General features: G+C 46.0%; 4 non-coding genes and 1 pseudogene across 4 annotated transcripts; all 5 read left to right on the forward strand.

The window, feature by feature from the left end:
• The first annotated feature begins 10,127 nt into the window (after positions 1-10,127).
• Positions 10,128-10,267, forward strand: LOC138247572 (U4 spliceosomal RNA). Its single transcript, XR_011194583.1, has one exon. It is a non-coding gene; the product is annotated as a U4 spliceosomal RNA (small nuclear RNA).
• Positions 10,268-51,164: 40,897 nt separating this feature from the next.
• On the forward strand, positions 51,165-51,304 carry LOC138247571 (U4 spliceosomal RNA). The gene has a single exon (XR_011194582.1). It is a non-coding gene; the product is annotated as a U4 spliceosomal RNA (small nuclear RNA).
• Positions 51,305-68,514: 17,210 nt separating this feature from the next.
• On the forward strand, positions 68,515-68,654 carry LOC138247475 (U4 spliceosomal RNA). Its single transcript, XR_011194519.1, has one exon. It is a non-coding gene; the product is annotated as a U4 spliceosomal RNA (small nuclear RNA).
• A 22,756-nt stretch (positions 68,655-91,410) lies between these two features.
• Positions 91,411-91,550, forward strand: LOC138247570 (U4 spliceosomal RNA). The gene has a single exon (XR_011194581.1). It is a non-coding gene; the product is annotated as a U4 spliceosomal RNA (small nuclear RNA).
• A 22,000-nt stretch (positions 91,551-113,550) lies between these two features.
• Positions 113,551-113,740, forward strand: LOC138247477 (U4 spliceosomal RNA; annotated as a pseudogene).
• The last annotated feature ends 30,439 nt before the right edge of the window (positions 113,741-144,179 follow it).

Consider the following 144,179-nt stretch of genomic DNA (forward strand, 5'->3'; position numbering starts at 1 on the left):
GCCTGTAAAAGATAACCACCCTGGCATGGTTGCTGGCCAGTCCCAACCAGCCTGCCCCCACCAAGCACAAATCTGAACCCCTAGGGTGAGATCCTACTATCTGGGATTCAGAACAAAGCCCTCCCCACCCCCACGTAGGAATGTGCACTGATCTTCTGGTGAGCTTCAAAGTACTTACCACCCTTGAAACTTGACCCTCAGGCCTCATGCTAGCAGCAGAGGGTCACTCTCATTGCAAACCCCACTTTTGGCAGGAGCAACAGCGGGAAACCAAACTAAGGACAGGAGGACTGGTCAGTTCTGGCTTGCACCACCCTTAAGGTGTTGCATGCAAGGTGACCTCTGCATTGTACTTTCTTCCATCTTGGACGGAAGGAAAATAGGCAATCAGGTGTAGGGAAGTGATCACTGCCCACAGGAAGTTGTCACTTAGTAGATGTAGCCACCCTAAGGTAGATGACCCATTGGTCACTATTAGGTACCCCTAAAATACCTCTTTAATACAGTATTTAGAGGGCATTCTTAGACCAAGAAGTCATATTCTGAGGACTCATTAAGACTAGCAACAAAAAAGTCCCGAGGCACAAGAACAGAAGACCTGCTACACAAAGAAAAGGCACCAAACCCTGTCTGCTGCAACCAAGACTCGACAATCACCGCTGAGGTGTTGCTTGGACACCAGAAGGACTCTAGAACCCCCCAGAGGTACCCCCTCAAATGCCTCCTCAATACAATATTTAGAGGGCATCCTTAGACCAAGAAATCAGATTCTAAGGACTCAAGATGACTAGCAACAAAGAAGACCCGAGGCACAAGAAAAGAAGACCTGCTGCACAAAGAAAAGGCGCCACACCCTGCCTGCTGCAACCAGGACTCGACAATCACCACTGAGGAAGGACTCTAGAAACCCCCAGAAGACCTCCAGTCTTCACAAATCACCAAAGAACTCCCTCCAGAGTGAAGGTATCACTTCACACCTGAAGAAACCAACAAGCCAGTGAAGTCCACTTCACTGACAGCTGCTAAGTGCCAAACTAGATGCTGCTGCCAGGTCAAACTCCACCCAACGGACTACAACAATAAACCCTGCTGCAGCCAGGCCAAACTCCACCCAACAGACTACAACAATAAACCCTGCAAGTGTGGCAGGTTCGGTGGCACTGTGTGGACCGGCTGAAGCATGCCGTTACCCTGAGGAGTGGTCACCTCACATCAGACACCAAGAAAAACAGCCTGCACCAGACTGTAAAAGGACCAGGTGGAAGCCCTAGTCGAGGGACTTCAGAAAACACCAGGACCTCCCACCAGAGTCCCCCTGCTGACCAGCAAGTGACTTTCAAACCAACGTACCTCCTGCTTCCAAGGGCATTGTTACGCACAGCACTTGGCTCACCACTTCGCTCTGCACCCAGCTGCCCTGTGGCTTGCATTGAAGATCCAGTAATGCACTAAGGGTCCCCACCCCTTGCAACCTCAACACTCCCAGGGGACCTGCTGGTCTTATCTTTAAGTTCGTCTCTGCAGTGCTTTTCCAAGTGGCTCCCCTGCAGTGGCCCGGCAACAGCTCCAAAGACCACTTTCCGCTTCTCCCGCCGGAACTGGGAGCCACCCAAACTTCTGCAGCTGACCAATAGTGGACATTGATGACCTTGACTTTCCTGCCAAAGGAGAACTTGTTAATTGCACTGCCTGATTTTATATGCATTTTTAAAGGTGATCCACTATTGATTCTCATGGTGCGTAATTACACACAAAAATACTCTTTTTATTAAACTTCAAAAATTCATATCTCGAAAAGTACTTAACCAATTTTGACTAATCTGAAATATTTTTCTAAATTGGTCTCAAGTTATGGTTTTGAGAGTGTGCTGTGATTTATTGATACTGTGAGTACAACAAATGCTTTGCCCTTCTCCAAGATTAGCCTAACTGCTCGACCAATCAACCATAAAAATTAGTGCATGAGGTGGTCTAGTTTTTACCTCTGTAAACCAACATGTGGTTGCCAGGACCCCTTACACAGTGTGCCTAGCTTTGCACACTACATAGAGGGCCAGCCTCCTACACTGGCAAACTAGGACTATTATGACAAGTATGGGAAAGAATACCTGATGGATTGGGAGTGCTAGGGAAACCAAATCAGTGGGACCAGCACCACAAAACCCGATACATGAGGATTAAACAAAGAAGTACCAGTACTAAGACCAGAACTAAAAGAATCAGGAGACACAAAAGCAGGTCTAAGAACAGGACCTCTAGGGGACTAAATATACCAGTGCATCCGTACCAGGAGGAATGATGGATGAGAATTAGGTTGAAGGTGGTAAAAAGGTCCAGGACTAGGAGCCTGTGAAACAGAAGATCCAGGATACAAAGAGCTAGGTGCAGGAGTACATGGGCATGATGACCACATAGACCAAGAAGTACAGGGTCAGTAAGTTCTAGGACCAGCATACAGAATTATGAGGGCAGTGAACGGGGAGAAAACAGCTAGGAGGACCAGAACCAGATTGAAGAGGACCACAAAGATCAGGACCTAGAGGGCAATGGGCAGTGGCCTTGATAAGCATACCAGTGCCAAGAAAGACTAAGGGCTTCCAGAAGGTCAGAGCAAGGAGGCCGAGGAAAACTAAAAGGATGATGGCCATGCCAGGGTTAAAAGGGCCATGAAGTTTATTACCTGGGGGACCAGTACTCAGAATACTAAGAGGGGCAGAGAAAGGGGACTGAACAATGGTCATCAAAAGGACCAAAGCTGAAATAGCCTTGTTCCGGAGGGCCCAGCCAAGGAGAACCTGTATCAAGGAGGCCACAATCAATAGCTGCAGTACCAGTAGAACTAAAAGGACAAGGAAAAGATCCAGAAGGGTCAAGACGACCCAGCCCACAAGGACAAAGACTAAGAGGACAGGCCAGGACACAAGAGGCCAGATGGACAAGGAACACAGTACTAGGGCTAGGAGGTTCAGAGTGGAGAAGAACCAGGACGAGATAACCAAGGTCAAGAGGACCAGAAGGGAACAGAGCCAGATGGGCCAAGACGGGGTAACCAAGAAGGGACAGGGTAGCTAAAAGGCAAGATTTATGATAACAAGCACAAAAGGACAATAAGGACCAGGATGAAGGGAACCAAGGAGACAAGGGCAAGGATGGTTGGTGTTCCAGGAGAGCAAAGCCCAGTGCAAAATCTCAATAAGTACAAAGACTATGAAAAACAAGAATAGCACAACTATGCCTAGGTGTGGCAGGGAGGTGAGATCAGGGACACAGGCAACCAAAGCCAGAAGGAAAAGTTCTAAGAGGATCAGGAAACAAAGGACTAGGAGGTACCAGGAATATCACGGCAAAACAATCAGGACCTTGAGTACTAGGACGAGGAGGATAAGGGTAATGAGGACAAGATGGTTCAGGATCAGTGAGATCAGGACTGGGATGGCCACATCCTGGAGGGCCACACTACAGGGCTAAGAATGAGATGGCCACAGAGGATTAACAGGATGGCCAGTACCAACACAACCTAAGCAAGGGGGGCCATGATGAATTAGCACAGAAACATGAGGGAAAAGAGCAGAAGGATCAAGAATAGATCCTGGAAGTCTAGAAAAATTAGGATCATAAGGATTATGGCCAATAGGACCCGGAGACCAGAATAAGCAAGGAAGATGAGGAGTCAGTCCCCAGGATTCCAGTAGGGCCAGGGCAAGATGGATTAGAAGTAGGGCCATAGCAAGGTGGGTTAGAAGCATGAGCACTAAGAGGACCAGGAACAGCGCTAGGAGTGCTAGGAGAACCCTGACTATTGAATCAGGGCCAAGAGTACCATGTGGAGCAGAAAGACCAGGACCTGGGGGAGGTAGGGCCAGGGCGAGGAAGATTAGGTGGACCATGACAGCCAGAGCCAGGATGCCTAAAGGGACTAGACGTAGATGTCCAGGAAAAGCTGGACCAAAATGATGAGGCTCAGAATGACTCATTGGGTGTAGTGACAGAAGGTCCACGAGGACAAGGGGCATAGTCAGTATGACAAGAATGATCCAAACCAGGAAGATAAGAGCCATGAGGGAAAGGCCAAAGAGGGCAGGACAGAAGAGACCAGGTAGGGTAGACTGAGGTGACCAGCACTGCGAGGAACTGATGTACTAGGATTCAGATGAGCCGGTGAAAAGGATCAGAAATACCTGGTCAAATTGATGAACTCCGAGAGAATCAGGAAAGAAAAAGAAAAGCTAGGAGAAAGGGGTGAAAGGACCAGGAGGACCACAACCAAGAGGATTAGACATACAAAGACACAAAAAAGAAAGACAAGAAACAAAAGGATCAAGTCTGGTGGGCACAAAACCATGGAGAGAACACAGACTGCGAAGACCTGAACTAGGAAAACTATTGCTAGGCAAACCAGACTGAGTTAGGAAGATGAAGATAACTGGACCAAAATAATCATGAGGTGTTGTCCAGGCAACCAGAGCCAGCATGACTAGAGCTAAGGGAAAAAGGGCAAGGAGGACCACTGAGACCTCAAACAAGGAGAAAAGAAAGCTCAAATCTCAGTGCTCGGGTGTATCAGGACTGGTATCCCAGGACAAGCAGGGTTAGAACGAAGAGGAGAAGGAGGACCAGGACAAGAAAGAACAGGTTTACAGGAGCTATGACAACCAAGCCTGGTTGCTAAGAACAGGATAATCTGAACAAGGAGGGCCAGGACTTTTCGGACAAGTTTGTCCAGGATGACAATGAGCAGGAGGACCAGGGACAAGAGCATCATGACATGTTGGAGAAGGTACAGTCAAATGGATAGGCAAAACACTCCTTGTTCATATGCTTGAGGTAATGTTGAGTAAAACCACTTTAGAAATTGAACGTGTACCAAACTGACCAGGCCTAGACCAAGAAGACATAATAGGAAGGACCAGGACCAGTGAATGCAGTATCAGATGGCCCACAAGGACCAGGGCATGGAGAGTCAGGATGACACAAATCAGGAAGACTAGGAGTGCCATCCCTAGAAGACCTAGGGCTAAGTCGATAGGTACCTAACAGAACAGCAGGTTTTGAGTATGGATCAGAAGAATCAGGATCATGAGGCCCAGGAAGGGCTAAGACAAAGATGAGCTAAGAACACACCCAGGAAGACCAGGGTCAAGAAGGCCTACAACCAGGAGCATCAGATTCAGTAAACCAGTACCAGGGTGACCAGAACTAGTTAGACCAGGGCCAGGATGAGGAACTGGAGGGCCAAGCCAGCCAAGAAAATGAGGACTTGAAAAAAGACTAGGAGGAGGACCAACACCGAAAGTCACAGAAGGACCTGAAAGAGGAGGAAAAAAACTGGGAGCAGGAGGATACCTAAGAGAGTCTAGGCCATCCCTTTTGTAAATGGTTCTTATTCATGCGTCTTATGCTACCAGTATCTGGAAACCCCCACTCTTCAGCCCACGTATAGAACTAGCAAGTAATTTATGAAAAATCAGGTAATTTGAAGGAATAAAAAGATGGGACTGTTACACTCTGTGTGATTCTGTCTGATGCTGGTCTGAGGGTGGATCTGAGGACATAGGGCCTAAAGCATAATAGACAAGATTGTGGGATGGTTCCTATTCTAGGGATAGGACTGCATAGTAGTTTAGGGCAACAGCACCACCAAATGTAGGTGACTGAGTTGGTCCCACACCCTCTGGATGCTGTCAACCTGCCTTTTGGCTAGCTCACAGTGCCTCACACAAACCTGGATGGTAAAGTTGATTTCTGGCAACCTGAACACAACAATCTGGGCCTGATTAGGAGTTCGGCAGATGGTTTTTATGGTCCGCCGAACTTCCGATGGGGAGGTTGCAATCACACTAGCTACCTCCCCGCTGGACCCATTCATTGTTTCCTGCTAGGCTGGTGGGCGAAAACTTAACAGGAAACCTAGCAGGAAATAGGCTACAGCATTGTCTCTGGCTCCATAAACGAGCCAGTGGCAATGCTGTAGCCTGCAAGGCAAACACTGGACATTGCGAAGGTGCTGTGGCCACCTGGAACTAGTTTTTGCCAGGCTTCTCATAGCGGTGTTACCGCCATAAAAAGGCTGGAGGAGAGCGAGGTTGTAATCCGCAGAGCAGTGATGCATGCACGGCTGCTCTGGTGGATTATGATCTCTGCCACCGCCAGACTGCTGGGACCCAAAATCCTGGCGGTGCTGGCGGTTCCCTCGTGGTTGAACCACCAGGGTTGTTATGTGGCGGTTGGATCGTCATAAGACCGCCACACTCATATTGAGGCCCCCTGACTCTTGAGGGAAGTGGTGGCTAACAGATCATATCCCTGTCTCTCAGTTACACAGAGATTCACACATGGCAAGGTAAACAAGGAGATGCAAAATAGGTTTCAATATATCGATTGAATCAAGTGCATCCAATTTTAAAAAGCATGAGCTGTGATGATTAGGCAGATGAAACATAAAATACAGTGATCATTGTTACCTTTAGAGTAAAGAAGATGAAACCCCCACATCTTGGTATGATCCTAGAGCCTATAGATTCCTGATGTCTAAAACCTGAGAAAATAGAGGTGGTAACTCTTCTGCCTGTCACGATCTATAGTAAGGACCCCGACCACATACCTGAAAAGCGGGCAAGGGTCTGCCCGTTGTCTGCTGGTAGTACTTCTGTTGGACCGAAGAGTCAGTGCCAGGATCAGCAAAGCTGTCACTGGAATGGTGTATGTCTCAAAAGGCCATGACTCAAATGCTCTCTAAGCTCCTTTGTCCTTCGTGGTGCTTATATAACAAGTCTTTGAATGTTCTAAGACCAGGCCTTACGTGATAGTGTGTCTGGAGCTGAGGGTCAACTCCATAATTCCTGGAATGGCAATACTAGGTAGAATATTGTGTACTAAACATGACAGCCTTGAGCAGGGCACAGAGTGAAATGCATGCGAAGAACTGATAAAGTGTACAGGTATGCTTTCTCTGAAAAGGCAACTGATTACAATATAAAGGAGCTTAAAGCTGGCTGCGCTAAAACATATAAAAAAAATAAAATGAATAAAACACCTATGTATGTGAAAGGGCACAAACTACAGGTCTAAGCTAAAATGAGGGTGCCCAAGCGAGGTACCAAATGGAACCCACAAGATTAAAGGTCGGTGGTTGAAAATGAGTGTGGTCTGTGAAGGATGGCAGAAAGGGTTTGAGAAAATAAGATGGCTGAAGTCAGGAAAAATGGTAAAGGCTACCAAGGGGGTCAAAGGGCTATTGAAATCAGCAAAGGGGAACTCAGGATCATAAAAAGGCTCTGATGAACAGAAGAGTGGGTAATGGAGACTTCGGATAGATCATCAGAGATGGCCCAAAGAGGATTTCTGTGTGACCCCAAGATCGTTGGCTGACTTTCCATATTCACAATTGTGTGGTGAGTATGTAGCTAGTGTATAATAGTAAAACTCCATGTGTGATGAAAGTCTAAGTGCATGGACCGGTGGGATGCATTTTGCTTGAGGTGATGGAGAGTAGAAATAGATTCACTATGCAGTGGGCATAAATTGCCTGCATCACTCTGGGTGGAGACATAGAGCTGAAGTGAGGGAGAATGGCGAAAAAGATACCCAATGAAATTCTGTGAGGTTGTTTTTAGCAAAAGGCTGCTAATTAGTTATTGCTGAAGGACAACATAGTGAGGATGGTAGGAGTTAAGGGTAAGTCATAGGTTTCTCTTGTTAGAGTAGGGCTACCCTTTTGTCAGGAAGGCTAATGATAGCCAGATCCTGAGATCTCATTCTTCGTTGTGTCCTTATTTTGGATACTCCTTCTTACAGCCAGCACTAGTGGTACTGCTGTGAGAGCCATCACCTAGCACAAAGGTTGTGTCTGAGCTACAGCTAGAAAATTATATTTGAAAGAGAAAATCCTCAAATCAGTTCTGAAACCTCAATAGTGGATGCACATCAAATCAGTGATATGACATTGCTCAAAACAATGTTGTGATACATGAATATAGTCAAAGATATTGATGTCAAAAATATCATCCACCTATACTTATAATGGTAAGTTCAAAAATATTGGAACAAAAATATCGTTCACAGTAATACTGTTAAAAATAATACAAAAATATTGATCTTCATTATATGTATTGAATAATATAGTAAGGGGCATATTTATACTCCGTTTGCGCCAAATTTGCGTCGTTTTTTTCGACGCAAATTCGGCGCAAAACTAACGCCATATTTATACTTTGGCGTTAGACGCGTCTAGCGCCAAAGTATGAGGAATGAGCGTCATTTTTTTGCGTGAACGCCTTCCTTGCGTTAATGAGATGCAAGGTAGGCGTTCCCGTCTAAAAAAATGACTGCGACGCAAATGCGTCGTATTTATACTCCCGGGCAAAAATCACGCCCGGGAGTGGGCGGGGCAAAAAACCCCGCATTTGCGCCTCTTTTTAACGCCTGGGTCAGGGCAGGCGTTAAGGGACCTGTGGGCTTGAGCCCACAGCTGCCCTCCCATGCCCCCAGGGACCCCCCCTGCCACCCTTGCCCACCCCAGGAGGACACCCAAGGATGGAGGGACCCATCCCAGGGACATTCAGGTAAGTTCAGGTAAGTATACTTTTTTTTTATTTTTTATTTTTTTTGGGATAGGGGGCCTGATTTGTGCCCCCCTACATGCCACAATGCCCAATGACCATGCCCAGGGGACATAAGTCCCCTGGGCATGGCCATTGGGCAAGGGGGCATGACTCCTGTCTTTACTAAGACAGGAGTCATGTAAATGGCGTCTGGGCGTCGTTAAAAATGGCGCAAATCGGGTGGAGGCGATTTTTTTGCCTCAACCTGACTTGCCCCATTTTAAGACGCCCTAACGCCATTTTCCCCAACGCCGGCGCTGCCTGGTGTACGTGGTTTTTTTCCACGCACACCAGGCAGCGCCGGTCTGCTAGCGCCGGTTAACGCCTTTCAATAAATACGGCGCCCGCATGGCGCTTCAGAATGGCGTTAGCCGGCGCTATTCTTTTTGGCGCAAAACTGCGATAGCGCAGTTTTGCGTCAAAAAGTATAAATATGGCCCTAAATGTTAAATAAACACATAACATCAATATAATGTAAATTAAATCATTTTGAAACATTTAAGATCCATATATAAATGTATACACAAATAAAACACACATATGTATGTTTATATATAATTTAACACTATAAATAATATATATATTTTCTAATTTATATTATTTTTAGACTACTTTTTATGTGCCAGCGCAAAGTGCTCAGTCCATTCTGTAATCTCTCTTTGGGCTTCAAACCATGCCCATGTCACTTAGTCACTCACATTGGTTGGTGGGCTTGCCTTTTAAAATCCCCTTGCTTCCATTTGTGAAAGGCATGCATACATCACGCCTTTGCTGATGTTTAGCCCACCTACACAGCACTGGTAAACTACTGAAAACATAGGAGGCTTGATGTTTTGAGCCTAGGGTCCGGACTACTTTATCTGTTTATTTTCCACCAGCGCAATTGCGCTGCATTTTTTTTCTTTACAACCCTGACAGCTCTAACTCGAGCAAATGCGAGACCCGTTGCATTGAGAATGCTTGTTTTGCAATTCTAGTACTGTGAGTCCCTCGTTTTACACGATCTCCAGCACACAGAAAGATGATCTGAAAATCAGGACGTGAAATGTGTTCTTCTTAAAGCTGTAAATGAAGTGCAGAAAACGCAGCTGTGTAGCTCCGTGAACCGGCACACCTAAGACAAGCGAAATATCGAAAAATGTTGGCATTACTTATATTTCGTTAAATTATTGCCAGGCCTTCTCTATGAAACATTTGATTTCTCTCTTCTTCCATTTCCGCAACACACCGGCGAGCGCCCCGGACCCGCCTACACGTGACGGTCTGTCTGACCTATCACCAAACCCGTAACATGGGAGCTGCATTACGCAGACAGATAATTACCATACCATTTCCCAGAGTCCTCTGCGCGTCGTGAGGGAATGTTTAGGGTCAGAGAACAGACCGTAAGAGGTAAAACACCAGTAATGTAAGTACTATGGTGACAGTCGGGATCCAAAAGTGGTGGAGTGATTTTAAAACTTTATATAGCTCTTGGTAACATGAGGTGTTCCGACGAAGGGACAAATATTTCACAGTAATTTATTTAGCTTTGCGCAGTGGCAGTATCGTAGCCAATGAGGTCGAACCGAGGCGCGATTATTGCTTATTGAAAACTTTACCCAATACCCCGTCATGGAGACTTGAAATATAGTCGATATGGCAATTTTTGACAGTCTCCAAGGAGACTGAGTTTCAGTGTTTGAAATAAGATATCAGTTGTACTTTATAATGAGAGGGCGTGAGGAGTGAATGAAAAGTCTTGTCGTTGCGACGCTCTCTCTTAATTTAATTTTTTTAAATGTTATTTATGCAATTGACGGGTTTGGTTCTCTTCCTCGTTTCCCGTGTTTTTTTCTGCTCGGAGTCGGGCCCAAGTTACGAGGTGGATTTGGGTGCAATGCTGAGCTCTTCCGACAGGCGGAGGTCGAATCTACCCGTGAAATATGTACTCACTAATCAAGCAGTTTATTTCCACGATGGAAGCGTTTTATTAAAAAAGGGAAATGTTGAGAGGGTTATTTCAATTTTTATCCAGCATTTTAAAGAGAACATGAACTAACAAAGGTGTTCGGTTTCACCTTTATCATTATATAACGTTTCTTTATAAATCGTTTAAAGTGCTGAATAATAGCTCCTAAGAGTTGTTACTTAATTCAGTGCCGCTTATTGCATCGATCTAGGGCAGAGGTCTTCAAACTGGGGGGCCTCAAGTGATCCCAGTGGGGGCGCCAGACACTGGCAAAAAAAAGCTTTATCCAGATAACAAGCCTTTGTTTTAAGCAGAAGCTTGTTATTGCATTTTTAAAAAGGTAACAGTACTTAACTGCAATGTTTAAATAGGTTTAGACATATTTAAACATTGCCATTTTTATAAAACAATTGTGAAAAATTCTGAGGGGGGCCCAATGATTATTATTTTTCAACTGGGGGGCGCGGCATTAAAACGTTTGGAGACCACTGATCTAGGGCCATGATTTAAGAAAAGTGGCACTGCACCCAGTGCAGGGACACTTTCTTGCGCCCCCACCCTGCACCTCACTAACGCCACCATGTTAATGTGGTGCAAGCAGGCGCTAGGGGCTCTTAAATCTGCCCCTAAAAGGGCTAAAAGGCTGAGTGGAGCCGCTGGGATTTGCACCTTGGACAATGAGATCACACACAGAGTCTTGGACGGGTGGATCAGTCAAACTGAGCCAACAGGTCCGGCACATTTGTTCCCTGCATGGACACCCTATACGATGAACAAAGAGTATAACCTGAGACATCTTTTATGAGTCTGGAAGACATACAACTAGTTCTGTAGAGCCTTCCCCCAAATGTACATGGTTCAGTGCACACTGGCCAACAGTGCTGATTAAAATTGTGCACCACAAGAGGCAGTGTGATGATTATTAGTGGAGTACAAGACTGTGTATGAGAGGGAAGGCGGTGATGTACAGTACGCATGGGGATATTCAGCTGGTGATCAGAGGATGCTGTGCATAGGGGGCACAGAGTGATGTACAGCTGGTGATCAAAGGATGATGTGCATCGGGGCACATTGTGATGTACAGCACAGATCATAGGATACTGTGCATCGGGGCACAGGGTGATGTACAGCACAGATCATAGGATAATGTGCATCAGGGGCACAGGGTGATGTGCAGTGCAGATCATAGGATACTGTGCATCAGGGGGCACAGGGTGATGGACAGCAGGTGATCACAGGATGATATGCTTCAAGGGGCACAGGGTGATGATCAGTGAGCACAGAATGTACATTAAGATGTTCATCAGGGGGCATAGGTGACATACATCAAGGAATAAAGGATACAGCATGGGGCACAGGGAATCTACAGAGGGAGCAGGGAGTTACCTCTGTGAGATGTTTGCCATATTCTTAACAACTGCCTACAAGCCAGTGTAGGAGGCTGGACTGGCTTGTAGTGGGTACCAAGAGGTACTTACACCTTGCACCAGGCCCAGGTATCCCTTATTAGCGTAGAGGGGTGTCTAGCAGCTTAGGCTGATAGAAAAGATAGCTTAGCAGAGCAGCTTAGGCTGAACTAGGAGACGAGTGAAGCTCCTACAGTACCACTAGTGTCACATGCACAATATCATAAGAAAACACAATACACAGATATACTAAAAATAAAGGTACTTTATTTTTATGACAATATGCCAAAGTATCTCAGTGAGTACCCTCAGTATGAGGATAGCAAATATACACAAGATATATGTACACAATACCAAAATATGCAGTAATAGCAATAGAAAACAGTGCAAACAATGTATAGTCACAATAGAATGCAATGGGGGCACATAGGGATAGGGGCAACACAAACCATATACTCTAGAAGTGGAATGCGAACCACAAATGGACCCCAAACCTATGTGACCTTGTAGAAGGTCGCTGGGACTGTAAGGAAACAGTGAGGGTTAGAAAAATAGCCCACCCGAAGACCCTGAAAAGTGGGTGCAAAGTGCACCTAAGTTCCCCAAAGAGCACAGAAGTCGTGATAGGGGAATTCTGCAGGAAAGACCAACACCAGCAATGCAACAACAATGGATTTCCAGACGAGAGTACCTGTGGAACAAGGGGACCAAGTCCAAAAGTCACGATCAAGTCGGGAGTGGGCAGATGCCCAGGAAATGCCAGCTGTGGGTGCAAAGAAGCTGCCACTGGATGGTAGAAGCTATGGATTCTGCAAGAACGACAAGGGCTAGAAACTTCCCCTTTGGAGGATGGATGTCCCACGTCGTGAAGAGTCGTGCATAAGTGTTTTCGTGCAGAAAGACCGCAAACAAGCCTTGCTTCCTGCAAGGGTCGCGGTTAGGATTTTTGGATGCTGCTGTGGCCCAGGAGGGACCAGGATGTCGCCAATTGCGTAAGGAGACAGAGGGGGCGTCCAGCAAGACAAAGCGCCCATTCAGAAGCAAGCAGCACCCGGAGAAGTGCAGGAACAGGCACTACGAAGTGGAGTGAACTGGAGCTCACCCGAAGTTGCACAAGAGGGTCCCACGAAGCCGGAGGACAACTCAGGAGGTCGTGCAATGCAGGTTAGAGTGCCGGGGACCCAGGCTTGGCTGTGCACAAAGGAAAGCCTGGAAGAGTGCACAGGAGCCGGAGTAGCTGCAAAACACGCAGTTCCCAGCAATGCAGTCTAGCGTGGGGAGGCAAGGACTTACCTGCACCAAACTTGGACTGAAGAGTCACTGGACTGTGGGAGTCACTTGGACAGAGTTGCTGAGTTCAAGAGACCTCGCTCGTCGTGCAGAGAGGAGACCCAGAGGACCGGTGATACAGTTCTTTGGTGCCTGCGGTTGCAGGGGGAAGATTCCGTCGACCCACGGGAGATTTCTTCGGAGCTTCTAGTGCAGAGAGGAGGCAGACTACCCCCACAGCATGCACCACCAGGAAAACAGTCAAGAAGGCGTCAGGATCGCGTTACAAGGTCGCAGTAGTCGTCTTTGCTACTTTGTTGCAGTTTTGCAGGCTTCCAGCGCGGTCAGCAGTCGATTCCTTAGCAGAAAGTGAAGAGAGAGATGCAGAGGAACTCTGATGAGCTCTTGCATTCGTTATCTAAGGAATTCCCCAAAGCAGAGACCCTAAATAGCCAGAAAAGGAGGTTTGGCTACTTAGGAGAGAGGACAGGCTAGCAACACCTGAAGGAGCCTATCAGAAGGAGTCTCTGACGTCACCTGCTGGCACTGGCCACTCAGAGCAGTCCAGTGTGCCAGCAGCACCTCTGTGTCCAAGATGGCAGAGGTCTGGGGCACACTGGAGGAGCTCTGGGCACCTCCCAGGGGAGGTGCAGGTCAGGGGAGTGGTCACTCCCCTTTCCTTTGTCCAGTTTCGCGCCAGAGCAGGGCTGAGGGATCCCTGAACCGGTGCAGACTGGCTTATGCAGAGATGGGCACCATCTGTGCCCATGAAAGCATTTCCAGAGGCTGGGGGAGGCTACTCCTCCCCAGCCCTGACACCTTTGTCGCGTGGGCTCTCATTATCCTAAATGAGACCACTGGATTTCTAGGCAGCAGGATCGATAACGGTGTGGGGGACTGAGTCTGACCCACGTGTAAGGAACTCTGTCACCCTAAATCCGGTTGTTGCTCCGGCTAACTAGCAGTGCCTCATTTCCCCCACGGGGAAGAAATGATTGGGCAGCCGAGCGCATGACATCTTTGGAACTTCTCAGGGAAGTCGTGGTCACTCAGATCCAAACCAACTCTCTCATTCACAATATGGTCTCATATACAAATGACAAGGACAGTATAAGTTTTATATAATGTTTTAATAAAACAACTGTATTTTAGATATTAAGGCGTGAGCCGCAATAACCAGAACAATACAACATAGTAGGATTGATATAGTAACCAGGAGAGTAAAACATAGAAATAAAGCTATCATAATTCCTAACCGTTTCTACTCTCCCTCTGTTTGTTCTATTTGGAGCACAGCATCTTAAGCTTTCAGCTTGCCTTTCTGTATCACTAGGGAGACGGACACACTCATACCTGAGCAAAGGCCTGTGATCTGGTTCAGCATCTGCAACGAGGCAGTCAGCGTCTAGTTGTGGTTCCCTGGTCGGAATCTCCCTCTTGCATGTATTGGGACAAGGAAGTGATTTTATAACTAACATGTCATTGTGATCACAAAATGTTCCTACGCAAGAATGGCAAGTCTAGACTCCTACCACGTCTATCGGCAATGTACCAGACTGTATCCTTGACTAAAGCACAGAGTGAATATGTTATGAAGAACTCCAGTGCTGAAGTAGGCAAAACAGTGTGATATGAATAAAAAACAACACCGTAGAACTGGCTATTCTGTAAAATAACAGTACGAAGCCTAATAGAAAGCATTTAGAGTAAAGTGCACAGAGGCTCTAAGCTGTTAGCAAATGAATAAAATATATTTAGGGCAAAGTGCACAGAGGCCTAAGGCCTGAAGCTAATGCGCAAAATATACGTAAAACTGACCACACTACACCCTCCCCTTGTCGGTAGCAAGTGGTTCCAACAACATAAAAAAAAAAAAAAAAACATGACCTAAATTTAAACCCAACATTTCGACAAGATGAGAAGACAACAAAGTCATAAATTTAGGAAACATGTGACGATAGAGCGAATTGCAATATAGTGTCAATTTAGTCGGGAGAGAGAGAAAAAAAAATCCAATTGTCAGACAGAAGCAATAGAACGTAGAAGCTCCTCCACTTCGAGATAGGTCAATATCGGAAGATCCACGCCACAAAGTACCATGGAGCAGGTGTGTTCCAAAGCCCCAAAACCATTCAGGGCGGCACCCCGTGTAGTGCCAAGGAAAGAGACAAAACCATCTTCCTCCAGGAAGGGAATCTCATAATCCGCTTCACGAAGCAAACGCAACCGTAGTGCACAAGTCTGGGAATGAGCCCTAATCGGGAACATCAACAGATCAAGATCAACCACTGGAGAGCGCTGCAGTGAGAGACAGAAAGCCAGTGCATGTTCAAACGAGCACCAAAGGCATCGAAACACAGGTTGCACACAATCCAAAACCGGTCGGAACGACAAAGACCAGTCACACTCCAGATGAGCCAGGAGTGTTGCTCTAAAACGCTGCATCATGCGTTCACGACACAGCTGTGCTGACGGGAGCAGCAATACAGGATCTCGTTGCGGCGGGACAGCCATTGCGAAAAAATAGCAACAACAGCAAAACTCCAGCCAATAAAGCCAAAGTAATCGGGAAACCCCCAAAAAATGCTTCCGAAAATAGAGTGTATAGCCGAAGGTATCAAACCGAATATGGAAGAGAAGGTGTGAACGAAACCAACACCAACGGCTTTGAAAAAATGAGCAATACCAGCAGTGATGGATGCATTAAATATACGTCCCACAAGTTCACCGAAGTGACTCGGAAAGTTAGTATTCAAAAGGGACTGTATCTCCGCCGATGACCTTGCCACTTGAAGTGCGTAGGTCTCGCTAGCAGATGTAAGGGCCACATGCTTTTGAAACAATAAAGCTTTCAGCCGACTCAACTTGTCGAAATCAACCTTGGAAGTAGCAATATGAGGCCATATGTCCGCTACCTCCCTAAATTCAGTAGGGGGAAACAACACATTCCCGCAGCACGTAACGGCCTTGTTGACGACAACGACGTAAACTATTCTGGCACGCATGCCACAGCAGCGTTCGCTGTTAAGAACAATGTAACTGCCGTTAGAAAGCACCTGGAAAGTGTTTTTAATTACCGGGACTGGAACTCCCTTCAGATAACAAGCTAAGTTAGCAATCGAAGCATTACACGCTCCGTGCAAGGACAGCTGTTTACAAACCATGGAATGGCTAACAGAAGCTTCGCATTCGCTACCGCTAAGAAAAACTTCCTGCAAACCATTAACACATCTGTACTGAAAAGGAAGCTCCCACACCTCGTGTATGTAACTGTCACCCAATAGTTCATATCTACCCACCGGAATGTGCTTCAAACAAGAAGTAAATTGCAGAGTGGAGATAGGCAAATTAATAACCCCATGAATCAACCACTCAGCTGACGGAATCTCAGCCACCGTAAAAGGCAGTTTCTCCAACTTTTCAATATTTAACATAACATACGTCGCTTCCTTCTTAGCCATCAATTGTTGTTGACGAGTCAAATTAAAGGAGATAAAGATCTCTCTGGCACGAATGTGCTGCCATGGAACGCGACCCGCCTTCAAGGTCTGAAGAGTCCAACCCAGCTGCATGATAGATCGTGTCTGACTCTGCCCATGATATAAAGAAGACATGTCTGATTTTATAATGTCAATAGCAGAAGAGACAATGCTGTCAATCGTGTAAACACGGTCAGAAAGGGTATGCATGCCATTATCAACAACAGACAAAGTCTGCAGCAGATTTTCTTGATCAATCTGTCTTAACCGGGCTGCAGCCTTCTGCTGGGAAAGTTTCCAAAACTCATTATACACTTCGTATAAGAACCTTTTTCTCCGGGGCACCTTGGGACCTGATAAGAAATCTTGTAAATCAGTACCATTAGACAGTAACTTGAGGTGTGACTTAACTGCACCCAGCGTGAAGTACTTCAACCATTGTTGACAAAGTTTCCCCACACTGTATGTAGTTATTATATCAGCATGTTCTGGTGAAATGTAACGAGGGTCTGCCCTACTAGTCCTGAACCCCCCAGAAGAGGTAACAAAACGTTGATGACACTGATTAGTGTCTACAGGCCACAATAACCACCCGCCCGGATGTAACGATGAAGCGTTAAGCGTACCATTCTGGACCCAATGCGTAAATTCACTAAAAGTAGCATTCACATAGTGCTGCCAGTTATTTAATTTAGAAGGGACAGGTATACTAGGCAAAGTCAATTCTCTAATCGACGCCAAGCCCAAACAACTAGTCTGTTGTACTGTGTCATTGAGGAAAATCATTTGCACAGGGATAATGCATGCTCGAAATAATGTATCTCTGCCTTGCATTTGCCAATTTTTCGTACCCCAAACACTTTTCAAGTCAACAGTCTTCAACCAGTATTCATATCCTTCGACCGAAAGTTTAGAAACAAACGAATTAGAATACAGTAATTTAGTATCGGTCAGCAAAATTTGCTTATTAGAATACGGTGTCACTTTAAAATAGTAAGACTTAGCATTTCGCTGATCATGCCCAGAAAAATACGCAAATTTATCATTATACGTTTTCGAACTCCCTTGTGGAGGAGTCGAGCAATGTTCCCATTGTACATAATTAAAGATGGACTTAGGGCTACTCGCTTTGTGAATAAAGTGGTGTCCAAAATAGGTGTAGCAAAACATATCACCATGATTATCTCTAAATTGGTAAGCATCTTCATCGTCATAGACAGTATAATATTGCAAATCTTTTAGCATAGCATCTACTGTCTTCACATCCCAATCATCAGAAACAATGCCTGGAATAACAATATAATTCATTGATAACTTAAGAACATACGGTATTTGAATCAATTCAGTGGGACCATATATATCAAACATTACTTTATCCCACACAATTCCATCCGGAATTGGTATTGCAGAAATGTTCACATTGGATAAGTCTCTTCGAACCATATGAGACGAAAAATGTGGTCTCAACACAGTCTCCACGTGCTCAATGTCTGATCGATCAGGAAGAAAATGACCATGTATTACCAGAAAAAAGGTAACCACAAATCCCAACCATAAAAAAATAGTCAGTACAGTCATAAAAAGCCACAAATAGTTCCAAGGAACAACAAAATATGTACGTTTAAGCCAACTTAGTAGCTTACGTGGACCTCGGATTGAAGACAGCGAAGACGAAGAGCTGGATACAGCCGCATCCGCGTCGTTGAAGCAGCCAGAGGCAGTTCTTGCAAAAGGGGCAACAGTGAACAAGGAAGCTGATGGAGGTTCTCTCCTAGGTACGCTATAAATCACATGTTCAGAAACATCAGTAGAACGTACAGCAATTTGAGAAAAAGAATCGATATCAATCGTTGACTGTGGAACAATCACAAGATCATCTTCCACCCTCCCCAAGCTCGGAGAGGAAACAGGGTCGGTGCAAATCACCTGCAGCGGGACTTCTTCCCCAGTAGTGAGAGGGATGCCGGAACTACTGGGTGTCCCTCTTGGTCTGCTGTGCAGAATCGGCCACATGTTGTAACTTGACATTATCAATGGAAACAAAACGATTTCCTTTGGCCCCTTGCAGCGGCGGCAAAATCACAGTTCTCGTGCCGCTCACCCCCAACACCGGGACAGGTGCTCGATAAGAAGGACCAAATTCTTTCTTTACTGCGACCTTTTCACGCACTAGATCCCCAATCCTGGGTATCCAACCAGTAGGTGTTACTGGCTCATCCTTAATTCCAGAGGAGGCAGCACTTGCAGAAGAGTTATCTTCACGAAATTGTTGTAAATCCTGCAAAACAGTGACACGATCATTTATGTCAAAGGGCGTATCTGCCGCCTCCACACCAGGACCATCTAGATCAGGAACATACATTCGTGTTCCGAACAGGCACTCATATGAAGTACGACCCCCCAGTGACCTTCTAGGCAAGTTATTAAGTGCTCTCTGTACTCCATACAGGTGGGCTAGCCAACCACGACCCGTACCTATAACCCTCGCTGTTAAGGATTGCTTTAAATCACGATTTAAACGCTCCACGACAGAATTTCCCTCGGGATGAAATGGAGACGAGAATTGGAGTTGGACCCCCAACGAAGCCATGGTGTCCCTGAATGCCTTAGAGGCAAAAGCAGGGCCCTGGTCCGAATGAAAAGCCGCAACTGCAAATGTATCGACAAAGATACGCAAATCTTTAATAACAGTCCGAGCGTCAGCCGAGCGCTGTGGCCAGACCCACACAAATCTGGAGCATGAATCTACAGCAACCAATATGTATTTGTATGCACTATCTGGTGTCAGTGGACCACAATGGTCCAAGTACACACACTGTAATGGTCTATTTGATATCAGAAGAGGAGTCTGCTGCGGGCGTCTAGCCGACGATGCTTTAATTTGTTGACAGACGTCACAACAAAGGACATACTGCTTTGTCTCCTTATAGAGACCAGGCCACCAATAACGGGCCTGTAAAAGTGAAATCGTGGCAGCCACACCAGCATGCGCAGATGCCACCCCTTCATGCGCTGCAGAAATTAATCGAGGTCTCTCAATCTTATTCGGTAACTCACGTACACCAACGCCTGGAATATTAACAACAGCATTTAGTGCACCACTCAAGCAGTAACTATATTTAGAAGGGAATCCTTTAGGAAATGGCGTGCCATCAGCCGTAGCTTTTATGGCAGCCGAAATCTCTATGTCTGGTTTTGAACTCGAACGAGTTACCGCGGCTACAGTGGCGATAGCCACTGCCGACTTTGCAGCCTCATCAGCCAAAGTATTCCCAGCAACGTGTATTCCAACGCGCTGGTGTCCAAGTGTATGTACAACATGGACTTTAGGAAGCGTTTCTTTCAGACCCGCAACCTTACCCCACAACAATTTATGTTTAATGGTGTTGCCTTTAGAATCTCTGAACCCATTCATTTTCCAATAATGCAGATATTCATTGAAGGATTGCACACAGTAGTAGGAGTCACAGACCAGCAAGGTCAATATCGCCGGCTCTGCATGCTCCAACGCTAACAAAAGAGCTTTGAGCTTAGCCAGCTGCGCCGTGCAATCTCCCAAGGTTTTAGTATAAGTATGTCGGGGGCAGAAGACTTCCCCCTCCATAGTCCAGCTCACCACCGCACATGCAGCAGAATACTGTTGTTTAGTCCCAACCGCCGGATGCGCAGAGCCATCGGTATACATGACCACTTCATATTGGTCAATAGGCAATGTGCCAGCAGGAACTGGGTACTCTATTTCATATTGAAGAAATTCCTGAGTCTGCAGCTTAGGGTCAAATATGTAATCCACATCAGTGGCCGTCAAAGACGTAGCCCATTGTATCCACCGCGGGTGTAAAGCTTTCGAATTAGGAACACTCGCTTTTGTAACAGCCTCTAAGGCCGGAATTGGGGAAACGACAATAATGCGTTGGCCCTGGGCTAGCGGTCTTTCTTTGATCACAGCCATCTGTACTGCAGTGAGAATTTTCTCAGTCTGTGCAAAACGTTGTTCTGCAGCAGAATACAAGTGGGACTTGTATGCTATCGGGACTGTCTCCCCTTCATTAAAGGTGACATACGTAAATCCAACAGCCCCAGGAATCACCCTGATGACCAAAAGAGTTTTATTGTCCTGTGTGTGTAAATGTTTAACCGCTAAGAGATCATTCTGCAACTCTCGCAGTATGTGTGTATGCTCAATCGTCCAAAATCTACTTGAAAAATTCGGGCGAATCAGTTCATATAACGGTTTTATACGTGTAGCATAATCAGGAATGTAAGTTCTGCCAAAATTCAGAAACCCCAACAAAGACTGGAGCTTCCGAACCGTATTAGGAGGCTGCAGTAAAGCACATTTCTCCAAAAAATGTGGCGCCAGGCTCTTGCCCTCACTCGATAACTCATATCCCAGGAAAATAACACTGAGGAAGGCAATCTTCGATTTCTTAAAATTAAACTTATAACCAATATCAGCAAAACCCACAACAATGCGCGATACGCGACTGAGATGTTGTAGAATCTCATCGTCCGTCAAATAAATGTCATCAACATATGATAACGCCTCAGGGTCCAACTCGTGCAGAAGTTCAGTCACACGAGCCGAAAACAGTCCTGGGCTATTCTTATACCCCTGAGGTAAACGACAAAACTTTTTCTGAGAGCCAAACGCACTGAAACTGGTATAGTCCCGACTTTCGGGTGCTATATTCTGGCAGAAAAATCCATTCGAGATATCCAAGGTTGTTTTGTATTTTTTACGCACTATATTATTCATAAGCGCAGCGCTATGTGAATTCTGTATTGCATATGTGCGTGTATGACTATTCAAATGTCTGTAATCCACCACTATCCTATAGGAATGGTCCGGTTTAGCAACCGGAAATAAGGGATTATTCATCGGCGAGACACAAGGCTCAATCACACCTTGGTACTCCAATTGTGTAAGAATTTTCCGAACCGATGCCCTTGCTTCAAATTTAATAGGATATTGCGGCTGTGGCTGAGGTTCTCCTTTAATGGGAATGACATGATAAGGTGAATGTTTATCCCACCCCACATTATTTCTATATAGGGCGGGGGCTTGTGCTAGAGCCCATGATTTACTGTAGGACTCCGCTAGTCCTCTCGGAACAAGTGGTGAAAAGGAAGGCGCTATAACCTCCTCCCCAACCGGACAGTCGCGAACAAAGTCAGGTGGCCAATCTTGTTCGGCCAACAGGACATCATGGCCCTGATTCTGACCTTGGCGGACGGTGGAGGCCGTCCGCCAAGGTACCGCCGCCAAATGACCGCACCGCGGTCAGAAGACCGCGGCGGCCATTCAGACATTTCCTCTGGGCCGGCGGGCGCTCTCCAAAAGAGCGCCCGCCGGCCCAGAGGAAATGCCCCTGCAACGAGGACGCCGGCTCAGAATTGAGCCGGCGTAGTTGCAGGGGTGCGACGGGTGCAGTTGCACCCGTCGCGTATTTCAGTGTCTGCAAAGCAGACACTGAAATACTTTGCGGGGCCCTCTTACGGGGGCCCCTGCAGTGCCCATGCCATTGGCATGGGCACTGCAGGGGCCCCCAGGGGCCCCGCGGCACCCCCTACCGCCATCCTGTTCATGGCGGGTTTCCCGCCATGAACAGGATGGCGGTAGGGGGTGTCAGAATCCCCATGGCGGCGGAGCGCGCTCCGCCGCCATGGAGGATTCCCCCGAGCAGCGGAAAGTCGGCGGGAGACCGCCGACTTTCCGCTTCTGACCGCGGCTGAACCGCCGCGGTCAGAATGCTCGTGGGAGCACCGCCAGCCTGTTGGCGGTGCTCCCGTGGTCGGTGGCCCTGGCGGCCACCGGCCGCCAGGGTCAGAATGACCCCCCATATGATTTCACCACATGGTCCCAAAAGATGGCGTGTACAACGCGGTCAATGTCCCCTTCTAATCGTAGAGTCACAAGATATACTTGATCAGGATCAGAGACTCGCATATCCGCCGTCTCGACTTGTATGAAGTCATCAGTTGCTTTCGCCTCCAGATGCTCTAGAAGACTCCGGCGAACTATTGTGACCTCTGCCGCGCTGTCTAACAGCGCTAACGCCCATGTCTTGTTCGTCAAGAGAACCCTCTTCTTGAGCGGCATGTCTAACTGAGACTGCGGGCACTTTTTTCTTTTTAAATTGCTGTTTTTGTTGCAGCGGTTTCTCTTCTTGTTTAATAGAAACCTCCGCTGAGCGTTGTGAATCCTGTCTCGGTTTCACGTACTCCGTCCTCCGCTCTGACCGCCCACCTCTCTCACTTCTTTTCTCCGAGGAGTCCTGAAAGGAACGAGATTGGCACGTATCAGTATATTGATATCTATCAGGCGTCTTCAAAGTATCCCTATTCCTGAGATTATACTTATTTTGTGGGGTCTCCGGTTGCAGAGACTGCCCACCATCTTTCTTAGGTATTTGCTGTTTCTTACCCCAGCGCTTTTTCGCACCCTCAGGTTGCTGTTGCTTAGAATTATCCTTATTATTTTTACCCTGCAACTGTGGCTTCTGCGGTCGAGCCCCTAGGCTATCACGACCAATACTAGAATATGTTTCAGCTATTATTCTCGGAAGTTCCCGCTCCTGATTAATCTGCGGAACGTCCCGAAGACGCATTCGCACTGCTAGTGCTACAGCCTCCCCCTTGAGATTACTCAAAATAATAGAAGAAACCGCGTCAAAATTACCCATCAATTGCATGCCTAAATCTAAGGCAGGGGCAGCCCCATATTCATCCTGAATTTGTTTAAGCACCTCCGGCAAATTAGCCAAAGTAGGTGTACCGTGTGCTGTAGTATAGAGTGCGGCAAACACCGTGCCCCAAGTATTACAAAGATCCACCGTAGGAACCATCCCATACGGCAAACACATCGTCAAAATTCTATGCTTATCCTGAGGTCCCGTATGGGGAAATACTGCTTCCAGCGTATTAATTTTTTGCGCCAGCCAAAATGGAGTCTCCTCACGTTTAGCCAGTACTTTGCCCATTACAGAGTGTACAGTGGCCGGATTGATTCCCGGTACCACCGCATGTGGGTGAGCTGGAGCAGCACGCGCTGCATTAGTATTTAATGTCTGCATCACAAACTGAACTAATCGTCTGTACGTTGCAGTTAATTCCACATATAAACGACGCACTACAGCCACTGCCACATTTGCCACTCCAGGATATGGTGTATATGTAGCCAATAAAGGCCCGGTCGGACCATCATTACTCAACGGACCTAACCTTACTGGTGTTACTGAATGTGGGAGGGCGCCATCAAGCCAATTATGGTGTTCTTGATAAGATAAAGGTATTTCTAAGTATGCATAAGCCCTGTATTGTCCAGGGACATTCGCAACATTATATTCGTGAAAAGTATTTGTACCCCCATCAGCTGCTGGAAATACGACCCAAGAATAAAAAAGTTCTGTTCTATAGGCTGCATGGGCGTCCACCACAAAAGTGACTGGACCCCCCTGGACCGTCAGTCCATGTGCTATCAGATGACCCGTGAGCGGCAATCGCATATTAAGCGGTATATTTATTACAACTGGATTCGCCATTAGTATAACAATAATAGCTCTAGGACAGAGAAGGCACACCAATATCGGGGTATTTCCTTTCAAAGTTCAAGCTTGAACAACCAACCACAAAGTATGAGGATGTACCCAACTCGTGGTGGCGGAAACCCTCAGCCCCACGGACGTCTCCGTATACGGAACCGAGGAGTCAAAATATATACGAGACCGAGAGAGTCAGTCGGACCCAAACATTAGAGCCAGACCAAACGTTGGCGGCGCCATGTCCCGTGGGCTCTCATTATCCTAAATGAGACCACTGGATTTCTAGGCAGCAGGATCGATAACGGTGTGGGGGACTGAGTCTGACCCACGTGTAAGGAACTCTGTCACCCTAAATCCGGTTGTTGCTCCGGCTAACTAGCAGTGCCTCATTTCCCCCACGGGGAAGAAATGATTGGGCAGCCGAGCGCATGACATCTTTGGAACTTCTCAGGGAAGTCGTGGTCACTCAGATCCAAACCAACTCTCTCATTCACAATATGGTCTCATATACAAATGACAAAGACAGTATAAGTTTTATATAATGTTTTAATAAAACGACTGTATTTTAGATATTAAGGCGTGAGCCGCAATAACCAGAACAATACAACATAGTAGGATTGATATAGTAACCAGGAGAGTAAAACATAGAAATAAAGCTATCATAATTCCTAACCGTTTCTACTCTCCCTCTGTTTGTTCTATTTGGAGCACAGCATCTTAAGCTTTCAGCTTGCCTTTCTGTATCACTAGGGAGACGGACACACTCATACCTGAGCAAAGGCCTGTGATCTGGTTCAGCATCTGCAACGAGGCAGTCAGCGTCTAGTTGTGGTTCCCTGGTCGGAATCTCCCTCTTGCATGTATTGGGACAAGGAAGTGATTTTATAACTAACATGTCATCGTGATCACAAAATGTTCCTACGCAAGAATGGCAAGTCTAGACTCCTACCACGTCTATCGGCAATGTACCAGACTGTATCCTTGACTAAAGCACAGAGTGAATATGTTATGAAGAACTCCAGTGCTGAAGTAGGCAAAACAGTGTGATATGAATAAAAAACAACACCGTAGAACTGGCTATTCTGTAAAATAACCGTACGAAGCCTAATAGAAAGCATTTAGAGTAAAGTGCACAGAGGCTCTAAGCTGTTAGCAAATGAATAAAATATATTTAGGGCAAAGTGCACAGAGGCCTAAGGCCTGAAGCTAATGCGCAAAATATACGTAAAACTGACCACACTACACCTTTTTCCAAAGGGAGAGGGTGTAACACCCTCTCTCTGAGGAAGTCCTTTGTTCTGCCTTCCTGGGCCAGGCGTGGCTGGACCCCAGGAGGGCAGAAACCTGTCTGAGGGGTTGGCAGCAGCAGCAGCTGCAGTGAAACCCCAGGAAAGGTAGTTTGGCAGTACCCGGGTCTGAGCTAGAGACTCGGGGGATCATGGAATTGTCCCCCCAATGCCAGAATGGCATTGGGGTGACAATTCCATGTTCCTAGACATGTTACATGGCCATGTTCGGAGTTACCATTGTGACGCTATACATATGTCGTGACATATGTATAGTGCACGCGTGTAATGGTGTCCCCGCACTCGCAAAGTCCGGGGAATTTCCCCTGAACAATGTGGGAGCACCTTGGCTAGTGCCAGGTTGCCCACACACTAAGTAACTTAGCACCCAACCTTTACCAGGTAAAGGTTAGACATATAGGTGACTTATAAGTTACTTAAGTGCAGTGGTAAATGGCTGGGAAATAACGTGGACGTTATTTCACTCAGGCTGCACTGGCAGGCCTGTGTAAGAATTGTCAGATCTCCCTATGGGTGGCACAAGAAATGCTGCAGCCCATAGGGATCTCCTGGAACCCCAATACCCTGGGTACCTCAGTACCATTTACTAGGGAATTATAAGGGTGTTCCAGTATGCCAATGTAAATTGGTGAAATTGGTCACTAGCCTGTTAGTGACAATTTGTACAGAGAGAGCATACCCACTGAGGTTCTCAGTGAGACAGTTAGGCATCACACAGGGAACACATACATATAGGTCACAAACTTATGAGCACTGGGGTCCTGGCTAGCAGGGTCCCAGTGACACATAACAACCATACTGAAAACATAGGGTTTTTACTATGAGCACTGGGTCCTGGCTGGCAGGATCCCAGTGAGACAGTGAAAACACCCTGACATACACTCACAAACAGGCCAAAAGTTGGGGTAACAAGGCTAGAAAGAGGCTACTTTCTCACACAACCCCCCCCCCCAAACGAAGGACAATAAGGCTAACCTTGACCAGTTGAGACTTTATTGTCTAAGTGGTGATAAGTAGAGAGTAGCTCTGCAATAGACTGGTTACTCCCTTTATCATCCACTATATGGTTACTTCCTTGTGGGGATGTAAACCACCCTGTTTGAAGTTTTTTAGCTAAGCCACAATGTGAAGATGTATTTTCAAAGTTTCTATCAGTAAGTTTTAGTTTAGAGCAGTGGGAATTATCCACTGAACCTATTTCTAGTGATGAGAATGCCAGACAGGGATGCTGTCTCAGAAAAGCCATAGCTGGGCAAAAACTTTGTCCATATGGCTGGAAGAGAGAACAGGGATGCTGTTTCTCTTGAAGTGGAGCAGGGCAGGGATGCTGTCCTATGAGATCCACACTAGGGCAGGGATGCTGTCCTAAGTGTTGTGAGGCAGTGCAGGGTTTCTGCAGTAAAGTTTCTCTGGGAAGGTTGGAGGGATGCTCCATGTTAACTAAAATGGTGCTCTTTTTCTCACCAATGTTAGTTATCCCACAGAGAGGTACTTCTACCTCAGGGAGTACAGCTTTGCCAGCTGATGATTCCCTTGGAACAGGTGCCACCCCAGGAGAGGTTTCTCCCACCACAGGAATGATATCCTGATTGGCAGGGTGGTTAGGGGATACTGTGATACCCTTTTTACCTGTTGATGGAGAGGGATCCTGAGTTTTCAGGCCTTCTCTCCTTTGCTTTTTCATTTCTGTAGAAATGAGAGGGAACAATTCCTCTGGGATGCCCAGCATGGCTGCATGGGCATAAAACTCTACATCAGCCCAACCTGAGGCCTCTAGTTCATTACCTAAGAGACAGTCTACAGGTAAGCTAGGCGATACTACCACCTGCTTAGGGCCAGTAACTCCACCCCAACTAAACTGAATTATAGCTAAGGGAAGAAACTTAGTGGAGTTATGGACATCAATAATCTTATACTGTTGGTCCAATGATGTGTTGTTCAGAATGCACTAGGTTTTCAGTCACCAAAGTGATACTGGCACCTGTGTCCCTGTAGGCCAAGGCCTCAACACCATTTATTGAAACTGTCTGCCTGTACTTATCCATTGTAAGGGGACAAGCAGCCAGTGTGGCAAGGCCAATGCCACTAGGTGTGACAGAAACTGTCTTGGGACTGACTACCCCAGTTTCTATGATGGACCCATAAGTGAAACCAACTACACCTTTTGCTTGACTGTTGCCAGCAGTCCCACAACTAGTACCACTACTGCTAGGGGCACTAGAGCTTGATGTTTTAGTGGTGGTAGGCTCAGGGAGTTTACCTGGACAGGACTTATCCCCTGGCCTATGGCCTCTGTTTTTAAACACAAAGCACCAAGGCTTTTTAATGTGTGCAGGTTGTGAAGAAGAGGAAGAATTTGTTTTATCCCCACCCCCTGAAGAGTGTTTAAGATTTGAAGAAGGATCTTTGGTTTTACCGTTATCCCCATAAGGAAGTAACCAGCGTTACAAGGTTGCAGTAGTCGTCTTTGCTACTTTGTTGCAGTTTTGCAGGCTTCCAGCGCGGTCAGCAGTCGATTCCTTAGCAGAAGGTGAAGAGAGAGATGCAGAGGAACTCTGATGAGCTCTTGCATTCGTTATCTAAGGAATTCCCCAAAGCAGAGACCCTAAATAGCCAGAAAAGGAGGTTTGGCTACTTATGAGAGAGGATAGGCAAGCAACATCTGAAGGAGCCTATCAGAAGGAGTCTCTGACGTCACCTGCTGGCACTGGCCACTCAGAGCAGTCCAGTGTGCCAGCCGCACCTCTGTTTCCAAGATGGCAGAGGTCTGGAGCACACTGGAGGAGCTCTGGGCACCTCCCAGGGGAGGTGCAGGTCAGGGGAGTGGTCACTCCCCTTTCCTTTGTCCTGTTTCACACCAGAGCAGGGCTGAGGGATCCCTGAACCGGTGCAGACTGGCTTATGCAGAGATGGGCACCATCTGTGCCCATCAAAGCATTTCCAGAGGCTGGGGGAGGCTACTCCTCCCCAGCCCTGACACCTTTTTCTAAAGGGAGAGGGTCTAACACCCTCTCTCTGAGGAGGTCCTTTGTTCTGCCTTCCTGGGCCAGGCCTGGCTGGACCCCAGGAGGGCAGAAACCTGTCTGAGGGGTTGGCAGCAGCAGCAGCTGCAGTGAAACCCCGGGAAAGGTAGTTTGGCAGTACCCGGGTCTGAGCTAGAGACTCGGGGGATCATGGAATTGTCCCCCCAGTGCCAGAATGGCATTGGGGGGACAATTCCATGATCCTAGACATGTTACATGGCCATGTTCGGAGTTACCATTGTGACGCTATACATATGTTGTGACATATGTATAGTGCACGCGTGTAATGGTGTCCCCGCACTCACAAAGTCCGGGGAATTTGCCCTGAACAATGTGGGAGCACCTTGGCTAGTGCCAGGGTGCCCACACACTAAGGGGCATATTTATACTCCGTTTGCGCCAAATTTGCGTCGTTTTTTTCGACGCAAATTCGGCGCAAAACTAACGCCATATTTATACTTTGGCGTTAGACGCGTCTAGCGCCAAAGTATGAGTATAGAGCGTCATTTTTTTGCGTGAACGCCTTCCTTGCGTTAATGAGATGCAAGGTAGGCGTTCCCGTCCAAAAAAATGACTGCGACGCAAATGCGTCGTATTTATACTCCCGGGCAAAAATCACGCCCGGGAGTGGTCGGGGCAAAAAACCCCGCATTTGCGCCTCTTTTTAACGCCTGGGTCAGGGCAGGCGTTAAGGGACCTGTGGGCTCAAAATGAGCCCACAGCTGCCCTCCCATGCCCCCAGGGACCCCCCCTGCCACCCTTGCCCACCCCAGGAGGACACCCAAGGATGGAGGGACCCACCCCAGGGACATTCAGGTAAGTTCAGGTAAGTATACATTTTTTGTTATTTTTTTTTTTTGGCATAGGGGGGCCTGATTTGTGCCCCGCCAAATGCCACAATGCCCAATGACCATGCCCAGGGGACATAAGTCCCCTGGGCATGGCCATTGGGCAAGGGGGCATGACTCCTGTCTTTACTAAGACAGGAGTCATGTAAATGGCGTCTGGGCGTCGTTTAAAATGGCGCAAATCGGGTTAAGACGATTTTTTAGCGTCAACCTGACTTGCGTCATTTTTAAGACGCCCTAACGCCATTTTTCCCTACGCCGGCGCTGACTGGTGTACGTGTTTTTTTTCCACGCACACCAGGCAGCGCCGGTCTGCTTGCGCCGGCTAACGCCATTCAATAAATACGGCGCCCGCATGGCGCTTAAGAATGGCGTTAGCCGGCGCAACTTTTTTTGACGCTAAACTGCGTTAGCGCAGTTTAGCGTCAAAAAGTATAAATACGGGCCTAAGTAACTTAGCACCCAACCTTTACCAGGTAAAGGTTAGACATATAGGTGACTTATAAGTTACTTAAGTGCAGTGGTAAATGGCTGTGAAATAACGTGGACGTTATTTCACTCAGGCTGCACTGGCAGGCCTGTGTAAGAATTGTCAGATCTCCCTATGGGTGGCACAAGAAATGCTGCAGCCTATAGGGATCTCCTAGCACCCCAATACCCTGGGTACCTCAGTACCATATACTAGGGAATTATAAGGGTGTTCCAGTATGCCAATGTAAATTGGTGAAATTGGTCACTAGCCTGTTAGTGACAATTTGTACAGAGAGAGCATACCCACTGAGGTTCTGGTTAGCAGAGCCTCAGTGAGACAGTTAGGAATCACACAGGGAACACATACATATAGGTCACAAACTTATGAGCACTGGGGTCCTGGCTAGCAGGGTCCTAGTGACACATAACAACCATACTGAAAACATAGGATTTTCACTATGAGCACTGGGTCCTGGCTGGCAGGATCCCAGTGAGACAGTTAAAACGCCCTGGCATACACTCACAAACAGGCAAAAAGTGGGGGTAACAAGGCTATAAAGAGGCTACTTTCTCACACAACCCCTCCCCCCTCCAAACGAAGGACAATAAGGCTAACCTTGGCCAGTTGAGACTTTATTGTCTAAGTGGTGATAAGTAGAGAGTAGCTCTGCAATAGACTGGTTACTCCCTTTATCATCCACTATATGGTTACTTCCTTGTGGGGATGTAAACCACCCTGTTTGAAGTTTTTTAGCTAAGCCACAATGTGAAGATGTATTTTCAAAGTTTCTATCAGTAAGTTTTAGTTTAGAGCAGAGGGAATTATCCACTGAACCTATTTCTAGTGATGAGAATGCCAGACAGGGATGCTGTCTCAGAAAAGCCATAGCTGGGCAAAAACTTTGTCCATATGGCTGGAAGAGAGAACAGGGATGCTGTTTCTCTTGAGTTGGAGCAGGGCAGGGATGCTGTCCTATGAGCTCCACACTAGGGCAGGGATGCTGTCCTAAGTGTTGTGAGACAGTGCAGGTTTTCTGCACTAAAGTATCTCTGGGAGGGTTGGAGGGATGCTCCATGTTAACTAAAATGGTGCTCTTTTTCTCACCAATGTTAGTTATTCCACAGAGAGGTACTTCTACCTCAGGGAGTACAGCTTTGCCAGCTGACGATTCCCTTGGAACAGGTGCCACCCCAGGAGAGGTTTCTCCCACCACAGGAATGATATCCTGATTGGCAGGGTGGTTAGGGGATACTGTGATACCCTTTTTACCTGTTGATGGAGAGGGATCCTGAGTTTTCAGGCCTCTCTCCTTTGCTTTTTCATTTCAGTAGAAATGAGAGGGAACAATTCCTCTGGGATGCCCAGCATAGCTGCATGGGCATAAAACTCTACATCATCCCAACCTGAGGCCTCTAGGTCATTAACTAAGAGACAGTCTACAGATAAGCTAGGTGATACTACCACCTGCTTAGGGCCAGTAACTCTACCCCAACTAAACTGAATTATAGCTAAGGGAAGAAACTTAGTGGAGTTATGGACATCAATAATCTTATACTGTTGTCCAATGATGTGTTGTTCAGGATGCACTAGGTTTTCAGTCACCAAAGTGATACTGGCCCCTGTGTCCCTGTAGGCCAAGGCCTCAACACCATTTATTGAAACTGTCTGCCTGTACTTATCCATTGTAAGGGGACAAGCAGCCAGTGTGGCAAGGCCAATGCCACTAGGTGTGACAGAAACTGTCTTGGGACTGACTACCCCAGTTTCTATGATGGACCCATAAGTGAACTCAACTACACCTTTTGCTTGACTGTTGCCAGCAGTCCCACCACTAGTACCACTACTGCTAGGGGCACTAGAGCTTGATGTATTAGTGGTGGTAGGCTCAGGGGGTTTACCTGGACAGGACTTATCCCCTGGCCTATGGCCTCTGTTTTTACACACAAAGCACCAAGGCTTTTTAATGTGTGCAGGTTGTGAAGAAGAGGAAGAATTTGTTTTATCCCCACCCCCTGAAGAGTATTTAAGATTTGAAGAAGGATCTTTGGTTTTACCCTTATCCCCATAAGGAAGTAACCAGCGTTACAAGGTCGCAGTAGTCGTCTTTGCTACTTTGTTGCAGTTTTGCAGGCTTCCAGCGCGGTCAGCAGTCGATTCCTTAGCAGAAGGCGAAGAGAGAGATGCAGAGGAACTCTGATGAGCTCTTGCATTCGTTATCTAAGGAATTCCCCAAAGCAGAGACCCTAAATAGCCAGAAAAGGAGGTTTGGCTACTTAGGAGAGAGGATAGGCTAGCAACACCTGAAGGAGCCTATCAGAAGGAGTCTCTGACGTCACCTGCTGGCACTGGGCACTCAGAGCAGTCCAGTGTGCCAGCAGCACCTCTGTTTCCAAGATGGCAGAGGTCTGGAGCACACTGGAGGAGCTCTGGGCACCTCCCAGGGGAGGTGCAGGTCAGGGGAGTGGTCACTCCCCTTTCCTTTGTCCAGTTTCGCGCCAGAGCAGGGCTGAGGGATCCCTGAACCGGTGCAGACTGGCTTATGCAGAGATGGGCACCATCTGTGCCCATCAAAGCATTTCCAGAGGCTGGGGGAGGCTACTCCTCCCCAGCCCTGACACCTTTTTCCAAAGGGAGAGGGTGTAACACCCTCTCTCTGAGGAAGTCCTTTTTCTGCCTTCCTGGGCCAGGCCTGGCTGGACCCCAGGAGGGCAGAAACCTGTCTGAGGGGTTGGCAGCAGCAGCAGCTGCAGTGAAACCCCGGGAAAGGTAGTTTGGCAGTACCTGGGTCTGAGCTAGAGACCCGGGGGATCATGGAATTGTCCCCCCAATGCCAGAATGGCACTGGGGTGACAATTCCATGATCCTAGACATGTTTCATGGCCATGTTCGGAATTACCATTGTGACGCTATACATATGTCGTGACATATGTATAGTGCACGCGTGTAATGGTGTCCCCGCACTCACAAAGTCCGGGGAATTTGCCCTGAACAATGTGGGAGCACCTTGGCTAGTGCCAGGGTGCCCACACACTAAGGGGGTTATTCTAACTTTGGAGGAGTGTTAATCCGTCCCAAAAGTGACGGTAAAGTGACGGATATACCACCAGCCGTATTACAAGTTCCATAGGATATAATGGACTCGTAATACGGCTGGTGGTAAATCCGTCACTTTTCCGTCACTTTTGGGACGGATTAACACCTCCTCCAAAGTTAGAATAACCCCCTAAGTAACTTAGCACCCAACCTTTACCAGGTAAAGGTTAGACATATAGGTGACTTATAAGTTACTTAAGTGCAGTGGTAAATGGCTGTGAAATAACGTGGACGTTATTTCACTCAGGCTGCACTGGCAGGCCTGTGTAAGAATTGTCAGATCTCCCTATGGGTGGCACAAGAAATGCTGCAGCCCATAGGGATCTCCTGGAACCCCAATACCCTGGGTACCTCAGTACCATAAACTAGGGAATTATAAGGGTGTTCCATTATGCCAGTGTAAATTGGTGAAATTGGTCACTAGCCTGTTAGTGACAATTTGTACAGAGAGAGCATACCCACTGAGGTTCTGGTTAGCAGAGCCTCAGTGAGACAGTTAGGCATCACACAGGGAACACATACATATAGGTCACAAACTTATGAGCACTGGGGTCCTGGCTAGCAGGGTCCCAGTGACACATAACAACCATACTGAAAACATAGGGTTTTCACTATGAGCACTGGGTCCTGGCTGGCAGGATCCCAGTGAGACAGTGAAAACACCCTGACATACACTCACAAACAGGCCAAAAGTGGGGGTAACAAGGCTAGAAAGAGGCTACTTTCTTACAGCCAGCATTTAGGAACACTGAGGTTTATCTAAAAAGTTGGCTTCGTTAAATTTTCCCAGTTAGCTTCTATTGGCATGGATGTAATTAAAGTTTGAGAAGCATGTAAAACTGTTTTGAAATAAAACAGCTGGAAGGTACTCTCATATCAGCTGACTCCTGAAATCCTATATATAACTTTCCACGTGGAGGAATTAGAAATCATGGCTAGATTTGGAAGTAACAATCTCCGGAAATGCATTACCCACCTGGACCCGGTAAAACCTTCTTTAATTTAAATCAACAGGTTTGAAGAATCTGGACCACAGGAAGTTCTGGCCTCATTAATCTTTAAACATTTTAGAGCATGTGTTTCACTTTTTTTAAATGCAGTAGAATTAATCAACAAATAAACATATAATGGACCTCATTAAGGTCCAGGCAATTCCTACTCGGGGCAGTAATCAGGAATGACAAGATCTGCAGGAACACTGGGGACCTGCATGTTTCCCCTGGACATCTCTGCGGTAATTCCTGGAGATTGCAATGAACATCTCCAGTCCAACATTTTGGTGAATGAGATGCAGGCTGGCTTCCTCCCTCTAAGTTTTAAAGAGTCAGTCATGGTATTGGTACGAAAATGCCTCTTTTAACATGATGACCCACAATTTTTTGGACTGATTGTGCTGGGTTTTGGGCTATGTATAACGACAAAAAGGTACACTGTTCCAAGGGAAAAGAATAAGAGCGAACCTAATTCTACAGGAGCGAGAACCCTCATGCATCACACTGGATGGCTTCATCATTGGGAAGGCTCCTCGTCTGTAGAATTAGGTTCGCTCTTATTCTTTTCCCTTGGAACAGTGTACCTTTTTGTCGTTAAACACTTGTACTGGGAGGCTGTACACTGGACCAGTAATCTCCCGGTCCCCCCCTTTCGTATATCCTTGTTTTGGGCTATGTACACAGGGATCCTGCTAACTAGGCTGTAGTGCATTTGGTCTGACCCTTAAAATCTTGTTAACTTTGTCAAAATCCCTGATTGGTACATTTAATTTACTGATAAGTTCCTATATGGTGCCTGTGCGCCCAGGGCCTGTAAATTAAACGACACTACTGGACTGCAGTGCTTATTCTGCTACCATTAAAGTGACCATGTAAAGCATGACTCTACGCCTGCCAAAGCAGAGATGCAAAACTGTCATTTATTTCTGTAAAAATAAAGCATTTGCCAGGCCTAAACCTTCCTTTTTATATAATAGTAAGCCACTACAAAATAATCCTTAACAGCTTTAAAGCAGGTTGCATAGTATTTAAATGTAGGACGTATGTATTTAGAGGCAGATATACTATGGCATTGCATTGCCCTTGAGTTATGCATGTTATAGCAACGGCAACGCAATACCGAAGTTTGACTTACCAAGCAATGCAAGGCCACTTTGTGTGGTTCTGTGTTCCTTAGTAAATCTGGAGTAAAGCAAGGCAGCGCAAGCCTCTGCCTCTGCCTCGCGTTACTCTGCCCTGTGAAAACGTTCCATGGGTGGAGTGTCGGTCTCATGGATTTTGGCACATTCCTAGATTTACCAAAACTAGTAAACCTAGGAAAGTGTCAAAATGCTACGCCTTTCCAGGGGAGGTGCAACAAGGAGAAATATCTTTGCTGGCCCCTAAAAGGAGGTGTGAATGGCTCCCAGGAAACCGAACAAGGATAGCATTGGGGTGGAGGAGGTGTGACCTCTTCCTGACCTGATTGCCTGAGGGATGTGCTCACCAACTTCACAAGCTTCTAAAGGGCATTCTCTGGCAAGGCAGATGTAACTCCACATAGGCCTGCCCCTTCCATTGTCCAGTTAGTCATTTTGGCACTAATCCTAGTCAGGGGAGCTATCTCAGAGCTGTTTTTAAAGGGAGTTTCTCATTTTCCTAGATACACCCAGGGGAAGAACAGTTCTCCCATGCTTGATTTTGGCAGAACAGTGCACTGTGGGATTGTTATGGGCTAAACGCCCAGGAAACGGTGTTGAAGTGGGTAGGGTTGCCCCTGGTAACTTTTTACCTATTGTTCAGGTAGTCTCTCCCACCGGCAGGCTAAAGCAAGACATAAATATGGCATCCTTGGATACCTTCTTCATAACACATCTGGTCCTGTGGCAGACAGACGATAGACTGCACCTGCTGTTGAACCGGTGGACAGAGACTCCAAAGGGTGGGCATGCTCCCACTTGTACCCAGGACAAATAAGTGGACTTAAAGTGTCAGTTGGCTGATCTCCTGTTAAGGTACAGGGTCACAAAACCTACAAGAATAAGATTTTTTCCAAGAGCCCAGCTGACCAGTTACAACTGGACTAGTGGCTTCTGGGAGAGTGAGTCTCAACTTCCAAGTGGTGCGCACAAGGCCCTTATCCATTGGCTGGTGTTAGAGCCTACTTGTCTGATTCTAAAACCTGCAAAACTGGACACTTAAAAACTTTTTCAGAACATTTCCTTAAAAGAATCAGTGAAGACCGGGACCAATGCCAAAACCACAGCCACCAACATCAAGTTGCTGGTCGGATTCACCATACATGTTTTCCCAGCTGAAAGGATTTTGACTTCCACAAAAGTTTCTAAGCCCAAACTTAGAGGGACTTCACAAACAGCTTCTGACTGCCAGCGAGACCTTCCGTAGGAGAGATTCGGGCTTCGCCCGCTCAGAACTTCCCTCAGTCGACAAAGGTCTCTCAAGTTTCCCGCCAGATCTGAGCCTCACACTAAGACAGAGCTGCACCAGGCCGTCATCATTGACAAGTTATCCTTGGGAGCCAGTTTGCAGTCCAACCTGCTGATGACCCGTCGACGAGAATCTTTCTCCATAAAATCTTCCAAGTCAGAAAGTAAACTTTACACCAGGACAAACCTGCTCCTTGTACCCAACCACAGTTGCTCGCAGTCCACCTTAGTTTTTGGCTTGGACCCGGTCTAGCGTGACCAGATAACCATTAGTGGTGTTCTCAGGCACTATTTCAACTTAAAATTTAAAAAATCATCTTTGGTTCCCTACATCCAATTTTTGTCATTTTGGTGTCTTTTAGTTCGGTAATTTTTAGGGGCGAGCGCAAAGCGCTTCTTCCCATGTTGTAATCTCTCTTTGGGCTTCAAACCATGCCCATGGCACGTCAGTCTCTTTCAATTGGCTTGTGGGCTTGCCTTTTAAAATCTGCTTGCTTTCATTAGTGAAAGGCATGCATAAGTCATGCCTTTTCCGGTGTTTAGCCCTCCTCAAGCGCGGCAACAAAGTACTGAAAACATACAAGGCTCCACGTTTTCCGTCCAGTTTCCGGACTACTTTTTCTCTTTTTTCGGAGCACGATCTCGCTGGGAAGAAGTCGAGCGCTTTGCATGACATCGACCCTGTTACATAGTTAGTTGCACTTTTGCTGGTTACGTAGATAATTGCACTTTTGCCGGTTACATGTTAATTTCACTTTGGCCGATAGGTTTCACTACGAGTGAACTTTTATTTCCCTTTGTGTGTCTGCTTTGCACTGATAGTGGTCATTAGCTTGCTTATGTGAAACTTTTACTTTTCAGTTTATATGGCAAGAAAAGTCCAGTTTAGTTATGTGCAACTGTTTTATTTTCATTTTCAATTTCTGTGTCAAGAAAGGTCCAGTTAGGAGTTTACAGTGCTAATTGCTCTAGCTCAAGCAAACGCGAGACCCATTGCATTGCAAATGCTTGTTTGATTTACTGCTATAAAAAGCATAAATATATAGATATTTCTATATTTAACTAAAACATAAAACATATTAAAAGACAAGTACAAAACATAAAAATAAATTGCCTAAATAATTATAAACAACTATAAATTATAGAAATGAATATACCTACTATACACACACACACACACACCCCACCCCACACACATACACATATATACATATACTTCTGAGGAATTACATTTACTATGCAAGCTCTAGTAAATGCAACAGTAAGGATAGTGTTTGACTCCAGAGGGGTAATATGTACTATTCCCACTCAAGTCTGTGCCACAGTAGGGAAAGCGTTGGACTTCGGAGGAGTAAAATTCACTACTCCCACTCCAATATGTGCAACAAAAGGGCTAGCGTTGGACTTAGGAAGGGTTACATATACTATTCTCACACCAGTCTACTCTATAGGAGGGAAAGTGTTGAACTTCGAAGAGGTAAAATGTACTATTCAAACTCCAGTCTGTGCAACAGAAGGGAGAGCATTAGACTTCGAAGAGGTTAAATTTACTATCCCCACTCCAATCTCTACAACAATAGGGCAAGCGCTGGACTTCGGAGAGGTAAAATGTACTATTCAAACTCCAGTCTGTGCAACAGAAGGGAGAGCATTAGACTTCGAAGGGGTTAATTTTACCATCCCCACTCAAATCTCTACAACAATAGGGTAAGCGCTGGACTTCGGAGAGGTAAAATGTACTATTCAAACTCCAGTCTGTGCAACAGAAGGGAGAGCATTAGACTTCGAAGGGGTTAAATTTACTATCCCCACTCCAATCTCTACAACAATAGGGTAAGCGCTGGACTTCGGAGAGGTAAAATTTACTATTCCAACTCCAGTCTGTGCAACAGTAGGGAAAGTGTTGGATTTCAATGGGGTTACATTTACTATTCCCACTCCAGTCTACTCTACAGTAGGGAATGTGTTGGACTTTGGAGATGTAAAATTTACTATTCCAAGTCCAGTCTGTGCAACAGAAGGGAAAGTGCTGGACTTCGGAGGGGTAAACGTTTCTATTCCAATGCTTAACACCAATTTTGCTTTTACAAATACGTTTTTTAGATGTTTTAGTCAGATTTGTTTAATTGAACTGAACCAGGAATAATAATTTCAGAATGCACTGATTTGATGCAGAAAAAATAGATGTTCTCAATAGAAGAAGCATTTTGATAATCCTATATCTGGCCCTTGTACAGTTCCACGGCTTTGTGAGCATAAGCATAGGTTCTGACCATCCTTATCATTAGTCACCTCTGCAGAGAAATCTAAAGGAGTAGGAGCATTTGTGGAGCACAAAACAGCTCCATAACAGAATAAAGGAGTTGCATTTTTTGCCATGTCTGTCAAAATATCTTGGAAGCATTTAAACATTTAAGACCCTTGATTTCTAACTTAGTGCATACATCTAAGTGAGCTTTAGCACGAATGTCCTCATGTTACCAAATCACAGGGTTTGTGAGCACAAAAGTACTTATCATTATGTAGAAAACCATTTTTGTGATTTGGAAGCTTCTTTTAACAGGCCCAGGGAGACCTAATTGATGAGGACAAGTGGTACTAGTGCCAGAGGGAGGCAGGAACAAATAGATGATCAGGAAAAAGACAAGGACAAACAGGACTAGGGGGACCAGGACTAGGGTGAGAAGGATCAAGAGGGCCAGAGGGATATGGAACAGCGGTATCTGGACCCAGTGGACAAGGGGCCTGAAGGAACAGAAGCACTAGGGATAGAAGGAGCAGGAGACCCTGGATTATAATGACGAGGAGGGTCTAAGAGTACTGACCAGGACCAGAGGAACGAAAATGAACAGGGCCAGGGGTAGCAGACCCAGGTAGACAGACCAAGGAGGACCATAACCAGATGACCAATGGAGAGAAGGAACAGTGACAGGAGGGCAAAGACCACACAGATCAGAGAAAGGAGGAGCAGGGGGCCAGAAATGAATGGACCAGTACCAGGAAGACCACAACCAGAAAGGACCTGGCCTAGTAAGACCTGGAGACCCTAGATTAGAATTAGTAGAGGGAATATGAAGGACCAGGAAGGCTCAGGCCCAGTAGGACCAGGATTAGAAAGTCCATGGCTGTCAGACATAGGAGGATCCTAAACCAGCCTAATAAGGACTACATTAACTAGGGTGATATGCAACAAGGAAACTAGGAGGGCCAGTGTCAGTAGGATGAGGAGCACCAGCCCCAGAACGACTATTACTTGGACCATCAAAGAGGGGACCTGGGTCAGATTGACAACAACAAGGTGGAACTGGCTGTGAGAAAAGGCCTCTTTTGACATGGTTAGCCCCAACTTTCTGCCTGGTATGTGATGCTGCCTCAAAGTTGTTAGTGCCGAGGGCCAGATCTCTTTTCCAAAACTGCTGTGATGCACTGGCACAATTGGATATACTTTTAGCTGCCACTATAAGTCCCCAGCAAATTGCATTTAGGTATCCAGGGTATGGGGTTATATGGGTAGACCTCTGAGGACAGCAGCACTACGTGTGCCACCCTCTAGGTCCATGTATCCAGATGTACCCAGCACTGCCATTGCAGGTCGAGTGTCCTGGTGCAATCCTAGAATTCAAACTCGACATGGCACACTGCCTGGATGCCTTGTCCACTACACACTGCATGCAATATATGTAAGTCACCCCTCTGGCAGGCCTTCCAGCCCTACGGTAGTGTGCACTATACTGCATGTGAGGGCATAGCTGCATGAGCAATATGCCCCTACTGTGTCCTTGCCAAACCTGGGACATAGTAAGTGAACAGAGCAGCCATTTTAAAGGCAGATGCTGGACACTGGTCAGTACGAGTTTCACAGCTACACAATAGCCACTCAGAACCCTGGGTTGTTTGGTATCAAACAACTCTGAATGATAAATTCAAACTAGTACTAGTATTGGATTTATTAAAAAATGTACCCAGGGGTTACCTTAGATGTGACGCCTGCAAAAGATAACTACCCTGGCATGGTTGCTGGCCAGTCCCAACCAGCCTGCCACCACCAGGCACAAATCTGAACCCCTAGGGTGAGATCCTACTGTCTGGGATTCAGAACAAAGCCCTCCCCACCCCCACGTAGGAATGTGCACTGATCTTTTGGTGAGCTTCAAAGGACTTACCACCCTTGAACCTTGACCCTCAGGCCTCCTACTAGCAGCAGAGGGTCACTCTCATTGCAAACCCCACTTTTGGCAGGAGCAACAGCGGGAAACCAAACTAAGGACAGGAGGACTGGTCAGTTCTGGCTTGCACCACCCTTAAGGTGTTGCATGCAAGGTGACCTCTGCATTGTACTTTTTTCCATCTCGGACGGAAGGAAAATAGGCAATCAGGTGTAGGGAAGTGATCACTGCCCACAGGAAATTGTCACTTAGTAGATGTAGCCACCCTAAGGTAGATGACCCATTGGTCACTATTTGGTACCCCTAAAATACCTCTTTAATACAGTATTTAGAGGGCATTCTTAGACCAAGAAATCATATTCTGAGGAATCAATAAGACTAGCAACAAAGAAGACCCGAGGCACAAGAACAGAAGACCTGCTACACAAAGAAAAGGCACCAAACACTGTCTGCTGCAACCAAGACTCGACAATCACAGCTGAGGTGTTGCTTGGACACCAGAAGGACTCTAGAACCCCCCAGAGGACCTCCAGTCTTCACAAATCACCAAAGAACTCCCTCCAGAGTGAAGGTATCACTCCACACCTGAAGAACCCAACAAGCCAGTGAAGTCCACTTCACTGACAGGCTGCCAAGTGCCAAACTAGATGCTGCAGCCAGGCCAAACTCCACCCATCGGACTACAATAATAAACCCTGCTGCAGCAAGGCCAAACTCCACCCAACAGACTACAACAATAAACCCTGCAAGTGTGGCAGGTTTGGTGGCACTGTGTGGACTGGCTGAAGCATGCTGTTACCCTGAGTAGTGGTCACCTCACATCAGACACCAAGAAAAACAGCCTGCACCAGACTGTAAAAGGACCAGGTCGAGGGACTTCAGAAAACACCAGGACCTCCCACCAGAGTCCCCCTGCTGACCAGCAAGTGACTTTCAAACCAACTTACCTCCTGCTTCCAAGGGCATTGTTACGCACAGTGCTTGGCTCACCACTTCGCTCTGCACCCAGCTGCCCTGTGGCTTGCATTGAAGATCCAGTAATGCACTAAGGGTCCCCACCCCTTGCAACCTCAACACTCCAAGGGGACCCGCTGGTCTTATCTTTAAGTTCGTCTCTGCAGTGCTTTTCCAAGTGGCTCCCCCGCAGTGGCCCGGCACCAGCTCCAAAGACCACTTTCCGCTTCTCCCGCTGGATCTGGGAGCCACCCAAACTTCTGCAGCTGACCAATAGTGGCCATTGATGACCTTGACTTTCCTGCCAAAGGAGAACTTGTTAATTGCACTGCCTGATTTTATATGTATTTTTAAAGGTGATCCACTATTGATTCTCATGGTGCGTTATTACACACAAAAATACTCTTTTTATTAAAATTCAAAAATTCATATCTCGAAAAGTACTTAACCAATTTTGACTAATCTGAAGTATTTTTCTAAATTGGTCTCAAGTTATGGTTTTGAGAGTGTGCTGTGATTTATTGATACTGTGAGTACAACAAATGCTTTGCGCTTCTCCAAGATTAGCCTAACTGCTCGACCAATCAACCATAAAAATTAGTGCATGAGGTGGTCTAGTTTTTACCTCTGTAAACCAACATGTGGTTGCCAGGACCCCTTACACAGTGTGCCTACCTTTGCACACTACATAGAGGGCCAGCCTCCTACACTGGCAAACTAGAAGGACTATTATGACAAGTATGGGAAAGAATACCTGGTGGATTGGGAGTGCTAGGGAAACCAAATCAGTGGGACCAGCACCAGAAAACCCGATACATGAGGACTAAACAAAGAAGTACCAGTACTAAGACCAGAACTAAAAGAATCAGGAGAAACAGAAGCAGAAGGTCTAAGAACAGGACCTCTAGGGGACTAAATATACCAGTGCATCCGTACCAGGAGGAATGATGGATGAGAATTAGGTTGAAGGTGGTAAGAAGGTCCAGGACTAGGAGCCTGTGAAACAGAAGACCCAGGATACAAAGAGCTAGGTGCAGGAGTACATGGGAATGATGACCACATAGACCAAGAAGTAAAGGGTCAGTAAGTTCTAGGACCAGCATACAGAATTATGAGGGCAGTGAACGGGGAGAAACAGCTAGGAGGAACAGAATCAGATTGAAGAGGACCACAAAAATCAGGACCTAGAAGGCAATGGGCAATGGCCTTGATAAGCATACCAGTGACTAGAAAGACCAAGGGAACTGTACCAAGGGCTTCCAGAAGGTCAGAGCAAGGAGGCCGAAGAAAACTAAAAGGATGATGGCCATGCCAGGGTTAAAAGGGCCATGAAGTTTAGTACCTGGGAGACCAGTACTCAGAATACTAAGAGGGGCAGAGAAAGGGGACTGGACAATGGTCATCAAAAGGACCAAACCTGAAACAGCCTTGTTCAGGAGGGCCCAGCCAAGGAGAACCTGTATCAAGGAGGCCACAATCAATAGCTGCAGTACCAGTAGAACTAAAAGGACAAGGAAAAGATACAGAAGGGTCAAGACTACCCAGACCACGAGGACAAAGACTAAGAGGACAGGCCAGGACACAAGAGGCCAGATGGACAAGGAACACGGTACTAGGGATAGGAGGTTCAGAGTGGAGAAGAACCAGGACGAGATAACCAAGGTCAAGAGGACCAGAAGGGAACAGAGCCAGATGGGCCAAGACGGGGTAACCAAGAAGGGACAGGATAGCCAAAAGGCAAGATTTATGATAACAAGCACAAAAGGACAATAAGGACCAGGATGAAGGGAACCAAGGAGACAAGGGCAAGGATGGTTGGTGTTCCAGGAGAACAAAGCCCAGTACAAAATCTCAATAAGTACATAGACTATGAAAAACAAGAATAGCACAACTATGCCTAGGTGTGGCAGGGAGGTGAGATCAGGGACACAGGCAACCAAAGCCAGAAGTAAAAGTTCTACGAGGATCAGGAAACAAAGGACTAGGTGGTACCAGGAATATCACGGCAAAACAATCAGGACCTTGAGTACTAGGACGAGGAGGATAAGGGTAATGAGGACAAGATGGTTCAGGATCAGTGAGATGAGGACTGGGATGGCCACATCCTGGAGAGCCACACTACAGGCCTAAGAATGAGATGGTCACAGAGGATTAACAGGATGGCCAGTACCAACACAACCTAAGCAAGGGGGGCCATGATGAATTAGCACAGAAACATGAGGGAAAAGAGCAGAAGGATCAAGAATAGATCCTGGAAGTCTAGAAAAATTAGGATCATAAGGATTATGGCCAATAGGACCCGGAGACCAGAATAAGCAAGGAAGATGTGGAGTCAGTCCCCAGGATTCCAGTAGGGCCAGGGCAAGATGGATTAGAAGTAGGGCCATTGCAAGGTGGGTTAGAAGCATGAGCACTAAGAGGACCAGGAACAGCACTAGGAGTGCTAGGAGAACCCTGACTATTGAATCAGGGCCAAGAGTACCATGTGAAGCAGAAAGACCAGGACCTCGGGGAGGTAGGGCCAGGGCGAGGAAGATTAGGTGGACCATGACAGCCAGAGCCAGGATGCCTAAAGGGACTAGACGTAGATGTCCAGGAAAAGCTGGACCAAAATGATGAGGCTCAGAATGACTCATTGGGTGTAGTGTCCACGAGGACAAGGGGCATAGTCAGTATGACAAGAATGATCCAAACCAGGAAGATAAGAGCCATGAGGGAAAGGCCAAAGAGGGCAGGACAGAAGAGACCAGGTAGGGTAGACTGAGGTGACCAGCAGGGTGAGGAACTGATGTACTAGGATTCAGATGAGCCGGTGGGAAGGATCAGAAATACCTGGTCAAATAGATGAACTCCGAGAGAATCAGGAAAGAAAAAGAAAAGCTAGGAGAAAGGGGTGAAAGGACCAGGAGGACCACAACCAGGAGGATTAGGCATACTAAGACACAAAAAAGAAAGACAAGAAACAAAAGGATCAAGTCTGGTGGGCACAAAACCATGGAGAGAACACAGACTGCGAAGACCTGAACTAGGAAAACTATTGCTAGGCAAACCAGACTGAGTTAGGAAGATGACGATAACTGGACCAAAATAATCATGAGGTGTTGTCCAGGCAACCAGAGCCAGCATGACTAGAGCTAAGGGAAAAAGGGCAAGGAGGACCACTGAGACCTCAAACAAGGAGAAAAGAAAGCTCAAATCTCAGTGCCCTGGCGTATCAGGACTGGTATCCCAGGACAAGCAGGGTCAGGACGAAGAGGAGAAGGAGGACCAGGACAAGAAAGACCAGGTTTACAGGAGCTATGACGACCAAGCCTGGTTGCTAAGAACAGGGTAATCTGAACAAGGAGGGCCAGGACTTTTCGGACAAGTTTGTCCAGGATGACAATGAGCAGGAGGGCCATGGACAAGAGCATCATGACATGTTGGAGAAGGTACAGTCAAATGGATAGACAAAACACTCCTTGTTCATATGCTTGAGGTAATGTTGAGTAATACCACTTTAGAAATTGAACGTGTACCAAACTGACCAGGCCTAGACCAAGAAGACATAATAGGAAGGACCAGGACCAGTGAATGCAGTATCAGATGGCCCACAAGGATCAGGGCATGGAGAGTCAGGATGACACAAATCAGGAAGACTAGGAGTGCCATCCCTAAAAGACCTAGGGCTCAGTCGATAGGTACCTAACAGAACAGCAGGTTTCGAGTATGGATCAGAAGAACCAGGATCATGAGGCCCAGGAAGGGCTAAGACAAAGATGAGAAGATGAGCTAAGAACACACCCAGGAAGACCAGGGTCAAGAAGGCCTACAACCAGGAGCATCAGATTCAGTAAACTAGTGCCAGGGTGACCAGAACTAGTTAGACCAGGGCCAGGATGAGGATCTGGAGGGCCAAACTAGCCAAGAAAATGAGGACTTGAAAAAAGACTAGGAGGAGGACCAACACCGAAAGGCACAGAAGGATCCTGAAAGAGAAGGAAGAAGACTGGGAGCAGGAGGACACCTAAGAGAGTCTAGGCCATCCCTTTTGTAAATGGTTCTTATTCATGCGTCTTATGCTGCCAGTCCCTGGAAACCCCGACTCTTCAGCCCACGTATAGAACTTGCAAGTAATTTATGAAAAATCAGGTAATTTGAAGGAATAAAAAGATGGGACTTGTTACACTCTGTGTGATTCTGTCTGATGCTGGTCTGAGGGTGGATCTAAGGACATAGGGCCTGAAGCATAATAGAAAAGACTGTGGGTCAGTTCCTATTCTAGGGATAGAACTGCATAGTAGTTTAGGGCAGCAGTACCACCAAATGTGGGTGACTGAGTTGGTCCCACACTCTCTGGATGCTGTCAACCTGCCTTTTGGCTAGCTCACAGTGCCTCAAACAAACCTGGATGGTAAAGTTGATTTCTGGCAACCTGAACACAACACTCTGGGCCTGATTAGGAGTTCGGCAGACCGTTTTCACGGTCCGCCGAACTTCCGATGGGGAGGTTGCAGCCACACTAGCTACCTCCCTGCTGGACCCATTCATTGTTTCCTGCTAGGCGAAAACTTAACAGGAAACCTAGCAGGAAATAGGCTACAGCATTGTCTCTGTCTCCATAATCGAGCCAGTGGCAATGCTGTAGCCTGCAAGGCAGACACTGGACATTGCGAAGGTGCTGTGGCCACCTGGAACTGTTCCTGCCAGGCTTTTCATGGCAGTGTTACCGCCATGCAAAGGCTGGAGGAGAACGAGGTTGTAATCGGCAGTGCAGTGATGCATGCACGGCTGCTCTGGTGGATTATGAGCTCTGCCACCGCCAGACTGCTGGGATCTAAAATCCTGGCGGTGCTGGCGGTGTTGTCATCATAAGACCGCCACAATCATAATGAGGCCCCCTGACTCTTGAGGGAAGTGGTGGCGAACAGATCATATCCCTGTCTCTCAGTTACACAGAGATTCACACATGGCAAGGTAAACAAGGAGATGCAAAATAGGTTTCAATATATCTATTGAATCAAGTGCATCCAATTTTAAAAAGCATGAGCTGTGATGATTAGGCAGATGAAACATAATACAGTGATCATTGTTACCTTTAGAGTAAAGAAGATGAAACCCCCACATCTTCGTATGATCCTAGAGCCTATAGATTCCTGATGTCCAAAACCTGAGAAAATAGAGGTGGTAACTCTTCTGCCTGTCACGATCTATAGTAAGGACCCCGACCCCATACCTGAAAGGCAGGCAAGGGTCTTCCCGTTGTCTGTTGGTAGTACTTCTGTTTGACCTAACAGTCAATGCCAGGATCAGCAAAGCTGTCAATGGAATGGTGTATGTCTCAAAAGGCCATGACTCAAATGCCCTCTAAGCTCCTTTGGCCTTCGTGGTGCTTATATAACAAGTCTTAGGGTGTTCTAAGACCAGGCCTTACGTGATAGTGTGTCTGGAGCTGAGGGTCGACTCCATAGTTCCTGGAATGTCAATACTAGGTAGAATATTGTGTACTAAACATGACAGCCTTGAGCAGGGCACAGAGTGAAATGCCTGCAAAAAGCTGATAAAGTGTACAGTTATGCTTTCTCTGAAAAGGCGACTGATTACAATATAAAGGAGCTTAGAGCTGGCTGCGCTAAAATATATGAAAAGAAATAAAATTAATAAAACACCTATGTATGTGAAAGGGCACAGACTACAGGTCTAAGCTAAAATAAGGGTGCCCAAGCTAGGTACTAAATGGAACTGACAAGATTAAAGGTCGGTGGTTGAAAATGAGTCTGGTCTGTGAAGGACGGGAGAAAGGGTTTGAGAAAATCAGATGGCTGAAGTCAGGAAAAATGGTAAAGGTTACCAAGGGGGTCAAAGGGCTATTGAAATCAGCAAAGGGGGACTCAGGGTCATAAAAAGGATCTGATGAACAGAAGAGTGGGTAATGGAGACTTCGGATAGATCATCACAGATGGCCCAAAGAGGATTTCTGTGTGACCCCAAGATCGTTGGCTGACTTTCCATATTCACAATTGTGTGGTGAGTATGTAGCTAGTGTATAATAGTAAGACTCCATGTGTGATGAAAGTCTAAGAGCATGGACCGGTGGGATGCATTTTGCTTGAGGTGATGGAGAGTAGAAACAGATTCACTATGCAGTGGGCATAAATTGCCTGCATCACTCTGGGTGGAGACATAGAGCTGAAGTGAGGGAGAATGGAGAAAAAGATACCCAATGAAATTGTGTGAGGTTGTTTTTAGCAAAAGGCTGCTGATTAGTTATTGCTGAAGGAAAACATAGGGAGGATGGTAGGAATAAAGGGTAAGTCATAGGTTTCTCTTGTTAAAGTAGGGCTACCCTTTTGTCAGGAAGGCTAATGATAGCCAGATCCTGAGATCTCATTCTTCATTGTGTCCTTATTTTGGATACTTCTTCTTACAGCCAGCACTAGTTGTACTACTGTGAGAGCCATCACCTAGCACAAAGGCAGTGTCTGAGCTACAGCTGGAAAATGATATTTGAAAGAGAAAATCGTCAAATCAGTTCTGAAACCTCAATAGTGGATGCACATCAAATCAGTGATATGACATCGCTCAAAACAATGTTGTGATACATGGATATAATCAAAGATATTGATGTCAAAAATATCATCCACCTATACTTATAATGGTAAGTTCAAAAATATTGGAACAAAAATGTCGTTCACAATAATATTGTTAAAAATACTACAAAAATATTGAATAATATAGTAAATCTTAAATAAACACATAACATCAATATTTAAATTAAATCATTTTAAAAGATATTTAAAATCTATATATAAATGTATACACAAATAAAACACACATATATATTTATATATAATTTAACACTATAAATAATATATTTATAAATTCTAATTTATATTATTTTAAGACTACTTTTTATGGGCCAGCGCAAAGCGCTCAGTCCATTCCGTAATCTCTCTTTGGGCTTCAAACCATGCCCATGTCACGTCAGTTACTCACATTGGTTGGTGGGCTTGCCTTTTAAAATCCGCTTGCTTCCATTTGTGAAAGGCATGCATACTCATGCCTTTTCTGGTGTTTAGCCCACCTACACAGCACTGGTAAAGTACAGAAAACATACGAACTTGGGGCCATATTTATACTTTTTGACGCACAACTGCGCCAACGCAGTTGTGCGTCAAAAATTTTAACGCCAGCTAACGCCATTCCAAAGCGCCATGCGGGCGCCGTATTTATTGAATGGCGTTAGCCGGCGCTGCGGACTGGTGTGCGTCAAAAAAAATGACTCACACCGGGCAGCGCCGGCGTAGGGGAAAATGGACCTTGGGCGTCAAAAAATGGGGCAAGTCAGGCTGAGGCAAAATTTTCGCCTCAACCCGATTTGCGCCATTTTTTTTTACGCCCAACCCCCATTGAAATGACTCCTGTCTTAGCAAAGACAGGAGTCATGCCCCCTTGCCCAATGGCCATGGCCAGGGGACTTATGTCCCCTGGGCATGGCCATTGGGCATAGTGGCATGTAGGGGGCACAAATCAGGCCCCCCTATGCCACAAAAAAAAACTGTAAAAAAATACCTACCTGCACTTACCTTTCTCTCCCTGGGATGGCTCCCTCCATCCTTGGCTGTCCTCCTGGGGTGGGCAAGGGTGGCAGGGGGTGTTCCTGGGGGCATGGGAGGGCACCTCTGGGCTCCTTCTGAGCCCACAGGTCCCTTAACGCCTGCCCTGACCCAGGCGTTAAAAAACGGCACCCATCAGGCTGGGCGCCGTTTTTTAAGGCCTGCCCCCTCCTGTGCGTCAAAATGACGTCACAGTATAAATATGGGGCACAGGCCTGAAAGTCATTTTTTACAAGGGAACGCCTACCTTGCATATAATTAACGCAAGGCAGGTTCACCCTTCTAAAAAATGGCGCACATGGTGGAACTTTGACGCCCGCTGCGTCGGACGTCAAAGTATAAATATGGGGAAGTGTTTGCGCCGAATGTGCGTCAAAAATTTTGACGCACATTCGGCGCAAACAGAGTATAAATATGCCCCTTGATGTTTTCAGCCTAGCGTCCGGACTACTTTATCTGTTTATTTTCCACACATAGCGCGATCGCGCTGCATTTTTTTTCTTTACAACCCTAATAGCTCTAACTCGAGCAAATGCGAGACCAGTTGCATTGAGAATGTTTGTTTTGCAATTCTAGTACTGTGAGTCCCTCGTTTTACACGATCTCCAGCACACAGAAAGATGATCTGAAAATCAGGACGTGAAATGTGTTCTTCTTAAAGCTGTAAATGAAGTGCAGAAAACGCAGCTGTGTAGTTCCGTGAACCGGAACTAAGACAAGCGAAATATCGGAAAATGTTGGTATTACTTATGTTTCGTTAAATTATTTCCAGGCCTTCTCTATGAAACATTTGGGCCCATATTTATACTTTTTGACGCAAAACTGCGCTAACGCAGTTTTGCGCCAATAAAATTAGTGCCGGGTAACGCCATTCTGAAGCGCCATGCGGGCGCCGTATTTATTGAATGGCGTTAGCCGGCGTTAGCCGACCGGCGCTGCCTGGTGTGCGTGAAAAAAAACCACCTACACCAGGCAGCGCCGGCGTAGGGAAAAATGGCGTTTGGGCGTCCAAAAATGGGGCAAGTCAGGCTGAGGCAAAAAAATCGTCTTAACCCGATTTGCGCCATTTTTTGGGCGCCCAGACGCCATTAACATGACTCCTGTCTTAGCAAAGACAGGAGTCATGCCCCCTTGCCCAATGACCATGCCCAGGGGACTTCTGTCCCCTGGGCATGGTCATTGGGCATAGTGGCATGTAGGGGGGCACAAATCAGGCCCCCCTATGCCAAAAAAAAAAAAAAAAAAAATACTTACCACAACTTACCTTTTCTTCCCTGGGGTGGGTCCTTCCATCCTTGGGTGTCCTCCTGGGGTGGGCAAGGGTGGCAGGGGGTGTCCCTGGGAGCTTGGGAGGGCACCTCTGGGCTCATTCTGAGCCCACAGGTCCCTTAACGCCTGCCCTGACCCAGGCGCTAAAATCCGGCGCAAATGCGGGTTTTTTAGTCCCGCCCACTCCCCGGCGTCATTTTTGCCCGGGAGTATAAATACGACGCATATGCATCGCAGTCATTTTTTAAGACGGGAACGCCTACCTTGCATATCATTAACGCTAGGAAGGTGTTCACGCAAAAAAATGACGCTAACTCCATGAACTTTGGCGCTAGACGCGTCTAACGCCAAAGTATAAATATGGAGTTCGTTTTGCGTCGAATTTGCGTCGAAAAAAAGACGCAAATTCGGCGCAAACGGAGTATAAATATGCCCCTTGATTTCGCGCTTCTTCCATTTCCGCAACACACCGGCGAGCACCCCGGACCCCGCCTACACGTTACGGTCTGTCTGACCTATCACCAAACCCGTAACACGGGGGCTGACTTACGCGAACATCTAATTACCATACCATTTCCCAGAGTCCTCTGCGCGTCGTGAGGGAATGTTTAGGGTCAGAGAACAGACGGTAAGAGGTAAAACACCACTAACGCAAGTACTATGTTGACTGTCAGGATCCAAAAGTGGTGGAGTGATTTTAGAAAGTTACGTAGCTCTTCGTAACATGTGGTGTTCCGACGAAGGGACAAATATTTCACAGTAATTTATTTAGCTTTGCGCAGTGGCAGTATCGTAGCCAATGAGGTCTAACCGAGGCGCGATTATTGCTTATTGAAAACTTTACCCAATACCCCGTTATGGAGACTTGAAATATAGTCGATATGGCAATTTTTGACAGTCTCTAAGGAGACTGAACTTCGTTGTGTGAAATAAGATTTTAGTTAAACATTAAAATGCGTGTCGAGTGAAAGAAAACTTTCTCTTAAATTAATCTTTTTTAATCGAATTTATGCTATTGACGGGTTTGGTTCTCTCCCTGGTTTATCGTGTTTTTTCTGCTCTGCGATGGGCCCAAGTTATAAAGTGGATTTGGGTGCAATGCTGAGCTCTTCCGACAGGCGGAGGTCGCATCTACCCGTTAAATATGTACTCACTAATCAAGCACTTTATTTCCACGATGGAAGCGTTTTATTAAAAAAGGGAAATGTTGAGAGGGTTATTTAAATTTTTATCCAGCATTTTAAAGAGAACATGAACTAACAAAGGTGTTCGGTTTCACCTTTATCATTATTTAACGTGTCTTTATAAATCGTTTAAAGTGCTGAATAATAGCTCCTAAGAGTTGTTACTTAATTCAGTGCCGCTTATTGCACTGATCTAGGGCAGAGGTCTTCAAACTGGGGGGCGGCGCCCCCTGGGGGGCCTCAAGTGATCCCAGTGGGGGGGCCAGACACTGGCAAAAAAAAGCATTATCCAGATAACAAGCCTTTGTTTTAAGCAGAAGCTTGTTATTGCATTTTTAAAAAGGTAACAGTACTTAACTGCAATGTTTAAATAGGTTTAGACACATTTAAACATTGCCATTTTTATAAAACAATTGTGAAAAATTCTGAGGGGGGCCCAATGATTATTATTATAAAAGGCTGAGTGGAGCCGCTGGGATTTGCACCTTGGACAATGAGATCACACACAGAGTCTTGGACGGGTGGATCAGTCAAACTGAGCCAACAGATCCGGCACATTTGTTCCCTGCATGGACACCCTATACGATGAACAAAGAGTATAACCCGAGACACATTTTATGAGTCTGGAAGACATACTAGTTTTGTAGAGCCTTCCCCCAAATGTACATGGTTCACCGCACACTGGCCAACAGTGCTGATTAAAACTGTGCACCACGAGAGGCAGTGTGATGATTATTAGTGGAGTACAAGACTGTGTATAAGAGGGAAGGCGGTGATGTACAGCTGGTTATTGGTGGATGATCTGTTTCAGGGGCCACTGGGCATCAGGGGGACACATGGGGATATTCAGCTGGTGATCAGAGGATGCTGTGCATAGGGGGCACAGAGTGATGTACAGCTGGTGATCAAAGGATGATGTGCATCGGGGGCACATTGTGATGTACAGCATAGATCATAGGATACTGTGCATCGGGGCACAGGGTGATGTACAGCACAGATCATAGGATAATGTGCATCAGGGGCACAGGGTGATGGACAGCAGGTGATCACAGGATGAAATGCTTCAAGGGGCACAGGGTGATGATCAGTGAGCACAGAATGTACATTAAGATGTTCGTCAGGGAGCATAGGTGACGTACATCAAGGAATAAAGGGTACAGCAGGGGGCACAAGGAATCTACAGAGGGAGCAGGGAGTTACCTCTATGAGATGTATGCCATATTCTTAACAACTGCCTACAAGCCAACATTTAGGAACACTGAGGTTTATCGAAAAAGTTGGCTTTGTTAAATTTTCCCAGTTAGCTTCTATTGGCATGGATGTAATTAAAGTTTGAGAAGCATGCACAACTGGTTTTAAATAAAACAGCTGGAAGGTCTCAAATCAGCTGACTCCTGAAATCCTATATATAACTTTCCATGTGGAGGAATTAGAAATCATGGCTAGATTTGGAAGTACCAAGCTCCGGAAATACATTACCCACTTGGACCCCGTAAAACCTTCTTTAATTGAATTCGACAGGTTTGAAGAATCTGGATCACAGGAAGTGCTGGTCTCATCAATCTTTAAACATTTTAGAGCACATGCTTCACTTTTTTAAAATACAGTAGAATTAATCAACAAATAAACATATAATGGACCTCATTAAGGTCCAGGCAATTCCTACTCGGGCAGTAATCGAAAATGACAAGATCTTCAGGGACACTGGGGACCTGCATGTTTCTCCTGGACATTTCTGCGGTAATTCCTGGAGATTGCGATGAACATCTCCAGTCCAACATTTTGGTGAATGAGATGCAGGCTGGCTTCCTCCCTCGAAGTTTTAAAGAGTCAGTCATGGTATCGGTACGAAAATGCCTCTTTTAACATGATCACCCACAATTTTTTGGACTGATTGTGCTGGGTTTTGGGCTATGTACACAGGGATCCTGCTAACTAGGCTTCAGTTCATTTGGTCTGACCCTTAAAATCTTGTTAACTTTGTCAAAATCCCTGATTGGTACATTTAATTTACCGATAACTTCCTATATGGTGCCTGTGTGCCAAAGGCCTGTAAATTAAATGACACTAGTGGACTGCAGCACTTATTGTGCCACCATTAAAGTGCCCATGTAAAGCATGACTCTATGCCTGCCAAAGCTGCCGAGTTGAGTAGATGTAAAACTGTCATTTATTTCTGTAAAAATCAAGCATTTGCCAGGCCTAAACCTTCCTTTTTATATAGTAGTAAGCCACTACAATGTAATCCTTAACGGCTTTAAAGCAGGTTGCATAGTATTTAAATGTAGGACGTATGTATTTAGGGGCAGATTTACTATGGTATTGCATCAGTGGAGACCGGGACCAATGCCAAAACCACAGCCACCAACATCAAGTTGCTGGTCGGATTCACCATACATGTTTTCCCAGCTGAAAGGATTTTGACTTCCACAAAAGTTTCTAAGCCCAAACTTAGAGGGACTTCACAAACAGCTTCTGACTGCCAGCGAGACCTTCCGTAGGAGAGATTCGGGCTTCCCCCGCTCAGAACTTCCCTCAGTCGACAAAGGTCTCTCACGTTTCCCACCAGATCTGAGCCTCACACTAAGGAACAGAGCTTCACCAGGCCATCGTCATTGATGAGTTATCCCTGGGAGCCAGTTTGCAGCCCAACCTGCTGATGACCCGTCGACGAGAACCTTTCTCCATAAAATCTTCCAAGTCAGAAAGTAAACTTTACACCATGACAAACCTGCTCCTTGTACACAACCACAGTTGCTCGCAGTCCACCTTAGTTTTTGGCTTGGACCCGGTCTAGCGTGACCAGATAACCATTAGTGGTGTTCTCAGGCACTATTTCAACTTACAATTTAAAAAATCATCTCTGGTTCCCTACATCCAATTTATGTCATTTTGGTGTCTTTTAGTTCAGTAATTTTTAGGGGCGAGCGCAAAGCGCTTCTTCCCATGTGTAATCTCTCTTTGGGCTTCAAACCATGCTCATGGCACGTCAGTCTCTTTCAATTGGCTCGTGGGCTTGCCTTTTAAAATCTGCTCGCTTTCATTAGTGAAAGGCATGCATAAGTCATGCCTTTTCCGGTGTTTAGCCCTCCTCAAGCGCGGCGACAAAGTACTGAAAACATACAAGGCTCCACGTTTTCCGTCCAGTATCTGGACTACTTTTTCTCTTTTTTCGGAGCACGATCTCGCTGGGAAGAAGTCGAGCGCTTTGCATGACATCGACCCTGTTACATAGTTAGTTGCACTTTTGCTGGTTACGTAGATAATTGCACTTTTGCCGGTTACATGGATAATTTCACTTTTGCCGATAGGTTTCACTACGAGTGAACTTTTATTTCCCTTTGTGTGTCTGCTTTGCACTGATAGTGGTCATTAGCTTGCTTATGTGAAACTTTTACTTTTCAGTTTATATGGCAAGAAAAGTCCAGTTTAGTTATGTGAAACTGTTTTATTTTCATTTTCAATTTCTGTGTCAAGAAAGGTCCAGTTAGGAGTTTACAGTGCTAATTGCTCTAGCTCAAGCAAACGCGAGACCCATTGCATTACAAATGCTTATTTGATTTACTGCTATAAAAAGCATAAATATATAGATATTTCTATATTTAACTAAAACATAAAACATATTAAAACACAAGTACAAAACATTAAAATAAATTGCCTAAATAATTATAAACAACTATAAATTATAGAAATGAATATACCTACTATACACCCCCCCCCCCCACCCCACACACATACACATATATACATATACTTCGGAGGAGTTACATTTACTATGCAAGCTCTACTAAATGCAACAGTAAGGATAGTGTTTGACTCCAGAGGGGTAATATGTACTATTCCCACTCCAGTCTGTGCCACAGTAGGGAAAGCGTCGACTTCGGAGGAGTAAAATTCACTACTCCCACTCCAATATGTGCAACAAAAGGGCTAGCGTTGGACTTAGGAAGGGTTACATATACCATTCTCACACCAGTCTACTCTATAGGAGGGAAAGTGTTGAACTTCGAAGAGGTAAAATGTACTATTCAAACTCCAGTCTGTGCAACAGAAGGGAGAGCATTAGACTTCGAAGGGGTTAAATTTACTATCCCCACTCCAATCTCTACAACAATAGGGTAAGCGCTGGACTTCGGAGAGGTAAAATTTACTACTCCAACTCCAGTCTGTGCAACAGTAGGGAAAGTGTTGGATTTCAATGGGGTTACTTTTACTATTCCTACTCCAGTCTACTCTACAGTAGGGAATGTGTTGGACTTCGGAGAGGTAAAATTTACTATTCCAACTCCAGTCTGTGCAACAGAAGGGAAAGTGTTGGACTTCGGAGGGGTAAACGTTTGTATTCCAATGCTTAACACCAATTTTGCTTTTACAAATACGTTTTTTAGGTGTTTTAGTCAGATTTGTTTAATTGAACTGAAACAGAAATAATAATTACAGAATGCACTGATTTGATGCAGAAAAAAGAGATGTTCTCAATAGAAGAAGCATTTTGATAATCCTATATCTGGCCCTTGTACAGTTCCACAGCTTTGTGAGTATAAGCGGGTACATAGCTTATAGATGATTTAAATAGTAGTGCAAAGGTTCTGACCATCTTTATCATTAGTCACCTCTGCAGAAAAATCTAAAGGAGTAGGAGCATTTGTGGAGCACAAAACAGCTCCATAACAGAATGAAGGAGTTGCATTTTTTGCCATGTCTGTCAAAATATCTTGGAAGCATTTAAACATTTAAGACCCTTGGGCCCATATTTATACTTTTTGACGCTAAACTGCGCTAACGCAGTTTAGCGTCAAAAAATTTAGCGCCGTCTAACGCCATTCTGAAGCGCCATGCGGGCGCCGTATTTATGGAATGGCGTTAGCCGGCGCAAGCAGACCGGCGCTGCCTGGTTTGCGTGGAAAAAAACCACGTAGACCAGGCAGCGCCGGCGTTGGGAAAAAATGACGTTAGGGCGTCTTAAAATGGGGCAAGTCAGGTTGAGGCAAAAAAATCGCCTCAACCCGATTTGCGCCATTTTTTTACGACGCCCAGACGCCATTTCATGACTCCTGTCTTAGTAAAGACAGGAGTCATGCCCCCTTGCCCAATGGCCATGCCCAGGGGACTTGTGTCCCCTGGGCATGGTCATTGGGCATAGTGGCATGTAGGGGGGCACAAATAAGGCCCCCCTATGCCACCCAAAAAAAAGTAAAAAAATATAAAACATAATACTTACCTGAACTTACCTGAATGTCCCTGGGGTGGGTCCCTCCATCCTTGGGTGTCCTCCTGGGGTGGGCAGGGGTGGCAGGGGGGGTCCCTGGGGGCAGGGGAGGGCACCTGTGGGCTCATTTTGAGCCCACAGGCCCCTTAACGCCTACCCTGACCCAGGCGTTAAATAGTGGCGCAAATGCGGGGTTTTTTGACCCGCCAACTCCCGGGCGTGATTTTTGCCCGGGAGTATAAATACGACGCATTTGCGTCGCCGTCATTTTTTTAGACGGGAACGCCTTCCTTGCATCTCATTAACGCAAGGAAGGCGTTCATGCAAAAAAATGACGCTATTTGCCAATACTTTGGCGCTAGACGCGTCTAACGCCAAAGTATAAATATGGCGTTAGTTTTGCGCCGAATTTGCGTCGAAAAAAACAACGCAAATTCGGCGCAAACAGAGTATAAATACGGGCCTTGATTTCTAACTTAGTGCATGCATCTAAGTGAGCTTTAGCACGAATGTCCTCATGTCACCAAATCACAGAGTTTGTGACCACAAAAGTACTTATCATTATGTAGAAAACCATTTTTGTGATTTGGAAGCTTCTTTTAACAGGCCCAGGGAGACCTAATTGATGAGGACTAGTGGTACTAGTGCCAGAGGGGGCCAGGAACAAATAGATGATCAGGAAAAAGACAAGGACAAACAGGACTAGGGGGACAAGGACTAGGGTGAGAAGGATCAAGAGGGCCAGAAGGATATGGAGCAGGGGTATCTGGACCCAGTGGACAAGGGGCCTGAAGGAACAGAAGCACTAGGGATAGAAGGAGCAGGAGACCCTGGATTATAATGATGAGGAGGGTCTAAGAGTACTGACCAGGACCAGAGGAACGAAAATGAACAGGGCCAGGGGTAGCAGACCCAGGTAGACAGACCAAGGAGGACCATAACCAGGAGACCAATGGAGAGAAGGAACAGTGACAGGAGGGCCAAGACCACACAGATCAGAGAAAGGAGGAGCAGGGGGCCAGAAATGAATGGACCAGTACCAGGAATACCACAACCAGAAAGGACTTGGCCTAGTAAGACCTGGAGACCCTAGATTAGAATTAGTAGAGGGAATATGAAGGACCAGGAAGGCTCAGGCCCAGTAGGACCAGGATCAGAAGGTCCATGGCTGGCAGACATAGGAGGATCCTAAACCAGCCTAACAAGGACTACATGAACTAGGGTGATATGCAACAAGGAAACTAGGAGGGCCAGTGTCAGTAGGATGAGGAGGTCCAGCCCCAGAACGACTATTACTTGGACCATGATAGAGGGGACCTGGGTCAGATTGACAACAACAAGGTGGAACTGGCTGTGAGAAAAGGCCTCTTTTGACATGGTTAGCCCCAACTTTCTGCCTGGTATGTGATGCTGCCTCAAAGTTGTTAGTGCCCAGGGCCAGATCTCTTTTCCAAAACTGCTGTGATGCACTGGCACAATTGGATATACTTTTAGCTGCCACTATAAGTCCCTAGCAAATTGCATTTAGGTACCCAGGGTATGGGGTTATATGGGTAGACCTCTGAGGACAGCAGCACTACGTGTGCCACCCTCTAGGTCCATGTATCCAGATGCACCCAGCACTGCCATTGCAGGTCGAATGTCCTGGTGCAATCCTAGAATTCAAACTCGACATGGCACACTGCCTGGATGCCTTGTCCACTACACACTGCATGCAATATATGTAAGTCACCCCTCTCGCAGGCCTTCCAGCCCTACGGTAGTGTGTACTATACTGCATGTGAGGGCATAGCTGCATGAGCAATATGCCCCTTCTGTGTCCTTGCCAAACCTGGGACATAGTAAGTGAACAGAGCAGCCATTTTAAATGCAGATGCTGGACACTGGTCAGTACGAGTTTCACAGCTACACAATAGCCACTCAGAACCCTGGGTTGTTTGGTATCAAACAACTCTGAATGATAAATTCAAACTAGTACTAGTATTGGATTTATTAAAAAATTTACCGAGGGGTTACCTTAGATGTGACGCCTGCAAAAGATAAACAGCCTGCCACCACCAGGCACAAATCTGAACCCCTAGGGTGAGATCCTACTGTCTGGGATTCAGAACAAAGCCCTCCCCACCCCCACGTAGGAATGTGCACTGATCTTCTGGTGAGCTTCAAAGGACTTACCACCCTTGAACCTTGACCCTCAGGCCTCCTACTAGCAGCAGAAGGTCACTCTCATTGCCAACCCCACTTTTGGCAGGAGCAACAGCAGGAAACCAAACTAAGGACAGGAGGACTGGTCAGTTCTGGCTTGCACCACCCTTAAGGTGTTGCATGCATGGTGACCTCTGCATTGTACTTTTTTCCATCTCGGACGGAAGGAAAATAGGCAATCAGGTGTAGGGAAGTGATCACTGCCCACAGGAAATTGTCACTTAGTAGATGTAGCCACCCTAAGGTAGATGACCCATTGGTCACTATTAGGTACCCCTAAAATACCTATTTAATACAGTATTTAGAGGGCATTCTTAGACCAAGAAATCATATTCTGAGGAATCAATAAGACTAGCAACAAAGAAGACCCGAGGCACAAGAACAGAAGACCTGCTACACAAAGAAAAGGCACCAAACCTTGTGTGCTGCAACCAAGACTCGACAATCACAGCTGAGGTGTTGCTTGGACACCAAAAGGACTCTAGAACCCCCCAGAGGACCTCCAGTCTTCACAAATCACCAAAGAACTCCCTCCAGAGTGAAGGTATCACTCCACACCTGAAGAAACCAACAAGCCAGTGAAGTCCACTTCACTGACAGGCTGCCAAGTGCCAAACTAGATGCTGCAGCCAGGCCAAACTCCACCCATCGGACTACAACAATAAACCCTGCTGCAGCAAGGCCAAACTCCACCCAACAGACTACAACAATAAACCCTGCAAGTGTGGCAGGTTTGGTGGCACTGTGTGGACTGGCTGAAGCATGCTGTTACCCTGAGTAGTGGTCACCTCACATCAGACACCAAGAAAAACAGCCCGCACCAGACTGTAAAAGGACCAGGTCGAGGGACTTCAGAAAACACCAGGACCTCCCACCAGAGTCCCCCTGCTGACCAGCAAGTGACTTTCAAACCAACTTACCTCCTGCTTCCAAGGGCATTGTTACGCACAGCGCTTGGCTCACCACTTCGCTCTGCACCCAGCTGCCCTGTGGCTTGCATTGAAGATCCAGTAATGCACTAAGGGTCCCCACCCCTTGCAACCTCAACACTCCAAGGGGACCCGCTGGTCTTATCTTTAAGTTAGTCTCTGCAGTGCTTTTCCAAGTGGCTCCCCCGCAGTGGCCCGGCACAAGCTCCAAAGACCACTTTCCGCTTCTCCCGCTGGATCTAGGAGCCGCCCAAACTTCTGCAGCTGACCAATAGTGGCCATTGATGACCTTGACTTTCCTGCCAAAGGAGAACTTGTTAATTGCACTGCCTGATTTTATATGTATTTTTAAAGGTGATCCACTATTGATTCTCATGGTGCATTATTACACACAAAAATACTCTTTTTATTAAACTTCAAAAATTCATATCTCGAAAAGTACTTAACCAATTTTGACTAATCTGAAGTATTTTTCTAAATTGGTCTCAAGTTATGGTTTTGAGAGTGTGCTGTGATTTATTGATACTGTGAGTACAACAAATGCTTTGCGCTTCTCCAAGATTAGCCTAACTGCTCGACCAATCAACCATAAAAATTAGTGCATGAGGTGGTCTAGTTTTTACCTCTGTAAACCAACATGTGGTTGCCAGGACCCCTTACACAGTGTGCCTACCTTTGCACACTACATAGAGGGCCAGCCTCCTACACTGGCAAACCAGAAGGACTATTATGACAAGTATGGGAAAGAATACCTGGTGGATTGGGAGTTCTAGGGAAACCAAATCAGTGGGACCAGCACCAGAAAACCCGATACATGAGGACTAAACAAAGAAGTACCAGTACTAAGACCAGAACTAAAAGAATCAGGAGAAACAGAAGCAGAAGGTCTAAGAACAGGACCTCTAGGGGACTAAGTATACCAGTGCATCCATACCAGGAGGAATGATGGATGATAATTAGGTTGAAGGTGGTAAAAAGGTCCAGTACTAGGAGCCTGTGAAACAGAAGACCCAGGATACAAAGAGCTAGGTGCAGGAGTACATGGGAATGATGATCACATAGGCCAAGAAGTACAGGGTCAGTAAGTTCTAGGACCAGCATACAAAATTATGAGGGCAGTGAACGGGGAGAAAACAGCTAGGAGGAACAGACTCAGATTGAAGAGGACCACAAAGATCAGGACCTAGAGGGCAATGGGCAGTGGCCTTGATAAGCATACCAGTGACAAGAAAGACCAAGAGAACTGTGCCAAGGGCTTCCAGAAGGTCAGAGCAAGGAGGCCGAGGAAAACTAAAAGGATGATGGCCATGCCAGGGTTAAAAGGGCCATGAAGTTTAGTGCCTGGGGGACCAGTACTCAGAATACTAAGAGGGGCAGAGAAAGGGGACTGGACAATGGTCATTAAAAGGACCAAGGCCGAAACAGCCTTGTTCAGGAGGGCGCAGCCAAGGATAACCTGTATCAAGGAGGCCACAATCAAAAGCTGCAGTACCAGTAGAACTAAAAGGACAAGGAAAAGATCCAGAAGGGTCAAGGCGACCCAGACTACGAGGACAAAGACTAAGAGGACAGGCCAGGACACAAGAGGCCAGATGGACAAGGAACACAGTACTAGGGCTAGGAGGTTCAGAGTGGAGAAGAACCAGGACAAGATAACCAAGGTCAAGAGGACCAGAAGGAAACAGTGCCAGATGGGCCAAGACGGGCTAACCAAGAAGGGACAGGATAGCCAAAAGGCAAGATTTATGATAACAAGCACAAAAGGACAATAAGGACCAGGATGAAGGGAACCAAGGAGACAAGGGCAAGGATGGTTGGTGTTCCAGGAGAACAAAGCCCAGTACAAAATCTCAATAAGTACAAAGACTATGAAAAACAAGAATAGCACAACTATGCCTAGGTGTGTCAGGGAGGTGAGATCAGGGACACAGGCAACCAAAGCCAGAAGGAAAAGTTCTAAGAGGATCAGGAAACAAAGGAAAAGGTGGTACCAGGAATATCACGGCAGAACAATCAGGACCGTGAGTACTAGGACGAGGAGGATAAGGGTAATGAGGACAAGATGGTTCAGGATCAGTGAGATCAGGACTGGGATGGCCACATCCTGGAGGGCCACGCTACAGGGCTAAGAATGAGATGGTCACAGAGGATTAACAGGATGGCCAGTACCAACACAACCTAAGCAAGGGGGGCCATGATGAATTAGCACAGAAACATGAGGGAAAAGAGCAGAAGGATCAAGAATAGATCCTGGAAGTCTAGAAAAATTAGGATCATAAGGATTATGGCCAATAGGACCCGGAGACCAGAATAAGCAAGGAAGATGAGGAGTCAGTCCCTAGGATTCCAGTAGGGCCAGGGCAAGATGGATTAGAAGTAGGGCCATAGCAAGGTGGGTTAGGAGCATGAGCACTAAGAGGACCAGGAACAGCGCTAGGAGTGCTAGGAGAACCCTGACTATTGAATCAGGGGCAAGAGTACCATGTGGAGCAGAAAGACCAGGACCTGGGGGAGGTAGGGCCAGGGCGAGGAAGATTAGGTGGACCATGACAGCCAGAGCCAAGATGCCTAAAGGGACTAGACGTAGATGTCCAGGAAAAGCTGGACCAAAATGATGAGGCTCAGAATGACTCATTGGGTGTAGTGACAGAAGGTCCGCGAGGACAAGGGGCATAGTCAGTATGACAAGAATGATCCAAACCAGGAAGATAAGAGCCATGAGGGAAAGGCCAAAGAGGGCAGGACAGAAGAGACCAGGTAGGGTAGACTGAGGTGACCAGCAGTGCGAGGAACTGATGTACTAGGATTCAGATGAGCCGGTGGGAAGGATCAGAAATACCTGGTCAAATGGATGAACTCCGAGAGAATCAGGAAAGAAAAAGAAAAGCTAGGAGAAAGGGGTGAAAGGACCAGGAGGACCACAACCAAGAGGATTAGGCATACAAAGACACAAAAAAGAAAGACAAGAAACAAAAGGATCAAGTCTGGTGGGCACAAAACCATTGAGAGAACACAGACTGCAAAGACCTGAACTAGGAAAACTATTGCTATGCAAACCAGACTGAGTTAGGAAGATCAAGACAACTGGTCCAAAATAATCATGAGGTGTTGTCCAGGCAACCAGAGCCAGCATGACTAGAGCTAAGGGAAAAGGGGCAAGGAGGACCACTGGGACCTCAAACAAGGAGAAAAGAAAGCTCAAATCTCAGTGCCCAGGTGTATCAGGACTGGTATCCCAGGACTAGCAGGGTTAGGACGAAGAGGAGAAAGAGGACCAGGACAAGAAAGACCAGGTTTACAGGAACTATGACGACCAAGCCTGGTAGCTAAGAACAGGATAATCTGAACAAGGAGGGCCAGGACTTTTCGGACAAGTTTGTCCAGGATGACAATGAGCAGGAGGACCAGGGACAAGAGCATCATGACATGTTGGAGAAGGTACAGTCAAATGGATAGACAAAACACTCCTTGTTCATATGCTTGAGATAATGTTGAGTAAAACCACTTTAGAAATTGAACGTGTACCAAACTGACCAGGCCTAGACCAAGAAGACATAATAGTAAGGACCAGGACCAGTGAATGCAGTATCAGATGGCCAACAATGACCAGGGCATGGGGAGTCAGGATGACACAAATCAGGAAGACTAGGCGTGCCATCCCTAAAAGACCTAGGGCTAAGTCGATAGGTACCTAACAGGACAGCAGGTTTTGAGTATGGATCAGAAGAACCAGGATCATGAGGCCCAGGAAGGGCTAAGACAAAGATGAGAAGATGAGCTAAGAACACACCCAGGAAGACCAGGGTCAAGAAGGCCTACAACCAGGAGCATCAGATTCAGTAAACCAGTACCAGGGTGACCAGAACTAGTTAGACCAGGGCCAGGATGAGGATCTGGAGGGCCAAACTAGCCAAGAAAATGAAGACTTGAAAAAAGACTAGGAGGAGGACCAACACCGAAAGGCAAAGAAGGACCTGAAAGAGGAGGAAGAAGACTGGGAGCAGGAGGACACCTAAGAGAGTCTAGGCGGTCCCTTTTGTAAATGGTTCTTATTCATGCGTCTTATGCTGCCAGCCCGGGAAATCCCCCACTCTTCAGCCCACGTATAGAACTAGCAAGTAATTTATGAAAAATCAGGTAATTTGAAGGAATAAAAAGATGGGACTGTTACACTCTGTGTGATTCTGTCTGATGCTGGTCTGAGGGTGGATCTGAGGACAGAGGGCCTAAAGCATAATAGACAAGATTGTGGGATAGTTCCTATTCTAGGGATAGGACTGCAGAGTAGTTTAGGGTGGCAGCACCACCAAATGTGGGTGACTGAGTTGGTCCCACACCCTCTGGATGCTGTCAACCTGCCTTTTGGCTAGCTCACAGTGCCTCACACAAACCTGGATGGTAAAGTTGATTTCTGGCAACCTGAACACAACACTCTGGGCCTGATTAGGAGTTCGGCAGACGGTTTTCACGGTCCGCCGAACTTCCGATGGGGAGGTTGCAACCACATTTGCTACCTCCCTGCTGGACCCATTCATTGTTTCCTGCTAGGCTGGCGGGCGAAAACTTAACAGGAAACCTAGCAGGAAATAGGCTACAGCATTGTCTCTGGCTCCATAATCGAGCCAGTGGCAATGCTGTAGCCTGCAAGGCAGACACTGGACATTGCGAAGGTGCTGTGGCCACCTGGAACTATTCTCTGCCAGGCTTTTCATGGCGGTGTTACCGCCATGCAAAGGCTGGAGGAGAGCGAGGTTGTAATCGGCAGAGCAGTGATGTATGCACGGCTGCTCTGATGGATTATGATCTCTGCCACCGCCAGACTGCTGGGACCCAAAATCCTGGCGGTGCTGGCGGTTCCCTGGTGGTTGAACCACCATGGTTGTTATGTGGCGGTTGGATCGTTATAAGACCACCACACTCATATTGAGGCCCCCTGACTCTTGAGGGAAGTGGTGGCGAACAGACCATATCCCTGTCTCTCAGTTATACAGAGATTCACACCTGGCAAGGTAAACAAGGAGATGCAACATAGGTTTCAATATATCTATTGAATCAAGTAAATCCAATTTTAAAAAGCTTAGCTGTGATGAGTAGGCAGATGAAACGTAAGACAGTGATCATTGTTACCTTTAGAGTAAAGAAGATGAAACCCCCACATCTTCGTATGATCCTAGAGCCTATAGATTCCTGGTGTCTAAAACCTGAGAAAATAGAGGTGGTAACTCTTCTGCCTGTCACGATCTAAAGTAAGGACCCCGACCCCATACCTGAAAGGCGGGCAACGATCTGCCCGTTGTCTGCTGGTAGTACTTCTGTTTGACCGAAGGGTCAATGCCAGGATCAGCAAAGCTGTCAATGGAATGGTGTATGTCTCAAAAGGCCATGACTCAAATGCCCTCTAAGCTCCTTTGGCCTTCGTGGTGCTTATATAACAAGTCTTAGGGTGTTCTAAGACCAGGCCTTACGTGATAGTGTGTCTGGATCTGAGGGTCGACTCCATAGTTCCTGGAATGTCAATACTAGGTAGAATATTGTGTACTAAACATGACAGCCTTGAGCAGGGCACAGAGTGAAATGCCTGCAAAAAGCTGATAAAGTGTACAGTTATGCTTTCTCTGAAAAGGCAACTGATTACAATATAAAGGAGCTTAGAGCTGTCTGCGCTAAAATATATGAAAAGAAATAAAATGAATAAAACACCTATGTATGTGAAAGGGCACAGACTACAGGTCTAAGCTAAAATAAGGGTGCCCAAGCTAGGTACTAAATGGAACTGACAAGATTAAAGGTCGGTGGTTGAAAATGAGTCTGGTCTGTGAAGGACGGGAGAAAGGGTTTGAGAAAATCAGATGGCTGAAGTCAGGAAAAATGGTAAAGGCTACCAAGGGGGTCAAAGGGCTATTGAAATCAGCAAAGGGGAACTCAGGGTCATAAAAAGGATCTGATGAACAGAAGAGTGGGTAATGGAGACTTCGGATAGATCATCACAGATGGCCCAAAGAGGATTTCTGTGTGACCCCAAGATGTTTGGCTGACTTTCCATATTCACAATTGTGTGGTGAATATGTAGCTAGTGTATAATAGTAAGACTCCATGTGTGATTAAAGTCTAAGTGCATGGACTGGTGGGATGCATTTTGCTTGAGGTGATGGAGAGTAGAAACAGATTCACTATGCAGTGGGCATAAATTGACTGCATCACTCTGGGTGGAGACATAGAGCTGAAGTGAGGGAGAATGGAGAAAAAGATACCCAATGAAATTGTGTGAGGTTGTTTTTAGCAAAAGGCTGCTGATTAGTTATTGCTGAAGGAAAACATAGGGAGGATGGTAGGAGTAAAGGGTAAGTCATAGGTTTCTCTTGTTAAAGTAGGGCTACCCTGTTGTCAGGAAGGCTAATTTATGTCCCCTGGGCATGGTCATTGGGCATAGTGGCATGTAGGGGGGCACAAATCAAGCCCCCCTATGCCACAAAAAAAAAAAAGTAAAAAAATACCTACCTGCACTTACCTTTCTCTCCCTGGGATGGCTCCCTCCATCCTTGGCTGTCCTCCTGGGGTGGGCAAGGGTGGCAGGGGGTGTTCCTGGGGGCAGGGGAGGACACCTCTGGGCTCCTTCTGAGCCCACAGGTCCCTTGACGCCTGCCCTGACCCAGGCGTTAAAAAACAGCGTCCATCAGGCTGGGCGCCGTTTTTTAAGGCCTGCCCCTTCCTGTGCGTCAAAATGACGTCACAGTATAAATATGGGGCACAGGCCTGAAAGTCATTTTTTAGAAGGGAACGCCTACCTTGCATATAATTAACGAAAGGCAGGTTCACCCTTCTAAAAAATGGCGCACATGGTGGAACTTTGACGCCCGCTGCGTCGGACGTCAAAGTATAAATATGGGGCAGTGTTTGCGCCGAATGTGTGTCAAAATGTTTGATGCACATTCGGCGCAAACAGAGTATAAATATGCCCCTTGATGTTTTCAGCCTAGCGTCCGGACTACTTTATCGGTTTATTTTCCACGCATAGCACGATCGCGCTGCATTTTTTTTCTTTACAACCCTGACAGCTCTAACTCGAGCAAATGCAAGACCCGTTGCATTGAGAATGCTTGTTTTGCAATTCTAGTACTGTGAGTCCCTCGTTTTACACGATCTCCAGCACACAGAAAGATGATCTGAAAATCAGGACGTGGAATGTGTTCTTCTTAAAGCTGTAAATGAAGTGCAGAAAACGCAGCTGTGTAGCTCCGTGAACCGGCACACCTAAGACAAGCGAAATATCGGAAAATGTTGGTATTACTTATATTTCGTTAAATTATTGCCAGGCCTTCTCTATGAAACATTTGGGCCCATATTTATACTTTTTGACGCTAAACTGCGCTAACGCAGTTTAGCGTCAAAAAATTTAGCGCCGTCTAACGCCATTCTGAAGCGCCATGCGGACGCCGTATTTATGGAATGGCGTTAGCCGGCGCTAGCAGACCGGCGCTGCCTGGTGTGCGTGGAAAAAAACCACGTAGACCAGGCAGCGCCGGCGTAGGGGGAAAATGGCGTTAGGGCGTCTTAAAATGGGGCAAGTCAGGTTGAGGCAAAAAAATCGCCTCAACCCGATTTGCGCCATTATTTTCGACGCCCAGACGCCATTTAAATGACTCCTGTCTTAGTAAAGACAGGAGTCATGCCCCCTTCCCAATGGCCATGCCCAGGGGACTTATGTCCCCTGGGCATGGTCATTGGGCATAGTGGCATGTAGGGGGGCACAAATAAGGCCCCCCTATGCCACCCAAAAAAAAATAAAAAATATAAAAAATTATACTTACCTGAACTTACCTGAATGTCTCTGGGGTGGGTCCCTCCATCCTTGGGTGTCCTCCTGGGGTGGGCAGGGGTGGCAGGGGGGGTCCCTGGGGGCAGGGGAGGGCACCTGTGGGCTCATTTTGAGCCCACAGGCCCCTTAACGCCTACCCTGACCCAGGCGTTAAATAGTGGCGCAAATGCAGGGTTTTTTGACCCGCCACCTCCCGGGCGTGACTTTTGCCCGGGAGTATAAATACGACGCATTTGCGTCGCCGTCATTTTTTTAGACGGGAACGCCTTCCTTGCATCTCATTAACGCAAGGAAGGCGTTCACGCAAAAAAATGACGCGATTTGCCCATACTTTGGCGCTAGACGCGTCTAACGCCAAAGTATAAATATGGCGTTAGTTTTGCGCCGAATTTGCGTCGAAAAAAACGACGCTAATTCGGCGCAAACGGAGTATAAATACGGGCCTTGATTTCGCGCTTCTTCCATTTCCGCAGCACACCGGCGAGCGCCCCGGACCCGCCTACACGTGACGGTCTGTCTGACCTATCACCAAACCCGTAACACGGGGGCTGCATTACGCGAACAGCTAATTACCATACTATTACCCAGAGTCCTCTGCGCGTGGTGAGGGAATGTTTAGGGTCAGAGAACAGACGGTAAGAGGTAAAACTCCAGTAATGTAAGTACTATGGTGACAGTCGGGATCCAAAAGTGGTGGAGTGATTTTAGAAAGTTACAAAGCTCTTGGTAACATGTGGTGTTCCGACGAAGGGACAAATATTTCACAGTAATTTATTTAGCTTTGCGCAGTGGCAGTATCGTAGCCAATGAGGTCGAACCGAGGCGCGATTATTGCTTATTGAAAACTTTACCCAATACCCCGTCATGGAGACTTGAAATATAGTCGATATGGCAATTTTTGACACTCTCCAAGGAGACTGAACTACGTTGTTTGAAATAAGATATCAGTAGTACTTTATAATGAGGGCGTGAGGAGTGAATGAAAAGTCTTGTCGTTGCGGCGCTCTCTCTTAATTTAATTTTTTTAAATGTTATTTATGCAATTGACGGGTTTGGTTCTCTTCCTCGTTTCCCGTGTTTTTTTCTGCGCTGAGACGGGCCCAAGTTACGGGGTGGATTTGGGTGCAATGCTGAGCTCTTCCGACAGGCGGAGGTCGAATCTACCCGTGAAATATGTACTCACTAATCAAGCACTTTATTTCCACGATGGAAGCGTTTTATTAAAAAAGGGAAATGTTGAGAGGGTTATTTAAATTTTTATCCAGCATTTTAAAGAGAACATGAACTAACAAAGGTGTTCGGTTTCACCTTTATCATTATTTAACGTTTCTTTATAAATCGTTTAAAGTGCTGAATAATAGCTCCTAAGAGTTGTTACTTAATTCAGTGCCGCTTATTGCATTGATCTAGGGCAGAGGTCTTCAAACTGGGGGGCGCCCCCCCCTGGGGGGCCTCAAGTGATCCCAGTGGGGGCGCCAGACACTGGCAAAAAAAAGCATTATCCAGATAACAAGCCTTTGTTTTAAGCAGAAGCTTGTTATTGCATTTTTAAAAAGGTAACAGTACTTAACTGCAATGTTTAAATAGGTTTAGACATATTTAAACATTGCCATTTTTATAAAACAATTGTGAAAAATTCTGAGGGGGGCCCAATGATTATTATTTTTCAACTGGGGGGCGCGGCATTAAAACGTTTGGAGACCACTGATCTAGGGCCATGATTTAAGAAAAGTGGCACTGCACCCAGTGCAAGGATACTTTCTTGCGCCCCCACCCCGCACCTCACTAACGCCACCATGCTAATGTGGTGCAAGCAGGCGCTAGGGGAACTTAAATCTGCCCCTAAAAGGGCTAAAAGGCTGAGTGGATCCGCTGGGATTTGCACCTTGGACAATGAGATCACACACAGGCCCATATTTATACTTTTTGACGCTAAACTGCGCTAACGCAGTTTAGCGTCAAAAGATTTTGCGCCGTCTAACGCCATTCTGAAGCGCCATGCGGGCGCCGTATTTATGGAATGGCGTTAGCCGGCGCAAGCGGACCGGCGCTGCCTGGTGTGCGTGGAAAAAAACCACGTACACCAGACAGCGCCGGCGTAGGGGGAAAATGGCGTATGGGCGTCTTAAAATGGGGCAAGTCAGGTTACGTCGAAAAAATCGTCGTAACCCGACTTGCGCCATGTTTTTTCGACGCCCATCCCCCATCAACATGACTCCTATCATTGTAAAGATAGGAGTCATGCCCCCTTGCCCAATGGCCATGCCCAGGGGACTTCTGTCCCCTGGGCATGGTCATTGGGCATAGTGGCATGTAGGGGGGCACAAATCAGGCCCCCCTATGCCACAAAAAAAAATAAAAAATACTTACCTGAACTTACCTTAATGTCCATGGGATGGGTCCCTCCGTCCTTGGGTGTCCTCCTGGGGTGGGCAAGGGTGGCAGGGGGGGTCCCTGGGGGCAGGGGAGGGCACTCTGGGCTCATTTTGAGCCCACTTGTCCCTTAACGCCATGCCTGACCCAGGCGTTAAAAAGCGGCGCAAAAGCGCCGTTTTTGGCCACGCCCACTCCCGGGCGTCATTTTTGCCCGGGAGTATAAATACCACGTAAAGGCCTGGGAGTCATTTTTTAAGACGGGAACGCCTCCCTTGCATATCATTAACGCAAGGAAGGGGTTCACGCAAAAAAATGACGCACTCTCCGGGCACTTTGGCGCCCGAAGCGTCTAACGCCATAGTATAAATATGGCGTTAGTTGGCGTTAGTTTAGCGTTGAATTTGCGTCGAAAAAAACGACGCAAATTCGGCGCAAACGGAGTATAAATACGGGCCACAGAGTCTTGGACGGGTGGATCAGTCAAACTGAGCCAACAGATCCAGCACATTTGTTCCCTGCATGGACACCCTATACGATGAACAAAGAGTATAACCAGAGACACATTTTATGAGTCTGGAAGACATACTAGTTTTGTAGAGCCTTCCCCCAAATGTACATGGTTCAGCGCACACTGGCCAACAGTGCTGATTAAAACTGTGCACCACGAGAGGCAGAGTGATGATTATTAGTGGAGTACAAGACTGTATAAGAGGGAAGGCGGTGATGTACAGCTGGTGATTGGTGGATGATCTGTTTCAGGAGCCACTGGGCATCAGGGGGACACATGGCGATATTCAGCTGGTGATCAGAGGATGCTGTGCATAGGGGGCACAGAGTGATGTACAGCTGGTGATCAAAGGATGATGTGCATCTGGGGCACATTGTGATGTACAGCACAGATCATAGGATACTGTGCATCGGGGCACAGGGTGATGTACAGCACAGATCATAGGATAATGTGCATCAGGGGCACAGGGTGATGTGCAGCGCTGATCATAGGATACTGTGCATCAGGGGGCACAGGGTGATGGACAGCAGGTGATCACAGGATGAAATGCTTCAAGGGGCACAGGGTGATGATCAGTGAGCACAGAATGTACATTAAGATGTTCATCAGGGAGCATAGGTGACGTACATCAAGAAATAAAGGATACAGCAGGGGGCACAGGGGCCCGTATTTATACTCCGTTTGCGCCGAATTTGCGTCGTTTTTTTCGACGCAAATTCGACGCTAAACTAACGCCAACTAACGCCATATTTATACTATGGCGTTAGAGGCGTCTAGCGCCAAAGTTCCCGGAATGTGCGTCATTTTTTAGCGTGAACCCCTTCCTTGCGTTAATGATATGCAAGGGAGGCGTTCCCGTCTTAAAAAATTACTCCCAGGCCTTTACGTGGTATTTATACTCCCGGGCAAAAGAGACGCCCGGGAGTGGGCGTGGCTAAAAACGGCGCATTTGCGCCGCTTTTTAACGCCTGGGTCAGGCATGGCGTTAAGGGACAAGTGGGCTCAAAATGAGCCCAGAGTGCCCTCCCCTGCCCCCAGGGACCCCCCCTGCCACCCTTGCCCACCCCAGGAGGACACCCAAGGACGGAGGGACCCATCCCATGGACATTAAGGTAAGTTCAGGTAAGTATTTTTTTTTTAATTTTTTGTGGCATAGGGGGGCCTGATTTGTGCCCCCCTACATGCCACTATGCCCAATGACCATGCCCAGGGGACAGAAGTCCCCGGGGCATGGCCATTGGGCAAGGGGGCATGACTCCTATCTTTACAATGATAGGAGTCATGTTGATGGGGGATGGGCGTCGAAAAAAAATGGCGCAAGTCGGGTTACGACGATTTTTTCGACGTAACCTGACTTGCCCCATTTTAAGACGCCCATACGCCATTTTCCCCCTACGCCGGCGCTGTCTGGTCTACGTGTTTTTTTCCCACGCAAACCAGGCAGCGCCGGTCTGATTGCGCCGTCTAACGCCATTCCATAAATACGGCGCCCGCATGGCGCTTCAGAATGGCGTTAGACGGCGCAAAATTTTTTGACGCTAAACTGCGTTAGCGCAGTTTAGCGTCAAAAAGTATAAATATGGGCCAGGGAATCTACAGAGGGAGCAGGGAGTTACCTCTGTGAGATGTTTGCCATATTCTTAACAACTGCCTACAAGCCAGCATTTAGGAACACTGAGGTTTATCAAAAAAGTTGGCTTTGTTAAATTTTCCCAGTTAGCTTCTGTTGACATGGATGTAATTAAAGTTTGAGAAGCATGCAAAACTGATTTGAAATAAAACATCTGGAAGGTACTCTCATATCGGCTGACTTCTGAAATCCTATATATAACTTTCCACGTGGAGGAATTAGAAATCATGGCTAGATTTGGAAGTACCAATCTCCGGAAATGCATTACCCACCTTGACCCCGTAAAACCTTTAATTTAAATCGACAGGTTTGAAGAATCTGGACCACAGGAAGTTCTGGTCTCATCAATCTTTAAACATTTTAGAGCATGTGTTTTACTTTTTTTAAATGCAGTAGAATTAATCAACAAATAAACATATAATGGACCTCATTAAGGTCCAGGCAATTCATACTCTGCGCAGTAATCAGAAATGACAAGATCTTCAGGGACACTGGGGACCTCCATGTTTCCCCTGGAGATTTCTGCGGTAATTCCTGGAGATTGCGATGAACATCTCCAGTCCAACATTTTGGTGAATGAGATGCAGGCTAGCTTCCTCCCTCTAAGTTTTAAAGAGTCAGTCATGGTATCGGTACGAAAATGCCTCTTTTAACATGATGACCCACAATTTTTTGGACTGATTGTGCTGGGTTTTGGGCTATGTACACAGGGATCCTGCTAACTAGGCTTCAGTGCATTTGGTCTGACCCTTAAGATCTTGGTAACTTTGTCAAAATCCCTGATTGGTACATTTAATTTACCGATAAGTTCCTATATGGTGCCTGTGTGCCCAGGGCCTGTAAATTAAATGACACTACTGGACTTCAGCGCTTATTGTGCCACCATTAAATTGACCATGTAAAGCATGACTCTATGCCTGCCAAAGCAGAGATGTAAAACTGTCATTTATTTCTGTAAAAATCAAGCATTTGCCAGGCCTAAACCTTCCTTTTTATATAGTAGTAAGCCACTACAAAATAATCCTTAACAGCTTTAAAGCAGGTTGCATAGTGTTTAAAAGTAGGACGTATGTATTTAGGGGCAGATTTACTATGGCAGTGCATTGCCCTTGAGTTATGCATGTTATAGCAACGGCATCGCAATACCGAAGTTTGACTTACCAAGCAATGCAAGGCCACCTTGTGTGGTCCTGTGTTCCTTAGTAAATCTGGAGTAAAGCAAGATAGCGCAAGTCTCTGCCTCGCATTACTCTGCCCTGTGAAAACGTTCCATGGGTGGAGTGTGGGTGTTCCCATGCATCCACTCATGGATTTTGGCACATCCCTAGATTTACCAAAACTAGTAAACCTAGGAGAGTGTCAAAATGCTACGCCTTTCCAAAGGAGGTGCAACAAGGAGAAATATCTTTGCTGGCTCCTAAAAGGAGGTGTGAATGGCTCCCAGGAAAGGGAACAAGGATAGCATTGGGGTGGAGGAGGTGTGACCTCTTCCTGACCTGATTGCCTGGGGGATGTGCTCACCAACTTCACAAGCTTCTAAAGGGCATTCCCTGGCAAGGCAGATGTAACTCCACATAGGCCTGCCCCTTCCATTGTCCAGGTAGTCATTGTGGCACTAGTCAGGGGAGCTATGTCAGAGCTGTTTTTAAAGGGAGTTTCTCATTTTCCTAGATACACCCAGGGGAAGAACAGTTCTCCCATGCTGGATTTTGGCAGAACAGTGCACTGTGGGATTGTTATGGGCCAAACGCCCAGGAAACGGTGTTGAAGTGGGTAGGGTTGCCCCTGGTAACTTTTTACCTATTGTTCAGGTAGTCTCTCCCACAGGCAGGGTAAAGGAAGACATAAATATGACATCCTTGGATACCTTCTTCATAACACATCTGGCCCTGTGGCAGACAGAAGATAGACTGCACCTGCTGTTGAACCGGTGGACAGAGACTCCAAAGGGTGAGCATGCTCCCACTTGTACCCAGGACAAAAAAGTGGACTTAAAGGGTCAGTTGGCTGATCTCCCGTTAAGGTACAGGGTCACAAAACCTGCAAGAATATGATTTTTTCCAAGAGCCCAGCTGACCAGTTACAACTGGACTAGTGGCTTCTGGGAGAGTGAGTCTCAACTTCCAAGTGGTGCGCACAAGGCCCTTATCCATTGGCTGGTGTTAGAGCCTACTCGTCTGATTCTAAAACCTGCAAAACAGGACACCTAAAAACTTTTTCAGAACTTTTCCTTAAAAGAATCAGCGGAGACCTGGACCAATGCCAAAACCACAGCCACCAACATCAAGTTGCTGGTCAGATTCACCATACACGTTTTCCCAGCTGAAAAGATTTTGACTTCCACAAAAGTTTCCAAGCCCAAACATAGAGGGACTTCACAAACAGCTTCTGACTGCCAGCGAGACCTTCCGTAGGAGAGATTCGGGCTTCCCCCGCTCAGAACTTCCCTCAGTCAACAAAGGTCTCGTCACGTTTCCCGCCAGATCTGAACCTCACACTAAGGAACAGAGCTTCATCAGGCCGTCGTCATTGACGAGTTATCCTTGGGAGCCAGTTTGCAGTCCAACCTGCTGATGACCCGTCGACGAGAACCTTTCTCCATAAAATCTTCCAAGTCAGAAAGTAAACTTTACACCAGGACAAACCTGCTCCTTGTACCCAACCACAGTTGCTCGCAGTCCACCTTAGTTTTTGGCTTGGACCCTGTCTAGCGTGACCAGATAACCATTAGTGGTGTTCTTAGGCACTATTTCAACTTACAATTTAAAAAATCATCTCTGGTTCCCTACATCCAATTTTTGTCATTTTGGTGTCTTTTAGTTCAGTAATTTTTAGGGGCGAGCGCAAAGCGCTTCTTCCCATGTGTAATCTCTCTTTGGGCTTCAAACCATGCCCATGGCACGTCAGTCTCTTTCAATTGGCTCGTGGGCTTGCCTTTTAAAATCTGCTTGCTTTCAGTAGTGAAAGGCATGCATAAGTCATGCCTTTTCCGGTGTTTAGCCCTCCTCAAGCGCGGCGACAAAGTACTGAAAACATACGAGGCTCCACGTTTTCCGTCCGGTTTCTGGACTACTTTTTCTCTTTTTTCAGAGCACGATCTCGCTGCGAAGAAGTTGAGCGATTTGCATGACATCGACCCTGCTACATAGTTAGTTGCACTTTTGCTGGTTACGTAGATAATTGCACTTTTGCCGGTTACATGGATGATTGCACTTTTGCTGATAGGTTTCACTACGAGTGAACTTTTATTTCCCTTTGTGTGTCTGCATTTCACTGATAGTGGTCATTAGCTTGCTTATGTGAAACTTTTACTTTTCAGTTTATATGGCAAGAAAAGTCCAGTTTAGTTATGTGAAACTGTTTTATTTTCATTTTCAATTTCTGTGTCAAGAAAGGTCCAGTTAGGAGTTTACAGTGCTAATTGCTCTAGCTCAAGCAAACGCGAGACCCATTGCATTACAAATGCTTATTTGATTTACTGCTATAAAAAGCATAAATATATAGATATTTCTATATTTTACTAAAACATAAAACATATTAAAACACAAGTACAAAACATTAAAATAAATTGCCTAAATAATTATAAACAACTATAAATTATAGAAATGAATATACCTACTATACACACCCCCTCCCACCCCACACACATACACATATATACATATACTTCGGAGGAGTTACATTTACTATGCAAGCTCTACTAAATGCAACAGTAAGGATAGTGTTTGACTCCAGAGGGGTAATATGTACTATTCCCACTCCAGTCTGTGCCACAGTAGGGAAAGCGTCGACTTCGGAGGAGTAAAATTCACTACTCCCACTCCAATATGTGCAACAAAAGGGCTAGCGTTGGACTTAGGAAGGGTTACATATACCATTCTCACACCAGTCTACTCTATAGGAGGGAAAGTGTTGAACTTCGAAGAGGTAAAATGTACTATTCAAACTCCAGTCTGTGCGACAGAAGGGAGAGCATTAGACTTCGAAGAGGTTAAATTTACTATCCCCACTCAAATCTCTACAACAATAGGGTAAGCGCTGGACTTCGGAGAGGTAAAATGTACTATTCAAACTCCAGTCTGTGCAACAGAAGGGAGAGCATTAGACTTCGAAGGGGTTAAATTTACTATCCCCACTCCAATCTCTACAACAATAGGGTAAGCGCTGGACTTCGGAGAGGTAAAATTTACTACTCCAACTCCAGTCTGTGCAACAGTAGGGAAAGTGTTGGATTTCAATGGGGTTACTTTTACTATTCCTACTCCAGTCTACTCTACAGTAGGGAATGTGTTGGACTTCGGAGAGGTAAAATTTACTATTCCAACTCCAGTCTGTGCAACAGAAGGGAAAGTGTTGGACTTTTGAGGGGTAAACGTTTGTATTCCAATGCTTAACACCAATTTTGCTTTTACAAATACGTTTTTTAGGTGTTTTAGTCAGATTTGTTTAATTGAACTGAAACAGAAATAATAATTACAGAATGCACTGATTTGATGCAGAAAAAAGAGATGTTCTCAATAGAAGAAGCATTTTGATAATCCTATATCTGGCCCTTGTACAGTTCCACAGCTTTGTGAGTATAAGCGGGTACATAGCTTATAGATGATTTAAATAGTAGTGCAAAGGTTCTGACCATCTTTATCATTAGTCACCTCTGCAGAAAAATCTAAAGGAGTAGGAGCATTTGTGGAGCACAAAACAGCTCCATAACAGAATGAAGGAGTTGCATTTTTTGCCATGTCTGTCAAAATATCTTGGAAGCATTTAAACATTTAAGACCCTTGGGCCCATATTTATACTTTTTGACGCTAAACTGCGCTAACGCAGTTTAGCGTCAAAAAATTTAGCGCCGTCTAACGCCATTCTGAAGCGCCATGCGGGCGCCGTATTTATGGAATGGCGTTAGCCGGCGCAAGCAGACCGGCGCTGCCTGGTTTGCGTGGAAAAAAACCACGTAGACCAGGCAGCGCCGGCGTTGGGAAAAAATGACGTTAGGGCGTCTTAAAATGGGGCAAGTCAGGTTGAGGCAAAAAAATCGCCTCAACCCGATTTGCGCCATTTTTTTACGACGCCCAGACGCCATTTCATGACTCCTGTCTTAGTAAATACAGGAGTCATGCCCCCTTGCCCAATGGCCATGCCCAGGGGACTTGTGTCCCCTGGGCATGGTCATTGGGCATAGTGGCATGTAGGGGGGCACAAATAAGGCCCCCCTATGCCACCCAAAAAAAAGTAAAAAAATATAAAACATAATACTTACCTGAACTTACCTGAATGTCCCTGGGGTGGGTCCCTCCATCCTTGGGTGTCCTCCTGGGGTGGGCAGGGGGGGTCCCTGGGGGCAGGGGAGGGCACCTGTGGGCTCATTTTGAGCCCACAGGCCCCTTAACGCCTACCCTGACCCAGGCGTTAAATAGTGGCGCAAATGCGGGGTTTTTTGACCCGCCAACTCCCGGGCGTGATTTTTGCCCGGGAGTATAAATACGACGCATTTGCGTCGCCGTCATTTTTTTAGACGGGAACGCCTTCCTTGCATCTCATTAACGCAAGGAAGGCGTTCACGCAAAAAAATGACGCTATTTGCCAATACTTTGGCGCTAGACGCGTCTAACGCCAAAGTATAAATTTGGCGTTAGTTTTGCGCCGAATTTGCGTCGAAAAAAACAACGCAAATTCGGCGCAAACAGAGTATAAATACGGGCCTTGATTTCTAACTTAGTGCATGCATCTAAGTGAGCTTTAGCACGAATGTCCTCATGTCACCAAATCACAGAGTTTGTGACCACAAAAGTACTTATCATTATGTAGAAAACCATTTTTGTGATTTGGAAGCTTCTTTTAACAGGCCCAGGGAGACCTAATTGATGAGGACTAGTGGTACTAGTGCCAGAGGGGGCCAGGAACAAATAGATGATCAGGAAAAAGACAAGGACAAACAGGACTAGGGGGACAAGGACTAGGGTGAGAAGGATCAAGAGGGCCAGAAGGATATGGAGCAGGGGTATCTGGACCCAGTGGACAAGGGGCCTGAAGGAACAGAAGCACTAGGGATAGAAGGAGCTGGAGACCCTGGATTATAATGATGAGGAGGGTCTAAGAGTACTGACCAGGACCAGAGGAACGAAAATGAACAGGGCCAGGGGTAGCAGACCCAGGTAGACAGACCAAGGAGGACCATAACCAGGAGACCAATGGAGAGAAGGAACAGTGACAGGAGGGCCAAGACCACACAGATCAGAGAAAGGAGGAGCAGGGGGCCAGAAATGAGTGGACCAGTACCAGGAAGACCACAACCAGAAAGGACTTGGCCTAGTAAGACCTGGAGACCCTAGATTAGAATTAGTAGAGGGAATATGAAGGACCAGGAAGGCTCAGGCCCAGTAGGACCAGGATCAGAAAGTCCATAGCTGGCAGACATAGGAGGATCCTAAACCAGCCTAACAAGGACTACATGAACTAGGGTGATATGCAACAAGGAAACTAGGAGGGCCAGTGTCAGTAGGATGAGGAGGACCAGCCCCAGAACGACTATTACTTGGACCATGATAGAGGGGACCTGGGTCAGATTGACAACAACAAGGTGGAACTGGCTGTGAGAAAAGGCCTCTTTTGACATGGTTAGCCCCAACTTTCTGCCTGGTATGTGATGCTGCCTCAAAGTTGTTAGTGCCCAGGGCCAGATCTCTTTTCCAAAACTGCTGTGATGCACTGGCACAATTGGATATACTTTTAGCTGCCACTATAAGTCCCTAGCAAATTGCATTTAGGTACCCAGGGTATGGGGTTATATGGGTAGACCTCTGAGGACAGCAGCACTACGTGTGCCACCCTCTAGGTCCATGTATCCAGATGCACCCAGCACTGCCATTGCAGGTCGAATGTCCTGGTGCAATCCTAGAATTCAAACTCGACATGGCACACTGCCTGGATGCCTTGTCCACTACACACTGCATGCAATATATGTAAGTCACCCCTCTCGCAGGCCTTCCAGCCCTACGGTAGTGTGTACTATACTGCATGTGAGGGCATAGCTGCATGAGCAATATGCCCCTTCTGTGTCCTTGCCAAACCTGGGACATAGTAAGTGAACAGAGCAGCCATTTTAAATGCAGATGCTGGACACTGGTCAGTACGAGTTTCACAGCTACACAATAGCCACTCAGAACCCTGGGTTGTTTGGTATCAAACAACTCTGAATGATAAATTCAAACTAGTACTAGTATTGGATTTATTAAAAAATTTACCGAGGGGTTACCTTAGATGTGACGCCTGCAAAAGATAAACAGCCTGCCACCACCAGGCACAAATCTGAACCCCTAGGGTGAGATCCTACTGTCTGGGATTCAGAACAAAGCCCTCCCCACCCCCACGTAGGAATGTGCACTGATCTTCTGGTGAGCTTCAAAGGACTTACCACCCTTGAACCTTGACCCTCAGGCCTCCTACTAGCAGCAGAAGGTCACTCTCATTGCAAACCCCACTTTTGGCAGGAGCAACAGCAGGAAACCAAACTAAGGACAGGAGGACTGGTCAGTTCTGGCTTGCACCACCCTTAAGGTGTTGCATGCATGGTGACCTCTGCATTGTACTTTTTTCCATCTTGGACGGAAGGAAAATAGGCAATCAGGTGTAAGGAAGTGATCACTGCCCACAGGAAATTGTCACTTAGTAGATGTAGCCACCCTAAGGTAGATGACCCATTGGTCACTATTAGGTACCCCTAAAATACCTATTTAATACAGTATTTAGAGGGCATTCTTAGACCAAGAAATCATATTCTGAGGAATCAATAAGACTAGCAACAAAGAAGACCCGAGGCACAAGAACAGAAGACCTGCTACACAAAGAAAAGGCACCAAACCTTGTGTGCTGCAACCAAGACTCGACAATCACAGCTGAGGTGTTGCTTGGACACCAGAAGGACTCTAGAACCCCCCAGAGGACCTCCAGTCTTCACAAATCACCAAAGAACTCCCTCCAGAGTGAAGGTATCACTCCACACCTGAAGAAACCAACAAGCCAGTGAAGTCCACTTCACTGACAGGCTGCCAAGTGCCAAACTAGATGCTGCAGCCAGGCCAAACTCCACCCATCGGACTACAACAATAAACCCTGCTGCAGCAAGGCCAAACTCCACCCAACAGACTACAACAATAAACCCTGCAAGTGTGGCAGGTTTGGTGGCACTGTGTGGACTGGCTGAAGCATGCTGTTACCCTGAGTAGTGGTCACCTCACATCAGACACCAAGAAAAACAGCCCGCACCAGACTGTAAAAGGACCAGGTCGAGGGACTTCAGAAAACACCAGGACCTCCCACCAGAGTCCCCCTGCTGACCAGCAAGTGACTTTCAAACCAACTTACCTCCTGCTTCCAAGGGCATTGTTACGCACAGCGCTTGGCTCACCACTTCGCTCTGCACCCAGCTGCCCTGTGGCTTGCATTGAAGATCCAGTAATGCACTAAGGGTCCCCACCCCTTGCAACCTCAACACTCCAAGGGGACCCGCTGGTCTTATCTTTAAGTTCGTCTCTGCAGTGCTTTTCCAATTGGCTCCCCCGCAGTGGCCCGGCACAAGCTCCAAAGACCACTTTCCGCTTCTCCCGCTGGATCTGGGAGCCGCCCAAACTTCTGCAGCTGACCAATAGTGGCCATTGATGACCTTGACTTTCCTGCCAAAGGAGAACTTGTTAATTGCACTGCCTGATTTTATATGTATTTTTAAAGGTGATCCACTATTGATTCTCATGGTGCATTATTACACACAAAAATACTCTTTTTATTAAACTTCAAAAATTCATATCTCGAAAAGTACTTAACCAATTTTGACTAATCTGAAGTATTTTTCTAAATTGGTCTCAAGTTATGGTTTTGAGAGTGTGCTGTGATTTATTGATACTGTGAGTACAACAAATGCTTTGCGCTTCTCCAAGATTAGCCTAACTGCTCGACCAATCAACCATAAAAATTAGTGCATGAGGTGGTCTAGTTTTTACCTCTGTAAACCAACATGTGGTTGCCAGGACCCCTTACACAGTGTGCCTACCTTTGCACACTACATAGAGGGCCAGCCTCCTACACTGGCAAACCAGAAGGACTATTATGACAAGTATGGGAAAGAATACCTGGTGGATTGGGAGTGCTAGGGAAACCAAATCAGTGGGACCAGCACCAGAAAACCTGATACATGAGGACTAAACAAAGAAGTACCAGTACTAAGACCAGAACTAAAAGAATCAGGAGAAACAGAAGCAGAAGGTCTAAGAACAGGACCTCTAGGGGACTAAGTATACCAGTGCATCCATACCAGGAGGAATGATGGATGATAATTAGGTTGAAGGTGGTAAAAAGGTCCAGTACTAGGAGCCTGTGAAACAGAAGACCCAGGATACAAAGAGCTAGGTGCAGGAGTACATGGGAATGATGATCACATAGGCCAAGAAGTACAGGGTCAGTAAGTTCTAGGACCAGCATACAAAATTATGAGGGCAGTGAACGGGGAGAAAACAGCTAGGAGGAACAGACTCAGATTGAAGAGGACCACAAAGATCAGGACCTAGAGGGCAATGGGCAGTGGCCTTGATAAGCATACCAGTGACAAGAAAGACCAAGGGAACTGTGCCAAGGGCTTCCAGAAGGTCAGAGCAAGGAGGCCGAGGAAAACTAAAAGGATGATGGCCATGCCAGGGTTAAAAGGGCCATGAAGTTTAGTACCTGGGGGACGAGTACTCAGAATACTAAGAGGGGCAGAGAAAGGGGACTGGACAATGGTCATTAAAAGGACCAAGGCCGAAACAGCCTTGTTCAGGAGGGCGCAGCCAAGGATAACCTGTATCAAGGAGGCCACAATCAAAAGCTGCAGTACCAGTAGAACTAAAAGGACAAGGAAAAGATCCAGAAGGGTCAAGGCGACCCAGACTACGAGGACAAAGACTAAGAGGACAGGCCAGGACACAAGAGGCCAGATGGACAAGGAACACAGTACTAGGGCTAGGAGGTTCAGAGTGGAGAAGAACCAGGACGAGATAACCAAGGTCAAGAGGACCAGAAGGAAACAGTGCCAGATGGGCCAAGACGGGCTAACCAAGAAGGGACAGGATAGCCAAAAGGCAAGATTTATGATAACAAGCACAAAAGGACAATAAGGACCAGGATGAAGGGAACCAAGGAGACAAGGGCAAGGATGGTTGGTGTTCCAGGAGAACAAAGCCCAGTACAAACTCTCAATAAGTACAAAGACTATGAAAAACAAGAATAGCACAACTATGCCTAGGTGTGTCAGGGAGGTGAGATCAGGGACACAGGCAACCAAAGCCAGAAGGAAAAGTTCTAAGAGGATCAGGAAACAAAGGAAAAGGTGGTACCAGGAATATCACGGCAGAACAATCAGGACCTTGAGTACTAGGACGAGGAGGATAAGGGTAATGAGGACAAGATGGTTCAGGATCAGTGAGATCAGGACTGGGATGGCCACATCCTGGAGGGCCACGCTACAGGGCTAAGAATGAGATGGTCACAGAGGATTAACAGGATGGCCAGTACCAACACAACCTAAGCAAGGGGGGCCATGATGAATTAGCACAGAAACATGAGGGAAAAGAGCAGAAGGATCAAGAATAGATCCTGGAAGTCTAGAAAAATTAGGATCATAAGGATTATGGCCAATAGGACCCGGAGACCAGAATAAGCAAGGAAGATGAGGAGTCAGTCCCCAGGATTCCAGTAGGGCCAGGGCAAGATGGATTAGAAGTAGGGCCATAGCAAGGTGGGTTAGAAGCATGAGCACTAAGAGGACCAGGAACAGCGCTAGGAGTGCTAGGAGAACCCTGACTATTGAATCAGGGGCAAGAGTACCATGTGGAGCAGAAAGACCAGGACCTGGGGGAGGTAGGGCCAGGGCGAGGAAGATTAGGTGGACCATGACAGCCAGAGCCAAGATGCCTAAAGGGACTAGACGTAGATGTCCAGGAAAAGCTGGACCAAAATGATGAGGCTCAGAATGACTCATTGGGTGTAGTGACAGAAGGTCCGCGAGGACAAGGGGCATAGTCAGTATGACAAGAATGATCCAAACCAGGAAGATAAGAGCCATGAGGGAAAGGCCAAAGAGGGCAGGACAGAAGAGACCAGGTAGGGTAGACTGAGGTGACCAGCAGTGCAAGGAACTGATGTACTAGGATTCAGATGAGCCGGTGGGAAGGATCAGAAATACCTGGTCAAATGGATGAACTCCGAGAGAATCAGGAAAGAAAAAGAAAAGCTAGGAGAAAGGGGTGAAAGGACCAGGAGGACCACAACCAAGAGGATTAGGCATACAAAGACACAAAAAAGAAAGACAAGAAACAAAAGGATCAAGTCTGGTGGGCACAAAACCATTGAGAGAACACTGACTGCAAAGACCTGAACTAGGAAAACTATTGCTAGGCAAACCAGACTGAGTTAGGAAGATCAAGACAACTGGACCAAAATAATCATGAGGTGTTGTCCAGGCAACCAGAGCCAGCATGACTAGAGCTAAGAGAAAAGGGGCAAGGAGGACCACTGAGACCTCAAACAAGGAGAAAAGAAAGCTCAAATCTCAGTGCCCAGGTGTATCAGGACTGGTATCCCAGGACTAGCAGGGTTAGGACGAAGAGGAGAAAGAGGACCAGGACAAGAAAGACCAGGTTTAAAGGAACTATGACGACCAAGCCTGGTTGCTAAGAACAGGATAATCTGAACAAGGAGGGCCAGGACTTTTCGGACAAGTTTGTCCAGGATGACAATGAGCAGGAGGACCAGGGACAAGAGCATCATGACATGTTGGAGAAGGTACAGTCAAATGGATAGACAAAACACTCCTTGTTCATATGCTTGAGATAATGTTGAGTAAAACCACTTTAGAAATTGAACGTGTACCAAACTGACCAGGCCTAGACCAAGAAGACATAATAGTAAGGACCAGGACCAGTGAATGCAGTATCAGATGGCCAACAATGACCAGGGCATGGGGAGTCAGGATGACACAAATCAGGAAGACTAGGCGTGCCATCCCTAAAAGACCTAGGGCTAAGTCGATAGGTACCTAACAGGACAGCAGGTTTTGAGTATGGATCAGAAGAACCAGGATCATGAGGCCCAGGAAGGGCTAAGACAAAGATGAGAAGATGAGCTAAGAACACACCCAGGAAGACCAGGGTCAAGAAGGCCTACAACCAGGAGCATCAGATTCAGTAAACCAGTACCAGGGTGACCAGAACTAGTTAGACCAGGGCCAGGATGAGGATCTGGAGGGCCAAACTAGCCAAGAAAATGAAGACTTGAAAAAAGACTAGGAGGAGGACCAACACCGAAAGGCACAGAAGGACCTGAAAGAGGAGGAAGAAGACTGGGAGCAGGAGGACACCTAAGAGAGTCTAGGCGGTCCCTTTTGTAAATGGTTCTTATTCATGCGTCTTATGCTGCCAGCCCGGGAAATCCCCCACTCTTCAGCCCACGTATAGAACTAGCAAGTAATTTATGAAAAATCAGGTAATTTGAAGGAATAAAAAGATGGGACTGTTACACTCTGTGTGATTCTGTCTGATGCTGGTCTGAGGGTGGATCTGAGGACAGAGGGCCTAAAGCATAATAGACAAGATTGTGGGATAGTTCCTATTCTAGGGATAGGACTGCAGAGTAGTTTAGGGTGGCAGCACCACCAAATGTGGGTGACTGAGTTGGTCCCACACCCTCTGGATGCTGTCAACCTGCCTTTTGGCTAGTTCACAGTGCCTCACACAAACCTGGATGGTAAAGTTGATTTCTGGCAACCTGAACACAACACTCTGGGCCTGATTAGGAGTTCGGCAGACGGTTTTCACGGTCCGCCGAACTTCCGATGGGGAGGTTGCAACCACACTAGCTACCTCCCTGCTGGACCCATTCATTGTTTCCTGCTAGGCTGGCGGGCGAAAACTTAACAGGAAACCTAGCAGGAAATAGGCTACAGCATTGTCTCTGGCTCCATAATCGAGCCAGTGGCAATGCTGTAGCCTGCAAGGCAGACACTGGACATTGCGAAGGTGCTGTGGCCACCTGGAACTATTCTCTGCCAGGCTTTTCATGGCGGTGTTACCGCCATGCAAAGGCTGGAGGAGAGCGAGGTTGTAATCGGCAGAGCAGTGATGCATGCACGGCTGCTCTGATGGATTATGATCTCTGCCACCGCCAGACTGCTGGGACCCAAAATCCTGGCGGTGCTGGCGGTTCCCTGGTGGTTGAACCACCATGGTTGTTATGTGGTGGTTGGATCGTTATAAGACCGCCACACTCATATTGAGGCCCCCTGACTCTTGAGGGAAGTGGTGGCGAACAGACCATATCCCTGTCTCTCAGTTATACAGAGATTCACACCTGGCAAGGTAAACAAGGAGATGCAACATAGGTTTCAATATATCTATTGAATCAAGTGAATCCAATTTTAAAAAGCTTAGCTGTGATGAGTAGGCAGATGAAACGTAAGACAGTGATCATTGTTACCTTTAGAGTAAAGAAGATGAAACCCCCACATCTTCGTATGATCCTAGAGCCTATAGATTCCTGGTGTCTAAAACCTGAGAAAATAGAGGTGGTAACTCTTCTGCCTGTCACGATCTAAAGTAAGGACCCCGACCCCATACATGAAAGGCGGGCAACGGTCTGCCCGTTGTCTGCTGGTAGTACTTCTGTTTGACCGAAGAGTCAATGCCAGGATCAGCAAAGCTGTCAATGGAATGGTGTATGTCTCAAAAGGCCATGACTCAAATGCCCTCTAAGCTCCTTTGGCCTTCGTGGTGCTTATATAACAAGTCTTAGGGTGTTCTAAGACCAGGCCTTACGTGATAGTGTGTCTGGATCTGAGGGTCGACTCCATAGTTCCTGGAATGTCAATACTAGGTAGAATATTGTGTACTAAACATGACAGCCTTGAGCAGGGCACAGAGTGAAATGCCTGCAAAAAGCTGATAAAGTGTACAGTTATGCTTTCTCTGAAAAGGCAACTGATTACAATATAAAGGAGCTTAGAGCTGGCTGCGCTAAAATATATGAAAAGAAATAAAATGAATAAAACACCTATGTATGTGAAAGGGCACAGACTACAGGTCTAAGCTAAAATAAGGGTGCCCAAGCTAGGTACTAAATGGAACTGACAAGATTAAAGGTCGGTGGTTGAAAATGAGTCTGGTCTGTGAAGCACGGGAGAAAGGGTTTGAGAAAATCAGATGGCTGAAGTCAGGAAAAATGGTAAAGGCTACCAAGGGGGTCAAAGGGCTATTGAAATCAGCAAAGGGGAACTCAGGGTCATAAAAAGGATCTGATGAACAGAAGAGTGGGTAATGGAGACTTCGGATAGATCATCACAGATGGCCCAAAGAGGATTTCTGTGTGACCCCAAGATGTTTGGCTGACTTTCCATATTCACAATTGTGTGGTGAGTATGTAGCTAGTGTATAATAGTAAGACTCCATGTGTGATGAAAGTCTAAGTGCATGGACTGGTGGGATGCATTTTGCTTGAGGTGATGGAGAGTAGAAATAGATTCACTATGCAGTGGGCATAAATTGACTGCATCACTCTGGGTGGAGACATAGAGCTGAAGTGAGGGAGAATGGAGAAAAAGATACCCAATGAAATTGTGTGAGGTTGTTTTTAGCAAAAGGCTGCTGATTAGTTATTGCTGAAGGAAAACATAGGGAGGATGGTAGGAGTAAAGGGTAAGTCATAGGTTTCTCTTGTTAAAGTAGGGCTACCCTTTTGTCAGGAAGGCTAATGATAGCCAGATCCTGAGATCTCATTCTTCATTGTGTCCTTATTTTGGATACTCTTTCTGACAGCCAGCAACAGTGGTACTGCTGTGAGAGCCATCACCTAGCACAAAGGCAGTGTCTGAGCTACAGCTGGAAAATGATATTTGAAAGAGAAAATCGTCAAATCAGTTCTGAAACCTCAATAGTGGATGCACATCAAATCAGTGATATTACATTGCTCAAAACAATGTTGTGATACATGGATATAATCAAAGATATTGATGTCAAAAATATCATCCACCAATACTTATAATGGTAAGTTCAAAAATATTGGAACAAAAATATCGTTCACAATAATATTGTTAAAAATACTACAAAAATATTGAATAATATAGTAAATCTTAAATAAACACATAACATCAATATTTAAATTAAATCATTTTAAAAGATATTTAAAATCTATATATAAATGTATACACAAATAAAACACACATATCTATTTATATATAATTTAACACTATAAATAATATATTTATATATTCTAATTTATATTATTTTTAGACTACTTTTTATGGGCCAGCGTAAAGCGCTCAGTCCATTCCGTAATCTCTCTTTGGGCTTCAAACCATGCCCATGTCACGTCAGTTACTCACATTGGTTGGTGGGCTTGCCTTTTAAAATCCGCTTGCTTCCATTTGTGAAAGGCATGCATACTCATGCCTTTTCTGGTGTTTAGCCCACCTACACAGCACTGGTAAAGTACTGAAAACATACGAACTTGGGGCCATATTTATACTTTTTGACGCACAACTGCACCAACGCAGTTGTGCGTCAAAAATTTTAACGCCGGCTAACGCCATTCCAAAGCGCCATGCGGGCGCCGTATTTATTGAATGGCGTTAGTCGGCGCTGCAGACTGGTGTGCGTCAAAAAAAATGACTCACACCAGGCAGCGCCGGCGTAGGGGAAAATGGAGCTTGGGTGTCAAAAAATGGGGCAAGTCAGGCTGAGGCAAAATTTTCGCCTCAACCCGATTTGCGCCATTTTTTTTTACGCCCAACCCCCATTGAAATGACTCCTGTCTTTGCAAAGACAGGAGTCATGCCCCCTTGCCCAATGGCCATGCCCAGGGAACTTATGTCCCCTGGGCATGGTCATTGGGCATAGTGGCATGTAGGGGGGCACAAATCAAGCCCCCCTATGCCACAAAAAAAAAAAAGTAAAAAAATACCTACCTGCACTTACCTTTCTCTCCCTGGGATGGCTCCCTCCATCCTTGGCTGTCCTCCTGGGGTGGGCAAGGGTGGCAGGGGGTGTTCCTGGGGTCAGGGGAGGACACCTCTGGGCTCCTTCTGAGCCCACAGGTCCCTTAACGCCTGCCCTGACCCAGGCGTTAAAAAACAGCGTCCATCAGGCTGGGCGCCGTTTTTTAAGGTCTGCCCCCTCCTGTGCGTCAAAATGACGTCACAGTATAAATATGGGGCACAGGCCTGAAAGTCATTTTTTAGAAGGGAACGCCTACCTTGCATATAATTAACGCAAGGCAGGTTCACGCTTCTAAAAAATGGCGCACATGGTGGAACTTTGACGCCCGCTGCGTCGGACGTCAAAGTATAAATATGGTGCAGTGTTTGCGCCGAATCTGTGTCAAAATTTTTGACGCACATTCGGCGCAAACAGAGTATAAATATGCCCCTTGATGTTTTCAGCCTAGCGTCCGGACTACTTTATCGGTTTATTTTCCACGCATAGCACGATCGCGCTGCATTTTTTTTCTTTACAACCCTGACAGCTCTAACTCGAGCAAATGCGAGACCCGTTGCATTGAGAATGCTTGTTTTGCAATTCCAGTACTGTGAGTCCCTCGTTTTACACGATCTCCAGCGCACAGAAAGATGATCTGAAAATCAGGACGTGAAATGTGTTCTTCTTAAAGCTGTAAATGAAGTGCAGAAAACGCAGCTGTGTAGCTCCGTGAACCGGCACACCTAAGACAAGCGAAATATCGGAAAATGTTGGCATTACTTATATTTCGTTAAATTATTGGCAGGCCTTCTCTATGAAACATTTATACTTTTTTTGCGCAACATTTGCGTCGTTTTTTGACGCAAAAACGGCGCAAACTTGCAAAATACCATTGGCCCATATTTATACTTTTTGACGCTAAACTGCGCTAACGCAGTTTAGCGTCAAAAAATTTTGCGCCGTCTAACGCCATTCTGAAGCGCCATGCGGGCGCCGTATTTATGGAATGGCGTTAGACGGCGCAATCAGACCGGCGCTGCCTGGTGTGCGTGGAAAAAAACCACGTAGACCAGGCAGCGCCGGCGTTGGGAAAAAATGACGTTAGGGCGTCTTAAAATGGCGCAAGTCAGGTTGACGCTAAAAAATCGTCTTAACCCGATTTGCGCCATTTTTTCGACGCCCAGACGCCATTTCATGACTCCTGTCTTAGTAAAGACAGGAGTCATGCCCCCTTGCCCAATGGCCATGCCCAGGGGACTTGTGTCCCCTGGGTATGGTCATTGGGCATAGTGGCATGTAGGGGGGCACAAATAAGGCCCCCCTATGCCACAAAAAAAATAAAAAAAATAAAAAAATTATACTTACCTGAACTTACCTGTACTTCACTGGGATGGGTCCCTCCATCCTTGGGTGTCCTCCTGGGGTGGGCAGGGGTGGCAGGGGATGTCCCTGGGGGCAGGGGAGGGCACCTGTGGGCTCATTCTGAGCCCACAGGTCCCTTAACGCCTATCCTGACCCAGGCGTTAAATTCAGGCGCAAATGTGGGTTTTTTTGACCCGCCACCTCCCGGGCGTGATTTTTGCCCGGGAGTATAAATACGACGCATTTGCGTCGCCGTCATTTTTTTAGACGGGAACGCCTTCCTTGCATCTCATTAACGCAAGGAAGGCGTTCACGCAAAAAAATGACGCTCTTTGTTCATACTTTGGCGCTAGACGCGTCTAACGCCAAAGTATAAATATGGCGTTAGTTTTGCGCCGAATTTGCGTCGGAAAAAACGACGCAAATTCGGCACAAACGGAGTATAAATACGGGCCCATTGTGGGCCATATTTATACTCCGTTTGCGCCGAAATTGCGTCGTTTTTTTTGACGCAATTTCGACGCAAAACTAACGCCAACTAACGCCATATTTATACTATGGCGTTAGAGGCGAATAGCGCCAAAGTTCCCGGAATGTGCGTCATTTTTTAGCGTGAACCCCTTCCTTGCGTTAATGATATGCAAGGGAGGCGTTCCCGTCTAAAAAATGACTCCCAGGCCTTTACGTGGTATTTATACTCCCGGGCAAAAGAGACGCCCGGGAGTTGGCGTGGCTAAAAACGGCGCATTTGCGCCACTTTTTAACGCCTGCTCAGGGCAGGCGTTAAGGGGCCTGTGGGCTCAAAATGAGCCCACAGGTGCCCTCCCATGCCCCCAGGGACCCCCCCTGCCACCCTTGCCCACCCCAGGAGGACCCCCAAGGATGGAGGGACCCACCCCAGGGACATTCAGGTAAGTTCACGTAAGTATAATTTTTTATTTTTTATATTTTTTTTTGGTGGCATAGGGGGGCCTTATTTGTGCCCCCCTACATGCCACTATGCCCAATGACCATGCCCAGGGGACAGAAGTCCCCTGGGCATGGCCATTGGGCAAGGGGGCATGACTCCTATCTTTACAATGATAGGAGTCATGTTGATGGGGGATGGGCGTCGTTAAAAAATGGCGCAAGTCGGTTTAAGACGATTTTTTCGACGTAACCTGACTTGCCCAATTTTAAGACGCCCATGCGCCATTTTCCCCCTACGCCGGCGCTGTCTGGTCTACGTGGTTTTTTCCCACGCAAACCAGGCAGCGCCGGTCTGATTGCGCCGTCTAACGCCATTCCATAAATACGGCGCCCGCTTGGCGCTTCAGAATGGCGTTAGACGGCGCAAAACTTTTTGACGCTAAACTGCGTTAGCGCAGTTTAGCGTCAAAAAGTATAAATATGGGCCTGTATTTTGTAGGTTTGCGCCGTTTTGCGCCAAAAAGCGGCGCAAATGCGGCGCTAAAAAAAGTATAAATACGGGCCTTGATTTCGCGCTTCTTCCATTTCCGCAACACACCGGCGAGCGCCCCGGACCCGCCTACACGTGACGGTCTGCCTGACCTATCACCAAACCCGTATCACGGGGGCTGCCTTACGCGAACAGCTAATTACCATACTATTACCCAGAGTCCTCTGCGCGTGGTGAGGGAATGTTTAGGGTCAGAGAACAGACGGTAAGAGGTAAAACACCAGTAATGTAAGTACTCCTTTGACTGTAGGATCCAAAAGTGGTGGAGTGATTTTAGAAAGTTACATAGCTCTTCGTAACATGTGGTGTTCCGACGAAGGGACAAATATTTCACAGTAATTTATTTAGCTTTGCGCAGTGGCAGTATCGTAGCCAATGAGGTCTAACCGAGGCGCGATTATTGCTTATTGAAAACTTTACCCAATACCCCGTCATGGAGACTTGAAATATAGTCGATATGGCAATTTTTGACAGTCTCCAAGGAGACTGAACTTCGTTGTTTGAAATAAGATTTTAGTTAAACATTAAAATGCGTGTCGAGTGAAAGAAAACTTTCTCTTAAATTAATCTTTTTTAATCGAATTTATGCTATTGACGGGTTTGGTTCTCTCCCTGGTTTATCGTGTTTTTTCTGCTCTGCGATGGGCTCAAGTTATAAAGTGGATTTGGGTGCAATGCTGAGCTCTTCCGACAGGCGGAGGTCGCATCTACCCGTTAAATATGTACTCACTAATCAAGCACTTTATTTCCACGATGGAAGCGTTTTATTAAAAAAGGGAAATGTTGAGAGGGTTATTTAAATTTTTATCCAGCATTTTAAAGAGAACATGAACTAACAAAGGTGTTCGGTTTCACCTTTATCATTATTTAACGTTTCTTTATAAATCGTTTAAAGTGCTGAATAATAGCTCCTAAGAGTTGTTACTTAATTCAGTGCCGCTTATTGCATTGATCTAGGGCAGAGGTCTTCAAACTGGGGGGCGCCCCCCCCGGGGGGCCTCAAGTGATCCCAGTGGGGGCGCCAGACACTGGCAAAAAAAAGCATTATCCAGATAACAAGCCTTTGTTTTAAGCAGAAGCTTGTTATTGCATTTTAAAAAAGGTAACAGTACTTAACTGCAATGTTTAAATAGGTTTAGACATATTTAAACATTGCCATTTTTATAAAACAATTGTGAAAAATTCTTAGGGGGGCCCAATGATTATTATTTTTCAACTGGGGGGTGCGGCATTAAAACGTTTGGAGACCACTGATCTAGGGCCATGATTTAAGAAAAGTGGCACTGCACCCATTGCAAGGATACTTTCTTGCGCCCCCACCCCGCACCTCACTAACGCCACCATGCTAATGTGGTGCAAGCAGGCGCTAGGGGCTCTTAAATCTGCCCCTAAAAGGGCTAAAAGGCTGAGTGGAGCCGCTGGGATTTGCACCTTGGACAATGAGATCACACACAGAGTCTTGGACGGGTGGATCAGTCAAACTGAGCCAACAGATCCAGCACATTTGTTCCCTGCATGGACACCCTATACGATGAACAAAGAGTATAACCAGAGACACATTTTATGAGTCTGGAAGACATACTAGTTTTGTAGAGCCTTCCCCCAAATGTACATGGTTCAGCGCACACTGGCCAACAGTGCTGATTAAAACTGTGCACCACGAGAGGCAGAGTGATGATTATTAGTGGAGTACAAGACTGTGTATAAGAGGGAAGGCGGTGATGTACAGCTGGTGATTGGTGGATGATCTGTTTCAGGGGCCACTGGGCATCAGGGGGACACATGGGGATATTCAGCTGGTGATCAGAGGATGCTGTGCATAGGGGGCACAGAGTGATGTACAGCTGGTGATCAAAGGATGATGTGCATCTGGGGCACATTGTGATGTACAGCACAGATCATAGGATACTGTGCATCGGGGCACAGGGTGATGTACAGCACACATCATAGGATAATGTGCATCAGGGGCACAGGGTGATGTGCAGCGCAGATCATAGGATACTGTGCATCAGGGGGCACAGGGTGATGGACAGCAGGTGATCACAGGATGAAATGCTTCAAGGGGCATAGGATGATGATCAGTGAGCACAGAATGTACATTAAGATGTTCATCAGGGAGCATAGGTGACGTACATCAAGAAATAAAGGATACAGCAGGGGGCACAGGGAATCTACAGAGGGAGCAGGGAGTTACCCTTGTGAGATGTTTGCCATATTCTTAACAACTGCCTACAAGCCAGCATTTAGGAACAGTGAGGTTTATCAAAAAAGTTGGCTTTGTTAAATTTTCCCAGTTAGCTTCTGTTGGCATGGATGTAATTAAAGTTTGAGAAGCATGCAAAACTGATTTGAAATAAAACATCTGGAAGGTACTCTCATATCGGCTGACTTCTGAAATCCTATATATAACTTTCCACGTGGAGGAATTAGAAATCATGGCTAGATTTGGAAGTACCAATCTCCGGAAATGCATTACCCACCTTGACCCCGTAAAACCTTCTTTAATTTAAATCGACAGGTTTGAAGAATCTGGACCACAGGAAGTTCTGGTCTCATCAATCTTTAAACATTTTAGAGCATGTGTTTTACTTTTTTTAAATGCAGTAGAATTAATCAACAAATAAACATATAATGAACCTCATTAAGGTCCAGGCAATTCATACTCTGCGCAGTAATCAGAAATGACAAGATCTTCAGGGACACTGGGGACCTGCATGTTTCCCCTGGAGATTTCTGCGGTAATTCCTGGAGATTGCGATGAACATCTCCAGTCCAACATTTTGGTGAATGAGATGCAGGCTGGCTTCCTCCCTCTAAGTTTTAAAGAGTCAGTCATGGTATCGGTACGAAAATGCCTCTTTTAACATGATGACCCACAATTTTTTGGACTGATTGTGCTGGGTTTTGGGCTATGTACACAGGGATCCTGCTAACTAGGCTTCAGTGCATTTGGTCTGACCCTTAAGATCTTGTTAACTTTGTCAAAATCCCTGATTGGTACATTTAATTTACCGATAAGTTCCTATATGGTGCCTGTATGCCCAGGGCCTGTAAATTAAATGACACTACTGGACTTCAGCGCTTATTGTGCCACCATTAAATTGACCATGTAAAGCATGACTCTATTCCTGCCAAAGCAGAGATGTAAAACTGTCATTTATTTCTGTAAAAATCAAGCATTTGCCAGGCCTAAACCTTCCTTTTTATATAGTAGTAAGCCACTACAATGTAATCCTTAACAGCTTTAAAGCAGGTTGCATAGTGTTTAAAAGTAGGACGTATGTATTTAGGGGCAGATTTACTATGGCAGTGCATTGCCCTTGAGTTATGCATGTTATAGCAACGGCATCGCAATACCGAAGTTTGACTTACCAAGCAATGCAAGGCCACCTTGTGTGGTCCTGTGTTCCTTAGTAAATCTGGAGTAAAGCAAGATAGCGCAAGTCTCTGCCTCGCATTACTCTGCCCTGTGAAAACGTTCCATGGGTGGAGTGTGGGTGTTCCCATGCATCCACTCATGGATTTTGGCACATTCCTAGATTTACCAAAACTAGTAAACCTAGGAGAGTGTCAAAATGCTACGCCTTTCCAAAGGAGGTGCAACAAGGAGAAATATCTTTGCTGGCTCCTAAAAGGAGGTGTGAATGGCTCCCAGGAAAGGGAACAAGGATAGCATTGGGGTGGAGGAGGTGTGACCTCTTCCTGACCTGATTGCCTGGGGGATGTGCTCACCAACTTCACAAGCTTCTAAAGGGCATTCCCTGGCAAGGCAGATGTAACTCCACATAGGCCTGCCCCTTCCATTGTCCAGGTAGTCATTGTGGCACTAGTCAGGGGAGCTATGTCAGAGCTGTTTTTAAAGGGAGTTTCTCATTTTCCTAGATACACCCAGGGGAAGAACAGTTCTCCCATGCTGGATTTTGGCAGAACAGTGCACTGTGGGATTGTTATGGGCCAAACGCCCAAGAAACGGTGTTGAAGTGGGTAGGGTTGCCCCTGGTAACTTTTTACCTATTGTTCAGGTAGTCTCTCCCACAGGCAGGGTAAAGCAAGACATAAATATGGCATCCTTGGATACCTTCTTCATAACACATCTGGCCCTGTGGCAGACAGAAGATAGACTGCACCTGCTGTTGAACCGGTGGACAGAGACTCCAAAGGGTGGGCATGCTCCCACTTGTACCCAGGACACAAAAGTGGACTTAAAGGGTCAGTTGGCTGATCTCCCGTTAAGGTACAGGGTCACAAAACCTGCAAGAATATGATTTTTTCCAAGAGCCCAGCTGACCAGTTACAACTGGAGTAGTGGCTTCTGGGAGAGTGAGTCTCAACTTCCAAGTGGTGCGCACAACGCCCTTATCCATTGGCTGGTGTTAGAGCCTACTTGCCTGATTCTAAAACCTGCAAAACAGGACACCTAAAAACTTTTTCAGAACTTTTCCTTAAAAGAATCAGCGGAGACCGGGACCAATGCCAAAACCACAGCCACCAACATCAAGTTGCTGGTCAGATTCACCATACACGTTTTCCCAGCTGAAAAGATTTTGACTTCCACAAAAGTTTCCAAGCCCAAACATAGAGGGACTTCACAAACAGCTTCTGACTGCCAGCAAGACCTTCCGTAGGAGAGATTCGGGCTTCCCCCGCTCAGAACTTCCCTCAGTCAACAAAGGTCTCGTCACGTTTCCCGCCAGATCTGAGCCTCACACTAAGGAACAGATCTTCATCAGGCCGTCGTCATTGACGAGTTATCCTTGGGAGCCAGTTTGCAGTCCAACCTGCTGATGACCCGTCGACGAGAACCTTTCTCCATAAAATCTTCCAAGTCAGAAAGTAAACTTTACACCAGGACAAACCTGCTCCTTGTACCCAACCACAGTTGCTCGCAGTCCACCTTAGTTTTTGGCTTGGACCCTGTCTAGCGTGACCAGATAACCATTAGTGGTGTTCTTAGGCACTATTTCAACTTACAATTTAAAAAATCATCTCTGGTTCCCTACATCCAATTTTTGTCATTTTGGTGTCTTTTAGTTCAGTAATTTTTAGGGGCGAGCACAAAGCGCTTCTTCCCATGTGTAATCTCTCTTTGGGCTTCAAACCATGCCCATGGCACGTCAGTCTCTTTCAATTGGCTCGTGGGCTTGCCTTTTAAAATCTGCTTGCTTTCAGTAGTGAAAGGCATGCATAAATCATGCCTTTTCCGGTGTTTAGCCCTCCTCAAGTGCGGCGACAAAGTACTGAAAACATACGAGGCTCCACGTTTTCCGTCCGGTTTCTGGACTACTTTTTCTCTTTTTTCAGAGCACGATCTCGCTGGGAAGAAGTTGAGCGATTTGCATGACATCGACCCTGCTACATAGTTAGTTGCACTTTTGCTGGTTACGTAGATAATTGCACTTTTGCCGGTTACATGGATGATTGCACTTTTGCTGATAGGTTTCACTACGAGTGAACTTTTATTTCCCTTTGTGTGTCTGCATTTCACTGATAGTGGTCATTAGCTTGCTTATGTGAAACTTTTACTTTTCAGTTTATATGGCAAGAAAAGTCCAATTAGTTATGTGAAACAGTTTTAGTTTCATTTTCAATTTCTGTGTCAAGAAAGGTCCAGTTAGGAGTTTACAATGCTAATTGCTCTAGCTCAAGCAAATGCAAGACCCATTGCATTGCAAATGCTTGTTTGATTTACTGCTATAAAAAGCATAAATATATAGATATTTCTATATTTAACTAAAACATAAAACATAATAAAACACAAGTACAAAACATTAAAATAAATTGCCTAAATAATTATAAACAACTATAAATTATAGAAATGAATATACCTATTATACACACACACACACACACGCCCCACACACATACACACATACACATATATACATATACTTCGGAGGAGTTACATTTAGTTTTCCTTCCCACTCCAGGCTATGCAACAGTAGGGAAAGAGTTGGCCTTCGGAGAGGTTACATTTACTATGCAAGCTCTAGTAAATGCAACAGTAAGGATAGTGTTTGACTCCAGAGGGGTAATATGTACTATTCCCACTCCTGTCTGTGCAACAGTAGGGAAAGTGTTGGATTTCAATGGGGTTACTTTTACTATTCCTACTCCAGTCTACTCTACAGTAGGGAATGTGTTGGACTTTGGAGATGTAAAATTCACTATTCCAACTCCAGTCTGTGCAACAGAAGGGAAAGTGTTGGACTTCAGAGGGGTAAACTTTTCTATTCCAATGCTTAACACCAATTTTGCTTTTACAAATAAGTTTTTTAGATGTTTTAGTCAGATTTGTTTAATTGAACTGAAACAGAAATAATAATTTCAGAATGCACTGATTTGATGCAGAAAAAAGAGATGTTCTCAGTATAAGAAGCATTTTGATAATCCTATATCTGGCCCTTGTACAGTTCCACAGCTTTGTGCGTATAAGCGGGTACATAGCTTTAGAAGAACTGATTTAAATAGTATTGCAAAGGTTCTGACCATCTTTATCATTAGTCACCTCTGCAGAAAAATCTAAAGGAGTAGGAGCATTTGTGGAGCACAAAACAGCTCCATAACAGAATCAAGGAGTTGCATTTTTTGCCATGTCTGTCAAAATATCTTGGAAGCATTTAAACATTTATTACCGTATTTATACTTTTTTTGCGCTGCATTTGCGTCGTTTTTTGACGCAAAAACGGCGCAAACTTGCAAAATGCCATTGTATTTTGTAGGTTTGCGCCGTTTTCGTCAAAAAGCGGCGCAAATGCGACGCTAAAAAAAGTATAAATACGGGCCTTAAGACCCTTGATTTCTAACTTAGTGCATGCATCTAAGTGAGCTTTAGCACTAATGTCCTCATGTCACCAAATAACGGGGTTTGTGACCACAAAAGTACTTATCATTATGTACAAAACAATTTTTGTGATTTGGAAGCTTCTTTTAACAGGCCCAGGGAGACCTAATTGATGAGGACAAGTGGTACTAGTGCCAGAGGGAGCCAGGAACAAACAGATGATCAGGAAAAAGACAAGGACAAACAGGACTAGGGGGACCAGGACTAGGATGAGAAGGATCAAGAGGGCCAGAAGGATATGGAACAGCGGTATCTGGACCCAGTGGACAAGGGGCCTGAAGGAACAGAAGCACTGGGGATAGAAGGAGCAGGAGACCCTGGATTATAATGATGAGGAGGGTCTAAGAGTACTGACCAGGACCAGAGGAACGAAAATTAACAGGGCCAGGGGTAGCAGACCCAGGTAGACAGACCAAGGAGGACCATAACTAGATGACCAATGGAGAGAAGAAACAGTGACAGGAGGGCCAAGACCACACAGATCAGAGAAAGGAGGAGCAGGGGGCCAGAAATGAATGGACCAGTACCAGGAAGACCACAATCAGAAAAGACCACAGGCCTAGCAAGACCTGGAGACCCTAGATTAGAATTAGTAGAGGGAATATGAAGGACCAGGAAGGCTCGGGCCCAGTAGGACCAGGATCGGAAAGTCCATTGCTGTCAGACATAGGAGGATCCTAAACCAGCCTAACAAGGACTACATGAACTAGGGTGATATGCAACAAGGAAACTAGGAGGGCCAGTGCCAGTAGGATGAGGAGGACCAGCCCCAGAATGACTATTACCCGGACCATGATAGAAGGGACCTGGGTCAGATTGACTGGCTGTGAGAAAAGGCCTCTTTTGACATGGTTAGCCCCAACTTTCTGTCTGGTATGTGATGTTGCCTCAAGGTTGTTAGTGCCCAGGGCCAAATCTCTTTTCCAAAACTGCTGTGATGCATTGGCACAATTGGAGATAATTTTAGCTGCCACTATAAGTCCCTAGTAAATTGCATTTAGGTTCCCAGGGTATGGGGTAATAAGGGCAGGCCTCTAAGGGCAGCAGCACTAAGTGTGCCGCCCTCTAGGTCCATGTACGCAGATGCACCGAGCACTGCTATTGAAGGTCGAGAGTCCTGGTGCAATCCTAGAATTCAAACTCGACATGGTACACTGCCTGTATGCCTTGTCCACTACACACTGCATGCAATATATGTAAGTCACCCCTCTGGCAGGCCTTCCAGCCTTAAGGTAGTGTGCACTATATTGCATGTGAGGGCATAGCTGCACGAGCAATATGCCCCTTCTGTGTCCTTGCCAAACCTGGGACATAGTAAGTGCACAGAGCAGCCATTTTAAATGCAGATGCTGGACACTGGGCAGTACGAGTTTCACAGCTACACAATGGCCACTCTTAACCCTGGGCTGTTTGGAATCAAACAACTCTGAATGATAAATCCAAACTGGTACTAGTATTGGGTTTATTAAATTTTTTACCCGGGGGTTACCTTAGAGGTGACGCCTGCAAAAGCTAACTACCCTGGCATGGTTGCTGGCCAGTCCCAACCAGCCTGCCACCACCAGACACAAATCTGAACCCCTAGGGTATGGGATCCTACTCTCTGGGATTCAGAACAAAGCCCCCCCCACACAGGAATGTGCACTGACCTGCTGGTGAGCTTCAAAGGACTTACCACCCTTGAAACATGATCCTCAGGCCTCCTGCTAGCAGCAGAGGGTCACTCTCATTGCAAACCCTACTTTTGGCAGGAGCAACAGTGGGAAACCAAACTAAGGACAGGAGGAGTGGTCAGTTCTGGCTTGCATCACCCTTAAGGTGTTGCATGCATGGTGAACTCTGCATTTTACTTTCTTTCATCTTGGATGGAAGGAAATTAGGCAATCAGGTGTAGTGATCATTGCCCACAGGAAGTTGTCACTTAGTGGATGTAGCCACCCTAAGGTACATGACCCATTGGTCACTATTAGGTACCCCCTAAAATGCCTCCTTAGTACAGTATTTAGAGGGCATCCTTAGACCAAGAAATCAGATTCTAAGGACTCAAGAAGACTAGCAACAAAGAAGACCCGAGGCACAAGAACAGAAGACCTGCTACACAAAGAAAAGGCACCAAACCTTGTGTGCTGCAACCAAGACTCGACAATCACCACTGAGGTGTTGCTTAGACACTGAAAGGACTCTAGAAACCCCCAGAAGACCTCCAGTCTTCACAAACCACCAAAGAACTCCCTCCAGAGTGAAGGTATCACTCCACATCCAAAAGAACCCAACAAGCCAGTGAAGTCCACTTCACTGACAGGCTGCTAAGTTCCAAACTAGATGCTGCAGCCAGGCCAAACTCCACCAAACGGACCACAACCATAAACCCTGCAAGTGTGGCACGTTTGGTGGCACTGCGTCTACCGGCTGAACCATGCCGTTACTCTGAGTAGTGGTCACCTCACATCAGACACCAAGAAAAACAACCCGCACCAGACTGTAGAAGGACTAGGTGGAAGCCCTAGTCGAGGGACTTTGGAAAACACCAGGACCTCCCACCAGAGTCCCCCTGCTGACCGGCAAGTGACCATCAAACCGACCTACCTCCTGCTTCCAAGGGCATTTTTACGCACACCTCCTGGCTCACGACTTCGCTCTGCACCCAGCTGCCCTGTGGCTTGCATTGAAGATCCAGTAGTGCGCTAAGGGTGCCCACCCTTTGTAACCTCAACACTCCATTGGGACCTGCTGGACTTACCTTTAAGTTTATCTCTGCAGTTCTTTTCCAAGTGACTCCCCCGCAGTGGCCTGGCACCAGCTCCAAAGACCACTTCCCACTTCTCCCACCAGAACTGGGAGCAGCCCACATTTCTGCAGCTCACCAATAGTGGCCATCGATGACCTCGACTTTCCTGCCAAAGGAAAACTTGGTAATTGCACTGCCTAATTATATATATATTTTCATAGGTGATCCACTATTGATTCTTATGGTGCGTAATTACACACAAAAATACTCTTTTCACTAAACTTCATAAATTCATATCTCGAAAAATACTTTACCAATTTTGACTAATCTGAAGTATTTTTATAAATTGGTCTTGAGTTATTGTTTTGAGGTTGTGCTGTGATTTATCGATACTGTGAGTACAACAAATGCTTTAGTCTAACTGCTCGACCAATCTACCATAAAAAGTAGAGCATTAGGTTATCTAGTTTGTATCTCTGTAAACCAACATGTGGTTGCCTGGACCCACTGCACAGTGTGTCTAGCTGTCAGGACCTTAATGACGCATGGGCGCAATTGTCCATATGTTGCAGCCACCATTTCTATGAAACCACACATCTTGTGTGGTAAAAGTCATCTACCTGAAAGATTGGGTCATTGGTGGTATCATTGCCCTGATTATTACTTAAGAATACTAAAACGAAGATCTTACATCTTAATTTGAGCACACATCACCGTAACAGAAGAACCAGGAAGTCAGGGAGGACTTCATTTCCCAGCCTCCTCTGATACTAATTACTTCTGGGTGTGGTCAGGCTATAAATACCTGCCACACCCGTTCAACCGACGCTTCCTATTTTGAGCGTCTGTGAAGAGCGGGTCCCATGCATGCAGCTGTCGACATTTCTCTGAAACCTGTCTTTCATTTAGCGAGCGGCCGGCTTGCGGCGGTGAGAAATTTCCTTTTGGGCATTCCTGCCCTTTCCGTGAACTCCGAGTTTATTTGAACAAGTGAAACGCTACAAGAATGTAGCTTAGCAACATTGTTTCTTTCAGTTCTTGTATTCACTGTGAATTCGAAGTATCTATTATTCTCCGGGGCATTTTCTTTTGAAGAAGGTTACATGCTAATAGAAGCTTTGCTTAGAAAAATAGTGTAATCGTTTTAAGGCTTTGAATGCGTTGATTTCATTCCACATTGTTATAGAATTTTCTGTGCTATTGTTAATCAAAAAACAAAAGTGACATTGTGCTTTGATAAATCTTGTTTTGTGGAAACTCGAGTGATTTCAAATTCAAAGAGAAAGACAAATATTATTGTTTCTTCTGCATGAGTGACATTAAGGAACCTATAGTGTATTTTTGTTTAATGACTATGAGGCAAGATATTTTGGTAGAATGTTTCAATTTATGGTCTTTTGGATCTCTGGATTAAGAGTTGTGCAGAATTTAATTTCAAACATATATTCTTAGGAAAATTGTTTCTTCTGAAAGCCATTCATAGAAATTAGTGAGATCTTTGAGAGACAGTAAATCATTACAGTGAAAGCCATTTTTTGTATGTTCTGTATTAACCTTTTCTTTTTCAGATCTCCCTCCTGGCTGTTCCTTCCTGATTATCCCTTCCCCCAGCTGGGCCCCTCTAAAGTTCAGCGCTATAACAGCATCTGACTTTGGTGTTGCCTGGAAGTGGGACCCTTATTCAGCATCGTGCAGATCCTGAGAACTTGGACCTCCTGACACTAGCTTTGTACACTACATAGAGGGCCAGCCTCCTACACTGGCAAACCAGAAGGACTATTATGACAAGGATGGGAAAGATTGCCTGGTGGATTGGGAGTGCTAGGGAAACCAAATCAGTGGGACCAGCACCAGAAAACCCAATACATGAGGATCAAACAAAGAAGTATCAGAACTAATAGGACCAGGAGAACTAGGAGCAGAAGGACTAAGAACAGGAGCTCTAGGGGAATAATTAAACCAGTTCAGCGTACCAGGAGGAATGAGGATGAAAATTAGGTTGAGGGCACTAAAAAGTTCCAGGACTAGGAGCCCGTGAAACAGGAGACCCAGAATACAAAGGGCTAGGTGCAGGAGGATATGGGAATGACGACCATATAGATCAAGAAGTACAGGGTCAATGGGTTCTAGGACCAGCATGCAGACTTATGAGGGCAGGGAACAGGGGGACAACAGCTAGGGGGACCAGAACCAGATTGAAGAGGACCTTTAAAACTTCATAACTTCACTTGTGTATGTCGGATTTTTGTTGTTTTGGTCTTGTTTTGTTTAGATAAATATTTCTTATTGTTCTAAACTGGTGGTGTGTCATTTTGTAGTGTTTTCATTAAGTTACTGTGTGTGTTGGTACAAATACTTTACACCTAGCACTCTGAAGTTAAGCCTACTGCACTGCCAAGCTACCAAGGGAGCAAGCAGGGGTTAGCTGAGGGTGATTCTCTTTTACCCTTACTAGTGTGAGGGTCCTTGCTTGAACAGGGAGTAACCTGACTGTCAACCAAAGACCCCATTTCTAACATTGGTGATTAGCAGTTGGGCTTTGGACTTGTATTTGTACTTGACATACAGGGGCATATTTATACTCCGTTTGCGCCAAATATGCGTCGTTTTTTTCGAAGCAAATTTGGCGCAAAACTAACGCCATATTTATACTTTGGCGGTAGACGCGTCTATCGCCAAAGTATGAGTAAAGTGCGTCATTTTTTTGCGTGAACGCCTTCCTTGCGTTAATGAGATGCAAGGTAGGCGTTCCCGTCCCAAAAAATGACTGCGACGCAAATGCGTCGTATTTATACTCCCGGGCAAAAATCACGCCCGGGAGTGGTCGGGTCAAAAAACCCCGCATTTGCGCCTCTTTTTAACGCCTGGGTCAGGGCAGGCGTTAAGGGACCTGTGAGCTCAAAATGAGCCCACAGCTGCCCTCCCATGCCCCCAGGGACCCCCCCTGCCACCCTTGCCCACCCCAGGAGGACACCCAAGGCTGGAGGGACCCACCCCAGGGATATTCAGGTAAGTTCAGGTAAGTATAATTTTTTTTTTTTTTAATATTTTTTTTTGGCATAGGGGGGCCTGATTTGTGCCCCCCTACATGCCACAATGCCCAATGACCATGCCCAGGGGACATAAGTCCCCTGGGCATGGCCATTGGGCAAGGGGGCATGACTCCTGTCTTTACTAAGACAGGAGTCATGTAAATGGCGTCTGGGCGTTGTTAAAAATGGCGCAAATCGGGTGGAGGCGATTTTTTGCGTCAACCTGACTTGCACCATTTTTAAGACGCCCTAGCGCCATTTTTCCCAACGCCGGCGCTGCCTGGTGTACGTGGTTTTTTTCCACGCACACCAGGCAGCGCCGGTCTGCTTGCGCCGGCTAACGCCATTCAATAAATACGGCGCCCGCATGGTGCTTCAGAATGGCGTTAGCCGGCGCAAACATTTTTGACGCTAAACTGCGTTAGCGCAGTTTAGCGTCAAAAAGTATAAATACGGGCCACAGTGATTAAGTGTACACAACTATTTTGAGTGCAGACCACTACGTGACCACATATTACTTGTCTGTTGATCTTTTGATTTTTTCTCTTTGGGACTGTTTTTGTTCTACTTCCACATTTTAGTTGATTCCTTGATTGACTTTCTTTGGCACTCCATTTGGGAACTTGCTTTTCTGCCTTTGGGACTTTGCACTTGTTTTTGAATCTTCATCATGTCCCAAGCTGGAGATGCATCACTTGGAGCTGACTATGACCTCGAGAAATTGGAGAGTTATACCGAGACTCAGTTGAAAAAGTTCTGTAAAAGTTTTGACTATCCCATTAAGAGATCATCCAGGAAGGAGGAGCTGCAAAAGGTGCTGAGGGCCTGGGTGACAGCCAAGAGCACTGAAGGGCACACAGAGGATGAGGGAGATGAGGAGAAGGAGGAAGAGTGTTCAGTACACAATGGTATTGTGGGTGGGCCTGTTATGTCCAGGGAGACGTTCTCCAGGGCAGGTAGCAGTGTCTCATCCAAGGGTCTGACACCTGAGGAGTTACAGGACAGACAGGCAGAAAGGGAGTACCAATTGGAGCAGAGGAAGCTAGCCCTTGAGGACAGGAAGTTAGTGATGGCTCATGAGCTTAGCTTGAGAGAGATGGATCATAGAAGCCAGTCCAGTAGAGATGGTGGCAGCAACCCTACAGTGCAGCCTGAGAGGAGGGTGCACATTCCTAAAGACCTTGTGAAAGATTACAAAAGGGAGGATGACATATACTTGTGGTTCAAAGGGTATGAGTCTGCTCTCCACATAAATCTGGTCCCTGCAGGTCATTGGGGGATGGGTCTGTGGAAGCACTTTGAGGTAGAGGGGAGGGATACACTGACAGCCTTAGGGGATGCTCAGAATCTCACCTACTTTAACATGAAGAATGCCTTGCCGCACCACGTCATCACCGACGCCGCTCGAAGTGCGCGGATTCACCGTTTCGCACAGACACCGCGGTCCCCCACTTCGCGCATCAACTTGTTTTCACTCCTCACCAAAGTTGTGTCGGCTTGTTGGGAACGACTCCGTCACGACGCTGTGTTAACTCCTCATCGAAGCATTTTGCGTTTCTAAGCGCTATTTTTGAGTTTAATCTTTAAAAATTCATAACTTGACTTGTGTATGTCGGATTTTTGTCGTTTTGATCTTGTTTTGTTTAGATAAATATTTCCTATTTTTCTAAACGGGTGGTGTGTCATTTTGTAGTTTTTTCATCAAGTTACTGTGTGTGTTGGTACAAATACTTTACACCTAGCACTCTGACGTTAAGCCTACTGCTCTGCCAAGCTACCAAGGGGGTAAGCAGGGGTTAGCTGAGGGTGCTTCTCTTTTACCCTGACTAGAGTGAGGGTCCTTGCTTGAACAGGGGGTAACCTGACTGTCAACCAAAGACCCCATTTCTAACAGTGAGCCGGGTCAAGACTGATTTGCATATGGCTGGGTCCAAACTGGGGTGGCATGGTGAGCAAATGAATGATGGATTAAGCCCAGATCTGTGACTGGGGTGAGTGTTTAAAAAGTTTCAGCACTCTGTCCATCATCACTTTGTGTTGCCAAAGTTGCCCTAAGTGCAAAGGGTATGCCCAGATGTGGGTCCCTTGCTCACTGTGCCAGGGGATTCAAGCTAGCCTGGCTGATGAAGGGTGATATCCTGAAACCGGATGTTTGTTTCTGGTGCAGGGAGGACTTGGGCAGGACTGTTCCTATGTAGAACAGGTTCAAGACTTGGGTGGCATGGTGAGAAAAAGAGTGATGAATTAGACCCAGATCTTTGGCTGTGGCTGATTGTTTGAAAAGTTTCAATACTCCATCATCCTTTTATGTTGCTAAAGTTGCTGTAATTGGGAACGGTATGCCCAGATGTTTAACCTGTTCTGTCCTGTAGGGAACAGGGTCAAGACTGATTTGCATATGGCTGAGTCCAAACTGGGGTGGCATGGTGAGCAAAAGAACGATGTATTAAACCCAGATCTGTGACTGGGGGTGAGTGTTTTAAAAGTTTCAACACTCCGTCCATCATCCTTTTGTGGGAAAAGAGCAGAAGGATCAGGAATAGATCCTGGAAGTCTAGAAAAATTAGGATCATAAGGATTATGGCCAATAGGACCCGGAGACCAGAATAAGCAAGGAAGATGAGGGGTCAGTCGCCAGGATTCCAGTAGGGCCAGGGCAAGATGGATTAGAAGTAGGGCCATAGCAAGGTGGGTTAGAAGCATGAGCACTAAGAGGACCAGGAACAGCGCTAGGAGTGCTAGGAGAATCTTGACTATTGAATCAGGGCCAAGAGTACCATGTGGAGCAAAAAGACCAGGACCCTGGGGAAGTAGGGCCAGGGCGAGGACGATTAGGTGGACCATGACAGCCAGAGCCAGGATGCCTAAAGGGACTAGACGTAGATATCCAGGAAAAACTGGACCAAAATGATGAGGCTCAGAATTACTCATTGGATGTAGTGACAGAAGGTCCATGAGGACAAGGGGCATAGTCAGTATGACAAGAATGATCCAAACCAGGAAGATAAGAGACACGAGGGAAAGGCCAAAGATGGCAGGACACAAGAGACCAGGTAGGGTAGACTGAGGTGACCAGCAGTGCAAGGAACTGATGTACTAGGATTCAGATGAGCTGGTGGGAAGGATCAGAAATACCTGGTCAAATGGATGAACTCCGAGAGAATCAAGAAAGAAAAAGAAAAGCTAGGAGAAAGGGGTGAAAGGACCAGGAGGACCACAACCAAGAGGATTAGGCATACAAAGACACAGAAAAGAAAGACAAGAAACAAAAGGATCAAGTCTGGTGGGCACAAAACCATGGAGAGAACACAGACTGCGAAGACCTGAACTAGGAAAAACTATTGCTAGGCAAACCAGACTGAGTTAGGAAGATGAGGACAACTGGACCAAAATAATCATGAGGTGTTTTCCAGGCAACCAGAGCCAGCATGACTAGAGCTAAGGGAAAAAGGGTAAGGAGGACCACTGAGACCTCAAACAAGGAGAAAAGAAAGCTCAAAATCTCAGTGCCCCTGTGTATCAGGACTGGTATCCCAGAACAAGCAGGGTGAGGACGAAGAGGAGAAGGAGGACCAGGACAAGAAAGACCAGGTTTACAGGAGTTATGACGACCAAGCCTGGTTGCTAAGAACAGGATAATCTGAACAAGGAGGGCCAGGACTTTTCTGACAATTTTGTCCAGGATGAGAATGAGCAGGAGGACCAGGCACAAGAGCATCATGGCATGTTGGAGAAGGTACAGTCAAATGGATAGACAATACACTCCTTGTTCATATGCTTGAGGTAATGTTGAGTAATACCACTTTAGAAACTGAACGTGTACCAAACTGACCAGGCCTAGGCCATGAAGACATGATAGGAAGGACCAGGACCAGTGAATCGAGTATCATATGGCCCAAAAGGACTAGGGCATGGAGAGTCAGGATGACACAAATCAGGAAGACTAGGAGTGCCATCCCTAAAAGACCTAGGGCTAAGTCGATAGGTACCTACAGCAGGTTTTGAGTATGGATCAGAAGAACCAGGATCATGAGGCCCAGGAAGGGCTAAGACAAAGATGAGAAGATGAGCTAAGAACACACCCAGGAAGACCAGGGTCAAGAATGCCTACAACCGGGAGCATCAGATTCAGTAAACCAGCACCAGGGTGACCAGAACTAGTTAGACCAGGGCCAGGATGAGGATCTGGAGGGCCAAACTAGCCAAGAAAATGAGGACTTGAAAAAAGACTAGGAGGATGACCAACACCGAAAGGCACAGAAGGACCTGAAAGAGAAGGAAGAAGACTGGGAGCAGGAGGACACCTAAGAGAGTCTAGGCCATCCCTTTTGTAAATGGTTCTTATTCATGCGTCTTATGCTGCCAGTCCCGGGAAACCCCCACTCTTCAGCCCACGTATAGAACTAGCAAGTAATTTATGAAAAATCAGGTAATTTGAAGGAATAAAAAGATGGGACTGTTACACTCTGTGTGATTCTGTCTGATGCTGGTCTGAGGGTGGATCTGAGGACATAGGGCCTAAAGCATAATAGACAAGATTGTGGGAAAGTTCCTATTCTAGGGATAGGACTGCATAGTAGTTTAGGGCGGCAGCACCACCAAATGTAGGTGACTGAGTTGGTCCCACACCCTCTGGATGCTGTCAACCTGCCTTTTGGCTAGCTCACAGTGCCTCACACAAACCTGGATGGTAAAGTTGATTTCTGGCAACCTGAACACAGCACTCTGGGCCTGATTAGGAGTTCGGCAGACGGTTTTCACGGTCCGCCGAACCTCCGATGGGGAGGCTGCAGCCACACTAGCTACCTCCCTGCTGGACCCTTTCATTGTTTCCTGCTAGGCTGGCGGGCGAAAACTTAACAGGAAACCTAGCAGGAAATAGGCTACAGCATTGTCTCTGGCTCCATAATCGAGCCAGTGGCAATGCTGTAGCCTGCAAGGAAAACACTGGACATTGCGAAGGTGCTGTGGCCACCTGGACCTGTTCTCTGCCAGGCTTTTCATGGCGGTGTTACCGCCATGCAAAGGCTGGAGGAGAGCGAGGTTGTAATCGGCAGAGCAGTGATGCATGCACGGCTGCTCTGGTGGATTATGATCTCTGCCACCGCTAGACTGCTGGGACCCAAAATCCTGGCGGTTCCCTGGTGGTTGAACCACCAGGGTTGTTATGTGGCGGTTGGATCGTCATAAGACCGCCACACTCATATTGAGGCCCCCTGACTCTTGAGGGAAGTTGTGGCGAACAGATCATATCCCTGTCTCTCAGTTACACAGAGGTTCACACCTGGCAAGGTAAACAAGGAGATGCAAAATAGGTTTCAATATATCTATTGAATCAAGTACATTCAATTTTAAAAAGCATGAGCTGTGATGATTAGGCAGATGGAACATAATACAGTGATCATTGTTACCTTTAGAGCAGGGATACTCAAAGTACGGCCCGCGGGCCTCATGCGGCCCCTCTGACCTTTACATGCGGCCCCTTGGGGACAGGAGCACTGGGCAGCTGTTTGCTTGACTCTGCACTAACAAAAATATTAAATACACATAATAAATCATTTATTTATCATTTATTTCAAACTGAATTGGTGTTAAAGAAAGGATGTAACTAGGGATTCTTGCACTTAACTTTAGAAACGCCTTCATTTTTAAAGACATCTTGCAGCATAAGTGTAAAACTAAGACAGTCGCTTCAAAATAAAAAAAGTGTATTTAGTTAACATGCAGAACCTTTTAGTCTTAGTACAATTTATTTTATCAGTGCATTGAGATGTATTCATTTAAAAGTTATAGTTTTCAAAGATACATTTGGAAACAAATTTGGAAACATTAATTATTTTCCTTACCCTGAGAACAACACCAATAGTAAATTAAAGAGGCATTCACTTGGTATGTGCACTTTATGGGTGGCCTGGGTTCCTATCATACATGAATCATGTATTTCGAGGTCATCTTAAATGTGATAATGCAGCAAAAGGAGGGAAAGTGACACTAAACAATTGCCTAGGATCACACAATTTGGAAAAGTGGGTAAGCCGGGATTAATTCCAGGTTTTCTGGTTTACTATTGTTTATTTCAGCCACTAGATGTATATCCTTTGCTTCCCCTACACCTACCTTGCGATCAATCCCCCTAGCCACCCCACCCAACCGCCACTACCCTGGCATCAATGCGGCCCCCAGGCACGTCACAGACCAAACTTTTTGGCCCCTGGGAAAATGTTTGTGAGTACCCATGCTTTAGAGTAAAGAAGATGAAACCCCCACATCTTGGTATGATCCTAGAGCCTATAGATTCCTGGTGTCTAAAACCTGAGAAAATAGAGGTGGAAACTCTTCTGCCTGTCACGATCTATAGTAAGGACCCCGACCCCATACCTGAAAGGCGGGCAAGGGTCTGCCCGTTGTCTGCTGGTAGTACTTCTGTTGGACCGAAGAGTCAGTGCCAGGATCAGCAAAGATGTCAATGGAATGGTGTATGTCTCAAAAGGCCATGACTCAAATGCCCTCTAAGCTCCTTTGGCCTTCGTGGTGCTTATATAACAAGTCTTAGGGTGTTCTAAGACCAGGCCTTACGTGATAGTGTGTCTGGAGCTGAGGGTCGACTCCATAGTTCCTGGAATGTCAATACTAGGTAGAATATTGTGTACTAAACATGACAGCCTTGAGCAGGGCACAGAGTGAAATGCCTGCAAAAAGCTGATAAAGTGTACAGTTATGCTTTCTCTGAAAACACAACTGATTACAATATAAAGGAGCTTAAAACTGGCTGCGCTAAAATATATGAAAAGAAATAAAATGAATAAAACACCTATGTATGTGAAAGGGCACAAACTACAGGTCTAACCTAAAATAAGGGTGCCCAAGCTAGGTACTAAATGGAACCCACAAGATTAAAGGTCGGTGGTTGAAAATGAGTGTAGTCTGTAAAAATGGTAAAGGCTAGCAAGGGGGTCAAAGGGCTATTGAAATCAGCAAAGGGGAACTCAAGATCATAAAAAGGCTCTGATGAACAGAAGAGTGGGTAATGGAGACTTCGGATAGATCATCACAGATGGCCCAAAGAGGATTTCTGTGTGACCCCAAGATCGTTGGCTGACTTTCCATATTCACAATTGTGTGGTGAGTATGTAGCTAGTGTATAATAGTAAGACTCCATGTGTGATGAAAGTCTAAGAGCATGGACCGGTGGGATGCATTTTGCTTGAGGTGATGGAGAGTAGAAATAGATTCACTATGCAGTGGGCATAAATTGCCTGCATCACTCTGGGTGGAGACATAGAGCTGAAGTGAGGGAGAATGGCAAAAAAGATACCCAATGACATTTTGTGAGGTTGTTTTTAGCAAAAGGCTGCTGATTAGTTATTGCTGAAGGACAACATAGGGAGGATGGTAGGAGTACAGGGTAAGTCATAGGTTTCTCTTGTTAAAGTAGGGCTACCCTTTTGTCAGGAAGGCTAATGATAGCCAGATCCTGAGATCTCATTCTTCATTGTGTCCTTATTTTGGATACTCTTTCTTACAGCCAGCAACAGTGGTACTGCTGTGAGAGCCATCACCTAGCACAAAGGCTGTGTCTGAGCTACAGCTGGAAAATGATATTTGAAAGAGACAATCCTCAAATCAGTTATGAAACCTCAATAGTGGATGCACATCAAATCAGTGATATGACATTGCTCAAAACAATGTTGTGATACATGAATATAGTCAAAGATATTAATGTCAAAAATATCATCCACCTATACTTATAATGGTAAGTTCAAAAATATTGGAACAAAAATATCGTTCACAGTAATACTGTTAAAAATAATACAAAAATATTGATCTTCATTATATGTATTGAATAATATAGTAAATCTTAAATAAACACATAACATCAATATAATGTAAATTAAATCATTTTGAAACATTTAAGATCCATATATAAATGTATACACAAATAAAACACACATATGTATTTTTATATATAATTTAACACTATAAATGATATATATATATTCTAATTTATATTATTTTTAGACTACTTTTTATGCGCCAGCGCAAAGTGCTCAGTCCATTCTGTAATCTCTCTTTGGGCTCCAAATCATGCCCATGTCACTCAGTCACTCACATTGGTTGGTGGGCTTTCCTTTTAAAATCCACTTGCTTCCATTTGTGAAAGGCATGCATAGGTCATGCCTTTGCTGGTGTTTAGCCCACCTACACAGCACCGGTTAACTACTGAAAACATAGGAGGCTCGATGTTTTGAGCCTAGGGTCCGGACTACTTTATCTGTTTATTATCCACCAGCGCAATTGCGCTGATATAGTGCGATCGCGCTGCATTTTTTTTCTTTACAACCCTAACAGCTCTAACTCAAGCAAATGCGAGACCCGTTGCATTGGGAATGCTTGTTTTGCAATTCCAGTACTGTGAGTCCCTCGTTTTACACGATCTCCAGCAAACAGAAAGATGATCTGAAAATCAGGACGTGAAATGTGTTCTTCTTAAAGCTGTAAATGAAGTGCAGAAAACGCAGCTGTGTAGTTCCGTGAACCGGCACACCTAAGACAAGCGAAATATCGGAAAATGTTGGTATTACTTATATTTCGTTAAATTATTGCCAGGCCTTCTCTATGAAACATTTGGGCCCGTATTTATACTTTTTGATGCTAAACTGCGCTAACGCAGTTTAGCGTCAAAAAATTTTGCGCCGGCTAACGCCATTCTGAAGCGCCATGCGGGCGCCGTATATATTGAATGGCGTTAGCCGGCGCAAGCAGACCGGCGCTGCCCGGTGTGCGTGGAAAAAAAACCACGTACACCAGGCAGCGCCGGCGTAGGGAAAAATGGCGCTAGGGCGTCTTAAAAATGGTGCAAGTCAGGTTGACGCAAAAAATCGCCTCCACCCGATTTGCGCCATTTTTAACGATGCCCAGACGCCATTTACATGACTCCTGTCTTAGTAAAGACAGGAGTCATGCCCCCTTGCCCAATGGCCATGCCCAGGGGACTTATGTCCCCTGGGCATGGTCATTGGGCATTGAGGCATGTAGGGGGGCACAAATCAGGCCCCCCTATGCCACAAAAAAATATTTAAAAAAAAAATATTTATACTTACCTGAACTTACCTGAATGTCCCTGGGGTGGGTCCCTCCATCCTTGGGTGTCCTCCTGGAGTGGGCAAGGGTGGCAGGGGGGGTCCCTGGGGGCATGGGAGGGCAGCTGTGGGCTCATTTTGAGCCCACAGGTCCCTTAACGCCTGCCCTGACCCAGGCGTTAAAAAGTGGCGCAAATGCGGGGTTTTCTGCCCCGCCAACTCCCGGGCGTGATTTTTGCCCGGGAGTATAAATACGACGCATTTGCGTCGCAGTAATTTTTTTGGACGGGAACGCCTACCTTGCATCTCATTAACGCAAGGAAGGCGTTCACGCTAAAAAATGACGCTCTTTACTCATACTTTGGCGCTAGACGCGTCTAGCGCCAAAGTATAAATATGGCGTTAGTTTAGCGCCGAATTTGCGTCGAAAAAAACGACGCTAATTCGGCGCAAACGGAGTATAAATATGCCCCTTGATTTCGCGCTTCTTCCATTTCCGCAACACACCGGCGAGCGCCCCGGACCCGCCTACACGTGACGGTCTGCCTGACCTATCACCAAACCCGTAACACGGGGGCTGCATTACGCGAACAGCTAATTACCATACTATTACCCAGAGTCCTCTGCGCGTGGAGAGGGAATGTTTAGGGTCAGAGAACAGACGGTAAGAGGTAAAACACCAGTAATGTAAGTACTCCGTTGACTGTAGGATCCAAAAGTGGTGGAGTGATTTTAGAAAGTTACATAGCTCTTCGTAACATGAGGTGTTCCGACGAAGGGACAAATATTTCACAGTAATTTATTTAGCTTTGCGCAGTGGCAGTATCATAGCCAATGAGGTCTAACGAGGCGCGATTATTGCTTATTGAAAACTTTACCCAATACCCCAGTGGTTCCCAATCTGTGCGCCGCGGCACCCCTGTGCGCCTTCAAAACTAGCCAGGGGCGCCGCACACAGTTTGGGAACCAATGCATATATTGCCCTCCACATTGAGTTAAATGACAATAATAAAAAAAAATACGTATCAGTGGAAGATCAGTATCAGCAGCCTGCAAGGGGCATAGCCACTAAGGAAGGCTCGCTCGATTTCGAGCACTCAAACAAAATTGTTTAATCTGCATTCCGTTGATTTTCCATTTTATGATTCGGACCTAAATAATGAAAACTAGTTTGTGGTGGATATACACACTGTCTCCTATTTAGTAAATCCTGCATCGCCCTCTAGTGGCCATGAACTGTCACCTATAGTCCTGGTGTGCTTCACTTTTCTGAACACTGGCTCAATCAATGTAAATTTAAATAAAAGCAGTGGCCTAGCAAAGGTGTAATTAGCCCTAATGCGAACAAGACAATGGGAATCCCATTTCCGCCCTGTTGGTTACTAAAAATAACCATGCTTGGGGTACAGTCCCCCTAGTATCCCTGTGCACCAGCTGCACGTACTGCACTAATGCATCATCTTACAGGGCTCTGAGGTCCTTTTGATTTGAATAATTTAATCATTCTGTGGGCAAATAACGAGGTGCATTTTAAATATGTTTTTTTAGAATCTGCTCTGTTTTTCAGGTGATAATTTTCCACTTTTAAACTATTGAGACATTTACAAACCACTGAACCAAAGATAACAAATATAATATTTGTTGCATACATACCAACCCAATTTTGACGAGATACTCCCAAATTTAAAATCAAAATTAACTATTTTTATCTGTCTCCTGTCTGAAATTGCTCTCACCTTAAATATGTCATTGAGGAAAATACATTTGCCTGATTTTGTTCTTAAAATTTACCACTTTCAGTTCTACAATGTTGGCATGTATGGTATGGCAATCATTATTGTGTAATATATGAAATTACCTCACGATGAAGAAAACCGGACAAATATCTATCAGATATTTGTCAACTTGCTGTAGGAGAGGAGGAAGGAGAGGAGATAGCTCAATCTACTCGTGAGAATGTGGGTGCTCTTCTCATCAAATGATCCCTACCTCTTTCACTTATCTCTTCGGTACCATGAATTTCAAGGTGTTACGTTTTTTTTTTGTAGAAGTGACTTAGCAAATCGACACCTATATGATGCCTCAGTAGGAGGGAGCCTAAATCTTGGTGAGCTGCCTACGTAACGTATACTAGTGGGGAGCATAAAGAGAGCACAGATTTTACAGACCTGTATAGTAATCCCTCAGCATTAGTAGGCCGTGCTCAGATCTTAGTGAAGCCTGATTAAGGCCTTTCTAGTAAAGAACCCAAATATCATTTATCGCTCTGCACAAGGAGTCAAGTGCTTAGTATTATTTCCAGTGAAAAAAATAGGAGTACCCCCGAGGCCGTGCATACATCCCCCCACCCATGAAAAAAAAAAAAGTAACATAATGGGGAGCCACAGCTCACAACCAATAGATCAAGGGAGCCACAGGTCAAAAAAGTTTGGGAAACACTGCAATACCCCGTCATGAAGACTTGAAATATAGTCGATATGGCAATTTTTGATAGTCTCCAAGGAGACTGAACTTAGTCGTTTGAAATAAGATTTCAGTTATACATTACAATGCGTGTCGAGACCAGTTTTTCTATTGCAGAGCTTTCTCTTAATTTAATCTTTCTTAATTGAATTTATGTAATTGACGGGTTTGGTTCTCTCCCTGGTTTACCGTGTTTTTTCTGCTCTGAGTCGGGCCCAAGTTACGGGGTGGATTTGGGTGCAATGCTGAGCTCTTCCGACAGGCGGAGGTCGAATCTACCCGTGAAATATGTACTCACTAATCAAGCACTTTATTTCTGCGATGGAAACGTTTTATTAAAAAAGGGAAATGTTGAGAGGGTTATTTCAGGATTCCTTCAAATTTTATCCAGCATTTTAAAAAGAACATGAACTAACAAAGGTGTTCGGTTTCACCTTTATCATTATTTAACGATTCTTTATAAATCGTTTAAAGTGCTGAATAATAGCTCCTAAGAGTTGTTACTTAATTCAGTGCCGCTTATTGCATTGATCTAGGGCAGAGGTCTTCAAACTGGGGGGCGGCCCCCCCTGGGGGGCCTCAAGTGATCCCAGTGGGGGCGCCAGACACTGGCAAAAAAAAGCATTATCCAGATAACAAGCCTTTGTTTTAAGCAGAAGCTTCTTATTGCATTTTTAAAAAGGTAACAGTACTTAACTGAAATGTTTAAATAGGTTTAGACATATTTAAACATTGCCATTTTTATAAAACAATTGTGAAAAATTCTGAGGGGGGGGGGCCCAATGATTATTATTTTTCAACTGGGGGGCGCGGCATTAAAACGTTTGGAGACCACTGATCTAGGGCCATGATTTAAGAAAAGTGGCACTGCACCCAGTGCAGGGACACTTTCTTGGGCCCCCACCCTGCACCTCACTAACGCCACCATGCTAATGTGGTGCAAGCAGGTGCTAGGGGCTCTTAAATCTCCCCCTAAAAGGGCTAAAAGGCTGACTGGAGCCGCTGGGATTTGCACCTTGGACAATGCGATCACACACAGAATCTTGGACGGGTCGATCAGTCAAACTGAGCCAACAGATCCGGCACATTTGTTCCCTGCATGGACACCCTATACGATGAACAAAGAGTATAACCTGAGACACCTTTTATGAGTTTGGAAGACATACAACTAGCTCTGTAGAGCCTTCCCCCAAATGTACATGGTTCAGTGCACACTGGGCAACAGTGCTGATTAAAACTGTGCACCACGAGAGGCAGTGTGATGATTATTAGTGGAGTACAAGACTGTGTATAAGAGGGAAGACGGTGATATACAGCTGATGATTGCTGGATGATCTATTTCAGGGGCCACTGGGCATCGGGGGGACACATGGGGATATTCAGCTGGTGATCAGAGGATGCTGTGCATAGGGGGCACAGAGTGATGTACAGCTGGTGATCAAAGGATGATGTGCATCAGGGGCACATTGTGATGTACAGCACGGATCATAGGATACTGTTCATCGGGGCACAGGGTGATGTACAGCACAGATCATAGGATAATGTGCATCAGGGGCACAAGGTGATGTGCAGCGCAGATCACTGGATACTGTGCACAGGGGGCACAGGGTGATGAACAGCAGGTGATCACAGGATGATATGCTTCAAGGGGCGCAGGGTGATGATCAGTGAGCACAGAATGTACATTAAGATGTTCATCAGGGAGCATAGGTGACTTACATCAAGGAATAAAGGATACAGCAGGGGGCACAGGGAATCTACAGAGGGAGCAGGGAGTTACCTCTGTGAGATGTTTGCCATATTCTTAACAACTGCCTACAAGCCAGCATTTAGGAACACTGAGGTTTATCGAAAAAGTTGGCTTCGTTAAATTTTCCCAGTTAGCTTCTATTGACATGGATGTAATTAAAGTTTGAGAAGCATGCAAAACTGTTTTGAAATAAAACAGCTGGAAGATACTCTCATATCAGCTGACTCCTGAAATCCTATATATAACTTTCCACATGGAGGAATTAGAAATCATGGCTAGATTTGGAAGTACCAATCTCCGGAAATGCATTACCCACCTGGACCCCGTAAAACCTTCTTTAATTGAAATCGACAGGTTTGAAGAATCTGTACCACAGGAAGTTCTGGTCTCATTAATCTTTAAACATTTTAGAGCATGTGTTTCACTTTTTTTAAATGCAGTAGAATTAATCAACAAATAAACATATAATGGACCTGATTAAGGTCCAGGCAATTCCTACTCAGGGCAGTAATCAGGAATGACAAGATCTGCAGGACCTGCATGTTTCCCCTGGACATCTCTGCGGTAATTCCTGGAGATTGAGATGAACATCTCCAGTCCAACATTTTGGTGAATGAGATGCAGGCTGGCCTCCTCCCTCTAAGTTTTAAAGAGTCAGTCATTGTATCGGTACGAAAATGCCTCTTTTAACATGATGACCCACAATTTTTTGGACTGATTGTGCTGGGTTTTGGGCTATGTACACAGGGATCCTGCTAACTAGGCTGCAGTGCATTTGATCTGACCCTTAAAATCTTGTTAACTTTGTCAAATTCCCTGATTGGTACATTTAATTTACCGATAAGTTCCTATATGGTGCCTGTGTGCCCAGGGCCTGTAAATTAAATGACACTACTGGACTGCAGCGCTTATTGTGCCACCATTAAAGTGACCATGTAAAGCATGACTCTACGCCTGCCAAAGCTGCCGAGCTGAGTAGATGTAAAACTGTCATTTATTTCTCTAAAAATCAAGCATTTGCCAGGCCTAAACCTTCCTTTTTATATAGTAGTAACCCACTACAATGTAATCCTTAACAGCTTTAAAGCAGGTTGCATAGTATTTAAATGTAGGACGTATGTATTTAGGGGCAGATTTACTATGGCATTGCATTGCCCTGGAGTTATGCATCTTATAGCAACGGCAACGCAATACCGAAGTTTGACTTACTAAGCAATGCAAGGCCACCTTGTGTGGTCCTGTGTTCCTTAGTAAATCTGGAGTAAAGCAAGGCAGCGCAAGTCTCTGCCTCGCGTTACTGTGCCCTGTGAAAACCTTCCATGGGTGGAGTGTGGGTGTTCCCATGCATCCACTCATGGATTTTGGCACATTCCTAGATTTACCAAAACTAGTAAACCTAGGAAAGTGTCAAAATGCTACGCCTTCCCGGGGAGGCGCAAAGAGGAGAAATATCTTTGCTGGCCCCTAAAAGGAAATGTGAATGGCTCCCAGGAAAGGGAACAAGGATAGCATTGGGGTGGAGGAGGTGTGACCTCTTCCTGACCTGATTGCCTGGGGGATGTGCTCACCAACTTCACAAACTTCTAAAGGGCCTTCCCTGGCAAGGCAGATGTAACTCCACATAGGCCTGCCCCTTCCATTGTCCAGGTAGTCATTGTGGCACCAATCCTAGTCAGGGGAGCTATCTCAGAACTGTTTTTAAAGGGAGTTTCTCATTTTCCTAGACACACCTGGGAGAAGAACAGTTCTCCCATGCTGGATTTTGGCAGAACAATGCACTGTGGGATTGTTATGAGCCAAACGCCCAGAAAACGTGGGCAGGGTTGCCCCTGGTAAATTTTTACCTATTGTTCAGGTGGTCTCTCCCACCCACAGGCTAATGCAAGACATAAATATGGCATCCTTGGATACCTTCTTCAGAACACATCTGGCCGTGTGGCAGACAGAAGATAGACTGCACCTGCTGTTGAACCTGTGGACATAGACTCCAAAGGGTGGGCATGCTCCCACTTGTACCCACGACAAATAAGTGGACTTAAAGGGTCAGTTGGCTGATCTCCTGTTAAGCTACAGGGTTACAAAACCTGCAAGAATATGATTTTTTCCAAGAGCCCAGCTGACCAGTTACAACTAGTGGCTTCTGGAAGAGTGAGTCTCAACTTCCAAGTGGTGCCCACAAGGCCCTTATCCATTGGCTGGTGTTAGAGCCTACTCATCTGATTCTAAAACCTGCAAAACAGGACACTTAAAAGCTTTTTCAGAACTTTTCCTTAAAAGAATCAGCGGAGACCGGGACCAATGGCAAAACCACAGCCACCAACATCAAGTTGCTGGTCTGATTCACCATATACGTTTTCCCAGCTGAAAGGATTTTGACTTCCACAAAAGTTTCTAAGCCCAAACATAGAGGGACTTCACAGACAGCTTCTGACTGCCAGCGAGACCTTCCGTAGGAGAGATTCGGGCTTCCCCTGCTCAGAACTTCCCCCAGTCAACAAAGGTTTCGTCATGTTTCCTGCCAGATCTGAGCCTCACACTAAGGAGCTTCACCAGGCCGTCGTCATTGACGAGTTATCCTTGAGAGCCAGTTTGCAGTCCAACCTGCTGATGACCCGTCAGTGAGAACCTTTCTCCATAAAATCTTCCAAGTCAGAAAGTAAACTTTACACCAGGACAAACCTGCTCCTTGTACCCAACCACAGTTGCTCGCAGTCCACCTTAGTTTTTGGCTTGGGCCCGGTCTAGCGTGACCAGATAACCATTAGTGGTGTTCTTAGGCACTATTTCAACTTACAATTTAAAAAATCATTTCTGGTTCCCTACATCCAATTTTTGTCATTTTGGTGTCTATTAGTTCACTAATTTTTAGGGGTGAGCGCAAAGCGCTCCATACCATGTTGTAATCTCTCTTTGGGCTTCAAACCATGCCCATGGCACTTGGCTCATGGGCTTACCTTTTAAAATCTGCTTGCTTTCAGTAGTGAAAGGCATGCATAAGTCATGCCTTTTCCGGTGTTTAGACCTCCTCAAGCGCGACGACAAAGTACTGAATACATACAAGGTTCCACGTTTTCCGTCCGGTTTCTGGACTACTTTTCTCTTATTTTGGAGCGCGAGCTCGCTGGGATGAAGTCGAGCGCTTTGCATGACATCGACCCTGTTACATAGTTAGTTGCACTTTTGCTGGTTACATGGATAAGTGCACTTTTGCCGGTTATATGGATAATTGCACTTTTGCCGATAGGATTCACTACGAGTGAACTTTTATTTCCCTTTGTGTGTCTGCTTTGCACTGATAGTGGCCATCAGCTTGCTTATGTGAAACTTTTACTTTTCAGTTTATATGACAAGAAAAGTCCAGTTAGTTATGTGAAACTGTTTTATTTTCATTTTCAGTTTATGTGTCAAGAAAGGTCCGGTCAGGATTTTACAATGCTAATTGCTCTAGCTCAAGCAAACGCGAGACCCATCGCATTGCAAATGCTTGTTTGATTTACTACTATAAAAAGCATAAATATATAGATATTTCTATATTTAACTAAAACATAAAACATATTAAAACACAAGTACAAAACATTAAAATAAATTGCCTAAATAATTATAAACAACTATAAATTATAGAAATGAATATACCTACTATACACACACACCCCACACACACACACATACACATATATACATATACTTTGGAGGAGTTACATTTAGTTTTCCTTCCCACTCCAGGCTGTGCAACAGTAGGGAAAGAGTTGTCCTTCGGAGAGGTTACCTTTACTATACAAGCTCTAGTAAATGCAACAGTAAGGATAGTGTTGGACTCCAGAGGGGTAATATGTACTATAAGTCTGTGCCACAGTAGGGAAAGCGTTGGACTTCGGAGGAGTAAAATTTACTACTCCCACTCTAATATGTGCAACAAAAGGACTAACGTTGGACTTAGGAAGGGTTACATATACCATTCTCACACCAGTCTACTCTATAGGAGGGAAAGTGTTGAACTTCGAAGAGGTAAAATGTACTATTCAAACTCCAGTCTGTGAAACAGAAGGGAGAGCATTAGACTTTGATGGGGTCAAATTTACTATTCCCACTCCAATCTCTAGAACAGTAGGGTAAGCGCTGGACTTCAGAGAGGTAAAATTTACTATTCCAACTCCAGTCTGTGCAACAGTAGGGAAAGCGTTGGATTTCAAAGGTGTTACGTTTACTATTCCCACTCCAGTCTACTCAACAGTAGGGAAAGTGTTGGACTTTGGAGATATAAAATTTACTATTCCAACTCCAGTCTATGCAACAGAAGGGAAAGTGTTGGACTTCGGAGAGGTAAAAGTTTCTATTCCAATGCTTAACACCAATTTTGCTTTTACAAATATGTTTGTTAGAAGTTTTAGTCAGATTTGTTTAATTGAACTGAACCAGAAATAATAATTTCAGAATACACTGATTTAATGCAGAAAAAAGAGATGTTCTCAATAGAAGAAGCATTTTGATAATCCTATATCTGGCCTGTGTACAGTCTCATGGCATTGTGAGTTAAAGCGAGTACATAGCTTTAGAAGAACTGATTTAAATAGTATTGCAAAGGTTCTGATCATCTTTATCATTAGTCACCTCTGCAGAAAAATCTAAAGGAGTAGGAGCATTTGTGGAGCACAAAACAGCTCCATAACAGAATAAAGGAGTGGCATTTTTTGCCATGTCTGTCAAAATATCTTGGAAACATTTAAACATTTGAGACCCTTGATTTCTAACTTAGTGCATGCATCTAAGCGATCTTTAGCACTAATGTCCTCATATCACCAAATCACAGGGTTTGTGACCACAAAAGTACTTATCATTATGTAGAAAACCCTTTTTATGATTTGGAAGTTGTTTTTACTACTAAAAACACCTTTGCAATTGTTTCCAAATTGCAAACCTGAGGATTTATGAAAGGGGTTTCCTCCAGCCCCTCTCCAAATCTTAAAATTGCTGTCACAAACCACTGATGAGCTAATGACCCCCGAGTTGGGATGGTAACTAAATTGCAAAGGGGTAAGGGTTCCCTTAAGATCCCTTTCCCTTTGAAAACCATGTTGTCAGTCTCAGGGCAGAGACATTTTCTAAAACCATTTTTCTTTACCATCGCTGGTTCTTTTAAGGAACATGGGCTGCTTTGAAATAAGAAAACGTTTTCCATTTTGAAATGAAGTCATAGATTGCGTGTTGTACTTTGCAGGCCACCATCTCTGTGATTACAGCCATATCATTATGTACAAAACCCTTTTTATGATTTGGAAGCTTCTTTTAACAGGCCCAGGGAGACCTAATTGATGAGGACAAGTGGTACTAGTGCCAGAGGGGGCCAGGAAAAATAGATGATCAGGAAAAAGACAAGGACAAACAGGACTAGGGTGACCAGGACTAGGGTGAGAAGGATCAAGAGGGCCAGAAGGATATGGAACAGGGGTATCTGGACCCAGTGGACAAGGGGCCTGAAGGAACAGAAGCACTAGCGATAGAAGGAGCAGGAGACCCTGGATTATAATGATGAGGAGGGTCTAAGAGTACTGACCAGGACCAGAGGAACGAAAATGAACAGGGCCAGGGGTAGCAGACCCAGGTAGACAGACCAAGGAGGACCATATCCAGGAGACCAATGGAGAGAAGGAACAGTGACAGGAGGGCCAAGACCACACAGATCAGAGAAGGGAGGAGCAGGGGGCCAGAAATGAATGGACCAGTACCAGGAAGACTACAACCAGAAAGGACCTGGCCTAGCAAGACCTGGAGACCCTAGATTAGAATTAGTAGAGGGAATATGAAGGACCAGGAAGGCTCAGGCCAAGTAGGACCAGGATCAGAAAGTCCATGGCTGGCAGACATAGGAGGATCCTAAATCAGCCTTACAAGGACTACATGAACTAGGGTGATATGCAACAAGGAATGTAGGAGGGCCAGTGCCAGAACGACTATTACTCGGACCATGATAGAGGGGACCTAGGTCAGATTGACAACTACAAGGTGGAACTGGCTGTGAGAAAAGTCCTCTTTTGACATGGATAGCCCCAACTTTCTGCCTGGTATGTGATGTTGCCTCAAGGTTGTTAGTGCCCAGGGCCAGATCTCTTTTCCAAAACTGCTGTGATGCACTGGCACAATTGGATATACTTTTAGCTGCCACTATAAGTCCCTAGTAAATTGCATTAAGGTACCCAGGGTATGGGGTAATAAGGGTAGGCCTCTAAGGGCAGCAGCACTAAGTGCACCACCCTCTAGGTCCATGTACCCAGATGCACCCAGCACTGCCATTGCAGGTCGAGAGTCCTGGTGCAATCCTAGAATTCAAACTCGACATGGCACACTGCCTGTATGCCTTGTCCACTACACACTGCATGCAATATATGTAAGTCACCCCTCTGGCAGGCCTTCCAGCCTTAAGGTAGTGTGCACTATATTGCATGTGAGGGCATAGCTGCACGAGCAATATGCCCCTACTGTGTCCTTGCCAAACCTGGGACATAGTAAGTGAACAGAGCAGCCATTTTAAATGCAGATGCTGGACACTGGTCAGTACGAGTTTCACAGCTACACAATGGCCACTCTGAACCCTGGGCTGTTTGGTATCAAACAACTCTGAATGATAAATCCATACTGGTACTAGTATTGGGTTTATTAAAAAATGTACCCAGGGGTTACCTTAGAGGTGACGCCTGCAAAAGCTAACTACCCTGGCATGGTTGCTGGCCAGTCCCAATCAGCCTGCCACCACCTGACACAAATCTGAACCCCTAGGGTGAGAGATCCTACTCCCTGGGATTCAGAACAAAGCCCCCCCCACCCCCACGCAGGAATGTGCACTGACCTGCTGGTCAGCTTCAAAGGACTTACCACCCTTGACACTTGACCCTCAGGCCTCCTGCTAGCAGCAGAGGGTCACTCTCATTGCAAACCCCACTTTTGGCAGGAGCAACAGTGGGAAACCAAACTAAGGACAGGAGGAGTGGTCAGTTCTGGCTTGCATCACCCTTAAGGTGTTGCATGCATGGTGACCTCTGCATTTTACTTTCTTCCATCTTGGATGGAAGTAAAATAGGTAATCAGGTGTAGGGAAGTGATCATTGCCCACAGGATGTTGTCACTTAGTGGATGTAGCCACCCTAAGGTAGATGACCCATTGGTCACTATTAGGTACCCCCTAAAATGCCTCCTTAATACAGTATTTAGAGGACATCCTTAGACTAAGAAATCAGATTCTAAGGACTCAAGAAGACTAGCAACAAAGAATACCCCAGGCACAAGAACAGAAGACCTGCTACACAAAGAAAAGGCACCAAACCCTGTGTGCTGCAACCAAGACTCGACAATCACCACTGAGGTGTTGCTTGGACACTGGAAGGACTCTAGAAACCCCCAGAAGACCTCCAGTCTTCACAAATCACCAAAGAACTCCCTCCAGAGTGAAGGTATCACTCCACATCCAGAAGAAACCAACAAGCCAGTGAAGTCCACTTCACTGACAGGCTGCTAAGTTCCTAACTAGATGCTGCAGCCAAGCCAAACTACACCCAACGGACCACAACAATAAACCCTGCAAGTGTGGCAAGTTTGGTGGCACTGCGTCGACCGGCTGAACCATGTCGTTAACCTGAGTAGTGGTCACCTCACATCAGACACCAAGAAAAACAGCCCGCACCAGACAGTAAAAGGTCCAGGTGGAAGCCCTAGTCGAGGGACTTCAGAAAACACCAGGACCTCCCACCAGAGTCCCCCTGCCGACCTGCAAGTGACCCTCAAACCGACCTACCTCCTGCTTCCAAGGGCATCTTTACGCACACCTCCTGGCTCACGACTTCGCTCTTCACCCAGCTGCCCTGTGGCTTGCATTGAAGATCCAGTAGTGTGCTAAGGGTCCCCACCCCTTGTAACCTCAACACTCCAAGGGGACCTGCTGGACTCTCCTTTAAGTTTATCTCTGCAGTTCTTTTCAAAGTGGTTCCCCCGCAGTGGCCTGGCACCAGCTCCAAAGACCACTTCCCACTTCTCCCGCCAGAACTGGGAGCAGCCCACATTTCTGCAGCTCAGCAATAGTGGCCATTGATGACGTCGACTTTCCTGCCAAAGGAGAACTTGGTAATTGCACTGCCTAATTTTATATATATTTTCCTAGGTGATCCACTATTGATTCTTATGGTGCATAATTACACACAAAAATACTCTTTTCAGTAAACTTCATAAATTCATATCTCGAAAAATACTTTACCAATTTTGACTAATCTGAAGTATTTTTATAAATTGGTCTTGAGTTATTGTTTTGAGGTTGTGCTATGATTTATCGATACTGTGAGTACAACAAATGCTTTAATCTAACTGCTCGACCAATCTACCATATAAATTAGAGCATTAGGTGATCTAGTTTGTATCTCTGTAAACCAACATGTGGTTGCCTGGACCCCCTGCACAGTGTGCCTAGCTTTGTACACTAGATAGAGGGTCAGCCTCCTACACTGGCAAACCAGAAGGACTATTATGACAAGGATGGGAAAGAATGCCTGGTGGATTGGGAGTGCTAGGGAAACCAAATCAGTGGGACAAGCACCAGAAAACCCAATACATGAGGACCAAACAAAGAAGTATCAGTACTAAAAGGACCAGGAGAACTAGGAGCAGAAGGACTAAAAACAGGAGCTCTAGGGTAATTAATTAAACCAGTTCAACTGTACCAGGAGGAATGAGTATGAGAATTAGGTTGAGGGCACTAAAAAGTTCCAGGACTAGGAGCCTGTGAAACAGGAGACCCAGAATACAAAGGGCTAGGTGCAGGAGGCTTTGGGAATGACGACCATATAGACCAAGAAGTACAGGGTCAATAGGTTCTAGGACCAGCATGCAGACTTATGAGGGCAGGGAACAGGGGGAAGGCCGACCAGGATGACCAGAACCAGATTGAAGAGGACCACAAAGATCAGGACCTAGAGGGCAATGGGCAATGGCCAGGATAAGCATACCAGTGACTAGAAAGACGAAGGGAACTGCACCAAGGGCTCTCAGAAGGTCAGAGCAGGGAGGCCTAAAGTAAACCAGTGCTCAGAATATTTAGAGGGGCAGAAAAAAGGGGACTGGACAATGGTCATCAAAAGGACCAGGGCCGAAACAGCCAGGTTCAGGAGGGCCCGGCCAAGGAGAACCTGTATCAAGGAGGCCAAAATCAATAGCTGTCCCAAAAGAACTAAAAGGACAAGAAAAGATCCAGGAGGACAAAGACAACCCAGATCATGAGGACAAAGACTAAGAGGACTGGCCAGAACACATGTGGTAATATGGACAAGGAACACACTACCAGGGCTAGGAGGTCCAGAGTGTAGAAAAACCAGGACCACTGGATTCAAGCTAGCCTGGGTGATGAAGGGTGATACCGTGAAACCAGTCCTAGGATGCTTGTTTGCGGTCCAGGGTGGACTTGCCTGGCAGTTCGGGCTGGACTCTTCCTATGAGGAACAGGTTCAAGACTAATTTGTAGATGGCTGGGTCCAAACTGGGGTGGTATGGTGAGCAAAATAATGATGGATTAAACCAAAATCTGTGACTGGGGGTGAGTGTTTGAAAAGTTTCAACACTCCGTCCATCATCCTTTTGTGTTGCTAAACATGCCCTAAGTGTGAAGGGTATGCCCAGACGTGGGTCCCTTGCTCACTTTGCCACTGGATCCACGCTAGCCTGGCTGAAGAAGGGTGACACCCTGAAACCAGTCCTAGGATGCTTGTTTCCAGCCCAGGGAGGACCTGGCCTGGCAGTTTGGGATGGACTGTCCAATGGGGAACAGGGTGAAGACTGATTTGCTTATGGCTGGTGCTAAACTGGGGTGGCATGGTGAGCAAAAGAACGATGGATTAAACCCAGATCCGTGACTGGGGGTGAGTGTTTAAAAAGTTTCAACACTCTGTCCATCATCCTTTTCTGTTGCTAAAGTTGCCCTAAGTAGGAAGAGTATGCCCATACGTTTGTCCATTGCTCACTGTGCCACTGGATTCAAGCTAGTCTGGCTGATGAAGGGTGATATCCTGAAACTGGTCCTAGGATGCTTGTTTTTGGTCAAGGGAGGACCTGGCCTGGCAGTTCAGGCTGGACTGTTCCTATGGTGAGTGTTAGACTTTTCATCCTTGGATTGGTCTCCTTTAACTTTTTTGCCTCTGTTCCCCAGGTTGTTGATGTGTGCTGGACTCTGATTTTGCAGTTTTTGTTACTCTGGGCACTTTACTACTGCTAACCAGTGCTAAAGTGCAAGTGCTCCTTTACAAAATGTGTATGTAATTGGCTTATCCATGATTGGCATGTTTGGTTTACTAGTAAGTCTCTAGTAAAGTGCACTAGAGGTGCCAGGGCCTGTAAATCAAATGCTACTAGTGGGCCTGCAGCACTGGTTGTGCCACCCACATAAGTAGCTCTGTAATCATGTCTCAGACCTGTCACTGCAGTGTCTGTGTGTGCAGTTTTAACTGTAAATTCGACTTGGCAAGTTTACCCATTTGCCAGGCCTATACCTTACCTTTTCTTACATGTCAGACACCCCTAAGGTAGGCACTAGGTAGCCCAAGGGCAGGGTGCAGTGTATGGTTAAGGTAGGACATATAGTAATGTGTTTTATATGTCCTGACAGTGAAATATTGCTAAATTCGTTTTTCACTGTTGCAAGGCCTGTCCCTCGCATAGGTTAACATGGGGGCTACCTTTAAATCTGATAAAAGGTTAGATTCCCTTTGGGAGTGGATGGACATGTGGAGTTTGGGGTCTCCGAGCTCACAATTTAAAAATACATCTTTTAGTAAAGTTGATTTTAAGATTGTGTGTTTGAAAATGCCACTTTTAGAAAGTGAGCATTTGTTTGCTTATACCATTTCTGTGACTCTGCCTGTTTGTGGATTCCCTGCCTGGGTCAGTTTGACAGTTGGGCTGGTTGCACCTCACACTAGACAGTGACACAAAAGGAGCTGGGGTATAGTCTGCATTTCCCGATGAGCCATCTGTGCTAGGAGGGAGGGGAGGAGTGGTCACTCACACCTGAAAGCGCTGTGCCTGTCCTCACACAATGCAGTCTCCGACTCCCTGGTGAGTGTCTGGGGCCTGGCCTGGGCAAGGCAGGATTTCACATTCAAAAGAGACTTTACTTTGAAGTTGGCCTACTTCAAAGGAGAAATTGGTCACCCAAAACCACAGACTTTAGAACACTTCTGGAAACAAGAGGAACCTCTGCCTGGAGAAGAGCTGAAGAGCTGAGGAGAAGTGCTGCCCTGCCTGTGACTGTGCTTTGTGGAGCTATCCTGCAGTTGCTGCTTCTGCCAGAGTAAGAGGGCAAAGACTGGACTTTGTGTGCCTTCCATCTTGTGGAGAAATCTCCAAGGGCTTGATTTAGAGCTTGCATCCTGTTGTTTGAAGTCTCAGGGACAGCAAAGACTTATCTCTGCCAGCACCTGGAGTCTCTGGAGAGACTCCTGCTCTGACAAGTGGTACCCTATCCAGTTCCTGGGCCCTTGAAAGGAAAGCTGGTGGAAATCCAAGGAAATCCACTTCGGACGACTTTGGACTGACGCCGCTGCTGAATCCGGTGACGCCGCCTGCAACCGACTCCATGATCTTCGCTGGAACGCGACGACCTTCGTAGGCCCGATGCCGCTGCAGCCCAGCTGAAGTCCGCGACTCTGTGAAAGTCGCCTCACCACGTCGTGACCGACGCCGCTCGAAGTGCTCGGATTCAACATTTTGCACAGACGCTGCGGTCCCCCACTTCGCGCATCGACTTGTTTTCACTCTTCACCAAAGGTACTGTACTTGGGGGTCTATGCGACTCTGTGTCTGGCGCCGCTGGTGTCGGCTTGTTGGGAACGACTCCATCACGACGCCGTGTTAACACCTCATTGAACCATTTTGTGCTTCTAAGTGCTATTTTTGAGTTTAATCTTTACAAATTCATAATTTGACTTGTGTATGTCAGATTTGTGTCGTTCTGGTCTTGTTTTGTTTAGATAAATATTTCCTATTTATCTAAACTGGTGGTGTGTCATTTTGTAGTGTTTTCATTAAGTTACTGTATGTGTTGGTACACATACTTTACACCTAGCACTCTGAAGTTAAGCCTACTGCTCTGCCAAGCTACCAAGTGGGTAAGCAGGGGTTCGCTGAGGGTGATTCTCTTTTATTCTGACTAGAGTTAGGGTTCTTGCTTGAACAGGGGGTAACCTGACTGTCAACCAAAGACCCAATTTTTAACAGTGAGCCGGGTCAAGACTGATTTGCATATGGCTGGGTCCAAACTGGGGTGGCATGGTGAGCAAAAGAACAATGGATTAAATCCAGGTCTGTGACTGGGGGTGAGTGTTTTAAAAGTTTCAACACTCAGTCCATCATCCTTTTGTGGTGCTAAAGTTGCCCTAAGTGAAGGGTATACCCAGACGTGGGCCCCTTCCTCACTGTGCCACTGGATTTAAGCTAGCCTGGCTGATGAATAGTGATACCCTGAAACAGGTCCTAGGATGCTTGTTTCTGGTCCAGGGAGAACTGGGCCTGCCAGTTTGGCCTGGACTGTTCCTATAAGGGACAGGGACAAGACTCGGGTGGCATAGTGAGCAAAAGAGCAATGGATGAAACTCAGGTCTGTGACTGGGGGTGAGTGTTTGAAAAGTTTTAACACTCTGTTGATCATCCTTTTGTGTTGCTGATGTTACCTTAAGTGGGAAGGGTATGCCCAGACGTTGGTCGCTTGCCCACTGTGTCACTGGATTCAAGCTAGCCTGGGTGATGAAGGGTGATACCCTGAAACTGGTCCTAGGATGCTTGTTTCCAGTTCAGGGAGGATCAGGCCTGGCAGTTTGGGCTGGACTGTTCCTATGGGGAACAGAGTCAAAGGCTGATTTGCATATAGCTGGGTCCAAACTGCGGTGGCATGGTGAGCAAAAGAATGATGGATTAAACCCAGATCTCTGAATGGGGGTGAGTGCTTGAAACATTTCAACACTCCATCCATCATCCTTTTGTGCTGCTAAACTTGCCCTGAGCGTGAAGGGTATGCCCAGACGTGGGTCCCTTGCTCACCGTGCCACTGCATTCTAACTAGCATGGCAGATGAAGGGTGATACCTTCAAACTGGTCCTAGGAGGCTTGTATCCGGTCCAGGGAAGACCTGGCCTGGCAGTTCGGGATAGACTGTTCCTGTAGAGAACAAGGTCAAGACTGATTTGCATGTGTTTGGGTCCAAACTGAGGTGGCATGGTGAGCAAAGAACAATGGATTATACCCAAGTCTGTGACTGGGGATGAGTGTTTGAAAAGTTTCAACACTCGGTCCATCAACCTTTTGTGTTGCTGAAATTGCTTTAAGTGGGAAGGGTATGCCCAGACGTGGGTCCCTTCCTCATTGTGTGTCAGGATAATTATTGCCAGCGTTGTTAAGTTCTTCTCTCAGCAAAAACGATTCCCCTTTTCCTTGTACCCACGTTGGTTGCAGCGACATCCTCACTCCCGGTGGCTCTTGCGGAGGCTGTTCTTAGAACTAGCTTCTTCAGGTTTAACTACCACTCAAGATGGTGGCCGCAAATCCTAGTGAGGTCAGCTGTCTAGTGTTTCTATCTTAGACCCATATTTAAACTTTTTTAGTGCCGCATTTGCGTCATTTTATGACGCAAAAGCAGTACAAACTTACAAAATACAATTGTATTTTGTAAGTTTGCGCCACTTTTGCGTCAAAAAAGCAGCGCAAATGCGGTGCTAAAAAAGTTTAAATATGGGCCTTAGTCTTGTGCTGAAGCTTCCCTCCAGCTGTTTCTCTCTGGGAGCCCTGCACTTCAACTGTCATCTGAGGAGAATGAGCAGTGTTCCGGAGGCGCTTAGGCCCATATTTATACTTTTTTAGCACCGCATTTGTGTCACTTTTTGACGCAAAAGCGACGCAAAAGAAAGTATCAATATGGGCCTTAGGGGCATATTTATACTCTGTTTGCGCCGAATGTGCGTCAAAATTTTTGACGCACATTCGGCGCAAACCCTGCCCCATATTTATACTTTGACGTCCGACGCAGCGGGCGTCAAAGTTCCACCATGTGCGCCATTTTTTGGAAGGGGGAACCAGCCTTGCGTTAATTATATGCAAGGTAGGCGTTCCCTTCCAAAAAATAACTTTAAGACCTGTGCCCCATATTTATACTGTGACGTCATTTTGACGCACAGGAGGGGGCAGGCCTTAAAAAATGGCGCCCAGCCTGATGGGCGCCGTTTTTTAACGCCTGGGTCAGGGCAGGCGTTAAGAAACCTGTGGGCTCAGAAGGAGCCCAGAGGTGCCCTCCCATGCCCCCAGGGACACCCCCTGCCACCCTTGCCCACCCCAGGTGGACACCCAAGGATGGAGGGACCCATCCCAGGGAAGTTAAGGTAAGTTCAGGTAAGTTTTTTTTTCCGTATTTTTTTGCATGGCCATTGGGCAAGGGGGCATGACTCCTGTCTTTGCTAAGACAGGAGTCATTTCAATGGGGGTTGGGCGTAAAAAAAAATGGCGCAAATCGGGTTGAGGCCTGAATTTTGCCTCAGACCTGACTTGCCCCATTTTTTGACTCCCAAGCTCCATTTTCCCCTACGCCGGCACTGCCTGGTGTGAGTCATTTTTTTTGACGTACACCAGTCCGCAGCGCCGGCTAACGTCATTCAATAAATAAGGCGCCCGCATGGTGCTTTGGAATGGCGTTAGCCGGCGGTAAAAGTTTTGACGCACAACTGCGTTGGCGCAGTTGTGCGTCAAAAAGTATAAATATGGGCCTTAGTTTCATAGAGAATTCTTCCAGTTTTGAGTAAGTCATTATTTTTCTTGTTACGGTGTGCACACCAGCTACTTTTTCCCTTTTGAAGAAGCTGAATTTTTTCCTTCTTCTAACAACTGGCTATCGGCTTTCTGAGGAGAATTTGTTTTGGCTTAACAGAACTTCAAGCAACTGCAGTAAGGAATCCTTTTGTATGATTTCCAGACTTGCCAATATAAATATATGTACATATATATTGAAGAACCCTTTGCTTTGCAGACTTATACAGACATATTTATACTCTGTATGCGCCAGATTTACATAATTTCCGGCGCAAACTTAACTCCATATTTCTAAATATTGGAGTTAAGGTCATTTTATGCCTGTGGAAATCTACCTTGTGTCAATAAGATGCAAGGTAGGTGTTCCCGGGCAAAAAATGACTCTAAGGCCCTAGCGCCTTTTCATCCTCCTGTGCAAAAATCACGCACGGGGGTAGGAGAGGTCAAAAAATGGTGCAAAGCTTGCTTTGCACCATTTGTTAATGCCTGGGTCAGTGCAGGCGTTAGTGGACCTGTGGGCCTATTTCCATGGTGGAACACCATGGAATAAGCCCACAGGTTCCCTCCCCAGGCCCTAGGGACAGCCCCACCCACACCAGAGGGACAGCAGAGGATGGGGAACCCCATCCCAGGTAAGTATAGGTAAGTACAGGTAAGTATATATTTTTTTTTAAGTGCATTTGGGGTCCCTGAAATGAGCCCCCTACATGACACTGGATGCAATGGCCATACCCAGGGCACCCTGGTCCCCTGTGATGGCCATTGGGGTGATGGGCATGACTCATGTCTTTTCTAAGACAGGAGTCATGTGGTATGGATGGTTTTGCGTCAGAAAATGACTCTAGGCAGGTTAGAATCATTTGTTTTTTTACTCTAATCTGCCTAGGGTACATCCATGGGTGTACTCCAGGGGTGGGCTAGGGTGGCAGGGGGTGTCCCTGGGTGCAGGGAAGGGCACCTGTGGACTGCTTCCATGGAAATGAGCCGACAGGTCCCTTAACGCCTGCCCTGACCCAGGCGTTAAAAAAAGGTGCAAATCTGGCTGGGCGCCTTGTTTTAAGGCCGGCCTCCTGGGCATCATTTTGACCCCGGAGGATAAATAAGGCGCACCTGCCTTAGAGTCATTTTTTGCATGGGAAAGCCTACCTTTCATGTAATTAGCGCAAGGTAGGTTTTCATGTACATAAAATGACTCAAACTCCATAACTTTGGTGCTGGACGGGTCTAGCGCCAAAGTATAAATATGGAGTTAAGTTTGCACCGAATTTGTGTAAAAAAAAATAATAATGCAAATCCAGTGCAAACAGAGTATAAATATGGGCCCAAGTGTCAGTTGCTCTGTCTCGTTGCTGGGAGCAACGTCCTCTAGGAGCACTTCTATGATATCCCAACCAGGATTTATACTGTATTCCACTTCTATGAATTGATTTAGTATGTATCATCAATACGTTTTCCAAGAAAAAGAATGACTATAAACCTTCTCAATAGTAGTGCACCTAGTGGACAATGCTCCCAACAAGGAGACAGCACAACAGATATGTTGCAGAAGGTCCCTGAGAAGAAGTCAGGTCAGGAGCAGATGGACTAGGGCCATTAAGACTAAGGACCAGATGAGGGATTATTATTTAGACTAGAAGGATCAGAATAGGCAGGAACAGACCTTTGAGAACCATAGAGGTCAGAATCAAGGGGACCAAAATGTAAAGTTCCAAGTGGAACAGGACTAGAAACAAGTTTTTTTATGACCAGGATTGCAAGGATCATGGTAACCAGGACAACCAGAGCTATATGGATTAATGAGACCAGGACCAAATTGACCAGGCCAAGAACACATAATAGAAAGGACCAGGACCAGTGAATGCCAGTGTCAGATGGCTCACAAGGACCAGGGCCTGGAGAGTCAGGATGACACAAATCAGGAAGACTGGTAGTGCCATCCCTAAAAGACCTAGGGTTAAGTCGATAGGTACCTAGCAGAACAGCAGGTTTAGAATATGGATCAGAAGAACCAGGATCATGAGGCCCAGGAAGGGCTAAGACAAAGATGAGCTTGGAGCACACCTAGGAAGACCAGGGTCAAGAAGGCCTACAACCAGGAGCACCAGATTCAGTAAACCAGTACTGGGGTGACCAGAACTAGTTAGTCCAGGGCCAGGATGAGGATCTGGAGTGCCAAAACACCCAAGAAAAGGAGGACTTGGAACAGGACTAGGTGGAGGACCAACACCGAAAGGCACAGAAGGACCTGAAAGAGAAGGAAGAAGACTGGGAGCAGGAGGACACCTGGAAGAGTCTAGGCCATCCCTTTTGTAAATGGTTCTTATACATGCATCTTTTGCTGCCAATCCCTAAAAAAAAACAACTTTTCAGCCCACGTATAGAATTGGCAAGTAATTTTTGAAAAAACAGGTCGTGCAAAGTGAATAAAAAGCTGGGACTGTTACACTCTGTGTGATTCTGTCTGATGCTAGTGCAGTGGTCTGAGGGTGGATCTGACGACATAGGGCCTAAAACATGATAGACAAGATAGACAAGATTGTGGGACAGTTCCTATTCTGGGGATAGGACTGCGTAGTTTAGGGCGGCAGCACCACCAAATGTGGGTGACTGAGTTGGTCCCACACCATCTGGATGCTGTCGACCTGCCTTTTGGCTAGCTCACAGTGCCTCACACAAACCTGGATGTAAAGTTGATTTCTGGCTACCTGAACACAACATTCTGAGCCTGGTTAGGAGTTTGTCAGACGGTTTTGACCATCCGCCGAACTTCCGATGGGGAGGTTGCCACCACACTGGCTACATCCCCGCTGGACCCATTCAGTGGCGGCGGAAACTTAGTGGGAAACCTAGCGGGAAACAGGCTACAGCATTGTCTCTGGCTCCATAATCGAGCTAGTGGCAATGCTGTAGCCTGCAAAGCAGACAGTGAGCATTGCGAGAGTGCTGTGTCCCCCTGCACCTGTTCTCTGACAGGCTTTTCCTGGCCGTGTTACTGCAACCATAACAACCACTACTCTCTTCATCATTTCAATTGTTAATGTGTGCCATTTTTCTCTTTGCTTGCATTCCCACGTCAGCAATGTCCAATAGCTATTAACAGTTTTCTCATTCCAAACAATTTTTCTTTCAGAAAAATGGCGCGCATTAACAATTGAAATGATGACGAGAGTAGCTGTTGTTATGGTCGCTGTACATTGTTTTAACACTATTGTATATATGCACTAAGTTGTTTATTTCATTTATTTTTTTGTTTTATCTGTATGTGGAACACACATTAGGGTGTAAAAGGCTTTGTGTTTGGCTTTAGGAATAGTACATATTGTTTAGACTTCATATCCCAGAATGCCACTTAAGGGCGTGGCTTAGAGGATAAGTATAAATAGTGCTTGTAATGGATTGGGTAATTACCGTGAACAAGACCGGGAAGGTCGAAACGCGTTGGTGTTTGTTTGTTTGGGGTCTTGTTATGGAATAAAAGCAATTTGCTGTAATCCTGTGAGTGACGCATTTTTGACTTGATTGTCAAACTGGTGTGAAGATATATATATACTTCGGATGAGTTCAATTTAGTTTTCCTTCCCACTCCAGGCTATGCAATAGTAGGGAAAGAATTGGCCTTCGGAGAGGTTATATTTACTATACCAGCTCTAGTAAATGCAAAAGTAAGGAAAGTGCTGTACTACAGATGGGTAATATTTACAATTCCCACTCCAGCATGTGCAACAGTAGGGAATGTGTTGGTCTTCGGAGGGGTAAAATTCACTACTCCCACTCCAATATGTGCAACAATAAGACTAGCGTTGGATTTAGGAAGGGTTACATTCACTATTCTCGCTTGAGTCTACTCTATAGGAGGGAAAGCGTTGGACTTCGAAGAGGTAAAATTTACTATTCAAACTCCAGTCTGTGCAACAGTAGGGAAAGCGCTGGACTTCAGAGAGGTAAAATTTACTATTCCAACTCCAGTCCATGCAACAGTAGGGATAGCGTTGGATTTCAAAGGGGTTAAATTTACTATTCCCACTCCAGTCTACTCTACAGTAGGGAAAGTGTTGGACTTTGGAGATGTACAATTTACTATTCCAACTCCAGTCTATGCAACAGAAGGGAAAGTGTTTGACTTCGGAGAGATAAAAGTTTCTATTATAACGCTTGTCACCAATTTTGCTTTTACAAATCATTTTTTTAGATGTTTTAGTCAGATATCTTTAATTGAACTGAACCAGAAATAATAATTTCAGAATGCATTGATTTGATGCAGAAAAAAGAGGTGTTCTCATAACATGGAGCATTTCGATAATCCTATATCTGGCCCTCGTACAGTCCCATGGCTTTGTAAGTAACAGCGAGTACATGGCTTTAGAGGAATAAATTGCTTTAACTAGTATTGCAAAGGTTCTAATCATCTTTAGTCACCTCTGCAGGAAAATGTAAAGGAGTAGAAGCATTTGTGGAGCACAAAACAGCTCCATGACAAAATAAAGGAGTGGCATTTTTTGCCATGTCCGTCAAAATATCTTGGAAGCATTTAAACATTTGAGACCCTTGGGGGCATATTTATACTCCGTCTGCGCGGATTGTGCGTCAAAAATTTTGATGCACAATCAGCGCAAACATTGCCCCGTATTTAAACTTTGACGCCTGAGCCCGCGGACGACAAAATTCCGCCGCGTGCGTCATTTTTGGGATGCGGCAACCCGCCTTGCGTTAATTATATGCAAGGTAGGCGTTCCCGTCCAAAAAATGGCTTAAATGGCCACGCAACGTATTTATGCTTTTGGGCAAAAATTACGCACGGCCGGGAGGCGGAGCCAGAAAATGACGCACAGCTGATTTGCGTAAAAATTTAACGCCTGGGTCAAGGCAGGCGTTAAAATGGGGCAAACACACCTGTATTTAATCAGAACACACAGAACAAACAGCAGAGCAACAGAGCAGCAACAGGGAGCCATGGAGGTGATTCTAATCCAGCGTGCACGCAGACACAGAGCCCAGCAGCAACAACAGCAGCTACAACAACACCAGCAGGGACCCCAAAGGCAGCGCAGAAGGCAGGAGAGGATATTCCGCCCAAGAACAACCCTTCAGGGCCTCATGGAACACAACATCATACAGAGGTACCGGTTGAACTGGCAGGCCATTCAGCAGCTGCTGCGAAAAATTAAACAGCAGTTGGCCCTCACTTTGGTGACACCCCGCACCAACCCAACAGAAACAAAGCTGCTTGCCGTACTTCACATGCTGGCAAGTGGCTCTTTCCAAACAACTGGTGCCCTGGTTGGCGGAATATCACAACCATCATTCTCCGCCTTTTTGCCCAAAGTACTGAATGCCATCATTCGACTGACACCCCGCCACATCTGCTTCCCTAACGCACTGCAGAAGCAGCAGGAAACAAAACAGGGGTTCTAGGCAATCAGTGGCTTCCCACACGTCCTTGGTGCAATCGACTGCACACATGTACGCCTTGTGCCACCTGCTGCAACTAAACACCTCTACCGCAACAGGAAGCACACACATTCCATCAACGTGCAGGCCATAGTCGATCACCAGGGATTGATCACCATAATCGTGGCTAAATATCCTGGGAGTGTACATGACTCATACATCTTCCGTCACTGCACCATCAATGAACACTTCCAGGATGGACGGTATGGCAATGGACTACTTGTTGGTAAGTACAAAAACCTACTTATATACACACTGCACAGCAACCCTCTAGGACACACAGCACATACACCACAACAGCAACATGTCAACAGGAACACACTGAGGTCGTGACATCGCTAGCCATGTTTCTTAAGTCACCATTGAACCTGTCACACATTGGAAATTACTGTACAGCCTAATGTGAAGACGTCAATGAGTGTGGTTGCCTAAATGTCACCTTGCAAATTGTAAGTGTCCCAATGACCTTTACATTAATACATTGCATAAGTTTCAAGGTATGGGATGCCCAGGGTACTTTGATATGAACATTGTTAACAACACTTTAAATTTTAACTGTGCATGGAACTATCATCTCACCCCCAGGGAAGACACACGGACACCTGTATCACAAGTCACAATGCTAGGGAGGGCATATTGTACTGCAAATCCCAAAACATACTGCTGACAACCGGTTAGCAGACAAACACTCGTTCAGCCAAGGAAACAACACAATGCAGATGGTACAGCCTACAAGCCTAGGATGCTACATTATAACACAAAAGAGTCACAGACAACACAAGACAACTACTGCCATTAAAGGTCTTTTCAATAGTGCCAGCTACATCATCATGATCCCATTCATTTTCTCTTGCAGCTGATCAGGGGTATGGCATCCAGCCATGGATTATGACACCATTTGGCAACCCAAGTACAGCTGCAGAGCGTGCATACAACGAGGCCCATAGGAGGACACGCAGCATTGTTGAGCGGACCTTCGGCATCCTCAAGTCAAGGTTCCGCTGCCTCGACATCACTGGTGGTAGCCTCCTATATTCCCCCGAGATGGTCTGTAGGATCATCCTCACATGTGCAATATTGCACAACATTTGTGTCAGAAGAAACATTCCCCTCCTGGAACCAGAGCCACACATTCCTGAAGAGGAGGAAAAGGAGGATGCTGGCCTGCAACAGGAGGGGGAACTACAGAACACAGCTGCTGGTATACGCAGGCGGCAACAGATTGTAAATAAGTTCTTCTGAATATGATCACCTTCACCACTTTAGTTAACTAATTTAAATAAACACCTATTCTAATCATATCATGGTCTGGCTATTCCTTTTTGCACACCTTCATCTCTACTTATCAGAATAAGAGTGTTGCCTCATGGAGCATTGCTGAGATACTGAGTGGGACACGGAACATCCCAGAGCTAATGTGATGCCTAACATACAATGGTCACATACACACACACTCTTAATGACATATATCATGTACATATCTCCTTTGAAGGCCAATAGCAGACAGTAGGCACATTTCAGTTATCTACTGCACAGTTGATATGTCACATTACCCAGAGACAGATTTGTTGTGTAAGTGCTATATGTACATTGTCCATGATTGTGAGTCCGTTATAGTGATATCTTCCATTGTGATCCAACACAAGTGTTTACCAAAATGCTTTTGTCATGCTGGGGTTGCTGTTTCAGACAGTGCAGAGGGACAGACTTAGCCAATGAGTAGGAGAGAGACAATCACTGTTCTGGGTGACAAGATATACAGTGGTTAGCAGAACAGTGCTTAAGTACAGTTGTTGTAAGACTGTCATGTTTCAAAACGCAGGACTTTGGTAATAGTTGGCCATGTGGCAGGGACTAGTGCGTCTGGGTACTTTTATGTGTGAATGTGATCTGTTCCATGTCTTCTTCTTTTGATGTGTGTGTTGCCTGCTTTGTCCTTGTTGTTGTTGGTTGTGAAGGGGCAACACACACCTCAGTGTTAGAAGATGTGGAGTCAGACATCCCGGTCGCTGCTCCCTGTGAAGGTCTTAAGGGCAGTACTGCTGCAAGGAGGGCCTGCTGGTTCTTGAGAATAGCAGCCACATCACGATGGTAGGCAGCCAGGTCGGCCCTGAGGGGTTCAATGTTGCATTCGTGCATGCGTTGACAGGATTGCTGTTGTAGGTGTTGGGTCAACTGTATTACAGCTGTGCTGATTTCCTTCTGGGTTTTCTGCAGTTCCTGCAAGATAGTTGTTAGGGCTTGCATAGCTGCTGCCTGATCTGCAAATGACATCATGCACAAACGCACCCCCTCAAGGCTGGCTGCCATATTTTGCATCCCCACCAGCACCTCCTTGGCCAGCTCCTGCTGTACTCCAACTACAGTTCTCTCAAAGCTGGTGCCAGTGTTGTCTGAGTCCTCAGCTGTATTGGAGCTGGCAGTTCTTACAACTGGGGTGGTGGGTGGTTCCTCTGCGATGGCTGCTTGTTCTGTGCTCCTCCTTGTGACAGAAGGTGGGGTCTGGGGAGTTTCAAGGACCTTTTGGATAGTCTCCTGGGGAATGTTTATCGGCTCGTCATCCATGTCATCAGGGAAATCTGGGACAGGCATATCGGCAGGAGATCCATCTTCCTCTGCAATGAAACAGGGTACAATTAGTGTGTCTGTGCTGTGGCAATTTTGATGTGACGTGCCTGCCTTTTGATGAATTCACTTTGTGATCTTGTTTTGTGTTAATATCGGCAGTCCTTCAGATGGGCATTGTTTCAGGCCTATGGCCCACCTGTGTGTCACATGTATGTTATTGAGTTATTAGACTTGTCAGCCTCATCGCCTCTAGGTGTTGATTTTAGCCAAATAGAGAATTGCCACCTTCTTTTCCTACTCGACCCTCCGTGTACATCCATTCTCATGGTTAGACCTTTCACTGGCTGTGGGTGTTCTGATGGCCCTGGCAGCACACTTAACAATCTGGACCAGCCCCAATCCCTGATCGTTCACATCGACTTAAATGTAATTGACATGTTGCATATCCTATGCATGGCAATGTTATGATCCGATATGGATGTTGACATTGTTAATGGGTCCTGCTGATGTTGGGTAATGTGTGTTACATTGGATTGCCCTGATAGTCATATCAGTGTCCTATTTCCTCCTCTGACTGTGCAGGTGTATTTCAGTGACCAGTTACATGTGTCCCCTCCTCTATGCTGTTGTCTGAGCAGTATGACATTTGGGATGTTGCCTTGTTACCCAGGCACAGGATGGACCCTGACATATGCAGCATGGGTGTGTCCTTAGTGCTGTGTCGCTCCTATTGTTGTTTACTTTGGCTGATGTTTGTGACAACTATGGGCATTGACATTTGAGTGTACTGGGGCCTTTGTCTTGTTTCAGGGGATTGTTGCAGATGTCATCCTCACCCCCTAATTTAGGTGTGTATGATCCATGGGGAGGTTACTGCCATTGGCTACTTGAGCTGCACACAGATCAGAGGTGGTAGTGGCAACTGTTGTCGCAGTTACATTGCAGTTGTCGGTTTGGCTAGAGGATTGCTAATAGGGCCCTAGTTAATGTAGGAGGCATGTTGGCTGACGAGTGCCAGGATGTAAGTTTGACATTGTGGCCTTCCCTCCTGTCGTGGCTTTCCCTTTGCTCCATCGTTGGCATGACAGCATGCCCACATGGGACTGTTGTTGGTGTAGTGTAATGGTGTGCCCCAGATTCTCTCTGTGCAGGCCATTCCCCAATGCCATGCCCCTTTACCCATGCCACTCCATGTATATGTTGACTTCCATGCATTTTGTGGTCGTTGTGGTCGGTATCCCCCCCGCTTGCAGTTAACATTTGTGCATTTTAATTCCCCATGCAACTTACCCTGCATGTGCGTTGTCTCCTGGTAGTCTGCGCTGTCCTGTCCTTGAATCCCTGTGACGATCTCCTCAGGGATGACGGCTGCGACCATCTCCTCCATGTGGTCCAGGCCTCCTGGTGTGCTGGACTCCCCCCTCCAGTCTGCAGTGCTGCCTTCCTGTTCCTTGCCATCTTTTCCTTGGTCCTGCGTTTGCAGTCATGCCAGCGTTTCTTGCACTCGATGACTGTTCTGCGTACTTCAGCCACACTGTTAATCTTGTCGACAATTTGTTGCCATATAGCCTCTCTCCTACTGATTGGCAACATTGATGTGACAAACAGTTGGTGCTGGTGTTCTGTCACCTCTTTAACCAGAATTTCCTGCTCCTCTGCACTAAAGCGACACTTTATTTTCTTCTTAAAAGTGTCCTGGTTCTTGTGTGGGTCCTCCTGGCTGGTTCCTGGTCTGCTGTCATCTTCCTGGGGTCTGTAGTGGTGTCTGGGATCCATTTTTGCTCTCCTCTGGTGAAATGGCTGTGTTCGCTGTGTTTTTTGACGCTATTGCCGGCGCAGTTTTGCTTCAAAAAGTATAAATATGGGCCTTGATTTCTAACTTAGTGCATGCATCTAAGCATGCTTTAGCATTAATGTCCTCATGTCACCAAATCACAGGGTTAGTGACCACAAAAGTACTTATCATTATGTAGAAAACCCTTTTTATGATTTGGAATTTGTTTTTACTACTAGAAACACCTTTGCAATTGTTTCCAAATTGCAAACCGGAGGGTTTATGAAAGGGGTTTCCTCCAGCCCCTTTCCAAATCTTGAAATTGCTGTCACAAACCACTGATGAGCTAATGACCCCCAAGTTGGGATGGTAACTAAATTGCAAAGGGGTAATGGTCCCCTTAAGATCCCTTTCCCTTTGAAAACCATGTTGTCAGTCTCAGGGCAGAGTAATTTTCTAAAACTATTTTTCTTTACCATCGCTGGTTCTTTTAAAGAACATGGGCTGCTGTGAAATAGGAAAACGTTTTCCATTTTGAAATGAAGTCATAGATTGCGTGTTGTACTTTGCAGGCCACCTTCTCTGTGATTACAGCCAATCACAGAGAGCCACAAATTGGCAATAGACAAATGAATATTATTTAAGCAGGTTGTCCTGCAGCCCCCTGCGATTCAGCATTTGTGAACCGACCGAACAGTACATAGGTCAGTTTGCAAATTACTATTCCATTCGCACAAAGCATGAGTGGGATTTTCAACCATTTTTTGTGAATGAAATAATAATTCATTAAGATCCTAACTTTCATAAGGAGATGGATGTCAATTGTGTTCACTCTTTGCCCTCAGATCTACCTGGAGTAAGTACCTTTTGCATAAGTCATATTAAGGCAAAATTTAATTGGCTTAAACAGCAACTGAGTAAATAGTGAAGATCCTCTAATATTTGCACAGGGACACCCCCACCCACACCAGAGGGACACCACAGGATGGGGGACCCATCCCAGGTAAGTCCCGGTAAGTATTTTTTTTTCCGCTCCGGGGCCCTGACTTGGGGCCCCCTACGCGGCGCTGGCCCCAATGGCCATGCCCCAATGGCCTGGGCATGGCCATTGGGGTGGTGGCATGGCTCCTGTCTTTTATAAGACAGGAGCCATGTCCATGGGGGTTGTGCACCAGAAAATGGCGCTACACTTCTTATAGGCATTTTTCTGCGTCTAAACAGTGTTGCACCATAATTCTGCACACAAGCTCTGGTTTTCCCTATGCCTCCCCCACCCTGTTAGCGTCCTTTCCAAGGGCGCTAATAGGTCATTAGCACCGGCTAGCGCCATTCCATAAATATGGTGCCCGGCCGGCGTCTTGGAATGGCCCTAGCTGGAGCTATACTTTGTCACGCAAAACTGTGCTAACGCAGTTTTGCGTGAAAAAGTATAAATCTGGCCCTATATCTCATTTTGATATAGTATATACAGAGCCAGCTTCCTATATTGGTTGATAAGCGGTGAGGTCTAAGACTTTGCATTTCTGGACTACTCAGCCAATACCTGATCACACAACTAAATTCCGAAATTGCCTTTAGAAAACTGATTTTTTAATTTGGACTATTTTTCAAAATTTTCAAAAGTCCTGCTAGGGCCTTGTGTTAGTCCCTGTTCGCATCTCTTTTTAATTTTAAAAGTTTTGTAAAAGTTAGAATTTAGTTACTAGAAGTCGTTTTTACCTTCTTAAAAAGTAATCCCAACTTTAGGGACGTAATGAATAGCTCAGAGGATATAGTGATGGAACTCAAACTCACTCCTTACCTCCATCTAGGGATGGCAGAGCTAAGGTCCCTCTGTAAGCTAAAAAAGATTAAAACTGGTTCCAACCCTATTAAGGTCAAGCTCTAGGAGCTCCTGGCAGAATACACCAGGGACAGGGAATACCCTACTGAGGAGGAAGACCTCCCCTCAGATGGGGAAGAAGTAAGTGAGTTAGGGATCAGGTAGAACTCCCCCATCCTAACCTAACTAGGGAGACCAGCATTCCAAGATCCCTGTCTCCACAGATAATACTCACATGATTTGGTTCTTCCACAGGGGAGTCCAGTTCCTCTGTGAACATTGAGGGCAACCTCAATGAGGAGGACATCCTTTTATCAAGAATGACCAAAAGATTATCTTTGGAGAAACAGCTCCTAGCTATAGAAAGGGAGAGAGCAGAAATGGGCTTAGCACCCATATATGGTGGCAGCAACGTAAATAGGGTCAGAGAGAATACTGAAATCCCAAAAATCCCCAAAGGGAATGTCTCAAAATATGAAGAAGGTGATGACATCATCAAATGGTTCATAGCTTTTGAGAGGGCTTGTGTAACCAGAAAGTTAAACAGATCTCACTGGAGAGCTCTCCTTTGGGAACTGTTGACTGGTAAGTGTAGGGATAGGCTCCTCACACTCTCTGGTAAGGATGCAGAATCCTATGACCTCATGAAGGCTACCCTGATTGAGGGCTTTGGATTTTCAACTGAGGAGTACAGAATTAGGTTCATGGGGGCTCACAAAACCTCAAGCCAGTCCTGGGTTGATTTTGTTGACTACTTATTCAAAACACTAGATGGGTGGATAACTGGCAGTG

This window comes from Pleurodeles waltl, chromosome 7, assembly GCF_031143425.1.
Source record: "Pleurodeles waltl isolate 20211129_DDA chromosome 7, aPleWal1.hap1.20221129, whole genome shotgun sequence".
Lineage (NCBI taxonomy): Eukaryota > Metazoa > Chordata > Amphibia > Caudata > Salamandridae > Pleurodeles > Pleurodeles waltl.